Below are 144,179 nucleotides of genomic sequence, written 5' to 3'. Positions count from 1 at the left end.
CAAGATTTTTTGGTCAATGTAATTTTTTTTAAAAAAAGAATAGCTTATTGTTTAGTATCTCATATATATGAGTTTCACGATTATAGGAATTGATTTTATAAGTGACATTGGGTACAATGTGGGCATTTTACAAATAAAATTTCCATATCATTTATATCCATACATCAAATTCAATAGTATTAGAAGTCTCACATCAAATATGGAATAATCTGAATATATTTACACATTAAATTCAATATAGTGCCCAAAATATTAAACCCAAATTTAGTTAGTTGGAATGAATTTTGCATAATCAATTTATTTATAAACTCATAACTAAACACACATTTCATTCATCTCTACAACTTATAATGGGAATCATCTTAATTATTTTTGGTGTGTTAGGCTTTGACACCAATATGCACAAGGGAAAAGGTGAAATGTCAATATCAGCATATAATATCTAATAGGCAAGTAGATATAATAAATGTGGAGTAGATGCTGTGAAAAGAGTGAGACCAATGCCACAAATAAGGGTTAGGAGACCTTTAAAGCTATATCTTATCTTCAAATAGTACCATGTTCTTCCTTGTAAAATGAGAGCCAAGCACATGGCACCCACAATTAAGGGACCGCCACCAAGTTTGGTATAATCTCTTGATTTGCTATTTGCAATTCTCTTTTGCTATTTATGGTCCTTGTAATTAACTCAATTTTAGTTAAAATATTGACAATTTTATAGTAGTTGATTCAATCATAAACCACTATTTCATTTCAACAATGCACTAAAGTGATCTATTCTGAATGACGTAATAATCCTTTAGATTATTTTTAACGCATCTAAAGTGATCTATTCTGAATTGTAAGGGTTGAGTACCCCTTGTATTCCTTATAATTCATTTTTTGCTTATCAACAAAAAAAAAACAATGCACTACATAGATGATTAGGTGGTTATGGAAATTCAGTTAAAAATATATAATTTCAAAGATTTTGAATTTAAATTTAGCGAAAATAATTATTGATAAAATTTTATTTATTTTTTAATTGAATATAAAATTTTCACGACTCTTTTCAACAGAAATAAGAGGATTAAGAAAATAATAGACATATAAGCAATGACTATATATCCTTAGAAATGCAATGCTAATTTAAAAGAGTCAAATCCGATTCATGAAAACCCTTATAAGATTAATGAATTTTGCTTTATAGCCCCTAAAATTTTGTCTTAACTCTTGAACCTAATTTGGAAGATACATTCTAAACTCTAAGTATGGTTCAGAAGCTATGATTCGTTCGGCCTATTGTATTAGGAAAACACTTAACAGCACGACACTTAGTTGTCGTCAAAGCACACGACGCTATAGTAATATGGTGATGACCATATAATTACTCCCCTATCTTAATTTTTTTTGGGTAAACATTCATGCCTTGAATTTTTTTAGCGACAACTTGTTGTTCGTCTACCTTTTATTCATGTGTATTTACTTTATATATAAAGTTCAATTAAAAGTTTCTAAAAAAAATTATGTTTGTGAAACTTTGGCTTGATATTAAACTACACCGCGAAAAAAGTTAAAATTTCGAATGATATATACGAGTTAACTAAAAAAGATGATCAAAAATAGGTTAGAAATTATTTGAAGACTAAAACTTGTTGAAATATTTTATAAGGACTAAAACTAAAATTTGAGATATTTTTGGAGACTTAGAAAATATTTGAAGGACCAAAACTTGTTGAAATATTTTATAGAGTCTAAAAATAAAACCAAACTCACTTGAAGTATTATTGATTTTTTATTTTAACTTTTAAAATATCTAAATGAAAACAAACATTATAATTTAGTAATATACTCTCACAAATTATGTGAAATAGTATAAAATATATACACCAGCGCACATGTCGTGCATTTCCGACGAATTGTGGCGTCGTGCCATATAGCATTCCTCGTTGTATTAAAACTTCTTCTTTAACACTTAATCTAATTTTCTCTTCAAAAATGTGATTGGAAGCTACATTCTAAATTAGATTGATAGTTTCGTAACGTGCATTTTCTTGCATGTTTAATATTGATTTGTGATTGATTTTTGTTTATTTATCTGTGGTGCATGTTGTTGATACTAGAAAGCACTTTTTCATATATGAGAAATATAAGGTTCGAGAAGATTTGATTAATTAGGGTCTGTTGTGAAGTTGCAAAGTTATGATTTATTGTTACTATATGATAATGGTTTTGGGAGAAGAAAATAAGTTTTTGTGTTAGGATGCGAAAGAGGTGGTGTACAAAAGCAACCAAAGAAGTATACTTTGCAGACATAGGGTGGAGAAAATGTGAATGTCCATTTAGGATGTGTGGTTATTTTTTGGTATCCCAAAAATAGAGTTTTAGTGTTGTGTCTAGAGTACATAATCATAAGATTGAGCAAAAGTTAGAAGGTCATTTTCTTGTTGGACTTTTAAATGTGAGAGAGAACAAGCTTATTGAGTTGACAAGGAATTTGGTTTCACCGTAACATATTTTGCCTACTTTAAATGATAGAAAAAAGAAAGTGTGACGAAAAAAAAAATTACAATGTATGTCAAAGATACAAAACGTCTATTAAGGGTGCCGGATTTGAAATGCAACAACTATTGAAATGATTGGATGATCACTAATATGTTAACAAACTTAATTAGAAGTGTTGGTGAGTCTACATATAGGCACATTCTGAATGTGTGAAACTATATAACACTTTTCATATTATTTTGTTGATGAATTCCACGTATAAAACTAATTAGTACAAAATATTGTTGCTTGCGATATATAGCTTGTGTCACCACGACAGAGATATCGTATTCAATTGGGGTTCTTGATGAAAAAGATGATAATTTCATTTGGGTTCTTGAGATGTCTCTTAATATTTGAAGTGTAAAGAGACTAGTCATAAAATGTACAGGTTAAACATAGCTTATGACTAGTCTCCAAATAATTCTCTTTCATGCACACCAACATGCTTAAATTTAAAATCATTTGGGTTCTTGAGATGTCTGTTAAATAAAAATTTTATGGCTCAATATTTAATTTTAGAAAAATAAATGCTTCCTTCATGGGTTCATGGCCTCTTCTCCCTCTATCAATTTTAAGGATAAATACAAAATCCAAGCAAGTGAAACAACTCAAAGTATCTTATTTGGAGTACTTACTTATTGTCTTTTCCTCTACATTCAATCGAAGGTTAAAGCTATGTAAGCCAAACAAAACGTGCATAGGGAAGAAGACAATGTACAGGTTAAAGTAAAAATTTGCATAAACATTTTTCATCAATTAACACTACCTTCGTATGTTTCATTTGTAAGAGGGGTGTTATTGCCTTCATAACAGAAACGTGAAGGATTGGATTATGTTGGGTATCGAGGGACAACCGATGGATCATCACATTGGGTTCGGAGCAACAATACAAGTGAGTCGATCATAAGGTTGGATACCGAGTTTTCAAAAAAAAAAAAAAAGAGTTGTACATCACGTCTTAACCCAAAACTTTAAGCATTATGTTTATGGCTCATCTGCCAATTTGGGTGGGCTAATTTAGCTTCTTCAAAAAAAAAATGTTTATGGCTCATCTCACTTATAAAGTGATCTTAACTGTTGATCAGAACAGGTGGAAGGCCAGCTGGAAGTCCGTTGAGCAGATGATAGGGCAGCAGGTCCGAGCAGATGGTCCACGGAGGGGGGGGTTGTACCTGCAGGTGCTCCGATGCTTAAGTCAGTAAGAGAGCAAGAGGTACTTAGAGAGAAGTTAGAGAGAGATAGAGATTGTAGTAATGAATAGTGTCTACCTTGCTCTCCCAAGAGGGAGAGTATTTATAGCCCCCAGCTCTGGGCCAAAGGTCCTCTTAGTGGGCTGGACTAGCCAAGGCCCATTAAGAGGGACTGCCAAGATATTACCCTTAGATAGTGGGTGTGGATAGCAATTTTACCCTATCTTGGTTGAGAGGTTGTGTCATGCTGACATGGAGGTGATTGGACAAGCCACGTGGACTTGAGAGGGTCTAGGTGGACTAGCATTAGTCCAGTCCAGAACAGGAGCCCCCCAAGTCGTTGCTCCTAGTCATAGGAGTGATGACTTTAGATGTGTGCCCAAATGTAGAAGAAAATCTCCTTGCAACCTCTCTTGAACAGAGTAGATGAGGAAGTTGCTCATCTAGACCTTGCTCGTAGCAAGTGTTTGCTCGAATTGATTTTTCGAGGAGGTTGGTATCTTGCTCGTAATCATGGTTACGAGGAGGTGTGTGTTGCTCGTATCTCCTACGAGGAGATATTTATGAAAGACCAAGTGGTTGCTCGTTGTTACGACGAGGAGGTAACAACGAGGAGCATATGTTGCTCGTATCTCCTACGAGGCGATATTTATACACGGGCAAATAGTTGCTCGTTGTTGAGACGAGGAGGTATCATTGAGGAGCATATGTTGCTCGCTATTCTGATGAAGAAGTTAGCACCGAGGAGGTCTTCCTTGTGAAGTGCAGCTTTTTCTTGAAGGTTTGCTCGGGTGTGATTCGAGCAGCTTTTTGTTGGGGATGTGAAAGGGTGCATTTACTGCTTTGATTTTTACGAGGGGGTGTAATGACCCTTGGATCAAGGTGTCTCTTCATTTTCCTGGCTTGTTCTATAAATATGGGAGAGTGAATTTCATTCTCACTTTTCACTCTCTCTCTTCACTTGTGATTCCTGAAAGTTTTCTCTGAAGTTCAAACGTCCTAGTCACGTCATTCTTCAGATTTCCCTCATATTCAAGGTAATTTTTCTAAATTTTACTGCTTTAGATCCATCTTTTGCTGTTCTTGCCCAGTTTTGGGCGTTTTTTACATGAAGAATGTATGAATGTATGAATGTGCCGGGCACTATATGTATTTAGAGCCGGGCACCATTTAAATTTAGAGCCGGGGAGTTAGTCCCCTTTGAAACTTTAAGTTAGATGACTAGTGACGGGGAGCCTATCTCCTCGTCTCAATTTTTAGACAGTTTGTTTGCTAGTACCGGGGAGTCTATCTCCCCGTTTGAAACTTTAGTCAATTGATTTTGTGGCCGGGGAGGATATTTCCTCCCTTTTTAACTTAGAAAATTTCTCCATGAAATTCGTTGTTTGAATCTCGTACCGGGGAGGTTATCTCCTCGTCTTTCCCTTAGGAATTAATTGTTTGAATCTCGGGCCGGGGAGCTTATCTCCCCGGCTCTATTTAAGTCACCCTCCTCGGTTATTTTTGATTTGCCATTTGAAAAGGGCTTTTGGTCGAGGGCAGCGTCCTCGTCCTATCCTGCGCCCTTTCGCTTGAATTGCAGTGAAAGGGTGGATTTGTTCGTCGAATTCACTTTGTTTTTGCTGCATTTCAGGTTGTAAAAATGTCAGAAGCCGAGGAGGTCGTGGAGACGCATGTTGTGGAGAAGCATGCTCTGGTTGACTGTATAACCGATCCTGCATTGGATTGGGTTGCTCCTGAGCCCCGGGGAATAGCCTCGACGCTCAACTCTCGGGACCCAAGAGTGTTCCTGACTGTCGAGCAGGAGAGGGGGGACGGGCACCAAAATTGGTCGACCCGTATACCCGGGGAGGATGAACGGGTGTGCTCGTCCTTTGGTGGACTTGACTTCGCAATGTACGAGTTTGTTTTTAAGGAGATGGGGCTCAGGTTGCCGTTCAGCCCCTTTGCGGCCAGCGTGCTTAAAGCGTTGCAGGTGGCTCCGTCACAGCTGCATCCAAATTCTTGGTCGTTCATCATGGGGTTCGAGCACCTCTGCTCGTATAGGGATGTTCGTCCCACTCTTCCCCTTTTCTTCAGAATATTTAAAATCCAACGCAAGCCGACGAGGGATGCCGGGCAAGAACCTCGCCAGAATTGGGTTTCTCTAAAGCATCACGAGGATGTTAAACTTTTCAAGATGTTCGTGGACTCCATCAAAGACTTCAAAGGGAGGTACTTTGTGGTCCGTCCGGAATCGGAATCTGCCCGGGAGAGTTTGTTAGAATGGGCAGAAGATAGGGACGAGCAGGGTGTTGCTCGGAAGGATGACAACGGGCAACCTATACTCCGAGCAGTCCCTAAGTTCCCATTAAGTTGGTCGTATGACCATTTTCAAAAGGAACCAAAGGAGTATACTTCCGGGGACGCGGATTTGTCTCCCGAGGAGATGGCTGCTTTTGAGGATTTAAAGGCGTTTGTGGCCGGTTTTACTCCGGGCATCTGGACGACTCGTAGGGGAGTCATAATAAGAGACGAGCATGGGAAGGCGAAGGTGTCTCCCCGCTTTATAAATACTAGAACCCTCCTTAAGTGTAAGAATGCCGGGGAGGTTAGGCTGTGCTTGGGTATTGCTTCTTTTCTATTTTTAACTTAGAAAAATTTTTTGCTTTTGTATGCATTCTTCGTTTTTATTAACCTGCTCGTTGTTTATTTGCAGACGAAATGGAGAGCATTGCTGAGCGCATGTTGAAGGCCAAGCAAGATGAAAGGGCGAGCAAGGCTGCTCGGGGAAAGAAGAAGGTTGTTGCTAGAGCTTCCCAGGAAGTGAGGCCGGGGACCCCTTCCGTGCAGGTTATTGGGTCCTCGGGTGTTGGTACGGGCACCCCTACCTCAGCTCCCCGGCCTCCTCCAGCGAAGAGGACAAGAGAAGAAGATCCCCCGGTTCAGGATGCGGGCATGGGAGGATGCAGCAAGTTTCCGGTTCCTCGGTGCTTTACCGTGGACAGATTTTTTGAGAAGTATCCCCCGGAGGTCTTTGAAACTGAAAGGGCTGCCATTCTTAACCAGGAACCAGAGGCCCGTAGGGAGCAGCATGCTCGAGACATGGCTGCTATGGTGCGGATGGTCTCGAGCTCCCTTGTCCTCGGTGACGAGCGGGAGTCTTTAGTCGAGCAGCTGAACACTGCCGAGGCCCGGCACGAGCGGTCCAAAAGTCGGATCAACCAACTCAAAATTGTTGTGGAAGATCTCCGGGAGAAGCAAAAACATTGGGGTGACCAGCTGGACGAGCACCGTAAAAGGGGAGAGGATTTGGATGCTGCTCGGGCTGAAATTGAAAGGCTTAATGCTGCCATGGCGCCGGGCGAGAACGAGCACAAGGCTGCCGAGGGGTTGACCACCCGAGCAGACTTGGTCAAGGTGATTGCTCAGCTGTCTCATGATTTTGTAGAGGGCACTGAGTACGCCTTTGAGAATGCCGTGCAGCAAATCAAGTGCCTCAATCCTGACGTGGAGCTGGTGACCCGGGGAATGCATGTGAACGGGCAGGTCAAGGATGGCCAAATTGTTATCCCGGCTGGCCTGGCCGACTCTGATGAAGAGGGGGAAGATGCTGAGGGGGTGTTCGAGGAGGGTCATGAAGACGAGCAGGATGATGTGACTGAGCAGGAAGATAGGTGCGAGGAGTAGATGTCCCCGGCCTTTCTAATGTAATTTATTTTTGTCTCTTTGATTTTTGGGGCCTTTGAGCCATGGTTTGTAATTTTGGAACAAGTGGGCTTTTGTCCCCGTTTGATATTTATGACAATTCCGGGCAGGTGCCCGTTTTATTTATCTATGCTTGTTTATAACTGCTCGTCCATATCTGCTCGCATGTATGTTGCCTCCTTTTTTAACTTAGAAAATTTTACAAAATTTCGTTGTTTAAAATTTCAACCGGGGAGCCTCCCCGTCTTTTTAACTTAGAAAATTTTGGAGAAATTTCGTTGTTTTAAAATTTCAACCGGGGAGCCTCCCCGTCCAAATAACTTAGAAAATTTTTACTTGAAATTTTGTTTAAAAATTTCAACCGGGGAGCCTCCCCGTCCAAATAACTTAGAAAATTTTTACTTGAAATTTTGTTTAAAAATTTCAACCGGGGAGCTTGGTCCCAATTTTTAATTTAATAATAATTAGGGCCGGGGAACTAGTCCCCTTTTCAACTTAATGAACATTCAAGCCAGGGGGTTGGTCCCCTTTTCTCAATTTAATGAAAATTAGTTGTTTAAACTTTGAGCTGGGGAGCTTATCTCCCCAGTATTAAGGTGCTCGTCTGGAATTCGAGCAGGTTGGTGTGCTAAGTTTTGCCTGTTTATTTATGCCTGTTTTGTACAATTGTTATTCTTTTTGCATGTATGAATGCTGTGCTCGTTGTTATTTTGCTGGGGAGGTTTCCCCTGCTTGACTTTGAGCATGTTCTATTGAGGGTAGTCTCCTCTGATTTGACTTAAACAGTTTAGGGAACTGTATAAGCACTTAGAGTTGTTTCTAAGTTACGCGAATACAGGCACGCTAGTGTACCCTTTTTCGCAACCTGAACTTCCCATCGCGAGCTGGGTGCTAGGTCGTGGCACTGGTGCGAAGAGCTCGTTTCAAGAGTTATCCTCGTCTAGCAGAAGTTCTATTTCCCTTAGGTGAATTAGTTCTCCTGCCATGGTTTTAGATGAGCACGTGTGCCATGGTGCCCTCCGTTGTTTAAGGTGCTCGACTCGTTGTGTTATGAAGTGCGAGCAGCCTTTTTTGGCGTGGCAATAACTTAGCTGTAATATTGTTTCAATTTTTGAGCATTCCAAGGTCGAGGAAGTTTCTTTCCTCGAAGGTCCTCGAGATAGTATGCACCATTTTCTGTTTTGCTAATGACGCGATATGGTCCTTCCCAATTTGGGGCAAGTTTGCCATCCTGGGAGTCTGCGTTGCGTCTTAGGACGAGGCTGCCCACCTCAAATTCTCTTTTGATGACTTTGGTGTCATGCCGGGCAGCTATTTTTTGTTTCAAGGTGGCTTCCTTTAATGAAGCTCCCGTTCGAATTTCTTCGACGAGGTCCAGCTCCTCTCGAAGTGCTTCGTCATTCTGCTCCTCGTCTAGAGGTTGCTCAGTCCGACGAGATGGTTCCCCAATCTCTACGGGGATGACTGCCTCCGTTCCGTATACCATTCGGAAGGGGGTTTCTCCAGTTGTGGAGTGTGGAGTTGTTCGATAGGCCCAAAGTACGTTGTCAAGTTCTTCGACCCATTTCTTTTTGTTTTGGTCGAGCCTTCTTCGTAGTCCTCTCAGGATTACTCTGTTGGCTGCCTCAGCCTGCCCATTAGTTTGGGGGTGCTCAACTGAGGTGAAGTGCTGCTTGGTGCCCAGGGCAACGAGAAATGCTTGAAACTCTTTGTCTGTAAATTGCGTTCCGTTGTCTGTGACTACCACCTGTGGTATTCCGAATCTTGCTAGCACGTTTCTTTTGAAGAAGCGCAGGACTCTGAACGACGTTATGTCGGAGAGGGGTTCGGCTTCAACCCACTTTGTGAAGTAGTCTACCGCTACTATTAAGTAACGGTTTTGGTAAAGTCCTTTGGTGAAAGGACCAAGTAGGTCCATGCCCCACCAGGCGAAGGGCCAGGGGGAAGACAAAGATTTTAGCTCTCGAGGGGGAGCTAAGTGCATGTCCCCATGCCTTTGGCATTTGTCGCATTTTTTCACATGGTCTTTGGCGTCCTGTTGCATGGTTGGCCAATAGTACCCTGCTCTTAGAGCTTTCCTGGCAAGTGATCTACCTCCCAGGTGCTGGGCATTGATGCCCTCGTGAACTTCGCGTAGGATGTAATCTGCTGTGTCCTCGTCCGCACATTTTAGGAGGGGAATGGAGAATCCTCTCCTGTATAATTTTCCATCTAGTATGACATAAGAGCAGGCTCTTCGTCTGATTACAGCTGCTTGTTTCTGGTCGTCCGGGAGAGTTCCGTGCTTGAGGAAATTGTATACTGGAGTCATCCAGCAGTTCTTGTCGCCTATGACGTTTATGTCCATGCCCTTGGTTGGTTTTTCTATGCTTGGACGAGGGAGTATCTCTTGGATGACGGATTTGTTTCCGCCTTTCCTTTTTGTGCTTGCAAGTTTGGACAGGATATCTGCCCTTTTGTTGTGTTCGCGGGGAACATGTAGTATTTCAACAGAGTTGAACTTAGTGATTTTTTCCTTTACTAGCAGCAGGTATTCAGAGAGGTTATCATTCTTGGTTTGATATTCTCCTAGCACCTGTGAGGCTACCAACTGTGAATCTGTATAGATTTTTACCTCCTTGGCTTCCAAGTCCTCGGCCAAACGTAGTCCGGCGAGGAATGCTTCGTATTCTGCTTGATTGTTCGAAGTTGGGAAAGATAGTGCTAAGGATACCTCGATTAGCAAGCCATTCTCATTTTCAAGAATGATGCCCGCACCTGCTCCTGTAGCGCTAGATGCTCCATCCACAAAGATTGTCCACTTATCTGCTCCGTCCACTGTTGGAAAGGAGCTGGTCATCTCTGCGACGAAGTCAGCTAGGACTTGGGCTTTTAAAGCTTTTCTGCTCTCGTAACGAATGTCGAATTCAGAGAGTTCGAGGGACCATTTGAGCATCCTGCCCGCCATATCTGGTCGGCCAAGCAGGGACTTGATTGGCTGGTCTGTTCGGACCACAATAGTATGAGCCAAGAAATAGTGTCTGAGTCTCCTTGCAGCATAAACTAATGCAAGGGCTATCTTTTCAATTTGTTGGTATCTTAGTTCAGGGCCTTGTAAGGCTTTGCTAGTAAAGTATACCGGTTTCTGCCCTTCGTTTGTTTCACGAATAAGGGCTGCACTTACCGCCTCTGAAGCGACGGAAAGGTACAAGTATAGTATCTCCTCGTCACTTGGTCGTGAGAGGACTGGTGGCTCTGACAAAGCCTTTTTTAGATGCTGGAGAGCTTGCTCGCATTCATCTGTCCATTCGAAGACTGCTTCTTTCTTTAGCAGTTTGAAAAAGGGAAGTGCGTGCTGTGCTGATTTGGATACAAACCTGGAAAGCGATGTTAGCATTCCATTGAGGGTTTGTATGGACTTCTTATCATTTGGAGTGGGGAGCTCGGCGAAAGCTCTGCACTTGTCGGGATTGGCTTCGATTCCTCGTTCGGTTAGGTAAAACCCCAGGAATTTACCTGCTCGGACCCCGAAGGTGCACTTTTCTGGATTGAACCTCATGTTGTATTTTCTGGCCTGCTCGAACACCTTTCGAAGGTGCACTACATGGTCTAGTTCCTCGGGGGACTTGACGATCATGTCGTCCATGTAGACTTCAAGCATGTCTCCTATTTGTGTTTGGAAGACTTTGTTCATCATCCTCTGATACGTAGCTCCTGCGTTTTTGAGACCGAAGGGCATTACGTTGTAGTAATAGTTGCCCGACTCAGTCATGAAGGCTGTTTTTGTTCTATCTGCTACGGCCATTGGAATTTGGTTATAACCTGAATAAGCATCCATGAAAGACAATAATTTAAAGCCAGAAGAATTATCAACTAGTCTATCTATGCTAGGTAAAGGATAAGAGTCTTTAGGGCAAGCCCTGTTAAGATCGGTATAGTCGCAACACATCCTCCATTTTCCATTAGATTTTTTCACTAATACAACATTGGACAGCCAGGTTGTATACCTGGCCTCCGAGATAAAATTTGCCTCTAGGAGGTCTTTTACACATTTTTCTGCAGCCTCCGATTTCTCGGGGGACTGCCTACGCCTACGCTGAACTACAGGAAGTACAGTGGGGTCGATGGTCAGCTGGTGACATGCGACGTTGGGGTCCAGGCCAGGCATTTCAGAAGCGTGCCATGCAAACAGATCTGCGTTTTCTTTCAGGCAGGCCTCCAGTTGCTTCCTTGCCAGCTCGGGGAGCCCAGTCCCAATCTTGATTGCCCTGCTCGGGTCTTCACCGAAGGGCATGAGCTCGAACTCTCCATCCGGCACTGGGCGACGGTGTTCCTGACTTGCCTCGTCGTCCTCTTTCTTGTCCTTTCGGAGCTTCTTTTCGTCCTTGTTCTCTTGCTTGGAGAACCTGCTGTCCAGGTCAATAGAGCTAATCTCTGGCAATGGTAGAGAAGCTGCTGCCTTGGATTTTTTTGATTCGGGGAGCTGCCCGATGTACTCGTTTCCTTTTGAGGAGGCATTGAAGACTCTTCTGGCCGCTTCAATATCTCCGTGCAAAGTTGCCACTTGCCCCTTATGAGTGTAGTACTTCATTTTGAGATGAGCAGTGGAGGGGACGGCCATTAGGTCTGCAATGGCTGGCCGGCCCAATATGCATTGATAAAGAGATGGGCAATCCACCACCAAGAACTTGACTTTGATTGTTTTTGCTGTTTCTTCGGAGCCTACGGTGACGAGCAGGTCCACGTAGCCCCAAGGTTTTGTTGTTGCCCCATTGAACCCAGAGAGATCGGATCCGAAATAGGGAGTAAGGTATGTTTCATCCAATTGCAGAGTGTTAAAAAGCTGAGAATACATGATGTCGCAAGAGCTGCCCTGGTCGACCAGTACCCTTCTGACGTCCATGTTGGCCATGTCTACTCTAATGAGCAGGGGTATCTGGGAATTAGCTGCTCCTCCGGGCAGTTCTTCCATATAGAAAGATATGGGCTTTGACTGCCCTTTTGGTTTGTCTATACTTGCACTTCTGTTGGAGGAGCCATCTAATAGCTCTTCGAATTTCCTTTTGATTGATCCCACAGTCTGCTTGTCGAACCCACCACCGGAGATCACCATTGCTTGGGCGAGAGTGTCCCATTTGTTTAATGTAGGGGCAATGTAGGTGTCATCCAGATGGTCTGGGATGAGGAAATCTTCTGGTCGGGAGATAGCCAGGGCAACTGGCTTGTGCCCTGAGCTCTCTGGTGCAGCTTCCTCTGAATTGCTGGTTTCAACAGCATCTGTCCGGGGAGCACGGTCCCGCTTCACGTATTGCTTAATCTGTCCGTTCCTTATCAGAATCTCAATAGCATCCTTCAACTGGACACAGTCATCAGTGTAGTGGCCATAACCTTTATGGTACTTGCAGAACCTGGTCTTATCCTGGCCTGGCTTGGCAGGTTGTTGTCTTGGGAATTTAATCCCTGCCTTGCTAAACTCTGCTGAATTAACTTCCTTCCAAATTTCATCCCTTGTCCTGTTAAGGGGAGTGTAATTGCTAAAAGTGCTGGGGGGTCCTCGGGTTTCCCTAGGCCTTTCGCCTCTTCCTGGTCTTTCACTTCTTGGTCTTCCTCCTCCTCTACTGGACTGCTCAGCGTTAGAACGAGGGGCAGGTTGATTGTTTCCTGCTCGTCCGTAACGGGCAGCGTCTGCAGCTTGCTGCTCTTCGTACTGGATGTATGCCTGGGACTTGAGGAGAAGGTCACTGAATGTGCGTGGTTTTTCGATTCCCACGGCTTTTGCGAAATCGCTGTTTGGTCTGAGGCCCCTCTGGAGCAAGTATTTCTTCATATCATCTGTTGTCTCAACCTGGACGGCCTCCCTGTTGAACCTTTCTATAAAGCTGCGAAGAGGTTCATTTTCTGCCTGGAAGATGGCGTCCAGGACTGCCTCGGTCTTCGGCTGCTTGCGGGAAGCAGTGAAGTGTCTACGGAACTGGTCGGATAGGTCCATCCAGGATACTATGGAACGAGGGGGTAGGCTGTGGTACCAAGCCATTCCTCCTTTTCTGAGAGTAGTTGGAAAAATCCTGCACCTGATTGCTCCGCTAACCCTTAAGAAGTTAAGGGTAGCGTTAACTGAAGCAATGTGCTCGTCTGGGTCTGTCAGTCCATCGTATACAGGGAGAGCAGGTGGTCGCTCGAATCCCTTTGGCACAGGAGCCTGGAGAATATCATGAGATAGGGGGCAGCGAGGATCCTCCTCGTCACTCTCATGGGAGTTTAGGGGAGGTGAGTCCTCATGGTCCGGAGTTGGACTTCTGGAGAATTGATTGCGGCTTACAGGTTGCGCTTGCTTGGTCATCAAACTAAGTCCTTGAGGAGAATGACGACGGGGTGGTGTTCGGTCCACCGTTTTTCCTTTCTTTGAAACAGGGGAAGATACACCCTCGCGGGGAGGGGAGACGTGGTCTCTTTTCTTGTTTGGCTGCTCAATCCGCTCAAGTGCAGGTCGTCGTTGTTTGACAACCTCTTGACGAGGAGGGGATTGAGAGACAGGAGTCCTCCTCGGGGGAGAATTGTTCCTTGAAAATCGTTGGTTTCTCTCCAAGCGATCAAGTCTGGTGTTCTGCTCGTCCAAGCGGCGATTCTGGCCTTGGAGAGCCTCAGTGGTTTGCTTCAAAGCAGCTATGAGCGAAGCAAGCTCAGCGTTGGTAACTGATGCAGCGGACAAATCTGTCTCTGCTGACTTACCCTGCTCGGACTGGGGGCGCTTCCCAGCCTGCTTCTCCGTCAGGACGCCCAGGTCGCCGTCCTCCGAAGTCCAGGAAACTTCCTGCCCGTCTCTTGGGTCAGACTCGGGGAGGGCCTGGTGGTCTGGTACGAGAGCAGGAGACAGGCGGGGAGAAACGGGAGGAGCAGCGTCCTCGATGTCATTGTTAAAATGAGTTGAACTGGCCATGACAGAAGTGTGAATGATTGGTTTTGTTCTTTGTTTACTTGGTCGGCAATAAAGAAGGGGAGAACTCAGATCCCCACAGTCGGCGCCACTGATCTTAACTGTTGATCAGAACAGGTGGAAGGCCAGCTGGAAGTCCGTTGAGCAGATGATAGGGCAGCAGGTCCGAGCAGATGGTCCACGGAGGGGGGGGTTGTACCTGCAGGTGCTCCGATGCTTAAGTCAGTAAGAGAGCAAGAGGTACTTAGAGAGAAGTTAGAGAGAGATAGAGATTGTAGTAATGAATAGTGTCTACCTTGCTCTCCCAAGAGGGAGAGTATTTATAGCCCCCAGCTCTGGGCCAAAGGTCCTCTTAGTGGGCTGGACTAGCCAAGGCCCATTAAGAGGGACTGCCAAGATATTACCCTTAGATAGTGGGTGTGGATAGCAATTTTACCCTATCTTGGTTGAGAGGTTGTGTCATGCTGACATGGAGGTGATTGGACAAGCCACGTGGACTTGAGAGGGTCTAGGTGGACTAGCATTAGTCCAGTCCAGAACATAAAGTGTTCAGTCTTCACTTTTCTAAACAATATGAGACTTAACCCACCTCACACTACTTGTCATAACAAATTAAGATATATGCCGATCTTTTTTTTTTATAAATAATATTTTTTTTGACATTAAAAAAAATATATACATTTTAAAACTCTTAAAAACTATAATAATAATAATAATAAAGAGAAAAAATAGAGAGCATCTCAACTCAATCCTATCCACTTCGCACTTCCTTTCCCACGTCTACCTTCTCTTCTAAATTTAAATTGCCTTCTTCACAATCATGAGCATTGTTTAGGAGTCCATAAGCATTTTCCTTTTTCTATGATACAATTGAGTGACCGAAGATATGAAACACTTTAAAATTATTTATGTTAATTTTTTCAAAATTTTATATTTTATTCAAAGACCCGTTAATTTAAAGAAATTTTAAAAAGAGTATACTATCAAAACCTCAAGCCTACACCAATAAACTAATATGAAATTATTTTATATTGATTCGTTAGAAACTTGCTGACATTACAAAAAGTTTTAAAATGCTACAATGAATTTATACTTTTTAGGAGATAAAGGGGTTAAACTTCTAAAAAAAAAAAATTAGAAAAGGAGTAGCAAAGTGCTGCTACCTTAAAATATATATATATGCATGTAGAGAGAGAGAGGGTGTTGAGAGATATACAAAAATAAGGAGGGGGACTAGACCAAACCTCCCTAACTATTTACAACCCTAAAGTAGGGTTTGCTAAGTCTATTCCATTCAAAAATTTCCTTAATAACTAAAGGAACATTAGACCAAAAAGTAAGTCTATCTAAGGAGAGACCAACATTTGCTAAGCCATCCGCATAATGGTTTCTCTCTCTAAGGAACCTGTTTTGAGGAGTTATAAGCCTTTACTACAAGCACATAATCAGTCTCTATCCAGATATTATTCCAATTTCGAGTAGCTGCTACTTCAATTGCTGTCATGAAACCACAAAGCTCATCATTGAAGGTTGTTGTCAAACCAATATTAAAAGCAAAAGCTAGCACATAAAAAAATTTCATTGTTGTTCCTAAAAATTCCACCACAAGATGATGTAGAAGGAGTTGCAGCTCCATCTATATTGCATTTGATCCACTGTGGAGGTGGGGGATCCCGCCAGACAATTTCTTTTTTTTTTTGGGGATTGAAAGGGGCTTAATCAAGCCCAAAAGAAATTACACACTTATTATCCTGGAAGTAGAGACTCATTACATTATCATCAACTAGCTTTTGCACTTCTATAGGCGGAAATTCAAACACAGTACTTCCATTGACCAAATTGCATCCTAAATTTCCTAACCAATCTGCAACTCTATTTGCTTCTCTATATACATGTTTGAATTGAACTTCAATGCCTTATTCAATTATTCCTCGAATCTTTAACACCAATCTTCTACCTCGGATACTGCCATTCTTCGAGCTTGTTACACATTGCAGAACTGCCTTGGAGTCGATTTGAACTTCAAGCCTCGTTATATATCTATCTTTTGCTATAAGTATTCTTTCAAGAATCCCCCAAAATTTTGCAACGAAGGCGCTGCATGGTCCCAAGGCTTTCGCGAAACCACACATCCAGCTGCCATTATTGTCTCTAATCACGCCGCCGCAACCTGCTTGTTGATCACTTCCAATTTTCACAACACCATCGATATTCAAGCATAAAAATCCTTGATGTGGACGCATCCATCGTACCTGAACTGCAACACGTTGAGCTGCTTCTATTTGAATTCCATTTGTAACACATACTAGGTAATCTTGAACATATTGCATTATTTGTCTTGGTAGCATCATGAATGGCCTTATTCCTCCATTGCCAAAGGAAATAACAGGTTGTAGTCCAAACATTCTTCCATTCTAAATTCTCTAGTTTCCACTCACAATTTGTGAGATTAAGAAGCACCCAATTTTTTAAGTCTCCAACATAGAACAAATGTCTTACCTCAAAAGGAAGCAGGTGGTTCCACACTATATCTGCTAATCTGTAGTCTCGAAGAACATGCAATATTGACTCTTCAGTATCAGTGCAGTGAAAGCAATATGGTGCATCGTTCGTCCATCTACCGATCATTTTGTAAGTGGGTAATTGACCATGCGCAATCTGCCACGCAAAACACCTGACTCTTTCCGGAACACTTAGTTTCAAAATTGTCTTCCATATAGGGTCAGCCTCCATATTATGAAAACCACATATCATCTTGTAGGCACTAGATATGGTAAAATTGCCTTTCGGATGACCTATCCAGAACTGCATATCAGGACCTTCTTCCATACAAGGCGGAGGAATAAGTTTAATCTTGTCTAATATACTTCTAGGGAACAACAATTCTATCTCATCCAATTTCCACATATTATTAGAGTCAACAAGGTTATGTACCTTCCAATATATAATATTATTGGGCATATTGTCCACTAGATCTCCCAATCTTGTACTAGTATCAATCCAAATATCATTCCAGAAATTCACCTGCAGCCCGTCACCTATAGACCAAGCTGCAAATTTTTTGATATCTGACCACACTTTACCAATACTCTTCCATAGTGGAGAATCACCCTTCTTTACAATCAGCGATTCCACATTACTATTTCCACGAGCATATTTGCCACGCAAAACTTGACACCATAAATTCTCTTTCTGCGTTTTTATTGCCCATCCCAGCTTCATAATGCAAGCTAAATTCATCTTGCCCATATCCCTAATAGCTAAACCTCCAAGCTCCTTAGGGATGGTTAGAGTAGACCAACTTATGCAATTTTCCCTTATTTACGTCGTCCCCCCATATAAAACCACGCTGAAGCTTTTGAATTTCTAACAAACAACTCTTTGGCACGAGAGTTGTCATCATGGAGTACACCGGAATGGCTTGTATAACACTCTTAGAAAGAGAAACTCGCCCAGAAAAAGGTAAGTGACTCTTAGACAATTTCTTTTAAACTTGTAGATTTTGGAAAGGTATATATTAACCATGAGACAATCTCTTCTAAATGAGATAAGTAACTGTAGAAAAATAGAGTTAAAAGATTTATCATTGTCATATATTCATGTGCAGATTACAACCTCAATATATAGAGGAGATTATTGTTACAAAGGATAAAGTCTAGCCTAAGAATTAGGAGAATAAATAATCTATTAGACAGCTAGTACTAATTGATACAGTATTAATTAGAGAATAAATAAAATCTCTTAATCCTTAATTTCTCTAATACTTTCTATACTCCCCCTCAAGCTGGATCAAGAGGATTGAGTGATCCAAGCTTGGACAGCAGACGATGGAACTATGTGCTTGGCAACATCTTAGTGAATACATCAGCAAGTTGATCATGACTTCGTGTATAGGCAGTTTGAATAACATGATTCTGAACTTGGTGACGAATAAAGTGACAGTCAACCTCAATATGTTTCGTTCGTTCATGAAACACGGGATTCGCTGCGATATGCATAGCTGCCTGGTTGTCACAGAAAAGAGTCATAGGAAGTCTAGTTGGAAAACCATGATCAGCAAGAAGACCCTTGAGCCATATCATTTCGCAAGCAGCAGATGCCATGGCACGATATTCAGCTTTGGCACTAGAACGGGCAACAACATGTTTTTTGCTACGCCAAGAAACAACATTACCACCAACAAACATACAATAACCAGTAGTTGATTTTCGATCAAGTGCATTTCCAGCCCAATCAGAATCACTATAACCGGTTATTTGTGTGTGGCCGTTCTTAGCTAGGACAATCCCACGTCCAATTGACCCTTTAAGATAACGCAAGATGCGCTTGACGATGCCCAAATGAAAGATTGTAGGAGAATGCATAAACTGGCTAACAAGACTTACTGCATAAGTTATGTCAGGTCTAGTAATGGTAAGATAAATAAGTTTACCCACCAATCGCTGATAGTCATTAATATCATCTAAAGGTGCACTTGCAGTGTCAAGATTCAACTTACTATCCAATGGAGTAAGGGCCGGCTTACAATTCGTCATCTCAACATCTTCAAGTAAGTCAAGAATGTACTTTCGTTGGTTAAGAAATAGACCTTTACTAGAACCTGCCATTTCAATCCCAAGAAAGTAGTTTAAGTGGCCGAGATCTTTGATAGGAAAACGAGACTGCAATGTGCTCTTGAGTTGAGAAATAGCATGATCACTATTTCCGGCAATAATAAGATCATCGACATAGACAAGAACAAACAAAGTTTCATCTGAGACATGTCGAACAAATAATGAAGAATCTGCTGCACTTCTTAAGAAACCCAATTCTTGAAGAGAAGAACTCAATTTTGCATGCCAAGCACGTGGAGATTGTTTTAAACCATAGATAGATTTGTGAAGTTTGCAGGCCATTGAAGAATCTGAACTTTGTGGATGTCCTGGAGGTAATTTCATGTATACTTCTTCTTCAAGATCTCCATGTAAAAATGCATTCTTTACATCCATCTGGCTCATTGACCACCCACAGTTTACAGCAACAGAGAGTAAGGCACGAACTGTGTTCATTTTAGCAACAGGAGCAAAAGTCTCCTTATAGTCCACACCAAGTGTTTGAGTAAACCCTTGGGCAACAAGCCGAGCTTTATGTCTATCGACCGTGCCATATGAATTAAACTTTATTTTATACACCCAACGACTTCCAACAGGTTTTTTTCCATTGGGAAGCTTAACAATAGTCCAAGTTTGATTTTCAGCTAGAGCTTGAAGCTCTTCATGATTGTTTGCTTCATAAAAGTTTTTTGGCTCATGTACACTAGAAATGGCAGAGAGAAATGCTGCATGACTTGAGGAGAATCGGTGATATGTAACATACTTGGATATTGGATGACAAACTGAATAAGTAACAAAGTCTCGGTGCTTTGTTGGTGGAGCACGATTTCGGACAGGGTAGCGACGGGGCTGTGAAACATCTTCACATATAGGAGACAAAGGCTCAACTTGTAATGGTTCTTCTTGTGAGAACTCAATTAATGGAGGTTGAGAATCAGCATGGACTGCATTTTTTTTTTCTGATATTGAAACAGGAGAAGAGCTGTCATTACTAGCTTCAACTGAAGTAGGAGATGCATTTGAGTTACTAGGTAATTCATAACCTGCACAAGGCAAAGGAAAAATATCCTCCAAAGAGTCTTGAGAGTTAGTATAGAAAGGAGTTGTTTCTACAAATTTAACATCTCTCGTAACAAACATTTTTTGGGAATCTGCAGGGTGATAACATTTATATCCTTTCTTTGTTGATGAGTAACCCAAGAAGACACACTTAACAGCTCTTGGATCAAACTTATCACGAAAAGTATTTTGTATGTGCACAAAACATGTGCACCCAAATACCTTCAAATGAGACAAATCAAAAGATTTTCCCTGCAAAACTTCAAGAGGAGATTTAAAAGATAATACTCGGCTTGGTAACCGATTAATAATATAAACTGATGCCAATACCCCTTGAGACCAAAATAATTTTGGGACATGCATTTGTATCATCAAAGAACGAGTCTTTTTCAATAAGTCTCTATTTTTACGTTCAGCTACTCCATTTTGTTGAGGAGTACCGACACAACTCGTTTGGTGCACAATACCATTAGAATTTAAATATTGTGTCATGTTTTTAGACATGTGTTCTGTGCCATTATCAGACCGAAGAGTTTGAATTTTGGTAGAAAATTGATTAAGGACAAGCATGTGAAAATCCTTAAAAACATTCATAACTTCACTTTTAGATTTCAACAAGTACACCCAAGTAACACGAGAAAAATCATCAATAAATGTAATAAAATATTTAAAACCATCAAAAGATTCAATGGTAGGGCCCCAAATATCGGAGTGTACAAGCTCAAACATTTTATTACTCTTAGATAAAGAAGAAACAAAAGGTAGTTTAGTAGACTTAGAACAATGACAAGTATCACAAGAAATAATTTTATTGTCCAAATGAGGAAGTAATCTAGTAAGGACATTATTTGATGGATGTGCTAGACGTTGATGCCATAGAATATGGTCCGTCAAGGAGGAAGAGAGGGTAGCAACTTTTGGATTTTTGGTGCTTAAAAAATTTCCTGAGATGTAGTAGAGTCCTTGTAAGAAGAATCCTTCACCAATCGTCTTCTTGGTGACAAGGTCCTGAAAAAGCACCACATGAGGAAGAAAAATAGCACGACAATTAAGTGCCTGAGTGAGTTTGCTAACCGAAAGCAATTGAACAGGAAAAGAAGGAACATACAAGGCTAAAGAATTTTCATTATTAGGGAATAACTTGAGTTTTCCCTTACCAATAACAGGAACACCATATCCATTGGCAACAGACACATGAGAAGGACTAGAAAATTTTTCAAAATCTACTAGATTAGTCAATTTATTTGTCATGTGATCAGTGGCACCAGAATCAACAATCCAAAAATCATGCACAGTATTTAAATTCAAGGCAGTAGAGAGTGCATTTGACATACCTTCAGTTTTTCCATAAAAGGGATTTTCTGACCTATCCGCGAGGCCAGCAAAATTTCCAAGAAGTGCAGTAGAATTAGCAGAACTTGATGCTCCTTTTTCTTCCCTCAGCTTAAGAAATGTAGCAAACTCATTGATGAGTGAAATTTGATTAGAATTATTTACCATGTCTCCTTGCAAAGTCTCAGCAACATGTGCTTTGTGCTTTGAAGGTCCCTTGTCCTTAGTAAACTTTGGTTTCAATTCTGGATGAAGAACCCAACATCGTTCAATTACATGCCCGAGGTAATGACAATGTTGACACTTTAAATCTGGTCTTTTGCCTTTGTAGGAGCCTTCTGCTTTGGGTTGGCGATTGACAATAAAAGCATGAGAGTCAGATTTGGCAGAGTAGACAACTTCAGATAATGGAGACTTATTTTCTGCATTCATTACTTTCTTTCTCACTTCTTCTCTTTGAATCGTGGAACAAACAGCGGATAAGGTTGGCAGTTCTGAGGACATCAGAATATGACTGCGAAGATCTTCATATTCAGGTCCTAGACTTGCTAACAATTGGAAAACTTTGTCCTCTTCAACTCGTTTACGAAGTGTGGCGACATCTATGGTGTGTGGACGATCCACCTCAAGTTCATTCCACATCCTTTTCAAATTTCCAAGTAATTGAACAAATGGCTTACCAGATTGTTGCAGGTTCACGATGTCTCGTTGGAGTTCGAAAATGCGAGCGGAATTATTTTGTTGACCATACATATCACGAACCGAGGTCCATAGCTGCGCAGCAGAATCTGAATAACTGAAGATCTCAGCAAGAGGTTGATCCATGGAATTTAGAATCCATGATCGCACTAATTGGTCTTTAGATAGCCAAGATGCATAATCTGGAGACCTCTTATCTGGAGAAGAGGTATTTTCATCAATAAAACTGAGTTTAGATCTTCCACCTAGAGCAAGAGTTATGGCTCTTGACCAAGGATGGTAATTGAACTCATTTAACGTAACAGAGCTCAAACGTTGATTTGGATTGGATTCAAAATCCATCCCTGTAGAAGAAGGCAAAGTAGAATTTTTGGACCCTACAGAGGTTGAAACAGACCCTGGAGAAGATTGATGTTCTTCCATAGTTTCAAAAAAAAATTAAGCAAATGGAACGATTGCTACTGATACCATCTTAAAAATGGGTATTGGGTCTAACTCATCCTTACAAAACGGCTTGTAAGGTGAGGATTGCCTCTAGTTTATAAACACTTAGTCAGGCCATCTCTCAACCGATATGGGACTTCTTAATACACCCCCTCGCGTCCAGCGCTATTGGGCTTGGTACGCGGATATAAATGGTAGGTGACCCGATATCGGGTGGCCCAACGGATCTTGGAGAGGCTCTGATACCATGTAGAAAAATAGAGTTAAAAGATTTATCATTGTCATATATTCATGTGCAGATTACAACCTCAATATATAGAGGAGATTATTGTTACAAAGGATAAAGTATAGCCTAAGAATTAGGAGAAATTAGCTATACATGAGTCAACATCTATTAGACAGCTAGTACTAATTGATACAGTATTAATTAGAGAATAAATAAAATCTTTTAATCCTTAATTTCTCTAATACTTTCTATAGTAACAATGTATAGGAAACTAAATAGAAAAAGCATTTGTCTAAATAACATTCAAAATAAAATAAGAAGGTACATAAAATAAATAAAATTATTGATTGCCATTTTTCCAAGGTCAAAAGAAATGTATGGAAGAAGAAGAGGAAAAAGAATACCGTGTCCTTTGGTTCTAAAAAAGAGAAACAAAATGGCATTAAAAAAGTTGTAAAAGGTCGTCACTTTTCCCATGAAATAAAAATAGCATTTTTATTGTTTAAAAAAAAAAACTAGCATTTTTATTATATTCCATGTAAGGTTGGGATAAAATTACTTAATTTAGGCTCTGATTGAAAAGACACATGAGTTAGTTTAGAGTTTATATGCTTATTTGATTAAAAAATTATTCGTTATAAGTTCATCTGGTATAAATTAGTTTATCAGCTTATCAAACAGAACCTTAATGTTTGTAAAACCCAACTTAACTAACAATATCAATATTATTATGTTAGATATCTCAACGAAAATTCAAACTCAAAATCTTACTGTTATATGTTCGAATTTAAAGAAGCATTAATCACTACGCTTAAAATATTTTTTACAAACTTCCTTAGATATCTATCCCAGAATCAGAAGTAAAGGATAAAAGCAACCATAGGAAAATTATCTTTCTTCTAAATATTCTTCTTTTCGATCAAGATAATTAAGTGACGAACCTAATTCCACTTTCTTCCTTTAATCTTTCCTTTCCTTCTCAAAGAATATCAAACAAAGGCCTAAAGTACATATAAATAAATAAATAAATAAAGTTCAATTGGTCATAATCCCACAAAGAGTGGAAAGCACGATGGGTGGAAAATTACGAAAATCACATACCTCATCTTTTTTTTTTTAGATTCAATTACATAACTCAAATTATTCTTTTTATAACCCTATGGTTCATAGGGAAAGGAGTCCTAGTAGTCAAGAGTTCGGTCGCGAGGTAAGTAAAGTCTGACCAAAAAATTTTCCACCCAGGAATCAAACTCGGATTCTTTCGAAATTCGTCCTTTTTTATGAAGGTCATTAACCACTTGAGCTCAATAACTTTGTTACGTACCTCATATTTTGATGTAACTAACGTGTGACATATGTGACTATGTGGTATAGTTATACTCAAACAAAATAGATGTCTAAAGTATATAAATTGACAAGTTGACCCGAAATTTAATCAAATTATGACTAATGATGAATATAATTAAAAATCAATTATCAGAAGAATGGCAAATAATAAAATACTATTGAGTGAAAACAAAGCAAGAAGAGTAAGCTTTATACTTCTTAATTTTCTACGTGATTTCCGTGGCCGGCTAGGTTTTTAATTTTTTTTTTTTCCCTTTATTCTTCTATTTAAATCCATGGAAATGAATCATCATGCCTATTTGGTTCAGTCATCTTTTATTTTCATAATTCAATTGACAATAGACCACAAAGAAAGAAAGAAAGAAAAAAGCATTAAGAGAGAGAGGTGCAAATGGTTGAGATTAGTCAAGCATGTGGTATTGAATTTAAATGATACAATTGAGTTTCTTTCATTTCTATTTTTTCTTTTTTGATATAGTTAATAAAAAATTCAATGTTAAATTTTTTTTCGACACCTTAAGCAAACTAAAATAAATTAAAAAATTACAAAAATTATGACGACATAAAACCTTACTTGGTGTTAAAACAATCCAAAAGATAATACAAAACAGTCAAAAAGGTATTGAATCACAATAACTCAATTGGAAGCAAATCACTGCACACCAAGGACACAATCAAGCGAACTTGTGTACGGACGCGTAACTGGATTGTAAAAAAAAGAGGTATATGTAGGTTAGCAAGTTTCTAACCCAGATATTTTAAAGCGACGAATGGGTATGACCGCCATCACAATAAGGAATCCACACACCAAACGTTTTACCGTGAATGTCAATAGTAAAATAACAACCATTTCTGGCCAAGCTGTCTGAAATCAATCATAAAGTACTGAACCGAATTTAATGACAATGACTTTAGCGAGTCTGAAACTGAACAAGAAGACAACAAACTCGGAACAAAACCCAGGAGACAGAACCACCCACAATGGGAAGGTCGTGCGGCGGTGTGCGGTGTCACCTTCCCCACCAACCCCAAGAAAACCAGCACGGTGAACCAAAAACCAAGAAAACTGGTAGATCTTAACAAACCTAGAAGCAATCAGAGATCAAGGCCAGAGATTAGATAAAATGGAGAGAATGTAAAATCGACACCGAAAAAAAATCATCACTTAAAGATTCACCACCCAGAACCCAAGAACTGCTGCCAACACTAAGCAAGATCACACAGAATGCTGCCGCAACGAAGGTCGGCGACAGAGCAGTGGCAGAAATAGACGACCGTCGACAGAAAAGGAAAAAATAACCCCAAAGTGGTGAAAAAGTGGCACGGAGGATGAGCCTCATTGCATCACTACCCACTAAACCTACGTCAGAAAATAGAGTTTGGATTTGATGGGGATGCGAAGGGTGGTTCCTATTTTAAGAGAGAACTCTGAGAAATTGGTTTTAAGAGAGAGAAGGCGGTGAGTTTTCAAACAAAAAAAAAAAAAAACAGAGAGAGAAGGCGGTGAGCCCCGTCTGGATCGAAGGAGATGATTTATTATTAAATATTTTCGGCTACTTTTATACAATTTAATAGTTTTTGGTTGAATTTTAACTTTGAAAAATAGGAATCGATTTGCAATTTTTGAAAACTTAAAACGATCAATTTACAATTATAAAAACGTTTAGGGGCTAATTTAAATTTTTTGAAAACTTTTGGGGCCAATTTTAAAATTTTAAAAACATGGGAACCTGCAACTTGCAAATTTTGAAAGATTAATGAGAATCAATTTGACTTTCATATATATAGATTAATGAAGAATTTAAAATTTATAGTTTTTTGGTGTCGTTTGAAAATTCTATAAATTTAGCTTTCATGAAAGGAAAACTCATTGTTTTCTTCCATGAAGAAGAACAATTTGTGTTTTAAGTTCGCCATATTTATGTTTTGAAGGAAATTGATTTTGTTGTTAGGGATTGATATGTCCTTTTTCTCTTTAGGTATGAATTTATATAGGAAAGATATCAATTTATTGATGAAGATAAATGATTATACACAACGGCCTCTTATAGAACAAATTATTTCTTTGAAAATTTGGGTTTTGGATTTGATGAAGATCAGAAATTTGTTGTTAATTCTTCGTAAATGGAAAAAACATATTCCTGAAAACTGCATTTGTAGACCTATGAGAGACAAAATTGTTATGCATAATTATTTGAACTGTTTTCAAAAGATTCACAACATCGGGTGCTAGGAAGCCAAAATTGTCAAATGTAAATGGTATAAAAACATGTTGATTGTCAGAACATGTTTTCTCATATTTGGTCATTTGCTTGAAGCAATTTTGAGGGTCTCTTGTCCCACAATAAAATTTAGTCTTCAATCCCACAACCAGTGAAACTTCAGTCAAGTCCACACATGCATGTTTCCCTTTTAACCAACCATACACTAGAACATATGTAGGTCTAAGCATCAATCACACTTCATGTGGGCTAGTCAAGAAGTTCGCAAACATCTCTTTCTTCAAAGATACACTTGTGCACTTAAAAATGTCACAAAGGACATCCCTCACAAAGTCATACCCGATTTTAAAGTCTATAAGCTTCCTACAATAAATTGCATGCTCCCCAAACGTATCAAGGTACAACTTACGACAAGCATATGGAAAACTTCACAATAGGAAATAATTGAATCATGAGGCGAAATTCGAGAATAGTGTGGTGTTCTACTGGTGAAATATGTTGTTCTAACTCGTAGGATAGCAAAAAGAAAATCTTGATCCTGAGATGCTTGCAAATACCCAAAAATTGTTTTTTGCCTTGTGGTTATGTCAAAGTCAACTTCCATGTTATAAACAATTGTAACTAGAAAGGACAATCACCGAAGCATGTTGGAATTTAGGGGGGAATGTGTCCTTGCTAGCAAAACTACAAAAGCTAAAAGTGAAATCGTATCACATAGACCACCAAAGCAATGTCAAAATTAGAGTTCATACTAGATATTTCATTGACTCTCTCTATATATGATCTTACAATACCCAAGATCGGAGACTGAAAGCCACAAAAGCATATGAAGCAACCCTAATAGGTAAAGAAGCCACCCTCCATTGAATGTACCCAAACTAAGGACGTCCACCGACCACAATATCCTCAATTGCACCTCACAAATCTTTATAAAACAAAATAGCTTCCTCTCCATGTGAATTGGTTGACACATTCTTAAGCCGAAAAAATATTTGATAATTCTAGTGCGTGATTTGAGTAAGAACAAAGCTCACTTTCAAAAAATAAATTTTTCATAATCTCCACTTTGCCACAACCACCCAAGTAATTATAAGAATTAGTGTCCGGAACACCATGTTTCACCAAGATATCTTTTGTGGATAACAATATATTTTCCAAAAGCCGCAACGACATATATCCAAGGGTATCATTTTGCATTTTATGGGTACACCTACCGTGATAGTTTTCCCATATAAAATAACACGCACCTAAAGTTGAATATGAATTTTAGGCTTTGTCTAATATGAAAGGTTTCATCAGGTCTTCTATGATACACAAGTTGCCAATATTTATCGTAATGAATACGAATTTTATAAAATTTACTGTTTTTTCTTATTCAGAAGTTATAAATTGTTTTCATAAACTATTCTAAAGAACATATATACCGAAAACAACTTATAAACAATATCATAAGTTGTTATTTAAATTTAAATAAAACCAATACAATACAAACATACCCTTCAAAGGATAGATCCTATTTATTTTGTAGTCAATCACTCAATTGTACATGAGGTCTCTTTCTCCACATGGATATCTCCAAGTTAGATTGTTCAAAGCAAGAGAGCACGCCACGTGTTGACCAAGAACACAATAGCTTACAGTTGGCAATGCATGCTGGCAATTTTGTCTTTGCTCTAAAACTGGTTTAGTTCACATTAATACGTGGCAAATATGCCACCTAATATTCTTTCAACTCCATCATCTTATGATTAATTTCAGTATACTCTTCATTCAAAGTACTTCAAAAAATTCAATTCAACATATATATTGGATAAGTATTATTATAAAACGTTGCTATTATAGTTTTCAAGTAGTCAGTTTTAATACAATTAATTCATCAAGTATTATATACACACATTGGAGTCTCTTTCTTAAGGCATGACCCTTTATTTATATACTTGTTTTGCTTTTTTGTTTTTTCCTCTCTAGCAAAATAAAAATGAAGTATACCAACTCCTTTTCAAGCATAAAAATAGTGAAAAAGTTTGATTAGTAAAGACTCATTTTGGAGATATTAATTATTGATAGGTTTAAACGTAGTTTTTATCCTCTTATTTTGTAGAAGTTGTAATTTTAGTTTTTTTATTTTTAATTGTGTAATGTTGATCTTCCATTTAAAAAAATGACCCGTAATTTTAACCGTCCAAATTGATAATGCTACAATAAATTAGGCTACATGACATGAATATTGAGGATTTAATTACTGAGAATCTTAAAAATGGGGTATTAAAATAAGCCGTGATCAAACAAACAAAAGTAAGACAATATCAATTGAAATGATACAAATGGTTGGGACTCGACAATTTATCTTCATGTCATCAAATCGGACGGTCAAAATCATATGGATCATTCAAAAAAAGGGTGGTAATTTATCTCACTCGAGGGCGGCAACAATGTTGAACTTTATGGATAAGTGTAACTTGGTTGACTTTGGCATGACAGGTGGGAGTTTCAGGAAGCTAGATAGGACGCTTGTTGATGTTCCATGGCGCATGTCTTTTCCAGATGCCTATGTCGAAGTTTTAGGTAAGTTCCACTCTGATCATAACCCCCTTCTCTTGCAGTGTGGCCTTCCACTGCATAATGATGGGTCTAGACCCTTCCGTTTTGAGGCAGCTTGGATCACTAACCCAAACTACTCTAATATTGTTCAAACGGCTTGGGGAAAATCAATTGACAACTTTACTTCATGTCTTCACAATGTCCAACAAGACTCTCTTCGTTTTCACAAGGAAACTTTTGGTAACATCAGAAAAAGGAAAATACAAATTGAGCGGAGATTGAAAGTTATCTAGCAAACTTTGGAAAGAATTGACTCGGCTCTACTTATATACCTCCAGAGGGAGCTTCAACAAAAATATGATACAATCCATGGCCAAGAGGAGATTCATCTGTATCAGAAGGTGTGTGATGACTGGATTAAGTTGGGGGACTGCAACACCAAGTTCTTCCACACTAAAACCATTATTCGGAGGAAAAGAAATAGAATTCATGGACTGCATCTTTCTAATGGTATTTGGTGTAATGATGACACGATCCTAAGAGATTAAGCTCAAAATTATTTTAAGAACTTGTTCCGCTCTCAAGCTACTCTATCTCTTGGGGAGTTGAATGATTTATCTTTGGCTCCAGCTCTTAATGAAGAAGAGCGTCAGTCCCTTTGTAGCCAGGTGACGAGAGAGAAAGTTACATAAGCGTTGAACCAAATGCATCCTTTCAAGGCCCCAGGTCATGATGGCTTCTAGGGCATTTTCTTCAAACAATATTGGCACATAGTTGGGGACGATGTTGTTCGCCTCATTTCAACAAGACAACACTTATCACAATTACACGGGGACAAAAGAAGGTCTTCAAACCCTAATTCTTTCTTTATATAAAGTATGTCAAAATATTATTTTAGGTAAGCAATATTTAACCCTAAAAGTATCTTTTAACTTCAATGCATACCGACTTGATGGTTGAAATCCGTGCAAGTATCACACTCCCTCTTTTACAATAGAGTTAAACCAACAATAATCCTCACTCATTGACTACCAACACACTACAAGAGTTAAGACATTTTGCAGCGACTTTTTCCTAATAACAATAAACTTGTTGGTAAAAATATACATGTAACAACGATATTTTTAACTCGTTGCCATTAGCAAAAACTAATTTCAACAAGTTCATTATTGATGGCAAAAATGACTTGTCCCAATGACAATTAAAGTCGTTGGGAATAATATAACTTTTTTACAGCAACATTATTTGTCATTGTGAATAATGCAATTTTGACAACAATATATTTTGCTGCTAAAGATTTTTTATTTTTTTGCAAAAAACATTACTTGATGCTAGGAAAAATAAAATCATATCTTATAAAAGACAAGTAAAATATAAAACATATAAAATTTTCATTTTTTTTTGACGGAATAAAATTTTCATTTATTATTAGTCTATGCTATATATTTTTTAAATTGAAATAGGAAAAAATTATTTTAAAACTAATGTATATTGTACAAAAAAAATTATTTTTTAATGTTTTTAAAATTAAGATTAAAATATAATATTATTAATTTTCATAGATTTGTCAAATAGGAAGAGATTGATCCTTTGTATCAAAAAAAAAAAAGCAAGATATTTTATTAATATTAAAAAAAAAAGGATTTGTAGGATTGTGGTTTCATCCCACGTCAATGAAATATTGGATAAGCATGAGCATTAAGTTAGTTCTATAGGTAGTGCCTCTCCAAAAGAAAGTTATGGAGTTAGTGGATAGTAACTGTATCTATCCATGACTTAGGCGTGAATGCGGTGATGATCTTTAAATAATTAATTGACATGGATTACTGTCAATTCCACACAAAATAAATTTTGGTGACATCTTATATAACACAACACTATTGTTTCACTTCTAAAATTATTTGACAGTGAACAACAAAAACTGAGCAACAAAAGTAGTCATCTCCATAGTGGTGTTAATCGATTGGTTTATTGCACACCTTCAAGGCATGTGTATTTCTTCTATGTCATGATTCAACACTTTATATTTCTCTTCATATCTACACCCATGCTATGCTGGTAAAATTCTTAAGGTTTGCAAATTGAACTTTTTTTCTCTTCAACTAATTACTCGTAGAATTCATTATATAAATAATTGTTTATTTCTTTTTTTTGCAACAACATCATTGCAGGTGTCAAGTTGGAAAGAGTCTAAAGGAAGTTCAGGAAAAAAAAAACAAAGATGTTCATTAACATTACCTAACAAGCAACAATCCAATATTAGCATCTAAAGATTTTTTATAGAAGCATCTCAAAATTGTTAAAATTAAAGAGAAGAAGATGAGAGATGGCGAGTTGAAGGAGGAAGGTGGTTGGTTCCCCGTGATATTGACTTTTTTTAATCTAATGGCATGAAAAAATAAAATTTGGTGACTATAAATCTATAATCCTCTTAAAAAAAAATGGTGACTATAAATTAATTTTAAAATACTACATATAATTAATTTAAATAAATTTGTATATTCAACTTATCATTTAAAATTCCATAAAAAAAAACATTTAAAAATCAATTATTGCATTTCAAGATTGAAAAATAAAACATGATATATATGGCAGCGACTTTCATTGTTAAGAAATATTACATATGAGAGCAAAAGAATATTTCTAATGGCAGCGTTAATTGTTGTTGTGAAATCATAAGCAACAACAACGACATTAAATATTGTTGCTAAACTTTTTGCAACGGCACTTATCGTAACGACATGCAGCGACTTTTTTTTTGTTGGAAAAAGCAACTTTGCCAACAACTTAAGAACTTTGTCAATGACTTTTGTTGCTGCGAAATAGCATTTTTCTTGTAGTGACAATCTTATCATCTAGATACCACTACCCCTTTTTTTCATAGCTGCTGCAAAATTCTCATCCCAAAATATCACATGCACTAATATGCATAGTTTATGATTTTTCTCAAATGGAAACTCACCACACATGATTGCCTTGTACAAAACGCTCCCACTCCACTCCTCATAATAAAATTTTGTACTATAAAATTCAATATTGTTATCAATGATGCAAGGACCATAAGTATAGAAATAGTCCATATTCTACCACTGTGTGCTGTGCTACAACAGAGAGAGCCATGGGACTGGGATAACAATTAATTTTGACGTGAGTAGAGAGGCAAAGAGTGGGACCTGAGTCCTTTTCCCCTTCATCTTGTGTTACACTTGCACAAAATATATAGTTTAAAGTCTTACTTTTATAGAAAATAATTAATTTTCCTAAATCGATTTTTTGACCGGACTTTACTTATATCGCGGCCGAATTTCAAATTTTTAGGGTCTCTTTTCATAAAAGTCGGAGGGTTAATTAACATCCAAAACAAAATAGTGAAGTTTTAAAATGAATCTTTTTTCAAAATCCCAGTGAGCTTATCTTAATTTTTGCATTTTCAACGTTAATTTGAATATTTTTTTGTAAACCAAGGGGAATTGGAGAAGTATTGTTCCTGTACACCTAAAAAATCCTACATCGCTTGAAAATCGAGGCTAAGGGTAGTTTAAATACAATACACACACACATTAATCCACCAAGACGTCTTTTACAAGAACAAAATCGTGAGGGCTCATATGCATTCGGCATAAAGCGGATAATACCTCATAACGTAGTGTGGAGCACTTGAGGGTAGAACGGAACATTGACACTAGAAGGAAGGGACAGATGCAACATGGCCTAGCCCCTTACCCTCAATTGAGGGGCAACTCTCCCGATACACCAAAAAAGTTTCACATCGCTTGGAAATCGAGGCTAAAGCGCGTATTTTATATACAACACTCACAAACCTTAACCCACCGATGCACCTTTTACAAGAAACAAAACTATGAGGGCTCACACACGACCTAAAGCAGACAATACCTCAAAATGTGGTGTGACGCACTTGAGAGTAGAACAGAATAAATATCATCAACTTAAAACTGACAAATGAACCGTTCAAATTTGATAGTCAATTTAACAACTAATTCGTTAAATTTAGTTTATGAATCAAATAGTTGAACTTAACATCATATCATTATCTAAAAAGAGTACAAATATCATACAATCCGCTTCCATACTTCCAAATTACATCCCTATTTACAAGAACTTAACTTATGTCATTAAAAATGAAAATTATATTAACCTAATTTTTATACCGACAATTATTATTGTTGGACAAGAGAGTATGAAAGAGTTTTTTAGGTTTTGTTTTTTCTCTTTTCTTTTATTCACGTGAAGAACTAGAATGAGAGGTCACAAACTCACAAGCTATAGTAGCTACAAGGTCGTGATCTAACCGCCACTGCCATAAATGTTTTGTACTTAGGATGCAACACTAGCTCATTCCACCCACACGGTTGCTGGGATGTTTATGAACCTTGTTCCATATATATGTTTTTTAGATTCAACTTTTACTTTTTTTTCAACATAATAAAATGGATTGTTTGGTTTAAAAAAAGCATGGATGAAAGGAAAGGATATAGAAAATTTACAAGTAACGTGTTTTTGGGATGAATCTAAAGTATCCTCTTCAGTCCATGCGCAATTAGAGACATTTAATTTTTTGTTAAGTTAACTGAAACATCCTTCAAGAAATTAATATTTTTAAAAAAAATAAAAATAATCACGTGCGTAGGTCCTCATAGACCTTAAGCTAGCATCCCTCGCAAATATAATGGAGGTCACTTGCCTTTGCCTAGACCACGGACCTTCTTGATCACCAATAAATTAACATTCACTTACTAAATTTTTTTACAAAAATAGCATATGATAGATAAACTAGCTAATAATAAATGAATTTACGGAGGGCAGTAGATATTTTAACCTTTATAAGCAAATAAGGCTGGAACGATGTAGTTGATGATGTTATAAAAGAATATTTTTTGCGCCTTTGAAAACTCTCACATTGAGTTTCATATAAGACAAATAAATAAGGTCGTTCATGTACTTATAAGGATAGTCACATTTAGAATTAATTCTAATATTTTTATTGATGTACTATGTATTTAGTATGTGGTTGTGAATGAAATGCTAATTGTAATAAATAAAAATAAACTACTATAAATTAGCGGTTTGATTTAGCTGAACCTATAAACTTAATGATGGAATATTAGCCCGAGATTTAATAGTGAAAGCTTAACTAGAAATTATTATTAAGTGGATTGATTTATGATCAAAAGTCAAAACACTAGTGGGCAAATGTAAAAGACTTAACAAATTATTTCAAATCATTAATTTGTTTTAGTTAGAATTTTGGTGCTGATCTTTTATGGCCTAAGATATATGAAGAGTGAAGACAAATATGCTATGAAAAGAATGGTTCAATTAATTGGTACCAATGAAAATGAAATATTATTAATTTGGAGATAAAATGGTCTATAATATTAAATTAATGCAACTAGACAATGGATATATTTGGCATTTGTATTAAGCACTTAACTACAACCAGTTGTTTGCTAACTTTTTATGAACCAAACGCGCTTTTGTGTGTTAACAACTACTGCTAACAAGCATTTGATCATGTAGTGATTGGAAGAAAATTATGAAAAGATCCATTGTATCCTACTATTTTTCTTGTGTTTTATTTGTTTAATTGTTGCTACCAAACAATACATTAAGAGCATATGATTGTGACAAATATTTCTATTTTTTATTAGTTTATATTGTTTTGTAAGATTTAGTATTATTTTTATAAAGACTTAAATATTTTTCTTTACAACTTAAATATGATTTTAGTCATCCATATACCTTAGCTCAATTCAAAGTCAACGAGTCTTAAATTGAGCTCATAAACTTACTGCAACGCAAAAAAAATCTAGGAGTTTCTCCAACATGAATCTCGCAATGTAATTTACTCACAATATACTTTGAATTTACTCACAATGAATGAACCAATGGCACTCTTCTCCCACGTAGGTCCTACTAGTAACTCTCATAGTCAATCAACATTTTGCTTTATATAATTAAAGTTACTAGAAAATTTAGCTATCTACAAAAATAAAAAATCTCAAAAGAATTAATTAAAAAAAGTAAAGAAAAAGAAAATCGGTGGAGTTTGTAAATTGGCAAAAAGCCATAAATTCATTCATAAGGCAAAAAGCCGTCCATAAATTATCACTATCACGGGATTGTTTGAAAATTGAAAAAGTCCAAATGTCATGACTCATGACATAATTTAATTTAATTTAATCTTTTTTTATAAGATCTTTTGAATTTTTTTTATAAACAATGTTTTTTTTGAATCGGCTAAATTTTATTAATTGTTATGAATAGTATAGATGTGGATGTCCATTTGTCTAGGCCCATAATCTTGGCCCATGTAATCTCCTATATATATGACTATATCACAATGTAAAAGACACACCTTGAATAGAACAATACAATACTCTATTCCTTTCTCTTCTCCCTTTTCTCTCCTTCTTCTCTATTCTAGTTATTCTCTAGAAATAGTTCATAACACGTTATCAGCACGATAGTCTCTCTCCCCTCTCTAGAAAGGTATAGCAACCATGAGAGGTGATAATTTTATTTCTTGTATTTTTTATTCTATTTTTTTTCGTTTTTTTTATATTGATTCACAGCCTACGATCCAGAAGTATCGTAGTGAAATTTTAAAAATATGAATCCTGAAGATTCATAGTATGATGAAATTTTAAAATATGAATCCTGAAGATTCATAAACCTACGCTTCTAAAATATCAATCCCTGAAGGATTGAAAAAAATAACTGATTTGATCTATTATATAGTTCTTAAAGAACTTAAAAAATCCAAATTTTGTTCTCCATGAAATCTTGATGAATTCAATTGGGACACATCCCTGAAGGATGTACAAAATAATTGATAAGATCTATTATATTTATAGAGTTTTTGAAGAACTCATGAATAATTCAATATATTTATGCATCCCTGAAGGATTGCACCAATATATGTATTCCTATTACATTATAATATATGTTATACAGTTCCTGAAGAACTCAATGTTGTATGCATTCCTGAAGAATTGCATAAATGATTAATTTTACATTATAATGATGTTATATAGTTCTTGAAGAACTTCTTATAAATTATTTCTTATGAATTCCAGAAGAATTCAAAATACATATACATGCATCCCTGAAGGATAGCTTTATCAATTTTTTTTAGAGTTTTGGCTATTTATAATTTTTATTGAATTTATTTTATTTATTGTTATAATAATAATAATAATAATAATAATAATAATAGTGTATAATCTATGCATATCATGCTGATTAAAAATAAATAAATAATAATAATAATAATTTAATATGTATCATCATATTGTAAAGCTAAAGCATAAAAATATTCCAATTTATTTTCAATAAGTTACTAATTAATCTCATTCATAGCATATGTTACATTATAATTATTATTAATTTCATTATGTTACTATTTAATTTGCATTATAAAATTTTAGTACGTTACATTATATTAGTATTTCATTGGAATTATCTTTTATTAGACTGTGTTTAGTATGTTTATCTAATTATTTGCTTAATTTTATTATTTGATGATAGTATATATCAATGATAAATAAATGAAAAATCATTCCCCGAAGTGAATGAAATCTAACCCACTGATGTTACTCCATTCCCAGAAGTGAATGTAGTAACACACGATTACCATGAAAAAAAATTTGTGGTCATGGTCGTGGTAATAGTCATGACTGTGTTAATTTTAAAATTTCGGCTTCTCACTAGAAGTGAAAAAAAATAATGAAAAAAAGAGTAAAAAGTGGGCAAATTAGTTCCTGAAGAACTAAAGAAGAAAAAGGGAAAATCCAATTGAATGCACAAGGAATAAATTATTCTTAATCATTATGAAGATCACTTGTGATATAGTTCTTGAAGAACTAATGCTTTAATAATAATGATCTCCGATGGATTACTCAAAGAATATGAATTTCCCGAACCATTGTTAATGAAAAAATTATTTGTATAGTTCTTGAAGAACTTAAAATTCAATATTAAAGCATTTCTTGTAGTATTGCTGAAGAACAATTTTTCATAATCAATGTTTATAAATATTGGTGGTATAATTCTTGAAGAACTAATATTTTAATTTCCCTAAAGATATAGTTCTTGAATAAGCAAAAGTTTAATATCAAGTATTCCAGAAGGATTGGAAAATTGTAATTTTCCATAGCCATTGTTGATAGAGATATATTGTTAAGTTCCTGAAGAACTTACAAAATTTTACAACATGATTACAATCTATATGATATATTTGATCTTGGTATAAGGTGAACCAAAATTAAAAGGAAATCAATAGAAGAATTATTTATGTCTCTTGAATATGCTCTTGAAGTAGCAACTTTGAAAAAAAAAAGTTCAAGAATATTTTGTATATCCATTGTTGTACATACATTGGATGGATATTATTGATATATTAAACTCGTGATTGAATGCATGGTTCAAACGTTTTTTTCTTCCTCTCATAATAATGATTATTCTTTGCTCTTAAAAAAAAAAAAATTATTCCTTGCAAACATAAATTGATTTTAATTATTCGGTTACATATTTAAATCAATTGATTGATTTTAATTTTAAAATCTTTTAATTGTTACTATATTTTAATTTCTAATTCTACTGAAATCCACATAAACATTATTTTGTTATACTTTATTTTTACTCTTTTAATTCTCATACAAATAAATTATTACTATTTTTTTATTGCGTTCCACCGAAAAGATTTTTTTTGTAGAAACATATTTGTTTAGCTTGAAAATATTCATCGATACTACTATTCATGAAAAATTAAATTTTATATTTGGTAGTACGAAAATTATTGAAGGCTCCAGAAGAGACAATGCATTATTATATCGAGAAGCAAAGTTGCACTTTGCTAATATATTTTATATTTTAAGTCTTAAAGAAATTTGTTACCGAAAGATATTCACATAAATGAATATCATATTGAAACAAGAAACGACGGAAATATTTTATCTCTATATTACGAGACATATTATCAACTTTTGTCTCTAGTTTGTGGTGTACTTATGATATTAGTGCAATTTAAGCACATGTTCAAGTAAACCAGAAGTTTACAAATAAATCATATTAATTTTATCATTGGCAAGATCAATTGGGTCATTTCTGGTCTATTATGAAGCGAAAAATTTCTATGAATATGTATTGAATGGCCAGAAGTTCATTCAATCTAACACTTTTTGTGTATTACTAGTTCCCGAAGAAAATTGATAAATTTAGTAAACGAGCGTCTCTTATTTTATATATAAGGTGATATTTATAAATCAATACACCGATCATGTGGACCAATTAAATTTCTATAATTTAATTGATGCATCAACTAAATGGTCACATGTATGTTAGTTATCAACTCACAACCAAAAGTTTGTGAGATTATTTTTGAGAGCTCATTATGTATATATTATTCTAGAAAGTATTTGATAAGTATCATATGTTAATTGAAATTTATACCGAACATCTTGTAGAATATGTTCATACAAACAAAAATAATAATGGACTTGAAGATCCATTCTTTAGACGTCTAAAGTTAATTACATGATCGATACTTATGAGATCAATACTTCTATGTTCTATTTTATATTTTGGGAACATTTAAATATATATGTTGAGATATTGATTCGCTCAAGCCAATAAGTTATTATACGAAAGTCTTCCCCCTAACTTGCAATTAAGTTTAGTTTTATACTCTAATATTTTTCATATAAGCATTTTTGGATGTGTTGGTATGTTCCAATTGCTCCAATATAATGCAATACGATGAATTATTAAAGAATATTGGGAAAATATATTTGATACAACTCTTCATCCCTTATAAATTATATTGAGCCAATAGGGACTTGTTTATAGCCCAGAAGGATAATTTTCAAGTGATGATGAATTAGTTTTCCCAATATTAGGGGGAGGGAATAAGCAGCTGAAAAATATGAACCTGAAGTTCAAATGAATCACTTGAAATAAATAGTTATTATTATCTCATCTTGATCCTCATATAAAATAGATTGAACCAAATGTTCAAAAGATGTATCATTTGCAAAGTTTATGAAATCAACTATCAGCTGCTAATGCTCCAATCAAAATGGATGTCCCTGTTGGACAATCTTATATTGCAAATGAATTTTAACCACCCTGTAGCGTGGTAGGTCAGTCGGTTCCAAAGATTAAAATCCTCAAATAAGAAAAGGAGCTAAAAAGAAAGATGACCCAAGTGAGGATATGAAAAGATTATTTGACATAATTAATTTTCTAGTTCCATAAGAACTTATCAGGTACCTGAAATTTATGAAAATAAAGAGATCTCGACGAATTATGTCATGAATGGAATACGATGAAACCGAAAGAAAAATCAACGTTGACGATGTTTATTTATATAATATAGCGCTATATATGATAAGAAATAATGAGGATCATAAATCAAAGTCTATTAAGGATTATAGACAATGAAATGATTGACTAAATAGATAGACGCAATTGATACAAAATTAAACTAGCTTTGCAAAGCAGAATGTTTTTGGACCAATAGTCCATTCCATCTGCAGATGGAAATAATTCGATATGAATAAATTTTCAAGAGAAAAATAATGAAAATCAAATATTTAGAGTTTGAATTGTTATTCAAGTATATTGATAAATGTCTATCATTGATTTTCAAGAAGCATATTCACCTAAAGTGAATTCCAAAACTTCTTTGTAATTAATTAAGTTGAGTAGCATATGAAATACTCAATTTATGTGAAATATGTGTTTTAACGTATTTGACTAGCTCACTTGATAATGATGATTATATGAAAATCCCAGAAGGATTTAATTTTCGTAAGACACATATATATTGGAGAGATGACTTAATAAAGATGAATAAGTCTCCTTATATACTCGAGCAACATCTATATGCATGTTGAATATTTCCAAGTGAGAAATATGAAAATGACAATTTGTTCATTTTAAGAAAATATTTGGCAATAAATTTGTTTAAGATTGTATCATCAAGAGACTCCCAAAGAGCTTGAGATATTGTTATTTATTACAAAATAAGTATTTGAAGAATATTTTGTGAATCATGAAGCTTATATACAAAAGGTTCTAAAATGATTCTATAAGATCAATTACGTACCCTAATTTTTGTAAGATCGTCGATGTAAACAAATGCCATTTTAGAGTTCGAGTAAATGGTGAAGAACTAATTGGTTTTGAAGCACCACATTTTGGTTCTAATGGGGACAAATACATTGTTAACCTATTATTTGTTGTCAATATATCATCAAGTATATACTTTGCTATTTTAGATATGCAGGTAATTTGTTTAATCCTCGTAAAGGTATAGATCACAAACAAACTATATGTTCACATGAAGAAGTACAATTACTCATGGAGATCTATGAAACAAACAACAATAACAATCTCATGAAACAAAATGATGAGGAAAGATGAGCACTATAGAAGATAAATCAAGAATGTGTTTTGGTTGAAGTATATGATTCATCAGATACAAGAATTTGTGAGTTTTCTTCTAAAGGGTTCTTGCAACGATTCAACATGAAGATAATGTCGCACAAACTACATATTTGGAGAAGAGTATATGATCAAGAAGATAAGACAGGTCTTTCTACAAAGTCAATTTCAAGTAAAACTTTTGAGCAACTACTACAACTACATAAGATTATTTGAGTTTCTTCGTCTCATATACAATTGTCTTTATGAGGGGGAGATATAAATATGTTCTGCACTCTTTTTTCCTTCACCGTGGTTTTGTCCCACTGGGTTTTCCTGGTAAGGTTTTTAACGAGGCAGTTCACACACAAAAGATGTTGTACTCTTTTTCCTTCACTATGATTTTTCCCACTGGGTTTTTAATAGTAAGGTTTTAATGAGGCATATCATCGATGGACATCCAAGGGGGAGTGTTATGAATAGTATAGATGTGGATGTCCATTTGTCTAGGCCCATAATCTTGGCCCATGTAATCTCCTATATATATGACTATATCACAATGTAAAAGACACACCTTGAATAGAACAATACAATACTCTATTCCTTTCTCTTCTCCCTTTTCTCTCCTTCTTCTCTATTCTAGTTATTCTCTAGAAATAGTTCATAACATTAATGAACAAAATCCCTAAACAAGAAGATAAGGGATTTCGAAACAAATAAAGAAACGACTCGAGGTGATGGAAACACTTGCCAAACAACAATAACAACAAACAACTATCTCAATCCTCCCCATACAATACAATCTAAAACCAAAAACGAAACAATGAAACTGAAGTGAAGCAGCATAGAAACATCTCCTACCGACAACATCATCGTCGAATCAGTCCCTTCCAAACAAAAGAAAACCCCGACAACTAAACACTCCACATGGATATGAGCAAACTGCAACCCACCAACGCATCCAGCGAAGCAATGTTAGTTGTTAGTATCACAATATTATGTTAATTTTTTCTCTTTTGCCAGGACTTGAACTCTGGAACTTCGGCTCCTTAACATCCTGCTAACTTTTGAATATATATTTACAAACGAGAGCAATCATTGCTTTGTGTACCGATCTATAGAATTGAGTTAAACTCAATTCCTAGTTTCTGTTGAGATTTACTATTAATTTTTTTAATTGGATCATCCACTATTTATATCTGAGCATCAAACTTAATAATATTGGACGCAAAGATTGTATTAAGTGCCTCACTTTTTTTTGTTGCTAAAAGAGGGCAGGGCCCAAAAAAAATAATAGAACAAGTGCCTCACATTAATAGCAATATAATCTAAATATATGTTTATAAATAAGGACAATCCTAACTTATAAATTGTTTCGATCCAACCTCAAGTCCACATCTATGGGTCCGTTTGACAATACAAGACAGACATTTAAGGTAAACTCTCCTCAAATATAGGGTTATATGAAGAATACTAAAGTTCTTGTTTTATTCATCATACTTATGGCTCTATATATAGAGCTACATAAAAAAAAACATTAATCCTATAATAAATTCTAAACAAATCTTAAATATTCTAAACAGAAATATAAATCATAAACCCTAATATTATTTTATTTCAAATATAAATCTAAACTATATTTAAATATAAAATCTTCCAAAAAAGATATTTAGGCATTATTCTCAACCTGAACAAACTTTGTGTTGTACGATGTTTGGTGGACAAATAGTTATTTTGGCATTTTAGACAACTTATGCAGATGACAAATGGTTGTCCCGCGGTCCTGTGAGGTACAAGAATTTAGTTTTTGTCCTGTCACTTACCCCCTAGTTTGTCCAGTACCATGAACAATTTTAAAATCAAACACAATACAATAGAAGTTGTCATGTCATGTCCCTTATTTTTTAGCAGATCAAACGCACTCTACGAGAGATTGTCCACTATAGGGTTAACTCATTAGAGTTTTATCCTTTGTAGAAAAGGTGTAAGTCTTATATATATAAACTACCATTAGCCTCAATTATCAAGTGATGTAGGACTATTTTGGTGTATCCGGAACAGTAGCCCCCCAGTCGAGGGTAAGGGGCTAAAGGTTGTGGACCCACGAGCATGCATGTGTCTGTTTATAAGCTCATACATTACTTGAAATAACATCTCAAAAAACGTTATAAGCTAATTAGATAAGTTTATTACCAAACACATCCATTTTTATTAAACAAGCTTATAAGCTAATCTAATCTATATATATAAATCCTAGATAGTTGTGGAATTGTCTATCTAAACCCTAATCCATAAACCAATGAAAACTTTTCATTTAGCCACATCATCCACTTACATCCATTTAATGTAGGGTACTAATTGTAATTATTATTATTATTATTATTATTATTATTATTATTATTATTATTGTTTTGGGTTATTATTCATTTTAAATTTTTTTGTTCATTTTATTATTTTGTGTATTTTATTGTTTTTTTTTTCTTTCAAAAAAGTTAATGTTTTTGCTTATAATATTTTTTCTAATCTTTGTAAATATAAGGAGTTGGTCGATTGTTATGACTACTTTCTAATGTTAGTAAAAAAAATAGATAAAATAAAATTTACTAATGGTTGTTATGCCCCGTATGATTTTTATCATATTCGATATTTGAGTATGAGTTAAGTTGGTTTATCTTTGCTCCAATTAGTTTCAAATTAATATAAATGTCAAATTCGATAATACAGTAGTTTTTTGGTAAGAGATAATGAAGTAGTTTATCCAACTCAGAATCCTTCAATGAGATTTATAATATAAATAAAAACTTATGTTTCAACATCGATTGTTTTCCATGGTCAATTATATGTTGTCATTTCCATAGTTATTTTGAAGAATGAATTAAAGATATTGCTAATCAATGTTAATGAAGAAGATACCAAAGTAATTTCAAATGTGATGTATAAATAAGTTTTTTAAATGTATAATATATATATATAATTCCTAGATAGTTGTGCAACCACTAATCTAACCACAATGTATGAGTATAACCACAAACCGTTTTCATAGTGACATGACAATTTATGGATTACCAACTTATTTTGGTAGATGCAATAGGATCCATTGTAATCTTTTCGAAATGTATAAACACATCTTTAATATCTATCTTATATTTACATCACTTTTATTATTATTATTATTATTATTATTTTGTTGTTGTTGATATTATTATTATAATTTTCATAATACTTATTGTTTCAATTTATACGAATGATTTTTCAACATTATAATGTAAAATACCGTATAACACCCGTGCATCGCACGGGTGTGGAACTAGTAAATTATAAATTAGCTTATTGAACTTACCAAATAGACTATTGAACTAACATATCCCCCAATTTTGAGAATTTTCTTCAAAAAAAAACAAAAGAATTTTTTATTATGTATTTCATATAGTAAATTTTTAATTTTTAGACAAGACGACTCTGACATGGCAACGGACGCCGACACAAACAACCACCTCTCAGGTTATTATTAAACAAAACAATTTGACAATTCAAGTATAACTCTTTAAATTAATTAATTAAACTTGAGCTACCATTCAAAGTCGATGATCATGCTAACAGCTTTCTATATTTTCTTCAATAGAAAAAAAACGTAAGTTACAACAACTACAAATAATAATTATCATATTTATTTTCGTTTTAAAATATAGTAACGGAAACAATGATTACTCAAAACAAATACTAGTATTCTTTATGGTAATTTATTTTCTAAACACATTTTCAACTAAAAGGAATACTTGTTTTATTTTTTCGTTAAAAAGTCTAATTAATATTTTTTGACAACTGTTTATTCCATTGCACTGTTTGCACACGCTTATTCCTCTATCCGCGTCTACGTTTTGAAAGTGAGTGACAACTAAGTTGTTTTTTTTTCCTAAAATGAATGATCATTAGTGTAGATAGTAAATGGTTTATTTACAACTTCTTAATTATGCAAAATTACTATGATTTTCAGTATAAAAAAAATTACTATGATTTCTTTACATTGTCAGCTAGTCTTAATTATTATATTAATTAAAAATGTTAGACTTTTATCCTAATTTTTTTTAAAAAATGTCTTGACGGTTCCGTGAGATGCGAATATAATTTATTTGGTAGAGACATTAAACTTCTATATACATAATATGATATTCTTAACAATTAAGTTATACTCACAAAAATGTTAGATAGTTTGTTTTATTTAACGTGGACTTGACTTTGAAGAAAATAATTACATGGTAACTTTCACATTGTCTACAAAATAATTATGTAAAAAGTGACAATGCAGACATAAATTTACAAGCATAAGCACGAAACCAAATAAACATTAAAACCTTTTATAAAATAAATATTTCAAATTCAAACTCAAATAAACGTAAAAAACATCAATCCTAATCAATCATCTACAGTAAATGCTTATAAAAAAAAACATCTACAGTAAATATTACCAATTAAGGTAGACTATAGGAAAAATTAAATTACTATGCAAAAGAAATGAATAACCAAAGAAACAAAAATTCACAAAATGAATAAGTTAAAAAAAACAAATAAGGTACACAAATTCTAACTCAACTCGCAGAAATGTCGAAATTATTAGTGTCGGACGTTAGGACTGTGGTTCGAACCCCGATCACTCAATTTTATGTGTGTGAGTTTTCAATAGCTTTGTCATTTCGTCTATCAACAAAAAAAGGAAAAAGTAATAAACTAACCAATTTCTTATTTGCAATTCTACTAAATACATTTTTTTTATTTACACTAAAGGCATTATTATTATTATTATTATTATGAGAGTTAAAATTTGAAGTCCATAAATCCTAGCTCAACTAAGAGAAATATTGAAATTATTAGTGTCGAACATCAGGATCAAGGTTCAAACCCATCACTTCACTTTGTGTGTGAATTTTCAATTACTTCATTTCATCTATCAACAAAAAAAAATTCAAATTCTAAATTTTTCATTTCTCCACATATAAAAATGTTAGTCAAACCAAAAATAAAAGTTAATAAACCAACCAAAAATTAAAAATATTGAATAAAAAAAAGCTAGAGCCTAGAAAGAAAAAAAGAGAGAGAGAAAGAATCTGGTGGGCTTTGAGCTGTGATTTAGCTGTCCCTTAGAATGAATTATTTCATCTCCACTCTCACCCTCTCTCTCTCTTCACACACTCATATACACCCTTCACACACAGTTCCAAAATCCCTAAAAAACCCACAAACCAAACAAAACCCTCTTCTTCCTCTTCTCTCTCTCTCACTACCTCCCCCACACAAAAACACAAACACCCACATTTTTCATTTTCCATTTCCATTTCCATTTCCATTCATTCACCTTAGATCTCACAAAGCTTTAATCTTTCCATAAACCCCACTACAAAAATATTGAAATTTTTTCATTCATTTTTTCAGATGCCTCATGTGAGATGAAGAATAAAGAGCATTGTTCTTATGTTATTGTTCTTTTTTCATTCTTCCTAGGTTTAACAACAACACTAGTAACATCATCTTCAAGTGTTGTTTCATCGTATAATGTCTTTGAACATGATGGGTCCCACCACTACCAATTCCAACAACATCATGAACTCACACAAGCTGAAACGATGTACATCAAACATCGACAACTTCTTTACTATAGAGATGAATTTGGTGACCGAGGTGAAAATGTTACGGTGGATCCAACCTTAGTTTTCTCAAACAACCGCATCAAAAACGCTTACGTGGCGTTACAAGCTTGGAAACAAGCTATTCTTTCTGATCCAAATAACTGTACTGTTAATTGGGTAGGTTCCAATGTATGCAACTACACAAATGTTTTCTGTGCACCCGCATTGGATAACCCTAAAATCTTAACCGTCGCCGGAATCGATCTAAATCACTGTGATATCGCCGGTTATTTGCCGGAAGAGCTTGGTCTTTTAACCGATCTTGCTCTTTTTCATGTCAATACTAACCGATTCTGTGGAACGGTTCCTCATAAGTTTGAGAAGCTGAAAATCTTGTTCGAGTTGGATCTGAGTAATAACCGTTTCGCCGGAAAGTTTCCGGAGGTTGTTTTACGGTTACCGGAGTTGAAGTTTTTAGATCTGAGGTTTAATGAATTTGAAGGAACGGTACCCAAGGAGCTTTTCGATAAAGATTTGGATGCGATTTTCATCAATCATAATCGGTTTGTGTTCGATTTACCGGATAATTTCGGTAATTCACCGGTTTCAGTTATTGTTCTGGCGAATAACCGTTTCCACGGTTGTTTTCCGGCGGGGATTGGTAACATGACGAATTTGAATGAAATTATTGCAATGAATAACGGTTTTCAGTCGTGTTTGCCGAAGGAGATAGGGTTGTTGAAGAATTTGACGGTGTTTGATGTTAGTTTTAATAAGTTATTGGGACCGTTACCGGCGACGGTTGGAAATGCGGTGAGTTTGGAGGTTTTGAATGTGGCGCATAATTTTCTTTCCGGTAAGATTCCGGAGAGTATTTGCGCGTTACCAAATTTGCAAAACTTTACTTATTCTTATAATTTCTTTACCGGTGAACCACCGAGATGTTTGGCTTTGCCGGAGGTGGATGATAAGAAGAATTGTTTGCCGGCGAGAAGTAATCAACGGTCGGCGAAGGAATGTAAGTCGTTTTTGTCTCACCGTGTTGATTGTAACTCTTTTAGGTGTAAAGCTTTTGTACCTTCTTTGCCTTCACCACCACCTTCACCGGTGTTTCCTCCACCTGTTGTTACTCCAATATCTCCACCACCGTCACCAGTATTTTCTCCACCTCCACCACCGTCACCAGTATTTTCTCCACCTCCACCACCACCAGTGTTTTCTCCACCACCACCGGTATACTCTCCACCGCCGCCTCCGCCACCAGTTTATTCACCACCGCCGCCACCTCCTTCACCACCACCACCTTCACCGCCACCACCACCTCCACCAGTGTATTCACCACCTCCACCTCCACCAGTGTATTCACCACCTCCGCCACCACCATCACCCCCACCACCTTCTCCACCACCACCACCTCCACCGGTATATTCACCACCACCGCCTCCACCTGTATATTCACCACCACCCCCTCCACCAGTATATTCACCACCACCACCCCCTCCCTCACCGCCACCACCATCACCCCCTCCTCCAGTTTACTTACCGCCACCACCTCCACCGCCTCCACCACCACCTTCACCAATTCCTCCACCACCATATTGTGTTAGGTCTCCGCCACCTCCGCCACCAAATTCACCACCGCCACCACCTCCACCGGCTCCTGTATTCTCCCCACCACCACCTGTACCATACTACTATAACTCACCTCCACCACCTTCTCATTCACCTCCACCACCACCACCTCATTCGCCTCCACCGCCACCTCACTCCCCTCCTCCACCTGTTTATCCCTATTTATCTCCCCCACCACCTCCTCCAATTCACTCACCTCCACCACCAGTCCATTCCCCACCACCACCATCTCCCCCACCTTGTATAGAACCACCACCACCTCCATCACCACCACCTTGTGAAGAACACTCACCTCCACCACCATATCAAACACCTTATCACCCACCACCATCCCCATCACCACCTCCACCACCAGTTTATTATGCACCACCAGTTCATTACAATTCACCCCCACCACCACCGGTATATTCTTCGCCTCCTCCACCAGTTCATTACAATTCACCCCCACCACCACCGATATATTCTTCGCCTCCTCCACCGGTTTATTCTTCGCCACCACCACCGGTCTCACCACCACCCACACCTGTATATGAAGGGCCATTACCACCAGTTGTTGGAATATCATATGCATCACCACCACCACCACCCTTTTATTGATTCTTTTGAGAACTTCTCCTCTTACCCTTTTTCCCTCTCCACCACCACCAACCTTTAACACATTTTCAAAGTTCACATTTTTATCATCAAATTCAGTCATATATATGCATCCGTGCCCGCGACTCTCATCGCAATGTTAGAGCAAAAATCAAATCAAATTACAATAAACCAAAAAAAAAAACTAGAAGGGTTTTGTGTCAGGAAGCAGCATAATCATAATTAGTCCTTGTTTGTGGGTCAATAGATATAAAGAGAAAAGAAAAATGTTGAAAAATGAGGTTATGGTGGATTGAGTTATAGGTAAGAGGAGAATGTCTCTGTCTCATATTGATTTGAATTGTTATGGATATTCAAGTTGTGTAATAAAAATGGCTGAGAAAGAAGATTAGGTTGCAGAGTAAAAACATGTATCTATGGGAATGAATGAATGAATGAATTGGAGACCATGACACCATAATTCAGGGCCTGCAAAGATCAGTGTGTGGCATTGCTGCTGCTGTTCTTGTTTGTGGAGTTTATTGTTATTGTCTCTCTTATATCATACTTTTTTTTATATTTTTTTTTTTACTTTTTTCCTATTTTTTATTTTTGTTTCTTTTGCATTGCAATTTATAGTATAATTTATGAACATTTTACATGTATTGATTTTCTGAATTGAGGTAATTCCTTTTCTCTTATTAGTGTCTCAAATATTTCTCTGCTATCAGAATCTTCTGTATGCATGTTTTTCCTTTTCTCTTGTCTTATTAGTTGTGGGAGTTTTTCCTCCCCTAATCTGCAATGTGCTCTGATGCATTGACACTGAACACATCCAGTTTTTGGTATCTAGTGTTCGACACCTACACCTGCGATTCAGTGTTTATGTGTTAGTGTCGTGTTTAGTGTATCAGTGCTTCATATAGGTAATGGGAAGCTTATATAGCTCTAATATGCAATGTGCTCTGAAGCACCAATACTTCTGATTGGAAGCACGTCTAGTGTCATACATCAACACAACACTTACACATATGATTCGGTGTATGTGTCGAATACTTCATATAAATGGGGAGCTTATAGAGCTCATTTGTTTAAATTATGGATTGATTAGCAAAATTTCATTCTATAGCACTATTGTTTTGCAAACAATAAATTTTCTAATCATGAAATTTTACTTATATTCTAATCCTGTAGGAGCAAAAATGAAACATTCGTGGGAGGGTTAACAAAGAAATTTGTATATGATGATTTTTTTAAAAGATAATAATTAATAATTAATAATTAATTTAGACCTAATTCCTTCAATTATGGTAATTGTGGTTTGAAATTCTCCTCCATCTTCGATCGAGGTCTCAACCACTGTCTAGTAGTGTCAACAGGTTACTACTAATTGAGATTCATGGTGGTGGGACCTTAATGTCCTCCATCCCAAGAACCATAGTTTATACTATATTAATTGTTAATGGAGCCTTTTTTTCTTGCATATGGTTAATACTATATTATGGTTCAAGATTACACTCCATGTGCACCATTTGTCTTGATTTGAATTCAAATTTGTTTACTTCACGTATACTTTTCTTCATTGGAATTGTGAACATGAATACTGTTAAGTTTGTGATATCTGAAAAGGGATTTAGATTCCTGCGGACACATACACGTCAACACCGATAATAATGTGAGAAAGTGACATAATTTAGTATAATTATAAATGTTGGTATTGCATCGGTGTTCAAAACCAACGCCTGTTCGACATCGGGAACAACTAATCTAAAGAATGTGCTTCATTTGGGTGGCCATTGAGACCAATCTATACATAAAAAGATAATAAAAGTAAAAGTTTATATTCCACCTAACTAGTGAAATATACTCTACTATGAAGTCAAATGTGGTGAATAATTAGAACCTCAAACCAATTAGTACATTGATTTAATAAAGGATATGTTTAAAATTTTAGTGAATTTGACAAAATCATAGTGCGAATACAATTTTATTGAAACTTCAAAGTATAACATTTAATTTAGTGTTGTTCACGGTGAAATTTCTCTTCATCATGTGCGTGCTTGTTGTTCTAAAATTTACACTATTTACATTGGGAGGCAATAAAATGTATGACATTGCCAATCCAAACATCCGGCAAGTCCCAAACCAGAAATACTCTCGTAGAAAACCTAGAGGATTCGAGCTGCATACCCCGCATCTCATGGCTTAGTTGTCGAAAAATTTCATGTAACACCATTTAATATGCACACCTACTAAAGCAAAAGAGAAAAAGAATTCCCCTTCTAAAATTTCCAAAATCTAGAAGACAACTTTGGGCCTCTAGTCACTTTCTCAACTATAGCAACCATGGCAAGTGTGAAGAAAGTTCCATATACCTTGGCGGGGTTGGCCTTTAAATTAATTCTCCAATAACCTTTGTATTAGGGAAAGGGAAAAAGTGGAAAAACATAAAAGCACACAACTTCCACTTGTCCTTATAACCCTTGGATGAAAGGGAAAAATAGTTAAAATGCAAAAGCATATCCCACCACCAAAGGTTTTTAGTGATGTAAATGACAAGGGTCCCTCCATGTATATATTCACATGGGTTGTAAAGCCTTTCTATTTTTTTCACATCCAATATGCAATGAAAAATGAGAGTTTATTTTGCCGCCCTCTCATTTTCTCAAACATCATATATTATTTAAGTAGCGGACGGTGTTTTTCTTCAAATTTCTTATTTTTATTCACCCAACTACTTAAGTGGCGGATGAGTAAAAATAGAGCGCGCGAGAAACTCATAAGGCAATAGAATAAACTCATGAAAAATATTAATGTTACAAAGTTAGTTGACTTGTGTTATATTGCCTCAACCGGGACATAACTATATCATTTAATTAGACTTCTAGGACAGCCTGTGATTTAGGTCAAGCATATTTAATGGCATTTTCATAAAGTGACTCTCATGATATTGACCCCTTAGTCACATTACACAAAACAACAACTTTATGTTTCAAGAAATAAAATGAAAATGCTCCTACTAATATACTCCCTGTACTCTATTGTCATTTTTTAACCACTTGTGATTAGTGTATTTGATCCTAGTAGGAATTTTATGCTATTCTCACGATTGAATTCACTATTATATTAATCTTTATGTTGATAATGTAAAATAATTTTTTTTATATACGGAGTTAGAATTCCACTCAAATGAAAGACTTCATAAACGAAGTTAGATTATTTTAATGAGTGAGAGTCATATTTACATTTTCTCTAATATGGGATTTTGCTTCATCTTTTTCCTTCCAAATCAACTTAGATTTAGTTTAACCTACATGTGTTGGCATAGTAGTGAAGACTTAGAACTTTCAAGTGTATTCTTCTCAAAATTTTATGTTCAAATTTTTCTTGATGTCACTTATCGTATTGGTCAGTCAATCTATACAAAGCAAAACTCTGACTTTAAATATATCATCTATTAGTGAATGATGGAATTAGTATTCCTTAAATTAACCAATTGACCGAATGTGGAATCTTAGAAAGAAAAATAAAACAAAACTGCGATTTTAGTTTTACCACTACCCTTTTCCATGTGTTATTTCCCCATTTAGTGAAAATCGATTTTTGAAAATAGGCAAGAAGAAATTACTGGCCGAGTCGCGGTTTAATACGCTCTCTTTAAGACGTTTTAAAGCGACGGCGACGCACGTGTGATATTCAATATGGTGTGTGGTGTTCTCTGATTACAAAACTGGGTACCCCTTAGGGCATACCCCAAGTAGTGACATTGTTGTATATAAACACTACTAAAGTGAGTGTCCCGAGCAATGTGGGACTTAATATGAACTTTTTCAAGTTCACACATTCTAGTTCTTTACTTGTGTTTATTTTTAGGTAAATGCTAACGAGTGCCCCCGGGGCACTCTTTAAAAGCTTAAATAGTAAGTTTTTTTATAGAACTTTTATGGAAATGCATAAAGTCAACGCATTGAAAATTGTAGTGTTTGATTTTTTTGAATAAAAATGTTCTTTAAATAGAATGTTTAAAGAGTGTCCGGGGAACACTCGTTAGCAAGACCCTTATTTTTATACCAAATTCTTGATACAAGTTGTTAGCTTGTTCCAATGCCTCACAATATCGAATGTGGTACATTACAACCAAAGATAGATTTTCTTTTCTTGTAATCTGATTAGCTAGGCCCCTAATGTGTGGTACAATTCAACCAAATATAGGTTAGTATTTAACCTTGTGTATTCCATAAAAAAAATCACCATTTAACACCCACCACAACACCACCACCCCAAAGTAAAAGCAAAATGAATGGTGGTAAACAAATAGGGGGAAATTTATCTCTTATATATTTTTAGGTAATTCATTTATTGTGAGGGGGCAATAGGGTGGACAGTGTGCCAACTAATTCATATATTCATACATCTAATCATATAGATTTGGGGCTTATGTGATAAAATCCACACATACTCTCATGAAAAATCATTCATATATAGTCGAGGTGGCAGAGTTATAAGAGTAAGGTTTTTTCACACTATTTTGATGCCGCTTATCCATTGATCACAACGTTGAAAGATAAATATAAGATGAAAGTTTGAATGTTCAATTGGGAGGCACTATTTTGATTACTAAAGTGATTTTTTATTTTTTTTTAAAGTTAATTTGAACCTCAACAAGAAAAAGTTATTTAAGTCAAATTAATTTTATGTGTCTAAAATTATCTTTTGACCCACCTCACCATGAAATCAAATATACATATTGAGGGCAACCAATTAATTTTAAACACAAAAATATTTTCTTGAGAGAGATTAAATCTTTAAATAAATTTCAATTATTTTAAGGAATTAATTTGTGCAACTAGTAAAAAATACATTATTATACCAAAGAACATTCACTTCAAATAGTAAAGTAAGATGTCCCCCGTGAGTTTAATTTGGTTGGTAGGGACATTATATTATATGTGCAGAAGCTGAGGTTCGAAACACTCTAGTACTTATTCATCTTTAAGATGAATTTTCTAACCATTAAATTACTTGAAAAAAAAGTACGATAAAAACTATACATTCATGTAAAGGAAATGCTGACATGTAAAAGATTTGAGCACTGTAATAATATTCCAAGCGAGGGGATGTTGCTATTTTATGCTTCCTATTTTTTTTCAGTTTCCATTTTTTACTGATCCAATAATTGAGCAATGTACTCTCATGAGTGAAAATAGAAAAAATGTCAGTGTAAAAGATACAAGTCAAAAAACTTAAATGAAGTAGAAAAGGACAATTTAATTTTAAATTTACCATGAAGGAAATAGACAATTTTGCCGCAACTAATGGATCTATTAGATAAAGTCACATTTCAGTTACCCCATTTGTTGTTCTTTAATTTCATTAGGACCCCCTAAAAATTTGAAAGGGATGTTAAGGAAAAAAAAACATTTTGGAAAATGATGTTTATTGGAACATAGATTAAGATTAGAACCTTTTAAATTTCTACACACATTGCATTTAAAGTATATTTCAACAAAAGAATAGGGAAAAGATGATTGTATTCATTATTCAACAACTGAATTGTGGAGAATATATATAATGAGGACTTAGATACAAGTTCAACTGAATTATGGTCAATCTCTTTCAACATCAAAATCTAACTTCAAGTTAATCTAAAGGTTGAAAGATTAAATTAAAAGTCCACATTAATGCAACCAAAATAGTAAAACACATAAACAAATTTTCTATTCTATCGAAAAAAATAGTATAAGAAACAAGTTTTTTTTTTGGTAGAGAAAGAGGGCCGAAGCCCAAAAAGAAAAAGAAAACTATATGGTTACACGAATGTTCCTAGGCATGCAAGCCTCAAAAATGTCATCAAAAAGAAGATTTGAGATCCCACTAGGAGGAGTCTCCATTACATGAATTTGGAAAGAATTTATAGAAAAGCTAAAATTAGTCAGCCAATCAGCACTTCTATTTCCCTCCCGTCATGTATGTTTGAACTGCACCTGCCAATTCAACTTCAAAAGCTCTTGAATGCGACACACCAAAATAGGCGGTTTACCATTTATTTTAACGTTCCCCATTATCATGTCTACCAAGATTTTTGAGTCACTTTCCACCTGAAGGTGGTGAAAACCATTTCTCCACGCGAGCTGCATACCCAAGTACATCCCCCACATCTCAGCACTAAGAGCATCACAAGTTCCAATTTTGCGAGAGTACCCTGTTAGCTATCTTCCATTAGAGTCACGCAAGAGACCACCGCACCCAGCTAGCTCTAGAGTATCCTTATATGCTCCGTCACAATTAAGTTTAACCCACCCTTCTTGAGGTTTTTTCCAGCCTATGAAAACGGTGTTTCCATGGCTAATATTCATAGAATGGTGGTTACAATTGTCTATGTCATCAACCATTTTAAGGATAGTGTAGGTTGGATTGGATGGACGCTGAAAATCATCCTCAAAAATGGATTTGTTCCTCCATGTCCATATGTGCCAACAAGCCACTAAAAAGGTAGTTGTCCATTTCCCCTTTTGAATTCCTTTTCGCTGGTTGTTGATATTCTTGAAGATCCAATCCCTGCAATTAAAGGAGAAGAAATTAGTAATTTGATTGGAAGGGACCAACCTAATCCAAATTTGGATTGCTTTGGGGCAGTCACGTAAAACATGAAGAGTGGTTTCATTGTCTCTATTGCACTCGGAGCACGTGGGGGAAATACCAGCACCCCATTTGCTCCTACGATAATTAGTGAGCAGACGCTCATGAGCAGCTATCCACATGAAAATTTGAATTCTATAAGGTCCTTTCCAGCCCCACAATGCCTTCAAGTCTCCCTCAATGGTTTGACCCCTAGCACTCTGAGAAACATAGGCACTCTGAACCGTAAAATCCCTAGTATAAGAAACAAGTTAGCGTGCTTTGAAACCTACCGAGGATCATCCACAATAAAATGATTAGCTTTTATATCGTTGTTAATCGTATTTGTGGTAATTTGTATATCATTGTGAATTTTACCAATGCTACAACTTCTGCTTCTATTCACGAATTCCAAATATTCTTAAAGTTTCGATAAAGGTTCACCCAATGCTCCTATTATCAAAGAAATTTATTGGCACCCTCCTAAATCTTATTGGATTAAATGCAACACTGATGGGGTTGTTCTTTGTTGCCCTAGCCTAGCTGCTTGTGGTAGTATTTTTAGAAATAGTTCAAATGCTACTCTTGGTTGTTTTGCTAAAAATCTTGGTATATCTTGTGTGTTCCATGGTAAGCTTGCTGGTGTGATGAGGAGACGATTAAATTAAAAATTAAATTGTTAAATTAAATATTAAATAGTTAAATAATCAAATTAATGATATTTTAAGATCTTAATAATTATATGTTTTTTTTTAAAAAAATCATTTAGAACATGATATGGGAACCATCGAAATAAAAAAGCAGAGACTAAAATTGAAAACCAAAACTTTCGATGACCAAAATTTGAAGAATTTTTTTTAAAGAGACTAAGAATAAAATTTAGTATATTTTGAGAAACTCGAAACATATTTAACTCTTTTATAATTATAGAATTAGAAGTGTCAAAAATGAGTTTGTATGAGTTGTGGGTAGGGGTGCTCGCGGTTCGGTTTGGATCGGTTTTGAGGCAAAAACTCATTCGATCCAAAAATAAATTCATTTGCAGTTTGGTTCGGTTTTGGATGACAAATAAAAAAAGTCCGATCCAATCCGATCCAATATTATGCGGTTTAATTTGGATCGGTTTTTGGAAATAGAAATTCATCATTTAATGATACAAGAAATTTAATGCTTCAAAAGTCAAAATGCACAAATTAGCATTTAATAATTTCTATTTTTGTTTCCTTAACATGTGCCATAAGAGCACAAGTTAACATTCTCCTTTAAAATGAAAAAAAAGGTTAATGCAATATATATATTTATACTAATAAAAAGATAAATAAACATAAAAAAATATGTATGCGGTTTGGTTCGGTTTGGATCGGTTTTAAGAAATCAATCCTAAAAACTTCGGTTTTTTGCGGTTTTCGGTTTTTATTTGGATTGGTTTGGATTTGAGCACCCCTAGTTGTGGGTTTCTAAAATGCATAAATTGAATTGTTGGCTTTATTACTTTGCATGCATACATGTACACACAAGGTTTTAATCTACGTACTGCTGCTTGCACTCCCTTGAAAGCAACCCACACCCTCTATGATGAACTCATTCCCCCTCCACATTTCTTCTCTCTATATAGTGCATCTCTACCATATTTAATTTGTAACTCTTGAAACCTCCACTTTCATTCACTAATCACAATTTGAAACGCCATATTTGCATGTCGATAAAAAATTGTTGAAACATAGAGTATACTGGTGTCTACGAGTACGAATTGAAAATAAAATATTTAGAGTCTAAGACTGAGTAGTATGTTTTGGAAAAAAAAATCACCAAGTCTCGTATTGGCTAGTTTACACATATTATTTAACTTTCATCACTATATAAACTAGAAGTGAAGTGATAAAATGGATGGATTTGATGAATTTGAATTTAGATGGTAATGGATGGATCAAAATAATTCATTACAATACATCAAAATTTTATCAAAATAATCCAATTCATTCAATAAATATATGATTCATCCACTCTATCCATTATTATATCTTAAATGGATGGATGTACATTTGATCCATCTACCAAAATATATTAGTGTTTTATTTTTAAAAAAACATATTTATTTATGAATTGGTGTATAATCAACCCAAATTTCTTTTTTAAATAAAATTTTTCTTTTTATTTTATCAATTGGTGTATAATCAGCCCAAATTTATTTTTTCGCACTATGCCCAAACATTGTTTTAGTTAGCCCAAAACATTCTTTCCACACCTCCCTAAATCATTTTTATTAAAACTCTATTTTCTTAATAATAGAATTTATTTAAAGTAATAATTTAATATAAAAAAAGTGGTGGTGGCTTCCGGTCAACACCAGACCTTCGGAGGCGGGGAACGTAGGTCGAATTGCCGGTGCGACGTCTGATTGCGGAGGGGGCAAGAAGTGATGGTGGTGGGGGTGAAGAATCTCACTTGAATGTATACAACGCCCATAAACTGTTGGGCCTCAATTGCGTCACACCAACTATATATAAGTTGCCTATTTACATTAAGTTTTTGGGAATTGCTCTTCGCCCCACTTCCCTTTCCCCCTACTCCCAAAAATTTCAAACTTCCCACTAAAAATGTCTATTGGGAGTTAAAATTCGGTGGCACCTTACTGGAAGATAAAATTCGGTTGGCTAAATGCACACCCCTCAATATCTAATTTTAACACCTACCGGATTATATCTTTCGGTACGCATGCATTTTAACACTTACTAAATTCTATCTCCCGGTAGGTCTGAAATCACTTTTTTTTGCTATTGTTGTTTGTGTGTTAACTATTTGTTTATATCCTTGAAGTGTTATATGTTATTATATATTTTTAGTTATGGTTGAGACTACTGATGAATCAAAACTAGACATTATTAAATCAATGATGCATGAACTTTTGCACGAATAAGACATATCATGTTCAATATAATTTGTCTGATTAGGTTCATTGTGAAGCAACAATGATAGATTTCAGTAGTGATAGTAAACTCTGATAATGGTTCTTAAAGAAGAAAACAATTTTTTGTTTGGCGTGAAAGGGGTGATGTCTATAGAGGAACTTAAAAGAAGTTGAAACGAAAAGACACAAAATCCTAAAAATGTGAATGTCTGTTATAGCAAAGGTCCCCTCTAGGGAAAATTAACAATGATATCTTGCATATGCTTGATAGAATATTTATGTCAACTAAAGCACATTATAAAATAGTATGCAATATGATATATGAATAAGATTTGTTAAAAATTGCACTCTGCCAAAGCATAAAAGAATGAATAATAGTAGAAATTATATTATTTAATTACTTTCCATAATCCTAAGATATGATGAGCAGTTGTTAACTAATGTCACTATATTTGATTTAGTGGTGAGGAATTTGGATAGTATACACGAAGTTCTGAATTTGATCTTTAACTCCATTGTAAACCAGAACCAAAAACTAAAAAAGAAGAAAATAAAGAAAACTTAGAAAATATTATTGAAACTTTGGATTTAATAGATTACAAGAATGATAAGTGATTTTTGGTTTGGCTTGAGGTCCTATTTGTAGCATAGAAGATCATCAATTTAATGTCATTCAGGAGCCACTAAGGCATTATTACAGATTAAGTACATTAATTTAAACCATGAAATGATGAGACGGAAACTGATTTTTTTTTTTCTCTTCCAGTTTTTAGCTTGCTACGGTCGTAGCACTACCATTATCCATGAAGGAAATAGACATAATGATGATTCTAGCTATGAACAAACTCATACGATGACTCTATGATGACTCTAGAAATATTACTATATTCAAGTGTCCGGAATACTTGTATATCTGAATTTGTGATGTTGACGACGCAAAAGTCATTGATTAAATATGTATTTGATCGAAACTAATATTTCAACCAATATATATCAAATGAATATCGTACCAAGATGAAAAAAATTACACACAAAATAGAAAATCTAAACAAACGTCACACTAAAATGATAAAATCACAAAAAATACGAAATATGTGTGTGTCAATTCTAATGACTAAATTACGTGGAAAAGAAATACTATTATAGTATAGTACTTTTTTGTCAAAAAAAATATAGTCTAGTACTTTGACACTATTTGGTAAGTCCAATAAGCTAGCTTATAGCTTATTGGACTAGCTTATAAGCTTGTTTGATAAAAATGTGAAGTGTTTTAAAAATTATGTAATAACTACCCACTAACACTTACTAAAAAAAAAAAAAAACTATCCACTAACCATGTACTTTTATGTCATTTTATACTTACAACAGCTAAATTTGCAAAACACTTTAATTTTATTCTACTAGCTTTTCAACTATAAGCTACCAGCCAGGGGCGGAGCCCTTCATGGGCTGGACAGGGCCATGGCCCGCCCCAGAATTTTTAATTTTTTTTGGCTTAATTAATAAAATAGTCCCTTAAAGAAAAAATGGTCCGGTTTGGTCCCTTAAAGATATAACTGTTTGCCACATTGGTCCCTTCCGTTAGTTTATCAACCCCAAATGTATTAGGTGGACCAATATTATAGGTGGTTCACCATATACCTCAATATATTTTTTAATCTTAACCATTAGATCTTTTTGAAGAAAAATAAACCATTAGATTTTGCAAGTGCATCGGATCTAACAGTGCACCACCATCACCAACTAATGTTTCTGTTCATCTTCTTCCACCCAGAAACAACACACGCAGCAGCAACCACATTAAGAATTAACCCATAAACAACAAACAAGCAGCAAACACAAAAAATCTTCATGATATTCACCATCTTCATCTTCATCCAGAAAAATCATCATCTACAAAATTCAGAAAAATATCATATCGAGATTAAAAAAGCCCAAAAATTCATAAATGAAAAAATAAATCAAATCTTTAATAGAAAACAAAAAAAATCAGAATCATCCAACACACCTAAATCTTCAAACATTCACACCTAAATCTTCAAACATTCAACACAGAAAATAAATTAAAAAAAGAAACAAAAATTTTTGCATATCTTCAAACATACCCAAATCTTCCAACACACCCAGATCTTCAAACATCACTCAAAAACGATTTCGATCAAGGAAGGTGACTCCATGGATTTGCAACAAGACGATTTCGATCGCATTTTGTTCTACTTCTCCAAAAAAAATTCATTTTTATTATAGTTGTTAATTTTTTCTTCTCTATGTTTTGGGAAAGTATGCAATTTTTCGACTTTATTTTGATGCAGCAATTCATGATTTTTTTGATTAATTTTGTTTTGGTTATTTCCCTGACCAATCTTGCGGCTGTAGGAAGCAGTTGATTTATCTTAGATTGAAAATTTAGATTTAGTTTCCTCTCTGAGATGATTAGTAAAAATGTTTAGTTTTAATTTTAAATTTTTTGGGTTTATCTTTATGAAGATGAATAAGGATGAAGATGAATAAGGACGAAGATGAAGAAAAAGGGTAAAAGTTAGGTGTTGGTGGTTTACTATTAGATTATATAGACTTTACTAGATTCAATGGTTTAGATTTCAATAAAATGATCCAATGGTTAAAATTTAAAATTTTATTGAAGTCTATGGTGGACCACTATGTATATTGGTTCACTTTAGATAGTGTCATGCCACCTATTCACAATTTAACATTTTTTTCTCAAAAAGTAACGGAAGGGACTACAATAGCAAACAGTGATGTCTTTAAGGGACCAAAGCGGAACTTTTATTCTTTAAGGGACCAATATGAAACCAAAAATTTCTTTAAGGGACCAAAATACTAATTAAGCCTTTTTTTTTCATAGGTATACTATTTAGCGGCGGTTATAAACCACCTCTAAATAGTCTGTGTAGTTTGTTATATTTTGTTTTGCGGGGGGTTTCAAACCATACAATCCAGTATTCTTTAACAGGTTTGTAGTTTGCGGGCATTTCAAACCCCCGCTATATTTACGTCCCAGAATTCAAATGATTTAAATATACTTTTTAATTTATTTTTTTAAGCATCCCTTCTAATTTTTTATTGTTTAATAATTTATAGATGTCTTAAAATGTGTAATTTATTTTGTCGAAGTATTCAAGTATATTTTTTTTGAGAAAAAAGTACTCAAATTTTTATTTAAAATAGAGTTTGTGCATAAAAATTCATGTTTGATCAATCTTTTGTTAAAAAAATTTAAATTTTTGTTAGAGAGATGCATATAATATTATAAACATAAATACAAACACTAATTAAAAAGTATGAAGTTTACACATTTGACATAAAATATATTTCATAATATATTTTTAAATTTTTTTTAATAAACATGTTAATGGTCCACCTTTTGACTACTTTTGAGATATTCATACTAGACAGACTCTCAATATGATATGTCTTTTTTTTAGTAATTTCTTTTGCATATTCGATTTATATTTGTAGCGGCCCGTCCTATTTTTTCGGGCTAGCTCCGCCACTGCTACCAGCTATCAACTATAAGTTAGTTTTTCAGCTATAAGCTAACTTATCAGCCATCAGCTAGATTATAGCTTATTTTTACCAAAGACAATCTTTGAGGTTTAAGTCCATTGATTTGATGCTTACACTTAGGCCGGTAGAGACACACACTCATATATTCTACGCCGTCCTTATATTCCACATTGGTATTTTATGTATGAATTATACATGTACACGTTAGTGTTATTGTTATGTATGCTACTTATATGTTTCTTATGATTCTCTTTTTAGTAAATTTATGTTTTGGATGATTACGAACCATCAACCATAGTGGAATGAATATTGACCAATACTATAAGCATTTTTGACTCTTCAGTTGAAAATTATTATTCTTGACATACTATAAGCATGCATTTTGATTAGATCATTTTCCACAAAAGTTTTTTCTTGTAGAATCCTTATCTCTAATTGCATTTTTAGTTGTCCCTATGGTCACAATATACATCCCTTTTTGCTATTCTTGATGTATATATGAACCGTTCACTTGCAAAATTTCATCTAAAATGGACCACCTTTTATTTTTCCTTTAATAGTATTTAAAAAAAAAAATTATTATAAATTTATAATGGATGGACAATGTGCTTTCTGTGATGAAATCCACTAATTTAAAAATTAAAAGTGAACCTTTATTTCATAACATTGGGTCCTGCCTAATTTACATACATCACTAAAATCATTAAAGGACGAAACAAAAATGGTTTTGATGTATATATATATATATATATATATATATATATATATATATATATATATATATATATATATATAATTAACACGTGAAGGAAAAGAAGAAAAAAAAAATAGTTGAAATAAATATTAATATTAATTTTTAAGCACACAGCTTAAATATAATGGCTTATATATAAGGTGTAAATATTTTTACAAATACAATTAAATACTTTATCACAGTATGTCATGTTGAAAACTTGATATATTTTATTCTCATATATTAATATTATAATTATAATATATACTTGCACGGGTATTTATTCATTCATATTTTTTTACTTAAAGATGCTTATAGAAGTTATACCATTTCATTGATAATAATATAATTGATACATGTCGTACATCAATAAAAAAATTAAAGCTAGTTAAAGAAGTGGCGCCTACCCTCACTATTAAATTCAACATGAAAGTTTTTAAAATACAAAAAGCACGTTTACACCAAATTATGGAACATCATTTTGGCTTTTGTGAAAATATTTAACGACCTTTTTCTAGTCTAAGATAAAATCGACCTTTTCCAATTGTAGTTCATACACTCAATTAATAGCATGTAACAATCTCAAGGCTTCTCCTACACCCACCTCATACATAGGTAAAGACCACATTATTTTAACAAGCACAAAACGACCCTCATCATCTCGCGTCTACACTTGCTAAAACCAATAATGCCTTCTATTATTTCATTCATTCAATGTAAATCTCACTATTATACTCCATATACATTATTTCCTTCCTTCTAATGAAAAAAGAGTAAAAGTTCATTATAAAAAAAAAAGAGTAAAAGTTATTTAACTTTTTTATATTCAAAAGGCCAATTTTTTTTGAAAGGTAAAAGGCCAACATACTATACTAATATTTAATTTTCATTATTACAAATTCCATCGAATATGAAACTCATAAAATTGAGAAGTCAAGTTGGGAAGAAAAAAAAAAACTCAACAACCTTTGTGCACATCAATGGACATGGTAGCAGTGTGTCTAAATGCATGCAAGAAAGAAACAATTTATTGCAGTCCCATTCTTGTTACTCAAGTGGATCCTACAAACAACATAATCATATTAGTAAGCATGAAAACCAATCATTAAGTTAAGCGTGAAACAAACATTAAAATCTATCATTATTACTAATATTATTATGACATGGGATCACCAACCACACTACTAGCAGCATGCGAAATTGATTTAGTGGAATTCTTAGTTAAATTTTACTTTATTTTTTGGCTGAGATTTGAATTATGGGAGTTTATTTATTTTTCTAGGAATCAAATTGTTAACACTAAAAAAAAACCGTACTAATTAAGTACTCCCTCCGGCCTCATATATAAGCAAATTGTTTGGACAAATACATCACATCTTTTGATTGATGATATTTTGCACAAACAGAGACGCTTGCTTGGTGCTCCAGGTATAAAATATTTGCACCTATTTCTATAAAATCATACTTATTAGTTGTTTATTATTTTACTCATGTAACCTTGCTTATATCATTTTTTAAATTATTTATTATGCAGTTTATTAAATTGTAGTTTTTTAAAATTAGAAAAAGAATTTTGTCAAAAAATGGAAAAAGAATTGATATTTTTTATAAATACCCTTTATTTTTACGTTAATGTATCCAAACATAAATCAATTATGTTTAACTCACTTAACCAAAATTAAATCTATCAAACTCAATTTTGCTAAATCAATTTTTTTTGCAATACAACCAAACACAACCATAGTCATGTCACTAATCACATTCATTATTTTGATTTTAACATTGCAGATTTAATATTAACCGATGATCAATTGATACAATATGCACTAGCAGATATTCAGATGATGTTACGTAGTTGTGGGAAGAGTTTAAAAGATTATCTTCCAATGCCTAGAGCAGACACATCATTAGTTCCTGATATACAAAATAGTTTAATACACGACGAATTGAATTATAACAGACAATCATTAGCTGAGGAACATGTTAGATTGATGTCAACTATGACTTTAGAGCAACGTAAAGTATATGACACAATCATGACAAGAGTTAACAAAAACAAATCTGGTGTGTTTTTTCTTTATTGTTATGGCGGTATAAGGAAGACATTTATCTGGAGGGTCATGTCAGCCGCATTACGCTCAAAAGGTGAGATAGTTTTAACATTTGCCTCGAGTGGGATCGCTGCATTGCTTATACCTGGCGGTAGAACAAAACGTTCAAGGTTTTGTATTCCTCTAAATGTTGACGAGTTTTCAATATGTACCATAGTTCCTAAAAGTCCTTTGGCTCTATTAATACAAAAAGCAAAACTCATTATATGGGATGAAACACCAATGATGCAAAACACTGTTTCGAAGCTGTTGATCGAACTTTAAAAGATATTCTCAAGTCTGTTGATGAAAAAAATAAACACATTCCCTTCGGTTGAAAAGTTGTTGTTTTTGTCGGACATTTTAGACAAATTCTACCAGTAATACCCAAAGGTACAAGGCCAGAAGTTGTTCATGCTACTATTAATTCTTCAGTTCTTTGGAATTTTTGTGAAGTTTTAACATTGAGTAAAAATATGAGGTTTCTCGGTGGTGCTTCGAGTGAAGACATTGAACAAAGAAGATTGTTTTCTGAATGGGTTTTGGGTGTTGGCGATGGAGAAATTGGAGATGACAACGACGATGATTTAGAACTTGACGTTCCATCAGATTTATTGATTCCAAATTCAGGTGATCCTCTTGCTTCCATCGTTGAAAGCACCTATCCCTAACTTTTACAAAATATGAACGATATAACATATTTTCAACATAGAGCTATACTACCTCCTAAAATTTCAATAGTCGACACAATAAATGATTATATGTTGGATTTAATTCCTGGTGAAGAAAAAACATATTTGAGTTATGATACTCCACTCACACAAAATGTAGACGGTCAAACAGTGGATGATGTTCATACTCCCGAATTTTTGAACAGGATTTTTATGTCGGGACTTCCAAATCACAAGTTGAGACTTAAAGTTGGAGTTCCAGTTATGCTATTAAGGAATTTGAATAAAAAAATTAGGATTATGCAATGGAACAAGACTTATTATTACGAGATTGGAAAAACGTGCTCTTGAAGGAAAAATTATTTTAGGAAGTAATATTGGTGATCAGGTTTTCATACCTAGATTTTCTCTGACACCATCTGATGTGAGAATTCCTTTTAAATTTCAACGGAGAAAATTTCCTATAATGATTTCTTTTGTGATGACTATTAATAAGAGTCAGAGACAATCTTTAAAAATGTTGGGATATATCTTCCGTCGCCAGTGTTTTCACATGGTCAGCTGTATGTTGCAATTTCAAGAGTTACTTCTAGAAAATGATTAAAAATATTGATCATCGATGACGACAGTGAAGATACGGCTAAGACTTCGAATGTGGTCTATAAGAAAGTCTTCCGTAATATAACATAATTTTCTTTGTGTGAATATTTTTCCAAAATTATTGGTGAACTATCGTTTAATGTTACACAACTTTTAATTTTTCATATACCTTACATTATTGGAATTATCATATCTTATTTAATCATTATATATCTTACAGCTAACCATACCTGTGCACCGCACGCGTCGATGTTCTAGTGAATCTAAAAAATAACTTTTGCTTATATATTAGGCCGGAGGGAGTATTTAAGATCACAAACAAGTGCATTTAAATTGAAAAATGAAATAAATACTCTCTTCCTAAAAATTAGCTTAGGAAAATTACAATCTCAAAACCAGAAATATGATATTTTTTTAATTTATTTTTACCATAATATTGTTACGAAGTTCCACTGTTAGCGATTACTAATCTCTGTTGGGGAACTTGTGGGGCATACAATATTGGTTCTCCCCTTCCAACTGAATTTTTTCCATACGCAAGAGCCATGAATCGAACCCCTGACGCCTGACCAGATGCTTAAGGGGATCAAGACCCTTACCACTTAGACCAATTCATTGTTGGTAATATTTTTTTTAATGGCAAATAATATTATATATAATAGAGAAATATGCTTCTTTATTAATAGGAGTAAAATATATGCTTCTTTAACATATATTGAAATATAATTTTATTATTGATTTATTTGTATAAGAAATAAATTAAATCCACTCTTTATTAATCCGACTAAAATACAAATAATACTAAGAAAACATGTTAGAGAATATGCTTCTTTTAAAACTATGTGTTTTAATTTGACATTTGCAAGAAAACAACACTTGGACTTACGTAGTCATCATATACAATAGTCAAAATATATAAGTATGTTGAAAATAAAACAAAATACGCATGTAAGATATTAATTAAAAAAATCTATATAAAAAAAAGATATTAATAAAAATTATATATATGTTGAGTGAGGTAGGATATTGATGAGTATACACATTACAATTTTGAGAGGAAGAGTGGAGAGAGAAATAGTTTACCTTGAAAGGGACAACAATATGGAGAGGAAAGAAAGTACATGAATGAAAGCATCATAACCTTACGGCAGGAGAAAAGTTGCAAAAAGAAAAGCAATTAAAAGCAACCACTCAATCTCTTTTAATTAATTTCTTCACATAATATATGTCACTACATGTTTCTATGATCTTCATCATTTTAAAAGCTTCAAAAAAATAAGTCACCTCCAACGATATTTCTCTCTTTGTATTTTTTATTTCTCTCTCAATTGGAGAGAAAAAGAGAAGAGATTAAAGGGTGTCCATGAAAGAGTGATTCATAGCTAACAAATATAAAGGTACTTGCTCTCATTTCCTTTCTTTTTTTTCTGTTTTTCTTTTTATTTATTTTTTCATTGAGTATATTTTTTCATCAACCTATTTCATATCTTCATTCTTTGCATTCTACCATGATCCTTTGTTTTTATGATTTTTACCATCAGTATCCGGCCCACTGAACCGCTTAATCGTATTCGGAGGGTCAAAGTAGTTTCAATCTCATGCCGATCGCAAGCATTCCACCATGTTTCTTATAGGGTAATCATGCATCATATATATAATTAGTTAGACAAATTTTGTTTTTATCTTTTTGTTGTTGTGTTTTTATGCCGTTAATCATTGGCCATTTTTAATTTATGTGGTTGTATATGTACATGTTCTTCTCAACCATTTTTTTACCATTTTTTTGAGTTGGATATTATTAACTTATGAAATATGTTTACATATGCCCTCAAACACTCTTTATATACATTCCATTTATAGAAATTATTTATTCAAAAAATTAAACATTCAAATAATCGATGCATTGACTTCAGATATTTTCATAAAAATTTCATAAAATTCACTATTTAAGAAGTTTAAAGAGTGCTCTGAGGGGATTTAGAAACTTATATTAAAATAATGACACTTTTTAGCATTTTAAATTTTCTTAAAATAAATGTATAATACGATAATAAAAGAATAAAACCAAAATTTGGACGCTTAGTAGAAAATTTAGACTTATTCTATTGTTAACTACTACTTTAACTCTTTTGATGAAGAAATATTCTTTTGTTAACTTGTTCTATGCTCTTTGGAAATATATCAATACTAGATATTTTAATTTTTTGTCCATATACATATTTAAACTTTTTTATTTGGGAATTTAGTGAAATTATTAATTAATGATAAATTAAAATATATAGGATCACTTAACTATCAACTTATTAAATAATCGGTTAATAAATGGTTGTCTCTATTGATACAGTATAGTAGTTTAATTTGGCTTGAATATGTGTTAATTAGTTACTAAGTCAATAGTAAAATTAGAGAGAAAAAAATATTGAATTCCTAATAATTTAAGCTCAATATTTCATATATATGAAAGTGCTTTTATTTTTTATTAAAAAAAACATCTTTAGAGAACTACTACAAAAGAAAGGTGTACATATGATAAAGTTTTTTTATTTTTATTTTTTTAAAGCTGTTTCACTTTCCTCCAACAAAATGAAAATTTAAAAAGAAAAGGACAAAGGTTATGATGATATTTTATCATCTCCGTAATACGAGTTGTAGTTAGTAATTTTCAATAGAACCTTTTCATCTTATAGAAAATTAAAGAAAATCTTTTACTTTTTTAAAAATTTGAATTAAATTATTGTACATTTTCAATATATGCTATTAAACACCCGTTAAACAAATATTAAAGAGTAATCTTTTTTTTTCCTATAGAGGGCTAAGATAAGACAAAATAATTTATTTTTGAGAGAATCTGTGATATTATTTATTTATTTGAAAGAATCTAATGAATAAATGATGAGATAAAAAAAAAAAAATCACAGAGAGCATATATTTATATAGTTGTGTGCGTGGAATTTATTATATTTTAAAGACAAATTTTTCTTTTGGTGCCTTACAAAATAAAAAATGTTCTCCTAAAACATACCAATCTTCCATTTGAAGTTGAATGAATTTTCCTATTTCAATCTACCACAAGTAAGACTTTATCGTACCAAGGAATGTTCTATTGAATATATTTTCTTGCTAAGTGGTAATTTGTTCTAAATATGAACCACTTCATTACTAAAAGACAAAGAAAAAGGAATTTTAGTATACCATGGTAGGCATACCTTAAAGTTTGGAATTTTAGAATTTTGGTATATGATCAAAGATAATATAATGCATAAGCATAACCAACAAAAAAGAGAAGAAAAAAAAATCTTTGATGGGTATGACCAAGTGAAATTAACAATATAATATTAGAGTCCCCATGAACTTAGCTCAGTTGGTAGAGACATCACATTATATGTGCAGGAGCCCGGATTTGAACTCGTAACACTCTATTTATTCACCTTTAAGGTGGATTTTCTAGCCACTAGACTACTTGACAAAAAAAATATAATATTAGAATTATGATTATTAATCATTAAATTCACACAATCACCACATCAATGAACATTAAAAAAATATCACGGTTCATATTTCAAACACAATAATTTAGTTAAAAAAAAAAAATTAAATCCTGCATTAAAATTTGGACCATATGATCAAATTTTGATCTTACGGCCAACTATGTGCCAACAAGTTGTTGATGTTTAAAATATTTTAATTTTTCCAATTGAGGCTTATAGTTGAAGTAACAAAGTTTCCATAAAATTGGTGAGTCTTTTCATGCAATACAATTTACAATACATGGTTGAAAGAATAGAAGATTTTATTCTTAGAAGAGTGGAGCACATTCTTCAATTTATGATCAATTCATTAATTCATTCATATATGCTTGTTTAGTGTGTAGCATTGATTAGTGGAAGAAAAAAGATGGAACCAAGAGAAAGCAACAACAATAGTAACCAACAAGGTTGTGGTGGACTAATAAAGGATTCTTCATGGTGTTGTCAATTCAAAAATGCATCTAATCCTTTGATGGCAAGATATGTGTATGCCTTCATTTTTCTAGTGGCTAATATGTTAGCATGGGCTGCACGTGATGAACTTTCAAGTATTAGTGCATTAACTGAACTTAAGGGTAAGTTTGGTTTTGATCCTTAATTGATGAAATTTCATATCATATCACTATTAGCATTTATTTTTTTTGGGGTTTATTTGGCTCAACTCAGATCCTCTACATGGTAGGCTGTATGGTGCTGCCATCAAGAGAGAAATTTTCTATATCTCTTAATATTTTAGTAGCACCGACACTTCTGATGGAAGACGAGTTCGATGTCCGATAACGACACGATAATGATTCATTTAATAATTACATTTAACTAATTCATTTTTTAAAAAATTATCAGTGTCGACATCTTCGTGTCATTGTTGTGTCTAGTATCCGTGTCAAGGTGTTCGTATCAGTGTTATGTCTGGTGTTCATATATGGATGTTTCATAACTTAATATAATAGTTTATGGTTAGGCGTCCGTAGAGGAAGTAATTTGAATTTGACATTAGTTCATATTTGGCCCCAAAAATTTGGAGATCTAGCATCATAGAACTGCCTGCACCTGGTCTGAGCCGGCCCTGATTAATAGGCCAATATATGTATGGGATGACAAAAAAAATATTTTCTAATATAAAGTTGTCACAATTCAAGCATGATATATTCTTCTGATGTCAATGTCTCAAATTGCAACATATATTGAACTGCAGGTTTAAAAGCATGCAAGGTTGGAAAAGATTGTTTGGGAGCACATGGTGTTTTGAGAGTGAGCATGGGTTGCTTTGTATCCTTATCAAATAAAATTTCAATTATATGCATATATATAATTAATCTAGTTTATGAGATGAAATCTTAATATTGCTACTTTTTATCATTAAAGTGAACCTTAATTTTTTTTATTAGCTATTTTTTATGATGATGTTTTGGTCAACCACAAGAACTTCTAAATTGAATGAAGTAAGAGATACATGGCATTCAGGATGGTGGTCATTGAAGATTGTTCTATGGATTCTATTGACAATCTTTCCATTTTTACTCCCTGCTGAGTTGATTGAACTCTATGGTTGGTAAATTTTATCTCAATGCAAAAAAACCTAAAATTATTAGGCATTTATATGTAAAATTTTAAAAATCCAATCAAATTGGATAACTGAACTGGTTGAACCATGAACTAGAACTCTACGGTTTGATTATTTGAGTGGTTCAGTCATGCTTTAGTTCAAATTCGAGCGGTTTAAAATTGTTGAACCATGATGTAAAGGTCGTGTTGGGTTCAATATTGGATTCAGTTTTTAAAATATTGATAATATTAAAAAAGATTATGTTATTTGTGTATTACTTTTTGTCATTCTTCTGACACAATTTATTTTTTTGGGCAGGGGAGGTAGCACATTTTGGAGCAGGGTATACTTTTAATTCTCTTCTAAATGATTTTAACCATATCATTGTTTTAAATTGTTATGTGAATGTTTTAAATGTTTATCTTTTTCAGGGTTTTTCTCCTAATTCAACTAATAAGCATTATCAGCTTCATTACATGGCTGAATGATTTATTTGCATCTGAAAAATATGCAGAAAGATGGTAAGATTTTCTCTGTTAATAAAGTACTAGTATGCAAGTAAGCAAGTTCATCAATTTTATTTTGATAAGATGCATTTTTCTATAAATATACTCTTAGTAAGTTAATTTTTTAGTCTATGTTATCTTAAAATGTAACATTTTTTTTTTTGACAACAAAATGTAACTTTTTTTAAAAGCTATAAATTATCAACATTTTTTATAGTTTTTAATATATTTTTAGCACTTTTTACTGACTCACCGTAATTAGGATTTTTGACTCTCGGTATACGCCCCAAAATATCCTCACGGCTTACACCACTTCATCCCGTTATGAGACTAAGCAGCGGGACATTCATCTTTTTATTTTATGGGGTTGAACCGTGTCTCAAATGGACAATTCCAGGAATCGAACTCAAATTTTTTTTCCTTAGAGATAATCATGTTACCAACTTTTCCAAGTTCCAACACAATGTTGGTTATAAATATTTTCTTTACTAACATTGTTCATTTAAAAAAACAAAGTGTTTATATAATACATGAAATTCTTCCTTAGTATTTATATTAACCTTGAATTTATGTGCAGCCAAATGCATGTGATGCTATTTGCAACAGCTTCATATTTTATATGTATGGTGGGAATAATTTTGATGTACATTTGGTATGCACCAATACCATCATGTCTCCTCAACATTTTCTTCATCACTTGGACACTAGTACTTCTCCAACTCATGACAAGTGTGTCTCTTCACCCAAAAGTATGTTTTATTTTAGGCAATTTTTTTGCTCAACTCACTTTTTTTACCATCATAATAATTTCATGTCATTTTTTTTGTCTCAATAGGTAAATGGTGGTATTCTAAGTCCAGGATTGATGGGACTATATGTTGTTTTCCTTTGTTGGTGTGCAATTAGAAGGTAATGCTACAAAAAATTGTCTATACTTTTGCACTTTTAAAATTGATATAGCTCACCAGTTGACTCAAATAAAAATGAATTTATAAGTTGATTTTATATGGTTAAGTTCATAGACGGATTCAGAAACTCTTGGCCACTGTTTGCCCCCCTCTATATCCGTATCTGGTTGAGTTAAGTCCAACTTAAATTTTAAAATAATCATTTGGGACACACTCTAGATTTTTTGTCCTGGAGTGTGACCGATGTTAAAAGTTTTGCATTGGATAAAATATGAGTTATTTCTCACCTTATAAACTAGTAATTTTGTAAAATTTGATAATGCATCTTGTCTTGAATTTTTTATTTTATTTTTTGTTCATTTATTGCTTCTATGATCACTCTTTATGTATATTGAATATGAATGTCAGAACATATTTGTTGTGCATGCAGTGAACCAGAAGGAGATCAATGCATGAGGAAGTCAGGCACTGTTACCAAAACAGACTGGCAAAACATCATTGTAATATTTCTTACTTCATACTCTACTCAAATTTTGAATCTACAAATATTTATGTTTTGTATATGTATTTAAGCCTTTAATTGCTTGATGATATATTTTTCTCAAGCTAGTTTTGCATAAATAAGCAAAAATATTATGTGATAAGATGGTAAAATATTATTGAATCTCTGTTGTAAACTATGTTTTCTTTTTGTCTTTTGTTGTCATTGAACATTCTTTTTTGAAGGCTATAAATGTTTTTTCTTCTTCTTAAGACACTAAAATACATGATCTAACATTACTGTCTTAAATGTTGGCTAACATGTGACAATGACTGTTGACAGAGCTTTGTTATTGGAATACTAGCAATAGTTATTGCAACATTTTCAACAGGCATAGATTCAAAATGCTTTCAGGTATGTTACAATTTTAAAATCAAACTTGAATTTTTAATATCATATTCAAGTATTTTACAATACATATCTGACACATATCATTAATTTGCAGTTAAGAAAGGGTGATAAACCAGCAGAAGAAGATGATGTTCCATATGGTTATGGTTTCTTCCATTTTGTTTTTGCAACAGGAGCTATGTATTTTGCAATGCTATTGGTTGGATGGAATAGTCATCATTCTATGAGAAAGTATGCTTCCATTCCATCTTGTATATATTATGTGCAATTGTGCATCATACTTTGTTTTATATATTCTTGTTTTTTTTTTTTATTAACCTTCTAGTTTCGAGGAAAAAAGGTTCTGATAATTTAGAATTCGATCGCGAGGTCAATAAAATTTGGCTAAGAATTGCTCCAACCAGAGATCGAACTTGAGTTTTCCCAAACAATTTATCTCAGGAAGAGCTTATTAACCACTTGAATTCAATATATTAATTTTTTATATTCCGGTTTTGTTTACCAAAATATAAATATGTGGAATAGTCAAATTAAATTATCATATATAGTATAAATATAGATGCTACCTAATAATACAATAAATGTTTCCAATGAAGCTTAGGTGTATTCCTTGGTTGACATTTATATTTGTCACCGATGCTACTCACAAAATGATGTCATTCATAACTTTATTTTGGCTTTTCTTATTTATAGTAGCATGTGTATTTGGTGTTGACTTTTCTTTCTTTAAGAGCAGCCATAAATTTTTGTGGAAATAAAATGTAATAGCTTTATTATACTGCAGATGGTCACTTGATGTAGGATGGACCAGTGCTTGGGTCAGAATAGTAAATGAATGGCTGGCAGTCTGTGTATACTGTAAGTTTTTTGTCTTTCTGATGCAGCACCAATACTTCAGATTGAAATCGTGTTTGATGTTTGAAATGTGCCGGTGTAACACAACATCAAGACATGAGGTTGTTTTCAATTACTTCAATTTTTTGAAGTATTGCCGGTGTCAATATTGTCGATGTCTGTGATGATGCTTCATAGATTCTAATGTAGCACATTGTATGAAGTATCTTTGAGCAAAGACACAACTAAGAGAGTTTTTATTTTTATTTTTTGACAGTATGGATGCTGATAGCTCCAATTATATGGAAGAACAGACATGCTGAATCTACATGAGAATTACCTTGACATACTGTTTGGATTTGATATTTTGAGGAGTAAGATCTTCAAATTTCCCCATTATGTGCAACATATGTAGTGGATTCTTCCAACTTTGATCTTTCAGATTGGAAAAAGGAACTTCAAATGCAATACCCAAAAAGTTTTAGTCAGAAGCAATTGGATTCTAAGCTCTAACACAAATGCACACATGCTGTTGGATTTGCTATGTGAAGTGAAGCTACAGTCCTCTTACTATTCCATCCAAAGGATGGAACATAGAAATATACACCATTTACATCCATGTATCACTTAGTAACATTACTTACAATCATTCAATAGAAATAAATTATAAATGTCATTTGTATCACTGAATAACATTACTAATATTATACATCTTGATAGTTAAATTCAAAAACAAATAGTCAGGATTTATTTTGCATCTCTTGATCATATAACAGAGTAGCATAGAACTACTTTCGCCATAGTGGCTTATAAGTTGATAACATGTACTTTCCACACAAAAAGGACCTTGCTGAAATTGCGACATTGCAAAATTGTAAAACCAAGAAAGAGCACAGCTAAGGGGCACCAAAAATGCAGACACCATTAAGCAATCTACAATTACAAATGAACAAATGGGTGCACCAAAAAATTTAAAATTTAAAAGAGATTGAAGGGTTCTCTACACCCCCTTCATTCATTCTCTCTTTATCTTACTCATTTAACGCTACTACTTCCAAGAAAGTACAATATCTCCCTCTCTCCTATAGCAATAAACAATTTACACGCCAAAATATTTCACTTAGACCTAAAGCTGGTCATCACAAATCCTTCATTATGCATGTATAACTTAACTTCCATCCATAAACAATAGAAACCGAAACTTATATGCATTTGTACAAGGTGCATCGAGTTGATGTTTTAATTTACAACTGCATGGACAACTCTTTACATTATCCGAATGGGTTCCCTCCTTTAGGGAAGGGGTTAGAGGTGGGAGTCGTTGATGGCCTATGAGTAAGCTGCTGATCTGGATTTGACAAACCGAAAATGATTCCCTGAGTTCCGAAATTCCCAGTTTCTTGCCTGCGCATTCAGCTAAAATTTCTTAATAGTGGCAAGTAAGACTGAACACATTCTATTATCATCAATTTTATCCAGAAATCTGCAATTAATTGCCCCTATCACAGATTACTTCAAAAGCTAGGACATCTAAAAACTCTAGGCAGTTCTCAGCAACCGCACCTTATAGGTGTCCAGCTAAGGAACAACATCACTATATCAATGCAGATTGTGTTATGCAGCATGAAAGGAAAAGTAGCATGTGGAAGTAATAAGTTAAAACAGGCTGTGAAAGTAATAAATATTATCATGATTGAGGAGAAATTTACCTTGGCATTGGTATGTTGGTTGTCGTTGGTTGCCCCATGTATGACCCTGAGATTTATTAACATCGTTCAGGATACTGATAAAATGCAAATGAACGTAGACACGTGAATTACTGAAGAATGGTAAAAGGATAAACATACCTGCTCCCAATGTTGATGCATGAGTGTGTGCTTGTTGAGGTAGGACTGATGCATATGGTGACGATGGGGTTGGAGTCCAGGCACGGGATGGATTGCCTTGGCTTGAAGGGTGCATAGTGCCTGAAGGTGGTATATTAGGCAGGGCACCTTGAAAGGGTTGCAGGGGAGGAGTCCATGCATGTGGTGGATGACCCAGGCTTGAAGAGTGCATTGTGCCTGCATTAGGCAGGGGTGGACTCCATGCATGCAATGGATTGCTCAGGTTTGGAAGCTGCATCGGGAATGATGGCGATACACCAGGCAACGCACCATGCAAGGATGACATGGAAGGAAACTGCATTCAAGGAAAACAACATATAATTAACCAACGAATCAGCATGTTAAAAAGCCAGTATGTCACATTTAAATATTCCAACCTTTTAAATGATAGATCATAAATAAACAGAAATTTTCAACACATCCATTATTCTTATTAATCAATATAGTTCTTAGGGGTGTGCAGGACCCAACCCAACTCGAAGACCCATCCCAACCCAATGGTTTCGGGTTGGTCCCAGTCCAAACTCTGTGCCAAACATTTTTTTTTACAAACCGTCCAAATAATAACCCAACATCAGGTCATGACAGGTTCGGGCTGGCCCTCAGGTTACCTGACCCGTCCTATTATTATGCATGTACTTCTACTAATTTATTTATTTTCAAATGATTATGCAAGATGCAAACTTTAGGCAGTAATGTACAGTTAAATAACTTCCAATGCAAACTTTAAGCAATATTAATTATTAAATATTCAGTGGTTTAATGCATTATCCACCAAACATTGACAAGAGTAGGAGCTATTATTGGCAATAGTACAACAGAGTGAATATACTAATATTATAAATCAATGAAAGTCACATACACTTGGGGCTTGATCTGGGGTTTGTTTGCTGCTGACATCAAATGGATTTGTTGACCTTGATGGCTGCGGAAAATTCGGCACGGGCTGTAACAGCAGGCACACATTTATGAGAGAAATACTCATTTGGTACTAGCCACGGATGATAAACATGGACTAGGTTTAACTATTTCTGGGGGAAATGTCCTTTTTAATAAAAAAGAAAAGGTCCTCTCTGTGACTATTAATCATAAGCAGCACGAAAATATGATAATCCAAAGGCATACTAAGGTAATCTGGTAAGCTAATCATTCTGGATTGTAACAGTACCATCGCATTATAATATTGCGTTGAGATCCCCATGCCCTGGGGAAGACCCATTTGCCAACCTAGACCTGAGGCAGGGAAGGACGAGTGTTTTACAGTGAACATATCCTGCACCAGTCACAACTAATTGTTAGACAAAAAATAAACACATGCAAGAGTACATAAAATACAGAGATTGTGAAGTAAATTAAGAAGTCAATTACTTCAGGAAGTTCTGTTCTTCCACTTGGTTTTACTTCTGCAGCAGAAGGTTGAGAAACAACACTGTTGAAACCCTCATTGGAAAACTTCGAGACATGATGGTATGCATGTGGTATTGGTGTATTCGGATGCCCCTGTCCTGTGGGTACATAAGGTACATGTGGTGGCTGCAAGATATTTCCAGGACAGGGTGAAAATAATAATACATCAGAAATAAACAGACAACAATATTTGACATAACAACTCAATTAGCCAAACCTGACTGTTTACAGCACTGCCTACTGACGGTGGAAATTGTTGACTAGCAACGGTGGGGAATGTTGGTTGTTGATGCTGCAAACTGGCCCAATGTCCTGCATTATTAAGAGATGATGCAGTTGCCAATCCGGGAAATGGAACCGAAGCACCACTGGGTGGATTAGGTCCTGCAGATGAAACAGATGAGTCATCCCTTGTTGGTAATGTTATCACACTGCCACCATTACAACATATGTATCACCTTGGACTCCTGAAGCATGAGAAGGTAAAGATGCTGGCACAGACAATTGGGACAATTCAGATTCAAGTGGATTTAAATTTGAGGCGCTTGGATTTGTTTTCGCCTCAGAAGCAACATCAAAAGAGGCCCAATTGTCATCACTGGAATTTCCTTGCTGCAAAACAGGTTGCGGCACACTAGTTTGTTGGGCTTGAGAAATTGTTGGAGCAATAGGTTCAGGATCAGCATCAAAATCAATAAGGCTCTTAGTAGTCTCAAGCTTAATATCTACTTGGCTTTCACTACTCGATACCAAGCTACCAGAGGATGCAGTTCTCTGAAATTATGACCAGTCGGTTATATGTTGCACAGCAAAAGTACAGCAAAAGTAATAAACGTATCATAGATAAATAATGAAGCAACTTCAAGGATAAGATTCAAGACTCAAGTGATTGAACAAGTCATAAACAATTTGGTTATATAAGCTTTGATGCTATGCCATGAACTAACAACCCCCCTACAACTTAAGCTATTAGGCGGAACACAAGAATGCTTGATTAGTTTTTAATTTTTATATTACATTTTAAACAGGCCATATAGAACATCAGCAACAGTAATAATCTCACCTGTGTCAATGCTGAGGCATCTGCAGCTTTTCCACTGCTTGGTTTGGGAGGTCCACTTATTCTAAGAGGTACTACATTTTCCCCCAAAATATCTCTAACGGGTCGGACCACGGGTGGGCTTAAGGAGCCTAGTCCGCTGACTCTCTCAGGAGATTGGCTTTCCGCCTTATAATCTCCATCTGATGTTCTACGATCTTCACGGCGCCAGTCAGTTATAACTGGAGGACGACCAGGACTTCTCTTATAATCACCATATTGCCTACTTTCTTGATCATATCCAGGACTTCTTCCACCTGGACTAGAACGACGTTCATGTGTGTCTCCATATGGAGGGCTTTTAGATCCTCCTTGATATGCCTCAATTCTCCTCTTTTCATCTGAACCATCTTTGTCACCCTGAACAACATTCAACACAAGAGAACTTACTGAAGTTAGAATTGCTGACAAACTTAATCAATTCTAAAGCAAAAGGGCACAGAAATTGAACTTGTATCAAGCTGTAAAAAAGTGGCTTAAAACAGTGAATCCTGGAGGGTGAAATCGTACGGTCTTTACTCTTGGTGGTTTGTCAGACGTACTATCTCCGGTGAATCTCCTATCCACATAAACATGCTTAATAAAGTCACGGAGCCTGTTAACATTACTGGCACCAAGTATGACAATCAGAATAAATTAATAATGCACTCTGTGACAATACTTGAAAACATACATGTAGGTGCTTACCTGCTGTCAGGGAAAGAATTACGTGCATCCCATTCTTTAAAATAAATCTCTCTTGCACGCTGCAAGTATTAAATAAAGCTGAAATAAACTTAAGAAATATATGATCTCGAGCAGATTGAAAAGACATATAGCACAAAAAGGCATCAATACCTGATTTCCTCCTTCTTGAAGTGCAGTAACTTCTTGCGAAGTAAATTTAGCCATTGAAACTGATTTCACACGATGTGTAAATTCACGGCTGTCAATTCACAAAAAACCGTGAGTTTTGAAGAAAAGTGTGCAGTTGAAAAGGAAATGTAATTGTCCAATTTGTCAAGTACAACGCAATACTTTTTAAACAACATATGGATCATAATTGTCAAATTTGTCAAGTACAACACAACACATATGAGAGCATGTACATTAGACTTAATAGAGATTTGGTAACTGCCAACAGAAAGTCCGGTTTTCGTAGGAATTTTGTATCAACTCTAATCCATTACAAAAAAACACTACAAAAGTGTACAAATAGTACACAATTTGCAGTATAAATATGTTTCAAGTTTCATCATTGAGTTTAAGTTCATCAGCAAGACATGTGCAAACTACAAAGCATCAAAACAAATGGTAAAATTACAACAACAAAAAAACAGCAAAACTGCTGGATAAAGGAGGCCACCAGGAACTATAAAACATGTATTCAACTCAAATCATAGAGTAGAAATATAGATACGACAATAAGCAGAACTCTTGTAATGACTTACTGTATTCCACTACAATTAGTGCAAACAAACGTCCAGTAATTTGTGCACACATATTGTGGTCCCTTCAAAAGTATAAAAGAAAATAATTAATGTAAATGGACTTGTTATAAAATCAAATGCAATAACTTTCTTATTAGGTTCTGAAGAATGCAATTAAAATGCTATAAAAGCTGGTTAGAAAGTTTAAACATATAAAAGTCTAAAAATACAAATATGCCTATGAAAAGAATTCAAGCAAAGATTCAAATTTATCTCTTTATTAAGGATCCTGTTTTTCCATCAAATCTAGAGAATGACCAACAGGTGCTGGTAACAGTATTATTATTCTTGCGATTTTCGTAGTCTACAGGCTACAGAAAATCTATGAATTTAAACACTAAAAGAAACATCAATCTGCCTGTCAAGGTTGAAATAAAATCTATCTGCCACAGGCAATGATGATACAGAATATGTATAACTGAGGAAGTCTACTCTACACCCTCCTCAAACACTCCAATGACGTTGTCTTTGAAATGAAATCTATCAATCATATCAGTCCTAAATTAAAAGATCACACAAGTTAAACCTGTCCATAAATAACATCCAATTTTAAACCTTCTATATACATCTCCCAGTGTGTACTAGAAATGTTAAACCTTCCTTAGAGGCCTTAGAAACTAGTAGAAAAATTATTTTTTCAAATACAAACCCTGGAAGATGAATGACTGTTGTGTTAGAAATATTTATATTCTTGTTCACTGGATGAAAATAATAATAATTTAACTCATTTGGAATTTGGATTCTGAAATATTCAGTAAATAAAGCTAATAATAGTTTCCTAATGGTACCTAATATGGGTATGAATCCAGATGGAACTTCGAAATATTATTCAGATAACTGTTTCGGCAAATTTTGAATACCGAAAACAACCAATTCTAAAAATCTTATTTTTTTTCTTCTAAATGCTCAATACTAACAACAAATTTGACGCAACTTATATAAATGGAAATGGTCGATTACTTTTCATACTATCATCCAATGACAAGTCAATATGAGCAATAACAAAATACATCTGGCATTTTTTTAACGAAGTTACTCAAACAAAATAAATCCTCATCAAAAGTCAAATAAGCGAAAAAAATAGATGTTTAAAAGGAAATTTATGCAGGTGAGCGAAGAGCTTTTCTAGCAACAGCCCAAAAGGCAAAAATAATTCCAGCACTCTTTTGTTCCTGAAGCTTCTTAAAATGAAATCAATATCCTTTCTTTAATAGTATCATTAATAGGAACGCTTCTCATAAAGCAATGTAAAATAAGGAAAAGGTATAAGGTGAAGAGTATCACTAGCTGATCTTTAAATGGAAGTGCTTTGATAACGACATCCATCAGTAGGTTTCAAATGACAGAACCGGTACACTCAAGTTGCCCAACTAGAGTTGGTTGATAGGTTACCAAGTTGGTTAAGAGGTTAGAAAGTTAGTTAGGGAGTTAGTTACTCCAAATAGTTCTATAAATAAGCTACTCCATTGTATATTCTACTCATTCTTTTATCAATCTATATTCATTCAATATGAATTTCTATGAGTATCTTCCTCATGAATACTCTTATGCACTCTATCTTGCCGACATCTATGATCTTTATCCCTTTGATTCCATGATTTATAACACGATTTAATAACCAAAATTTGTTTGTTCATCAACGAGTTTCAAATGAAAGAACTGGTAAGTCCTAAGTTTCCCACTGCAAACACAAGAAATGAGGGTGTTGGTGTGCCAGATGCAGATGCATGATATAAAACGGTGTGTTCCCAAAACCATTTATCCCTAAATGGAAAGACCATAGACGTGTTTGGGTATAGAAATTAATAAAGCATTATTCAATGAGTTATTATAACAAACTATCAATTATCAAATGCTTACTCCGGCGAACTACTTATTAAAATCAGTATTGTCAATCATGGACTGCAGAGTGGCGGTTTGTACAATTTCGTCTATACTAAATTATCACGTCTCTGCTATAGCCGCTATTTGACAACACTTGGTATTAAATCACGTATTGCAGAACAGTGATATGTTACAATTCTGTTATGCTATAGCACCACTATTTGACACCACTGTTTAAAATAAGCCGAAAACAACCTATGAATCTATCATAACTTATTACAGGACATTTCTTTTTTTGGTCAAGTAGCATAGTGACTAGAAATTTCACCTTAAAGGTGAATAAGTGGAGTGTCTGGGGTTCGAACCCCGGCTCCTGCATATATAATGCGATATCCCGACCAACTGAGCTAAGCTTAAGGGGACATTACAGGACTATTTTGTATCAAAAGATAAGTTCAAATGAGTTCACAATATTAATTATTAAAAAAATTACATATCTAACCCCTCATTACAATTATCAACTGTTTAACCCAAATATGGAAAAACTGCGTCGGTTTATAAACATGAGATAACATATCAAACTGATTTTAATGTCTACCAAGTTAGCTAGTTGCAATTCATTCAAAGCAATTAAATTCACAGGCTAAAAAAAAGTAACGGCTAGTCTATTACCAAAGAGAGAGTTTAAAGTTAACGAGTTAGTTACTTTTGGTTATATTTCAGTTAGCAAGTTAGTTTGTTAGTTAATCTTCTAACTACGACTGTACAAATATATTCAGCTAATTGCAATAATTATGACGCTGATTCATTTTTCTCATTCAATTTAAGTATAACACGGCACATTTGATAGAATCTAATGTAATTCATTTATTCTCTAGTTTTTCTCAGCAACGACTTCTACATTTGATAAAATCTGATGTAATTATCAATTGTGTAAGCATCTTACTAGACTATTGTTGTTAATGCATTAGAGATTCAGTTGAAGTTAATGAGTTAGTTATTTTTTATTATAGTTCGGTTAGTTAGTTAGTTAGTTAATCTTTTAAGTACTACTATATATTCAATTTGAGTATCACAGAGTACATTTTCATCTCTTCTCTGATTCTCTAGTTTTTCTGAGCAATAGCTTCTACATTTGTTAGAATCTATAACGTAATTTTCGATCGCCCGATCGCCTAAGCATCTTACTAAACTGTTGCAGTTAATGCAGCTGCAATTCCGTTGGAGTTAACGAGTTAACTAATCTTCTAACTATCACTATATATACAGCTAATTGTAATAATAATTATGACAGTAATTCATTTTCCTCATTCGAGTATAACAGAACACATTTGATAGAATCTATTCTAATTCATCTCTTCTCTGATCCTCTAGTTTTTCTAAGTTATAACTTTCAATCGCATAAGCATCTTATTAGACCGTTGCAACAGTTAATGCATCTACAATTCAGTTGGAGTTATTTTTTTCTTATAGTTCAGTTAGTTTTTTTTTTTTTTTGAAAGGCAAATATATTATTATTAATAATCAGGTCTCTGCACAAGACGAACAAAGACCCGTAAAAAATGGCCTACAAAACAAAGGCGCTGTATATAAGCGGAACACCAATGAAAATACCAAAACACATTATATAGTTCAGTTAGTAAGTTAGTTCATTTTTAGTAAGTTAGTTAATTTTTAGTAAGTTAGTTAATTTTTACCTACCACTATATATTCAGATAATTGTACTAATTATGACACTAATCCATTTTTAGCATTCAATATGAGTATCACAAGTCACATTGCTCTAGTTCTACTATCAATCACTTCTCTGATTCTCTAGTTATTCTCAGCAATTCGCACTTTTCTCACTAATTCAATTTACAGTTAGTAAGTTAGGTTAATCTTCTAACTACCACTAATCTTAATGAAATTTTCAATCGCATAAGCATTCTTACCAAACTGTTACAGTTAATACATCTCCGATTCGGTTCGAGCCTAAGAAGACCTCGAATCAGGCGCTCGTTTTTCTCGTCTTCTTTAAATCGACTTGCCATATCAACTTCCTCTGCACACTTCACTTCAAATTCCAAACTCGAATTCAATTATTACATTCAATGAAACCTCGCAATTCGATTGCAGTACTGCAAAAAAAAAAATATATATATATATCACGTTCGAGTAAGTCAAAATCAAGTCCATAATCAAGTATTTGTTGATGAATTTTTTGAAGTGAAGTGAATAAGAAATGGAAATGATAGATCTGAGAAACAGAGAGTTATGAGAAATCGAAGAAGATGAAGGTTGTGAAGTGAATAACCCTAAGAAGATGAAGATGAAGATGAAGAAGAAACGGTTAGAATGTTGAAGTTGTGGAAGCTTCTTTTTTGTTTATGAATAACGCAGGGAGAGAATCGGAATGTGTATGAAACTAGTAGGAAGGAAAATTACTATGAAATGAAATGACGGCTTTGGACAGTTCAGAGAAACAAAGGGAGATATTTTTTCTTATCGAGGTTGTATTTGGACGGTTGGATCAAAATCACGTGGTTTTAGATTTTAAGTTTGATTATTTGGATTTTAAGTTTAATTAATTAAATTCTGTCAAAAAAAAAGTTTAATTAATTAAAATTGCATTGAAATATTGTATGATGATAGTAATGTGTGTGTTTTTTTACAAATATTTGTGAATACATGATTTTTAGAATATTTGTGATGGTGTGAGTAGACATGACATGAACATTCATTTTTGTACGTAGTGCTCCAGCCTTTTGCGTAAGGAGGTACGTGATTATCTTATTTTTGTGGTGCTCCAGCCTTTTGCGTAAAGGGGTACGTGACTTTCCCCATTGGTATGGTTGACTATATCCGGATCATTTAGAATAAGAGCATACATTGTGTTATTCTTTTTCAATGGTGTTATGTGTACTTTGATTTATGCTCTATTTTATACGGCTAAGTTGTGTTTGGTTTTCTTGATATGGGCGATGGGAAAAGAATACTGACCCTTACCACTATAGGTATAAAGCTTGAAGATGAATATTGTTGGTGTGTCGAATCGTTGCGTGCGCGTGGAAACAAAAGAGGGTTTTTACTTAAGTATAATTTAAATATTTTGAAGTTGATGACTTGTAATATTTTGGATTCAATAAATTTCTATATTATCGGTTCAACAATTGATATCTCGAAATTTTTTAAAAAATAGTAATGATTTGTTTTGGGATAAATTATAAATAATAATAAAAGAAAAGTTTATTTTTTAGAAATAATATAATTAGACGTAATGTCTTGGATCAAAATCCGGAGCGTTAGGCATAACATCATAAACATGAAAGGTGAAATGATTCATTGCTCGTTCGATGATATGGATAATCATTAATCATAATCCTATTGAAGAACTGAATAATTGATTATGTACGACAAAAAATGTCAAGAAGTCTCACATCGGTTGCGAGATGGAACGAATGTGTTTATAAGTAAGAGGCAATACTTACCTTACAAGCCGATTTTGTAAGATTGAGTTAGGTTCGATACTCAATTCTAAAAGAATACCTTAATCATCGTTAAACTAACTCTTTAACGACATTGTCCGCAAATCGAGATCTATTGGAAAGAGTCATCGAATCATCTTTGATTCATCGATTTAATTTAGCTAATCGTTTTCCCACTCCTTTTTATTTTTAACTACTCAATTCCTTATTTAGTTCTCGCGTATTAGTACGAGAGAAAGTGTACGTTAAAATATAAAACGTTAGAAAAAGAGAGCAAGATAATGGAACAAACTAAAGAAATAAATTTGAGACGTATCATCTTAATATTCATTATAATATCATATTATTCTTCAATGATACGAATCAACCTATTCCACTTGGTTGATTAAATGGAACAAGATCATATGGCTTATCAAAAAAAACGGAACAAGATTATATGGAGTCAAATTCAATCCTCCGGTCATGTCATAATAATAATAATAATAATAATAATAATAATAATAATAATAATAATAATAATAATAATAATAATAATAATAATAATAATAATAAAATTTTCGTTTAAAAAAAATAATAAAAAATACAATCATAAGAAATACTCTCATATAATATAAATATTAATTAGATGAGACCTACTCTATATTTTTATAAATTGAGGGTATATATCCATCAACCAATAAGAACAAGCCACATGGATTACGAGAAACTTGTAACAAATTTTTGAATTTGCACATGTGGACTTGCATATAGTTTGTTCTCATTGGTTGATGAGTAAATACCTCAATTTATGAAAGGGTAGATTAGAAAAAACCTACTACTAATTAATATATTTTCATATATTCTGATGATCTGAGGATTATTGTAACATCATATATATTTGGCAAATGAAACTCAAACATATACCAATCGTTAGTTGGTTCATAAGTGATTGACGCTGAACTTGGTAGAGAGGACCGCGGTTCGATCTCCCGCAACTACTACGATCGGGAGAGGGCTGAAACAAATTGACGCCAGAATTGACACCCGAACCAGATTCAACTGGTGGTAAAAAATTAGAAGAAACCCAAACATATCTTTTTACCCAAGTGTGGTTATCCCAACTATGATAGAAACCATCAGACTTTACCAACCAATAGACAAAGAGATTATGTTGGTCATACTTGATATCTCGTGCAAGAAATCCACCACTTAAGTTGTGCCATGTCGCGTGACATGATTTACCAGAGTCAAAATCAACATGAAGGTCAATTGTAGATCCTGGATTTCCTATGTAGGTTCCATATGGGTCACAATCATAGTGCACATCTGAAATTACAGTATCGATATAAATTGTACTTCCCCCATGCAAGCCTTGAGTATTAGTCGAAGCATTACCTAAAGAAAATAAAAGAACAACAAAGACGGCAATATACCATGAGTTTGACATATTGCATCCGCACAAATAAAATTCTAGAGTTTTTTTTTTTTTTTTTTTACTTTTTCCAATGAAATATAATTCTAGAGTTCACTCAATATATATATGCATAATACATCCGCACAAATATAATAGGAACAAGATCTATTTAATTATTTAATGTAAAAAAAGAAGAAGATCTATTTAATTATTCGGTATAGAATAATATTTTCCTCATATTTTTGGTATTGATTTGTATGTATTCAATATAATGGCTTAAATTTTCTTTCAATTTCCATTAAAACAAAAAAGAAAAGAATCTCTTATTTTAAGAATGTATATTTTTTTTTTATGTATTAAGCATGTATATTTGGATTTATCAAAAAAGTAAAAAGCATGTATATTTGGAAAATATATATGGTTCAATGCTTTGAAAAATATATTTTTGGTGAATCTTTTAAAGAAAATATATTGAACCAAAACAAAATAGGAATCTTACCAAAAACAATAAAAATAGGAATGAATATATTTGTTGTACAAACAAAAAAAAAAGGAATGAATATATTCGAAACTTATCTTTATAATATTAGGATTTTTAATTCGCATCCACCTAAAAATATTAAAGTGTAAATTAATAATGCATACATTTTCCAATTAGACAAAAATCGACTTTTTTTACACTAAGAAATTGAGAATTAGTTTGGTAAATATTATTAAATCGACTTCAGTACACTTCACTTCAAATTCCAAACTCCAATTCAATTATTACATTCAATATCCCAGCAAGAGCCCAACAGAAACACAAGAAATATGAGGGTTATGGATAACCCGTCAGCTTGCTAGCAGGTACTAGCCAAATTAACGACATAATCACTCCGGCCACAATTATAAGCAAAAGTTTACCTTTGAGATTCATTGAACAATGATCAAATACATATATAGACCAGATACATTAGTTATTCAATGAATCTCAAAAGTAAACTTTTGCTTATAATGGTGGTCGGAGGGAGTATACTAATACGAGTATATTCCCAAAACCTAATATGAAAATCTTAATATGAGCAGTGCTTTAAATGGAAGCGATTTACCCACTACAAACACAAGAAATGAGGGTGTTGGTGTGCCAGATGCAGATGCATGATATAAAACAGTGTGTTCCCAAAACCATTTATCCCTAAATGGAAAGACCATAGACGTGTTTGGGTATAGAAATTAATAAAGCATTATTCAATGAGTTATTATAACAAACTATCAATTATCAAATGCTTACTCCGGTGAACTACTTATTAAAATCAGTATTGTCAATCATGGATTGCAGAGCGGCGGTTTGTACAATTTCGTCTATACTACATTATCACGTCTATGCTATAGCCGCTATTTGACAACACTTGGTATTAAATCACGTATTGCAGAACAGTGATATGTTACAATTCTGTTATGCTATAGCACCACTATTTGACACCACCGGTTAAAATAAGCCGAAAACAACCTATGAATCTATCATAACTTATTACAGAACTTTTTTTTTTGTCAAGTAGCCTAGTGCCTAGAAATTTCACCTTAAAGGTGAATAAGTGGAGTGTCCGGGGTTCGAACCCCGCCTCCTGCTTATATAATGCGATGTCCCGACCAACTGAGCTAATCAGGTCTTTGCACAAAGAGACTCGTAAAAAATGGCCTACAAAACAAAAGCACCGTATATAAGCGGAACACCAATGAAAATAACAAAACACGTTATACAGTTCAGTTAGTAAGTTAGTTAATTTTTACCTACCACTCTATATTCAGATAATTGTACTAATTATGACACTAATCGATTTTTAGCATTCAATATGAGTATCACAAATCACATTGCTCTAGTTCTACTATCAATCACTTCTATGATTCTCTAGTTATTCTCAGCAATTCGCGCTTTTCTCACTAATTCAATTTTCAGTTAGTAAGTTAGGTTAATCTTCTAACTACCACTAATCTTAATGAAATTTTCAATCGCATAAGCATTCTTGCCAAACTGTTACAGTTAATACATCTCCGATTCGGTTCGAGCCTAAGAAGACCTTGAATCAGGCGCTCGTTTTTCTCGTCTTCTTTAAATCGACTTGCCATATCAGCACTTGGTCATGCTCAAAAATATAAAGTACATCACTAATAAACGTACATCCAATCAGCGTACATTCAATCATATATATTAGAATATTGATAATTGGGGCCTCTCAAGTTAGGCCGGACTAGGTTGGACCAAATCATTTGTCAGCTCTATAAGAATGAACAATGACACAATTTCTAGGGAAATATATTTTTTGTTGTAACCGTTAACACAATTACAACATTAACTATCTGATCTCAATGAATGGTCAAAATTATTTTAATATATGTTAATCTCCACCGTTTAATATAAAATCAATTATCGAGATCAATTACAACGTAAAATCGCAGCTTTTTCTCCTTAGCGAATTCAGATCCAAATTTCTAGTTGAATTAATTGAATACATATTCTCTCAATTTCTTTTTCTTCAATTTTCCTCAATTGTTACTTTTGACCATTGATTAATTTTTCTTCATTTTTTATAATTAAAATATTCTCACATTATTTCCTCAATTTATTTTCTAATGAGAGAATCCATGTTCTGAGTACTATGTGCAGGGTTGAGTACTATGTGCAGGGTTGCAGCATTGAAGAGATTATGGGGATGGACCCTCATAGTGGATGGATGTATTTGTGAGCCAAGCAACTTCTGAATATTGTCACATCAGGCACCATCACTGCCCTCTAGCTAAATTAGGCAAAGGTCTTTCACGACCAGGATTCCATGCATTCGAATTTTTGGTGCAGTCGTGCAGTCACTTGCTTTACAGCCGTCCGATCAAAATCAGACGGTCATAATTTAAAATTGTATTTATTAACTGCATTTATCCAAACCGTCCGATTGTGATCGGAAGGCTATAAAATGACCGCATTGAAAATTCGAATGCACATGATCCATTTCCATCTTTCACCGTTTCCATAAGAAATTGTTTGTGCAGTTGAAGTCAATGAGTCACTAACACTCACTATATGTTTGAACTTATCAAGTAAAAAGGCTCTTGTTCTTCCACGTAAAAAATAGTGTGAAAATTTTATTTTTTGTTTTGCCAAATATTATAAATCTCACAAAATATATATTTGTTTTATTTTATTTCAAATTTAATTACCCCTATGTTTTAGTTGTTTTAGAGTGTGTGTAAAATGTTTTCACAATTTTGTATAAAAATTAAATAGTGAGAACAAATAATATTTATTCTTTACTGTGTCAATTTTTTTTTTTATTCTTTACACATTTTCATGCATAAATTTGGAATGAAAAAAAGAAGAAGAAATTTTGCAATTTAATAAAAATTCAAACGTAAAGAAAATCCATATTTGCAACACTTATTTCTTACATGTTATAACTAGACTAGATGTGCTTACTCAAATAGTAAAACCAAATAATAACATGTTATTGCCTTTAAGAAGGGAAATGGATCATGTCCACTCAAAATGCATGCAATTAGCACATATAAATTGTTCAATTAAAATTGGATGCTTAAGTTTTTTTTATGCTTAAGTTTTTTTTTAAGCGGACGGGTAAGATTTTAAGTTTAAATATTAGCTAATTTCTTAAATATAAAATTGAGTTTTAAATTTAACTATTCGATCTGGCATTGAACGGCTCAGATGTGGTCGAATGCAGCGTCCGCTTAAAAAATTTAACTCAATTTTAAATTTTAAGTTTAAATATTAGCTAATTTCTTAAATATAAAATTGAGTTTTAAATTTCATATATGTCAGTCACATGAACTTTGGTTCTCAAATCTTGTCCTTTAAGATGTAAATTGTTATCTTGTTCATGCTTTTATTTATTATTTTGTTATTTTGTTTGTTATTTTGGTGTGCTGTTGTTTGATTTTTTATTTTATTCAAGATGCGTCTATATTATGTCAATCTATTATTTTAAACATTTATATATTCATATTATATTAAAAAAAATATTTTAAAAAAAAGCCAAAATTATGTCCACTATGCACAAACAAAAACAAAAATTTTAAAAAACATATTAACTAGAAATGCTACTGCCCATGCCATGCTCCTCTTTCTATTTGGTTTGTGATCTGAAGTTCATACTATATTATATGCACCGTATATAAGGAAATAAAGGAATTTTTTCCCCATACCTTTATTTATTTATCCATGTAGAACCAAAGTTCATGTGACTGACATATATGAAATTGAAATCTGACATGAACTTAGCCATTAGCATTTGTTTTTCAAAATTCTTATTCTACTTCCATTGAAAGGTTGCATTGTCACATGGACCAACCTGTATATAAAAAGAGCATACTTCATTTAACAAAATTATTCAATGGTTCAATAATTTAGAGACCATTGTTATCTCATTGCATCCAATAATTCTTAACCACCTGTCCATTTTGTATTATTATATATTATTGTAAGGTGAAGACAAATATATCTACATTTTCATTTAGGTCTTATATAATGGGTCTCACTAAATAAGTTATTCTACTAATTTGTTCCTTTGCATTTAGATTTTTAAATTTGGCATCTTGATACATTATTAAAATATTTATTTTTAAATAATAATAATTGTGATAAAATTACATTTTATATTAGTAACAATTTGACATTAATAAATAAGTTACACTCTTAAGCATGAAAACTTAAAACTAAGCTCTTCAAAATTTTCTAATGACATAATTTAAGATGTTAAGTAAGCATGCAAAGCCTAATCAATATTTTTCTTTCAATGATTGAAGTCCAAGTATAGACTGTAGTTTGTCACATGTTGCTTGTATATATGTTGCTTTAATTTAAATGTTTTTGTAAATAATTTCAACTAATCTATGCTGTCCACTAATTAAGCACTATGCACTAGTGTTATATTTTTTTTGGTAACATGCACTAGTGTTATATGAAAATGTGTAGTAATATGTTCACTTTTCAGGGAACCAATATAATGGTCTGAACTTCTAAGAATATGTGGTATGTATATATTACACTAACTTTATATTCAACCTCTTTTCCATGCTTACAGTTCATTAATTTGGATTATATATGTAGATCTGCATACATGTTAAAAAATGTTGGATTTTAATGTATATAACTTATATACCTGATCTTTAAATCCTTGAGTGTGTTTGGATGGGGATAGTAGAAATTCAATGAATTTTAAATACTAAGTAATTCAATTGATTCAATTGAATTCTCTGAAATTGGTCTCTTAAAATTACCCCTTAAAATTCTGTCAATTTAAAAATCCTCTCCCTTTTTTATCCAAACAATTAATTCAATTGAATTCCCTTCATTTTCAAATTTCATTGTTTGGATAAAGTGATGAAATTCCATCAATTTTAAAATTCTTTGTTTGGGTAATGTAATTAATTTTAAATTCCATAGAGTTTAGAGAGATAAAGTGATGGAGTTGTTGAGATTGAGAGAGAGAGAGAGAGAGAGAGAGAGAGCGATGGAGTTTTTCGTGTGAGAGAGAGAGATAGAGAGCAATAGAGAGAACACGTGTGAAGAATGATGAGGAATTGTCAAAATTCTCTGGAATTGGTCTCTTAAAAATCTTCTCCCTATTTTATCCAAATTGTGAATTTTGACCCAAATCAATTTAATTACTCCGAAAAATTACTTTTCCTCACTAAAATGATTTATCCAAAGACAATCTTATTAGAGTGGAAATGTGATGTCTATCTCTTATGTGGATCTTGAGTAGTGATTTGTTTGTTGCTCTTGAAACTTTTACAAATTTTCAAACAAGTAATAATAGAGTTCTGGTTCGACTTACCGGAAGAGCAAGAGTGAATTCTAGTGTATTGGATCACGTATAAGTTGTGGGAGACTCACAATTGAGAGAGACATTGTAGGATTCAAGTGTGAATAGTTAGTCTCACATCAATAATAAATAAATGGCAAAATTACACTAGAGGTCATTTATGTTATTTATTTGTAACATTTTAGTCCTTTATCTTTTATTTGTAACATATAAGTCTTTTATCTTGTATATTTGTAACACTCCGGTCCTTTTTCCCATTTTTTATTAAAAAAATACTGATGTGGCAAGCCACGTCATATAATTTTATTTTTTAAAACATATTTTTATTGAAAATAAAAAAAAATCCAGAAAAATGAAGAACATCATCATCATCTTACAAATATACAAGATAAAGGACTTATATGTTACAAATAAAAGATAAAGGACTAAAGTGTTACAAATAAATAAGATAAAATAATTTTGTCATAAATAAAATATTTTATATATAAGAGATGTGATTTTGAATGGAGATGCAATATCATGCAACATCTTTTTTCTTATGATTCTAAAAGATTGATTTATTGTTACTATCCTTTGAGTCAGAAACTAAGGGGCCGACCCCTGTACTGTATCCTTAAATAGTCATGCGAATATTTTAGTACAGTGTATTTTTTTTTCCCAAAATTTCATTTTTCAAAATCTAATTTCATAAGCAAAACCCAATTCAATATATTCAAGATATTAGAATTGTTTTTTTTTTGTTTTGATAAGCCAAGATATTAGAATTGTGATTTATACAAAATCTATAATTTATGGTGACAATTAACGTCTTTTTTTATTCAAATTCGGTGTTTAGCTAGACACCGGATTTTAAAGAGAAAAATTTAATTTCTCTAAATCTAGCTAAATTATTGCCTAAATTTTTGGTGATTCATTGATGGACCTAACTCTCTTGCGACAGATTCTCAATATTTACGCAGTCATATTCGATTAATCTTTATTTTTTAAATTGTCAAAAAAAAAATCATTCGATTTTAATCGAACGGCCACATATATCCCGGCAAGAAATTCATGATTCATTATCGAACGTTAGTTAATTCAGTGGTGATTGACACTGAACTTGATAGGGAGGAGGAGGACCACGATTCGATCCCCGCAACTACGATTAGGAGGGAACTGAAACCACTTGATACCAAAATTGATCTCAAACCAAATTAAACCGGTGGTGACGAAAGCAAAAGATAAAAAAAAATAAAAAATCATGATTCATTACATGACAAACTCTTGTCCCCATATTCTAATGTTATTAATATTCCTTATAAACTTCATTGAGCTCTGTGCTTCTTTCACCTTCTCCAATAAAATTTGACCTTAATCTTAAGCTTCTTTGTTTCCACAGTCCCTTCCTTCATGTCTCTCTCTTCCTTCTTATTATAAGACAACAATATTACCATACTCTTCTTTGGTTACATAATTGGTTCTGCCAAAGACCTTGTCTTCAGCTCAAATTTTAAGAACATTGAAATGGGGAAACTAGGTAGAATGTTGGAAACTTTTTGTCTTTCATCTTGTTCCAAAACTTGCTTTTGCATGAACTTTTCTGAATTTGAAGATGAACTAGAGAGAAAGTCTTTGATTAGTAGTGAAAGTGATCATAAACTAAGATTGAAAGATGTTGTTGATGGAAAACAAACATTGGCTTTTCAATTGAAACCTCAGGTGAGTCCTTTCTAATTAGATTCATGTTTCAAATAAGAAACTCAATTTTTTTTTTTTTTTGGAATTATTATTATGTTATATAGTTTTTATGAGATAATATGATATCTTACCAAAATATGTAGATTGTGATATTGAGAGTGTCAATGCATTGTCATGGATGTGCAAGAAAAGTTGAGAAACATATCTCAAAATTAGAAGGTAACCACCTTAGCTTTTTTCTTCATATCATAATTCAACTTGACAAAGAAAAGTGACATGAAAATTTAAATTTAAATTTAACTATATCATATAAAATTGCATTAGTTCTTTACTCTAACTTGTTTGTGTTTTTGTGTGTGTTATTACAAATTTGGATTTGTTGCGGTCACAAATTTCACGCGGTCAGTACATCAGTTACCGTTTGATCTTGATTCAAGGCAGTCAGCACATTAGTGACTGTTAGATCAAGATTGGACGGTCCAAATTTCAAATTTGATATTTTAGAGTTTAAAATCATATCAAAATCTACTTACTTTTTACACTATCAAATCTCGATTCCACGGTCACTGATGTACTAATCGTAGTAATGAGTGAATTTGTTACAGATCCAACTCCATGTGTAAATAACTACTTTTGACAAATGGGGTTTATTATGAAAAAAGTCAACATTATTATTGTATTTAAATTCTAATCATGTGGTATGATTCTTTTAATTTGTTTATTTTGTATTTGTTTATAGTAATTATATCTATCTAATTCTCTAAACAGGAGTGAGTTCATACAAAGTGGATCTAGAAACCAAAATGGTAGTTGTTATGGGTGACATTCTTCCCTTTGAAGTATTGCAAAGTGTATCTAAGGTGAAAAATGCACAAATTTGGAAATCTCATGCTAATGAGGAATAATTTTGTACACAAAATCCATCTTATGAAGATTCAACAAAGACAAAAGTTGAAGTAGAATGAAGGAACTATTATTTATGTTCTATCATTGTGTTGTTATATAAAATGTATAGTATTATCAATAACTATCTATGTCAAGCTTCAACAATTGTCCTGCATGAAAGTAAAAAAATAACTAGAGGTGTACTAATGTTTGATGCTTTGACACTTTAGATGTTTTGGGTGTGTTTGATCTACTAAAAAATAAGGGACTGAATAGGACAACTTCAGTTGTACTGTGTTTGATTGTAAAATTGTTTAAGGAATTGGACAAATTTGGAGGCAAGGGACAACACAAAAATAGAATTTTTTGTCCTTCACTAAACCACAGCACAATTTTTTGTCCCAAGTACAACTTGTCTAAAATACCAAAATATCATTTTGTTCACCAAATATCGTATAAAACACAAAATTGTTCAATATCATAAAAATTTGTTATGTGTTGTTCTGTCATGTATTGTGTTGTTATGTCTTGTGCTGTTCTGTCCGGTACTTGAAATTTTCATTTCTATTTGACCAAATTGTATCTTAACCAAATTAGACTTAATTTCAAAATTTTTTGGTCATCTATTTTCACCCGTCTCATTTTTATTCTCTCACTCAAATTTTTGGATTGAAAAGGGGTGATGTGGCATAAAAGCAATATATTATAAATCCATCTAGATAATTTTACTCCAATAGATTTTAAATCACGTCAATAAAAAACTGAATTTTAGAGAAAACAAACCAAGTAGAGTTATAGAAATATATGATGATAAATAAGGTAGAGTTTTCAAGTAGTGATCTAAGTTTGGCTTCAAATTCTTCCTATTAGCCATATAAAAGTAATCTTTTATATTGTTTAATGGAAGATAAGATCTAAGGTCAGCTAATCATGTGGAAGCTAGAATGATTAAAATAAAAAAATTGTATGGTATGATACTACTTAGCATGTTTGAATTAATAAACAAAATGTGCCCCTTTATATGATGATCAATAATAACTCTTATTTCTTGATAATGCACCTTGATTAAAAGAAACATAATGGATCACAAGCAAATTTTCCAAATACAAATATATTACTGGCATTATAGAGAATGACCTTTCTTGTTGGATCTCATGCAGTCAGAAAATCCACGCATTCGCATATTTAGCAAGTTGGAATCAGACAATTCGTATCGTGTTTATTTTTTAATCCTATTTATCGAGCTTAAAATGAGGCGACTTATTTTTATCTAATAGTTTCAACTCATTAATTGCGCAAATGTGTGCTTTGCTATAGATTGAAATGACCTTTTGAACTGCGAGAACTAGTTATTGTTTGGTTCGATTAATTTTTATTTTTCATTTATTTACTTTGTAAATATATTTTTACATCACAATTCTTTATTAGAGAATAACATACAAAGTAAATCTTTTACATCACTATAAAAAAGAAAAGAAAAAAAGACATAGATGGAGGAGAAGAGAAAGAAATGTCTCTTACCATCTTGATTTTTTGTTATAGTGTTGCCAATTCTAGCAATGTTGTAGGACATGTGCAATACATAAAAGGACAAGGAACATGTATAATACTAACTTGAGAATTGAGAGATCCAGCTATTTTGGTCGTTTTGCTTTTTAGCCACATGAAAGCAATTAGCTTAGAATAGAAGTTTCATTTTCAATTATCTCCATAAACAAAATTCAAAATGTTGCTAATCTTACATATAATAAAGTACTTGAATCCAATAACATGTCACATGGATAACACTTGTTATGTGTGGTGTGGAGGTTGAGAAATTTATTGATCTCTTGTGGTGTATGAACCCAATAACATGTCACACATTGCCTTCAGATTCATTTTACCAAAAATTCACTATTGAAAATTTTGGAGAGTAGGTTGAAAATTTGTCTTTCAATTTTGGGTTTTAAAAATTATATATATAATTCATAAAAATAAAAACCGTCTCTCTTGATTGTTTTTTTTGTTGTGTCATTATTTTGTAAATAATTTTAACAAAGTACATCTACAAAACTCAAATGAGATAGCTTCTAATTTATGAGAATTTCTTTTGGCGTCTTTGGTGTTTTCTCGCGCGTTGCAACTTAAGTAGTAAAGAATTGTATGGGGTGTTAAAATTTTCATTTCTATAACTTCCGCTACTTAAATAATAAATTGATAAAAATGGAAATTAGAAGGGCACGAGGAAAGACCCCAAAAGAAATTTTCCTAATTCATGTGATGAACAAGTGCATGGCCCATTTTATAGATTTTTTTGTAAATAATGTTAACGACTACAAAAACTCAAATGAGATAGCTAGTGATTCATGTGATGAACAAATGCATGGCCCATTTTATAGAATAATTTTTTGTAGGACATACGTAGGCACGGGTATTTTTAAATACAAGTCTACAACTGTGATCAAAGCAGTCATATAAGATTTTTTATGTTTTTGACATCAAATATAGATTTATTTTATTTTTGTGAAGTAACAAGTGTCATTTAAAATTCTCACATTTAAAATTCTCACATATAATTTTATTTTATCCAATGCTTATGTAGGTATAATTTCTTCTATTGAATTCTTATTTAGATCTTTTATGGGGATGAGAGTGAGGAAATTAGGAAAATTAATTGGATAAAGTGGGATAAGGTGTGTCAGGACAAGGAGAATGGAGGATTAGGGGTCCGTAGAATTAGAGAATTTAATTTAAGATTATTAGGGAAGTTGTGTTGGCGGCTGCTTATTGATCAGAGGGTTTGTTGTTTAAGGTGTTGGTAGCTAAATAAGTTTTGGACGATGTAGAGTTAAGGGAGGGGATGGGAAAATTTCGTGGTGGTGGAGGGATATGTATGGTGTTTGGAAGGGGATTGGACTGAGTGTAGGTAGGTGGTTTGAGAATAACATTCGTCGAAAGGTGGGTGATGGGAAAAATACATCTTTTTGGAAGGATAAGTGGTTTCAGATGAAAATTCTTGGTACCCGTTTTCCTCAACATTTTGAGTTATCAGTTGATAAGAATATTTCAGTTGTTGATAAGTGGAGGTCGGGTGGGGAGTAGGAGGTAACAAATGGAGTTGGAGGAGGAGTCTATTTGAATGGGAGGAGGAATTGAGTTTGGAGTGTTGTGCTATTTTAAATAAAGTTTTACCACGGGTAAATGTACTAGGTAAATGGATTTGGCAACTTGAGTCAGCCTCAAGTTATTCAGCCAATGAAGTTTATCACCTTTTTACTCATATTGTCGTTTCAGATACGTTGGTGGTTAACTAGGAAGTTATTTGAGATAAAATAGCTCCCTTGAAGGTGTCATTGTTTGCGTGGAGATTGCTAAAGAACAAATTGTCATCTAAGGATAACTTCTTGTACCATGGAATGAATCAATTGGATTATGTGTTGTGTGTAGGTGATTGTGGAGTCATTGAAACCTCTGATCACTTGCTTTTCGATTGTAATTTGGTTACTTCTTATGCATTGGTTGAGTATATCTTGACTCGTTTTAAATTCAACAAATGAGCATGCTATGCAATTTTGTAATGCTTATTTCTTTGGAAAAGAATTTTGTGAATGTATTCAAGCGGTTTAGTTGGTTTGTTGTTGGTTTAGAAGGAAAAAAAAATAGGAATTTCTCTAATCAAGGAATCTCAGCCGATATGTTGCTTGATAAAGTAAAAACTCTTGCTTGTGGTGGTTAAAGACTCAACAAATGAATTTTAATTATGCTTTGAATATATGGTGGTTTCGATCCTTAACTTGTTTAAGGATTTATTATGTGGTTAATTGGTTACTTTGTTTTTCTACAATATTGAACATTTTTACTTTATAATTTTTTCTTATTAGACACACCTTATACTTACTCATTATTTTACAATCTGGATCCTCAGCTGCAGCACTGTCTGCTGTGGCTGCTGCTGCATCATCCTGGTCCTAGACTTAATCACGCACGCTGAGCCAATTTTACTATATATCAGTCCCAAAGTATGTAATTATTTGGTACATATTAATTGAATCATTTAAATACATGATTTTCTTTAATTACTATTGGCTTATCTGAGTCACTTCTATATATACAAATTATATGCATAAAAATTACTCTTGGCTTATCAATTCACTCCTATACAATTACAGATTCACTTCTATACTCTTGGCACTGTCTGCATAAAAATTACTCTTGGCTTGTTTGATCCAAGTCAGTCTATTTTATGCAATATTTTTTCTTTATCCTCCTGTCATGGTCACTTTGTCCTTTACACCGCTTGCATACATAGAACCAAATAACTACCGCTGCCAATGCTTTGTTCTGTTGTGTGTGAGCAAGGTCTTAAATTACAGTTGCGATCACCGATGCGGTTGTTGCGATTGCAGTCATTGCGGTTGTTGCAGCGTGTAATTAATGCGGTTGTTACGGTGTCAAATTATTTTGAAATTTCACATACTATATAGAATGACACTACAATACCACTACACTGTTTACCCATCATTGCTAACACTTTATTTATTCCATAAGCACTGTTTGGAATTTTATTAAATTAAATAAAAATATTATGATATGATGAATGGTTGACTCACCTTAAGAAAAACAATACTGATGGACAACTCAAGAAAAAGCTAATTTGGAATTTGAGGCACAAAAGCTTTATCCGTATATTTTTATAGGAATTGTAGGAAAGATTTTGTGGGAATGAAGAAAACAAAGAAAGCGGCATGAAAATTTTTTGTGGCAGGTATAATAAATACTTTGCATATTATACGCATATAATTGTGTTAGATTGACATATATCAGTATAATTACATGCTTTGGGACTGAATGTAGTAAAATTGGCTCAGCGTGCATGATGTCTAGGGCCAGGATGATGCAGCAGCAGCCGCAGCAGACAGTGCTGCAGCTGAGGATCCAGATTGATTATTTTAATATTCATTTGGATTCTTTAAAAAAAAATAATTGAGCTTCATCACAAACAAAAATATAGATTATATTTATTACTTAGAATATTTCACTTTCATTAAATGACATGGTATTCCCTTTTATACCATTTTGTAGACACACTCATAACGGAGAATATTGCAGGGACCGGAGTTCGATTCGAACCCTGATAGATACTTCCACTTATTCACTTTAAAATGGTGAAATTCTAGCCATTAGACTATTTAACCAAAAAATAAAATAAAAGGGGGATTTAGATTGTTCACAATTTCACATAATATGTGAATGTAGAGTTATAATTTAATGGGTATGAAGAAAATAATTATAAATTTTCCTTATATTCTCAAATCTGTCAAAATATACCATAAAATCTTTACTTTAAAAAATACACAGCATAAACTTTGCTTCCGGCAAAAGCCGTATTTAGGGGTTGGACGAACGAGCAATCATCGCGCAAGATTTATTTTTGCCACCCTAATCTTTTTCCCGCAAGCCCTATAAAATTACCAAAATACCCTTGTTCACTACTTAAGTAGTGAATTTTACGTTTAAAATCTTGAACTATTTAAGTAGCAGACGTTAACGTTATAAAATGAGGAATTTTCTAGTTGGGGAGTGTTTTTTCGTCAAATTTCACATTTTTATAACGTCCTCCCGTTAAATAGCGTACGCTATAAATCTTGATTTTTCATGTAAAGTGTTTTTTTCACAAATTTCTCATTTGAGTAGCAAAAAAGTATAAAAATGAAAATCCGTAGGGGCGCAAGAAATTAGTAGGACGCTGAAAGAAAATATCTCATCTAGCAATATTGGGCCAGGCCAATCATTAAAACGTCCCAAAACATCGAGCCCAAGCCCAGGCCCATTTTATGAATTGAAAAGTCAATACTCAAAAGATCATTTTTTCCGTTATTATATATATCCGTGTAAGATCCTCATCCAGTCTCGTCATTCTCATCGAGTCACACTCATAACAGAGAACCACAAAAATCAACAAATAAAAAAATCATATAAAATAAAAATTAATTAAAAAATATCATTTTCATTTTCACATATATAATAGCAAAAACCAGAGAGTTCAAAAAAAAAAAAAAATTGAAATCGAAACGAAAAAAGCTATGATGAATCCAAAAATTCTCATCGTGTTCTTTCTTCTTCTGAATCTCACATCAATTTCAATCCAAAACCCTAACCCTAAACCTAAAATCCCCAAATCGATTCCAACACCTGCTCACGTTGAGCTCGCCAGTTATGGTTTCCCCGTCGGTCTTCTTCCGGCAACGACCGTCTTAAGCCATTACATCAATCATACTTCCGGTGATTTCGCCGTTAAGCTTGGTGGCGCGTGTAAAATCACGCTTCCACCTGATAACTATGTTGCAACTTACTCTGATACAATTACGGGGAAGATTGTGAAAGGTAAGATTGCTGAGCTTGATGGAATTAGGGTTCGTGCTTTCTTTAAGTGGTGGTCGATTACCGGAATTCGATCTTCCGGTGATGATGTTGTTTTTGAAGTTGGGATGGTTACTGCTAAGTATCCTTCCAAGAATTTTGATGATAGTCCTGCTTGTGAGGGTCAGCACTCTGCTTTTTGATGAAAAGGTTAGTTAGGGTTTCTTTTTTTAGGGTTTTCTGTTGAAAATTCATGCACTTGAATTGAATCTGTTTATGGTAGATTCTACTATAAGAAAGGAATTAATTAGAAAGGTTTGATTTTTATTTGAATTGGAATCTTATCTGTTTGATAATTGATTGGTATCTACTTTCCTTATAAAGATTCATTTTACACTAGTTGTTGTCATTAAAAAAATTAGATGATTTTTTTTTGTCAAAATAAAAATAAAAATTGATGATTTGTGATTGGTTTATGAGAAAATGGAATATATACGCTTAGTTAAAGTAGTTTTAGCTCAAGTGGCAATGTCAAAATTGTTAGGTGGATATTTTCTGTGGTTACCGGGAATCTCTCATTTGTGTGTGAGTTTTTAGGTGATGTTTGTCACTTTGTCTGTCGACAAAAAAAAAAAAGTAGTTTTACACTGCCAACCAATGAGAATCAAGTATTTAATGATGATGATGATGATGATGATGAATTGTCATTGGATGTTTGTGTAAAATAGTTTTATGATGTACTTTTTAAAATTGACATCGTATTAAAAGTAAACTCTTCTTTTGTTGTGGTTTTTGTGTTTCAAATGACTATAAACTTTTTTTTTTGGTACATAGACGAAATGACAAAGCCATCATAAACTCACACACACACAAGTGAGGGAGCCAGGGTTCGAGCCCTGGTCAGGTCATGGCATCCGGCCTAACAATTTCGGCGTAGAATGGCATCCGGCCAGTTGAGTTAGGACTTGTGGACAAATGACTATAAAGCTTTAGATAAGGATAGAATGACAAAAGAGAGATCTACTATTAGATAGTGGTTTTTAATTTTATATTAACTCAACAATGGGGTCCTGATAATTTGGAGATCGACTGAGGTAAATAAGGTTTGACTAATTATTGTTCCAGTCATGGATCAAGCTTGGGTATATTGAAGTTTATTAAGCCCTTGAACCTAATCACATTGTTGATAGTGTTTTCATCTTAATGCCGTGAGCTATTCCACCATGTCTTGTTAGTTGTTACTACATTGCAAAAGGCAAATAATGACACGGGCCCATGAAAATAAAATAGAGACCTAATCTTTTGGCCACCTTTATGTTCTTCACTTTCAGAGACTTTTATATATGCCTGCTTTATGGCTTGTAGATATTGGCTCATTCCAACTACAAGCCAACATGTCTCTTCTATGGAATTTAATTTTTTGGGACATCATCATGGAGCTATAGAGAATATGGGCAACATAATTAGATTTGTATTTAATATGATTGTAAAGATATTAATCATCATTAATGAGTTTACTTGTTATCTAAGCTTTTGACAAATGTTTTTCATTGATAGTTTCCTACCGACAAGTTTTTCACTTTTGTATTAGTTGATACTATTAAACTTTGAAATTTATCTAGCTTTCTTCTGTTATCAATTTGTCATTATAACATTGTTTCCCTCAAAATCTTATTTAGTATCGCTTTTGAAGTTTTTTTTACAGCTGTATCTAATGTACGAGAATGTGGATTTGACTATTTTTTCACATTGTCGATGTTTTTTCATAATCAATCATGCCTGATCTTAGTTGTCCCTTCTTGTTATTTGACTGAAGTGATTCATATAGATTAGTGGAACTTAATGTATATTTATTTCCTTACACTTCGTGATTCATAAGGATTAGTGGAACTTAATGTATATTTATTTCCTTACACTTCGTGATTCATAAGGATGAGTGGAACTTCATGTTTATTTATTTCCTTACACTTATTTGGTACAATTGTTTCTATTCTGACCAAGTGGTTTTTTTAGCCCGATTTAACCGCCGAGTTTTCTATTGGCTCACATATACTAAATCTGTGAATTGCATTGTCCATTTACTATACCATTGTTCTGTTATTACTTGTTATTTAGAAATCAAATTGCTTAGGTTTTGCAACGCTGACTAGCTCATCTGATTAGGTAATTAGGTTCATATTGGTTCTTGGTCACTAGTAATGCAGACTGCATTGGACATTTCATACGTTAAGCCTTTTTTGTTAAGCTCTGAATTGTTCTGTATGTGCACTTGATTGCATAGATCCCCGTAGTTATTTTCGTAATGTCTTGTTATGTGTCTTTGCATTCTTTGTTCGATGTTAACCATGGCTTAGAGAGGTATTCATGATTCATCACATTAGAAAGTGAGCTAATTTAACCCTGTTCAAACGTTTAGTGAGCCAAATAGAATAAGAATATAAGTGTACAACTCAGCTCTATCTTCCATATCACAACTAGTTGTTTGACTTTAATTTTAAATATTTTTAAAAATTATAAAATGGAAAAGTAAATAAAAATAATATATGTTATAGAAGTATGATAAAAGAAGTTTTGAAAAATGAAAAACTGGTTAAGTGAACCAATCTAGCTCGAGTCCATTTTGGCTTGCAGCATAAGTGAGCCGAGTAAAAATAATCCGGAGAGCTTGAGCTAATTATTTTTCCCAACCCAATTCACCGGTGAGTTGGATCGACTCATCTTATTGTTGGCATTCATCACATAAGGAAAAATCAGCTGAACTTCGTTGCAACTTTTATGACGGTGTATTTGTTCAGATGTCACTACAACTTACAAATACATTAAGACTTCATGCTGAAGCAATGCACTGTGATTTGGTGTATATATTTATTTTTTAAAACAATGATTGGGTGTGTGTTATTTTCATATTCTTTTTAGAATAGAAGATTGAGACGTGAAGCTTTCATCCTTATCATAAAATATAAGATATCTTTATCATATTATTATTTTCTAGGTTCCTGCATTATGCATCAAACAGGTTGTTTTCTTGTACAAGAATCTATGCTAGTTGACTTCACTCATGAATCATGATAATATATTCTAAACTAGTGAAGTTCAAAGCATTCTTTCATTTTTAACTACCTTATTTTTTGTGGAGGTTAAAATAGATTAATTTCTTCATATTCTTAACATTTTATCCTCTCTTTTATGCAGGGTATTAGCTACTTATTCCCAGCTTATGTGGGTAAGTAATAATGCCATGAAATCCAGTTCCACTAAGTGAAGATAATCTAGAAGCAGCTAATAATAGGCTAGTGTTTTTTTTATGTAATGGAATCTATGCTACAAAGAATCTACTTTGATGCAACTTGTGTGTGTAATGAGACCACTTTGAACGTATTTTATTTGATATTCTCTGTTGTCATGTATATATTATGAATTATGATGCAATAGTAGTATGATTTGCCTTTTTAAAGTTAGAAAGTCATGCAAATTAAATATTCTTCACTTTTTCCTTGTGCTGATATTGTAATGGCCTAATGATTTGCTTGGTGAAGATGAAAAGTAAAAGAATGAAAGTTTGGGGTGTATTGAGTATTATACTATATGATCCAATACTTTTTATTATTTTTGTAAATTATTATTGTTTTTTTTTTGCTAGTGTCAAGTTTTGAATCAAGTACCTGTAGGTTGTAAAGTGACTCCTCAACCAAGTGACTACATGAGAAACAGGGAAACAGACAATTATTCTTTTTGTTTTAATTCATCTAAACATTATAACTTTCTGTTGTTGGTCTTTGTTTTGTTTTAATCTCTACAAAATTAGCCATTGTTCTCTTCTATGAAAAAAAATAGGTCCTTGTATACACATCAAGAACTAACAATGATTACATACTGTTTGTTAAAAAAAAAAATGATTCCAATTTTATTTTTAAAAAAAAAAATACCATATCAGTATATGATGCTTGAAAAATACCATACAATATTCTTTGCATACACTATACAATATACTGCGGGTGATCTTGATACCCCTGAAAGATATGGGATTGAACAACTTTTTTTGATCGTGAGCTCAGGTTCAAATCTGAGACACTCCACTTATTTACTTTTAAAGTAGATTTTCTAACCTAAGCTACTTGACAAAAAAAATCATTCTCAACTTTCAAACTAATACTACTAATGTTGTTTAAATCATTCTCAGCTTTCAACTGTCATTATAAAATTTTATCATATTCTCAATGACATGCTAACATAACATCGTGAACATCACGTTCTCATCTCCCCTTTCCCTACCACTTTGCGTAATAGTATCTAAAATCATGGGTATTAATTTCATTAAATCAAGCCGTAACTATATCTTTTCTAGAAGCCATGCAATTATAAGCCTTATATTTTAGGTAAGACTTTTTAATGATGGACTCATGAGTTTCAACTAGTCAAGAGCTTCTCAATTACCGATTGAGACCATAGACAAAGGTATCGTTCGACTTGACTTTTTTTCCTCTTATTTAGAGCTCATACAAACAACTTATGCAATTTTTATATATTATTATAAGTTTGTCAAGGTAGTTTATGATAAAATAGCTTATAAAATTACAATTTTCACTAGTGTGAACTTATAAAATAACATTTGGCATTGGAGTTTGTGCAGTCAACTCCTCGAAAATTTAAAAAGTGTTCTTTTCTTTTCAAAACTTTCTGTTTTTGGTTTCCTTAACCAGTGCCCCGGGGGCACCGGTTAGCATGACCCAAACTTAATTTATATTGCATAAGTTATTTGCATAAGCTCAAAAAAAGTTAGGCCAAATGGACTCTAAATATATATTTTCACGCAATATCTTATGACTCAAGAAGGAATGTATGATAGAGTATTCAAACAGCACTCGCTGCAGGGTTGATTCAAGTCTAAGTAGTATAAAAAACGAGATACAGTGGTTTATCCCCATTGATCGAGTTGGATTAAACGTTCTATAAATTTGATTTTGGAGATAAATGGAGAGCATAGATGAAGATGTGTGTAATGATAATTTATCGGTGTTGGTGAATGGTTGTGGAAGTATTTATGGATAATATTTGGACTCTCTTGAAAAACTTCATATCTTCTACCAATTGAGGTAAGAAGGCCTATAAGAGTTTCCTATTCGTTTGACATGTGGTGGTTTGAGCGCTTTGGAGTACTAGGAATGAGATTATTTTTCCCCTCCAAATAAGGAACCGATGTTTGGTGAGGTGATGGGAGGCATGACAATATAACTCATATCCGCGGGTATTCGCTCGCGCAGCCCCAAATTTGACGGGAAAAAATCGAATTGACTGAGTTTCAGTTTTCCCAGATTTTAAAAGACGGGGGTGAGGCGAGTAATATGGCGACATTGATACTCACCCCGAACCTGTCCAACTTATATCTAATTACATTTTACCTCTTTTTTTTTTTTTGAATGGCTAAATTTTATTAAAAACGCAACCAATGAGCGCAAGACGAGCACAATCCGTAAAACAAAGTCATACAAAGACTATTCACAAAGGAAGAATTCCAACAACACCAATAGCAAACCCAAAACCCTTAAAACCATCCATTGAGAACCACTAAAACAACCAACTAGACAAAACAACATCACCAAAAGTCAAAATGAAGCAAAAGCATAAAAAACCATCCCCCTACCCTTAAATTTACTTCAAATGTGATCCATTTTTATCATAAAATTTGCGCATATATTTTGTTACATAAGAACATGCACCAGAGTAATACTATCAATCTCATGCAGAGCATCTATAATGTGAAGGATGTCCATAACATAAACGTGCAAGGTATTATCTCGTTCAACATTGATCGGTTCAACAACTTCTTTTTTTTTAACAATTTATCAACTTCCGAACAATCACTCCCACAAACAATGTTATTTTAGGATTAATGTCGTAGTATCATGAATTCATTCAGATATGATATATCCCATTTATAAGAAATTAGTTATTAATTAGGGTTATTAGGGACAATGAAAAGGGGGCTGTTGTTGATTCTATTTTTTTTAATTTGCGGCAAAACAATTGGGTACATAACAATCAAATTTTTCTTTTCCTTTTCAAGAATAAAGCAGTGGCAAAATTTCCTAATCCCTAATATTAAGTTCTCATCTCTATTTGTAGCATCTTCAAACATCAAAACCATTATTCAATGAGGAACCAAGTACCCACCGTAAATTGCAGTATTGTAGAAGGTTACTCAAACTTCCGTTAATAGGAACTAATGGTGTTAACTTATAAGGGAGATCTGTGTCATTTGTAAAATTAAATAAGAGAGGTGAGTGTTCATTTTAAACTAAAGGGGTCTATGCGTTGTTTAAGAGAACCTCAAGGGAGGTTAGTCTATTTTTCCCTTATATTTATCTATTTTCTTATTTCTCTTATCCAAATTATAGAAATTAAATAGCCAATTTTTTTGCTATTTCTCTATTTCTTATTTATCTCTTTTGTAAATATACCTAAACAAACACAATGTAAATGTACTTATCCTACTAATTTGAGTGAATATAGTACCTTGTATACTTTAATAAAAATAGTACTTCTTATACTAAATTCATGTTCCTCCGACTTTATTTATATATATATATATATATATATATATATATATATAGAGAGAGAGAGAGAGAGAGAGAAAGAGAGAGGTAGTCGGTATCAATAGTCACAATAACATATATATATATCACTTGGTGGACACTGGACACAAAGATTTAGTCATTAGATAGAAGAAAAAGAAATCAAATAATATATGTTTTGAAATAATTAAATAATATATTTTTTTTATTTGAATGTGACCCTAAATATATATATTTTTCATTAATCTGAAGCATGTATAATTAAATATATATAGAGAGAGAGAGAAAGAGAGAGGTAGTCAGTATCAATAATCACAATAGCATATCAAATAAAATACTCAATGACCTTCTCATGATATATATATATATATATATATATATATCACTTGGTGGACACTAGACACAAAGATTTAGTTATTAGATAGAAGAAAAAGAAATCAAATAATATATGTTTTGAAATAATTAAATAATATTTTTTTTTATGTGAATGTGACCCTAAATATATATATTTTTCATTAATCTGAAGCATGTATAATTTTTTTCACAGTAATTAAATTACTGTATTTTTTCCTCATATGATACTTATTTGTCTTTTTTTTTCTCCTCATAAGTAATTAAATTACTTATTTGTCAAAAAAATAAATAAATACTTATTTGACCAGTCAAAAAAAAAAACTTATTTGTCTTATATGAACTATATAAGAATACAAAATACTTGAAAAGTTTTGTGGTTGAGAATTAATGAATCCTCTCAAAAAAATTCTGTGTTTGTGTATTCTCAAATTTCCACCTTAAACATATGTTTTACGGCAAAACAGGTGTTTGATTGAGTCAATCAAATAACTGAAATAAGGTGGAAATCATCAAATATGCACAAATGTGAACATTATCAATTTTTATAAAATATATATATATATATATATATAAAAATGAACGTGAACAAACATCATAAATTCTTGTACTATTTTAAGTTGCATTATTATGAAACACGTGATTGACCAGTTTCTCTCTTTATTTATTTTTTTGATTAATTTGGTTAAGATTATTTTTATGACAAGGTTTCTAGATTACGTTAGTACTATGTGAAGACACTTACCAATAATGTGACGCCACCAATTACTGCTTTTTGTACTTTTGCCTCTGCTTGTATTGCACTTTCAACTGCATGCAAGACACACTCTATCTACCTATGGGCTATAGTACATACCAAATCTATACTAAAGTTTTCATTTTCATATAAATTAAATTAAATGACTCGTAAAAAAAAACATATAATTAAATGACATTTTATTTTATAAAAATTTTAAAATTTAAACTAAAGTTTAAAAGTATAATATTTTGATACATAAAAACCAAAAACTATGAAACACTTAAATCTTATGTTCGAATACATATTTTTTCACCGCCAATGCGTGATTGCATGTCTTTTCAATGTAAAAATCAAAAACTACAATTTGTAGTTTAAATTTCAATGTGAAATTTTGATGTAATTTTAGAACATCCTTCTGCATATCCAAACACTCACTTAATTTATTAACGAAGATTGTTTATACCAGGACCTGACTTAAAAATGAAGATGCAAGTATTCTCACCGCTAATGCATGATTGCATACCAATTTATCGTAAAATCCAATTTTTTGCCGTGATTTCATAACCTCTCACCGTCTATAGAAATGCTCGCTTAGCTTATGAATAAGATTGTTTACCTCATGACCTAGCTTCTGAATGAAGATACTTATTTCTCGGCGCCCCATGTGATTGCACGTCATCTCATAGTAAATACCAAAAACTATTATTTGTAGCTTCACCTTTAACACATTTTTTTTGCCGTGCTTTCTGAATCTCTCACCGCCTATCAAAATGCTCGCTTAACTTATGAAAGAAGATTGTCCACCTCATGAATGAAGATACACATTTTTTCACCCCCATCATATGATTGCATGTCATCTCACCGTAAAAATTAAAAACTATATGTAGCTTAAACTTCAACATAAATTTTTGCCATAATTTCATATATAACCTCCCACAGTGTATCCAAACACTCTTTTAATTAGCTTATGAATGAAGATTGTTCACCTCAGGACATAACTTAGGACATATCTTATGAATGAAGATATACAAATTTTCTCACCAACATCGCATGATTGCATGTCATCTCACCGTAAAAACTAAAAACTACTATATGTAGCTTAAACTTTAACATGAATGCATGCCGTTATTTTAGAACCTCCCACCGCCTATCCAAACACTCACTTAACTTATGAATGAAGATTGTTCACTTCAAGACCTAATTTATATGAAGATACACGTTTCTCACTACTATATCACTTGATTTCATACTATCTCACCGCTATCTATAGCGCGCTTCAACTTCAACATAAATTTTCCCCATAATTTAAGAACCTCTCACCGCATATCTAAACACTCACTTAACTTATGAATGAAGATTGTTCACCTATAAATTTATTTTATGAATGAAGATACACATTTTCCCACCGCCCCTACGTGATTGTATGTCATCTCTCCTTAAAAACCAAAAACTACCACATATAGCTTAAACTTTAACACATTTTTTTGCCGTGATTCTAGAATCTCCTCCCACATATCCAGACACTCTTTAGTCTATAAATGAAGATTGATCACCTCATAACTAACTTATAAATGAAGATACACCTTTTCACACCGCCACCACGTGACTGTATGCCATCTCATCGTAAAAACCAAAAATTACCATCTATATATGGCTTCTACTTTAATACATATTTTTGCCATGATTTCTGGCCCTCCTATCACTTATCCAGACACTCCTTAGTCTATAAATAAAGATTGTTCACTTCAACACCTGCTCTAAAAATATAACAAAACATTTAAATATTTAATTTACCCAGTCAAAAAATAATAGTATAATTCTAGTAAAAAACAGGGGTATTAACGTCCATAAAAGTTACATTGAAAAACTGAAAAGAAGTAACATCAGCCTCATTCAGCTGACTAACCAATACCATGCAGCCAAACAACAGCCGAGGAGAAAGAAAACCGAACCCTCCTCACTTTTCTTCTTAAAACTACCACTCCTTAACCACGCGCTACCTCAAGCGCGTGTAATCTCATTCACCTATATACTCACCCTTTTCTCTATCGAAATCACAAACAACAACATAAACAACATAAACTAAGAACAACAACCACCGAATTTGTGTTGTGTTCGTGTTTGTGTTGTTTAAGATTTCAGATTCATAACCTTAAAAACCCTTTGATTCATTCCTCATTTTCTTTTAGGTAACTCTTTCATTCTTTTCCCTTTTTCTTAATTTTGATGTTTTTAATGTTTTTACTGTTTTTATGTTTTTTTTTTTTTCCTTTTTTTTTAAACCCTTTTTCTTAACAGATTTGTTCTGGTTTTCCCTTTTGTCATCTTCATGTTTCACTTTATGATTTATGTAAAAATATGTACTTTTATTTTTATGTGTTAATTTTTTTATTTATTTTTTTTTATATAAAATATGTTGAAATTGAATTTTTTTTTTGACCCACTTTTGTTAATATGTGCAATGCTTATTGAATGAGTGGTTAAACTGTGAAGTTTGATTCTTTATTATGCTTTTTTCTTTATGTTTGGTTTGTCATTCATATCTATAAATTGTGGTATTGTTTTGATGTTTTTTCCATATGCTTTGGAATGTATTTAAGTAAATAATTATGATAATAATAGGTTTGCTTTATTTTATACTGTTGCAATTGGGTCTATTTCCATGAGACAGTTGTGTTGAAGACCAATTTATACTCCATTTGGTCTTTAATATAAGAAACAAATTATTTTTTAGGATTATCGAAAAACTGATGTATCAGGTCTATATTATATACCAGATACATCTGTTTGCCCGTGAACCTAAAAAGTGAGTTATTTTTTATATTAAGGATAAGAGAGAGTATTTTATTATAATTATCTATTAGTTTAAGAAGAAAGACTCAATTTAGTCGTGATGTATTAATCACTTTCAAGTATATAAAATCTGTCATTTTATTTTAGTATCGAAACTATCTGAAGATCCTTCTTGTTAGGACTAAATTGAGGGTTTGTTAGTCAACAAATTAGTTTTGTAGTTGCTAGTCTGCATTATGATTATGCTGCATGCTTGTGTTGCTTTTTTACTATACTCAATTTATGAGTTACATTATGAGATTAGTGTGTAAGAACCATGATGGTTGATTCCTCCGGCGATTGATGATGTTAGTTTTTGATCTTTTTAGAAATTGGATGCTAAGCCGGATTATGTTGCAGTTTTGGTTAATGCTGTTTTGTCAACTTACTTTAGTGTGATACGATAATTTGTGGTTTTTTTCGTTTGTGTCATGTTAATCTACTGAAAAACATCAACATGATTTAAAATGCCTGCTAAAATTGGATTTTGGAAAAGATGCTTAACATGTGATTTGTCGGCGGATCCTGTTATTTAATGTGTTTTACTTTTCTTTTGCTTTCTTCCTCGATAAAAACTAATTTTATGTATAGTTTCATTCCAATAAATTGATATATAATGGTTCTTTTAGAAGGATTTTTTCCTCTATATCCTTATTTTACTTTATAGCCTCTTGATTTGTTTCCTTTTAGCTTTTAATTGAGTGTTTGATTGATATTTGTTTCTCCTTTGTTATCCTAAATATGAAATTTGTTTGTCTGATATTACGCAACATATTATAATTGAGCTTAAAATGGATTAATATAATGACGTGTCTTGTCTTGTAAGTATATGCTAAGGGACAAATCTGCTTTTTTCTCTACCTTCTTAGAGACAAGGAAAAATCTAGTATTCTTCTATTTTCCCCTTATTGCAGCGTAGCCTTGGAAAGTAATCGTTACTTACTGTGAGCTGCATAGATGTGATATTTAAGTTATTTTTATTCATGTTTGTGTTAAATATGTTTTCAACCCTATTAAATGAGCAAATTTTGGTTTTGGTTATTGATTTTTTTTCCTTTGGTTTTTGGCGTTCCGAAATCTTAAATAACTATTTTTTGTCTCTATCGGCATGTGACACCATTTAACTACTTATGTGTCCAATACTAGACCAATTGGCGAGTCCAGATGGCACCTAAAAATGTCGATTGTGCTTTGTTTGCATATGACTCCCCTAAAATTTTACCCGAGCCCTGAAATGGATTCTATTTATCTGCCCTAACGTGTTTTTTTGTACACAACCTTAAGTGAATGTTAGAGACCAGAAATAGTGATTTGATACTTTAAAGGGATGAAAAACCAAAGAAAACATTTTACAGGAACCAAAACCAAAATTTGCTCATTTTACGGGGTCTAAAACCAAAAGTTGTTAATTTCATGGAGACCAAAGTTATACTAAATATAAATATAGTGTTTTTCTTTTGATATAAGTATTCTGGATCGGAACTTTAGGACCAAGGCCGGTGATATACCATGCTCGAAACCAACGTTTGTATGGCATGATGCCTGTTGAATCATTTGCATTCTTCCGGGGCTGAGACCTCCTTTTAACCTAATTACGGCGCTTCATCCGGGGCGTGTTCTACGCCCTGGCATTAATGCCTTGCTGCTAGGTTTAGTTATCCCCTCCCTTCTAACCTAGTTGGTATTCGGTCTTAACTCGGGTCAATTATTTTTGGGCTTCTCCGAATACATTGCGTACTTGGCCGAATACTTGGATCATGAATTGGCTTTGGGATTTTACTTTATGTGCTAACCCGGAAAATGTCATATGACGGTACAAGAATGTTTTACTTTGTGAACCTTATGTGGCATCTTATTGAGGAAAATAATAAAGATGAATTATGTGGTATAATATTTATTCACATTTTCTGTAATAAATTAGGTGAGACTATTAAGATTTTCCACAAACCAATCTGAGATACTAATCCTAATTTAATAGGATATGTTTTTGGTCTTTTTGTGTTTTTTATATGCAGTTATGAAATGTTAATGCATTAATGTGCATTTCTGTCATTATTATGCATAGAGTATAATTATGCAGCATATTAGACATAATATCTTCCCAACTATGTGTTTTAAAATTTGATGTTATTATTTATTAATACTAAGAGATTGGTGAGATTGTTGAATTTAATCCTTGGTTTAATGGCTCCTTTAGAGATGATTCTGCTGTCTATGTTTGTCTTGTCAGTTACCAACCTAAAATTTATTTTGGCTGTTAAAAAAAATTAATTTTAATATATCTACACTAATTATTCAAATTTTCTTATTTGGTACTCAAATTTGCAAATATTCACAGTTTTCCATAGGATAATCTGTTTTGATTATTTAGGTCATGATCGTAATATTTCATATTAATCTGCACTTGATTTGTATTTACTTGATGACTTCAACCACCACCAAAGTCTTTTCTCAAAAAATGAGTTGATTACATATTCAAATGACACTCGGCTATAATTGTTTTTAAGAATATATTTAAGGTGAGGATGCGATATACTTTTTATGCATAAATAAAATAATATTCTCTTTGACTGCACTTATTAAAGATCAATGAGTGATGAAAGGTACTTTCCATAAAAGTATTTTGAATTATTACGCGTATCAAGATTCACACCGGTTTCAATCGCGATGTGCATAATTAATTAAAAATTAATGCTTTTAACAATTGTCCCTATTCCTGCATAGAGTCTAGTCTATATATAAGGGTTATTCCAAACTATAGCACCTATACATTGACCTTGGGTTCTCATCTAGAAGTCGCGAGATTATTGACTATAGTGTGCGGCTTGCACCTAGTGTCAACACTGTCTAAATATCTCTTTTCTTTTTCTTTTCTACGTTAGGATAGACTTTGTGCTTATGAGGTATTGACCTTCCCATCCTCAACTTTTAATGTAGTATTTCCTGTCTTTAGTCTTTTTGGTTTTTGAATTATTCGAGAACACTTGATGTGTGCATACTCTTTATGCTTCATGTCCGTTGTGTGAATTATTGAGAATATCTAATGTCTATTGTTTGAATGTACTTTGATCATGTTTCGATAGATTTGATTCAGATTACCTCAGCTTTTGTTAATCCTATTTTATTATATTAATCCGATTCTTTGTTCAAGATCCGTGCAATTCAACTTGAGGAACTTGGTTCCGGCTCTTCTTTTTGCTAGTTGTTTTTCTTGAACTGAAGTAATTCAATACGTTTTTGTTGTCTGTTTTTTTTGCTCCCCTTAATAGTCCTTTTGTTTCGTGATTTAGCATTATGATGGCGTCGACTCATATTTCAATATTGATGTTTGAAAATTTTGGAAGAATTTAAGGTTGAAGATTGATATGGATTCAATATTGTTTAGATTGATACAATGAAGAATGTTTCTGGTGACAATGAGTTTGTTCTAATCAGGAGTTAAATTTAAGCTGCCACTTTTGAATCGAACGGTTTAGATTTACAATACATAGTCAAAGAAGCTTTACGTAACATTATCTGCGTGTTGTTTACAAATATTTCTGAATTTTCATGGATTTTGCATATTATCCGTCCTTATCATTTTCTTCTTGTTTCTGTGCAGTTTTTGATGGCAATTCAGATGATGCTTCAAGTAGTGCAGAATTCCTTCATAAGTTTCTAAAATCCGAGGAACTTCTTCGAACCTGCTTTGATAAATAAGGACAAAAAGAACGTTTCTTCAAAAAAGCAGGATGACTGTAAAGAAACAGGACTCGAAAAAAGTTTCTGGCATCAGCAACCAATGTTCAAGGAAGCAACATCGCAAGGGAGAAAACCCTATTCGATTTGTACCAGCTGCTGACCCTCCTCTTGATAATGGACATACAAACTCGTGGATCTGCAAAAACTCCGCTTGCAGGGCAGTTTTATCCAAAGAGGACACATTCTGTAGACGGTGCTCATGCTGTATTTGTCATCTTTTCGATGACAACAAGGATCCTAGTCTTTGGTTGGTATGCAGTGAATCTTCTCAAGGGGACTCATGCGGGTTATCTTGCCATATCGAGTGTGCTCTTCAACATGAGAAAGTTGGAGTTGTTGATCATGGACAACTTATGCAACTGGATGGTGGTTATTGTTGTGCCTCCTGCGGTAAAGTGACCGGCATACTTGGGTGAGTAATTTTCTTCACCTTCTGTGTTATTGATGTTGTATTACCTCACTCTTTATTCCAATTGTTGTCTTATATTGGTATAGTGAGGATTTTGATGAATTATTTGTGTTTTAACCAAGTTTATTATATCTTATGATACATGCGAGTCATATCTTGATTCAATACAAAATTGAATCCAGTCGATACGAATCCCTAGTGTGTATTTATTTCGGATATGAATCTCATATTGAATCCTGATTCACTATGGTGACTGTTGATTCATTCTAACAACTCACTACACTAACTTGTGTAGTCAGCCACTTTTTTTTGTCAACTTTGTATAGTCAACTGTCTTTTTTTTGGGTAGTTAGACGAAATGGTAATAACTATTGGAAACACACACACACAATTTCGGAATTTGCGGAGCTTCTTTAGGGCCCAAGTTGGCCACGACCCACCCCAAAAAAAAATATTTAGAATTCACACACACTGCACAAACCCTAACTCTCTCAACTCCTCTCCCCCCACCCCCACTCTCTCCCCTGCCTCCGACGTCTACCTGCTACCACCATACTCCCCTCTGGTTCTCTCGACTTTGGTTCTCTCTCTCTCTCTCTCTCTCTCTCTGATTTTATTATTCTTACTTTGTTAGGTTATATTATTTTCTTATTTATTTCTCTTGATTTCTAAATAAGAGATCTGCAGAAACGTGGAATTTTCTAAATAAGATTTCTCTTGTTATCTTTAATCTCAACAATTGATCATGGAATAAATAAAAGTTCTGCAGATCTGTGTTGAGGTTGACAAAATTTGCTACAATTAAAGGGTATTACTATTTTCTAAACTTTGACGGCGAATGAAGAGAACTGTGGTTCATTAACTTCATTTACTTGTAGCAAAATGGGTTTTGTTTTCATGTGTTGTTGATCCCTTTGAGATCTTTGAAACTTGGATTATTTGTTATATTAGTAGTAATAGAAAAATCATAATCCCTTTGAGTCGAAATAGATTTTTTATGGAGGGAGTTTAATAGTAAACTAGTAATTGATTGTGGTGGGTGAGACTTGAGAGGTTGAACTTAATTTGTGGGGAAATTAAAGAGTTGATTTGACATGGCTGCAACGCTATCGCATTCTTGCATTCTTTTGTTTTTAATTGTTGTTCACTTTGGTGATTATATACGCATTACACACACTTAATTATGTTATTTTAAGTCACTCAGAGTGTAGAACATTACTTTAGGGTATTTTTAAGTTATGTAGTTTAATTTTTTGATGAACAATTTTGTGCTTATTACAACTTAATTTTTTGTATACCATATGATTGACATATTTGATTTATAAAAATTGCTATTACAGTTTTTGCTATCTTTTATCCCTCTTTTCCAAGAGAAATGAAATCCACTGTGGCTTGTCAGAGTTCCTTCGATTTGTTTTTGAAATAGAATATTATGCTTTAGAATCTATGTAAACCGTCTGTACTCTCGGTGTTGTCAACTAAATTTTTAGCTGTATGCTGATGAGACATTGGTGATTCATGTTTAATAATGACAGATGCTGGAAGAAGCAGCTTAATATAGCAAAAGATGCTCGGCGTGTGGATGTACTATGTTACAGGATATATTTGAGTTACAGGCTTCTGAATGGTACTTTAAGATTTAAAGAATTGCATGACATGGTACAAGAGGCAAAGGCTAAACTCGAAAGGAAGTCGGTCCAGTTGACGGTGTTTCTTCCAAGATGGTACGAGGCATTGTCAGTAGACTCCCTATTGCTAGTGATGTGCAGAAACTATGTTCTCTTGCTATCGAGAAGGCTGATGAGTTGTTGGCCACTGATGACAATCCTGAATCCAAAGGTTAGAACTAGTTCTCTCCTTTTCTGATATACAAACTATATTCCTAGTTATATGCTCTGGACACATCTATACACAAGATTGACGCATTAAGTACATTATCTACTTTTCTTAATATATGAGCAAATAACAAAAAGGGCTTATAAAAAGTGACGGAGGTATTATAATTTGTTTTTGCTAGCCATGAAATTTGTTTTATCTTGTATTTAATATGATGAGCTCCTTTTGACTCACAGAGGGCTCACTTCCTGCGGCATGTAAGTTTGTGTTTGAAGAGGTAACAGATTCCTCGGTCAAAATCATTCTACTTGAAATGCCAAATGTAGCTTCTGAGGACATTAAGGGATACAAGCTCTGGTATTACAAGACTAGGGGGGAGTCATACACAGAAGAACCTGTTTGTGAGTTTCCAAAAGATCAGAGGAGGATTTTGATATCCAATCTTCAGGCTTGCACAGAATATACTTTTCGGATTGTATCTCATACAGATAATGGTGACCTCGGTCATTCTGAGGCTAAGTGTTTCACCAAAAGCGTTGAGATATTTGTAAAGAAACCGACTTCATCAATTGACATGAATACTAAAATGGAGGATACTCAAAGTGGAGGAGGCAATGAATCGGGCTCCAAACTGGAGATTGATCCCACAATGACATACTCCGGATTCAAGGTTCGAGACCTTGGAAAGATTTTGCACCTAGCTTGGGCTCAAGAACAAGGTTGCTTTGAGGGGTTCTGCCGTGCCGATATTAAAAATTGCTGTGATCAAAGTGAAAAGATAAAAAACCCTATCAACCTGGAAGAGCAGTCGGCGCGGCCTTCGGTTTCTCGAGACCTTGATCTGAATGTTGTTTCTATGCCTGACTTGAACGAAGAACTCACTCCTCCTTTCGAGTCTTCTCGTGATGAAGACAATGGTTGCACTTTGCGGCAGGCTGTTGAGGCAGATGATGATGCAGCCTCTCTTGATTTAGAGAAAAACCTAGCAAGGCCACACGGTAGTGGTGGTTCCGAAACCTGGAACCACAGACCAACTGGAGAAGTTCCGGCTGTTGACTCGCGTGTAGTCGTAGAAGCAAGTAGGAAAAGGGTAGCAAGCACAAATGAAGAAACACATGACTGTGACAGCACTTTAATCAACGGTTCTCCTTTACATGTATCTGATGGTTCGTTCTCCTTAGACGAGAACTTTGAGTATTGTGTTAAAGTAATTCGTTGGCTAGAATGTCAGGGTCATATCAACAAAGAGTTTAGGCTTAAATTGCTTACATGGTTTAGTTTGAGGTCGACCGAACAAGAACGTAGGGTGGTTAATACTTTCATTCAGACATTGATTGATGATCCGAGTAGTTTGGCAGGCCAACTAGTTGACTCATTTTCTGATATTGTATCCAACAAGAGGCCAAGAAATGGATTCAGTAACAAGGCTGTGGCATTAAATTAAGAAGGGCGTGTTTGGAATCATAATCATGTTGCAGAAGATATTTTTTGCCTTTCATTGTACAGGCATTTTTTATTACTCATTGTGATTCATTATTATTAGGACAAGTTAATTGTCCTGCTAAAATTGGATTTGCATTGATATGGCTGCAGAGACAGTGAATCATTTTTCCTTTGAAGGGGAGGGAGGATCTTTGGACTTGAAGATTTAGAAGGCATTTTTCTATTTACCAAATTATTGCAATTTATTTTTTCAATTATGATATTAAATCATGGAAGATATTAATTTACTAGTGTTGAACTTTTTATTGTTTTCTTTCATTTGACAAGGAAGATAATATTTTCGCTTATTGTATTCATTTCGTCGTGTTATTCTCTGTTATCTTGTCTTGTTGTCACTTCACTATTGAGCTAGCAGTTGAAGTAGTTGTGCTTTACCATTCTAACAGTGAGATTATGAAGATAACCTCTTCATGTTCAATTCAAAGACGAGAGGATCCAAATCTCCGATATGGAGGATCAGTTGAAGTTGGAAGGAAGCTTGCTATGCAAGTTACTCTAATAGTTTAAATATTCTATCGTATTAAAATTTCACATAACTTTGTTATAAAACCTGGATCGGTCATCGAACTGGCAAGGTCATGGGTTCAATGGTTCATTGGTCGAACCACGAGGTAATTGGTTGAACCGCACGACTAAATCAGATAAAGCTGGATATGAACTTTGTAGGAACTGCATCGAACCTTGTAGGAAGGAAGCTTGGTATGGACTTTTAATTTGATGGTTGCTATGTTGAATTAAAGATCTACAAAGTGTTACATCTACTTCAACCTTGTAGATTTCATGTGAATAATAAATAGCTCACAATATAGTTTTATCGGTGAGATCTCATCCATTGGTTTATTGGCGCATGAATGATTTGAGACACTGATGCATGGACAAAGAAATTGAGATAAAACCTATGCGTAAAACTACGGTAACGACCCAAAGTGAGATAAAAGATATGCCTTCTGGAGTTTAACGACGCGCGTTCAACCCTACACCAATGTGGAAGCAAACATACACTTAATATGTGTGCAATCTCGACCCTTTCATTCCGCCTGAGTATGAATGAGCATAAACTTTTACATCTTACATTATAAAAAGTTTGCAAGTTTACATTCAAAGACAAATTATTTTGTACTCTCATGGAATACTTATAGAAGTATACTTGAGGAGTGAATCACCAACGTAGTCTCTAAAATTGTAAGTGGTTGTAAATTTGATCTCTAAAATTAAATAAATTACAAAATGATCCATAAACTTGAATACTTTCAATTTTATTAGTCCCTACAATACGATTTTAAAACTGAACTCACCGTTTTGAAATGATTAGTATGATCAAAGATTCCCAAACTCAAAAAATATTTTAAAATGAAAATAATTTTAATATCTAAATTGAAGGTATTATATAATTTGAAGAACTAACTTGTTCAAAAAAATAATTTGAAGAACTAAATCATTAAGTTACTTGTGTTTCAAATTATACCCTCTAACTAACACAATTTACATCATTTTCAAATTTATTTTTATTCTAATGAGAATATACCAATAGGTAGTAATAAATTATTAAAATCACGGCATTTTTTCTTTTGTTGTCATTTATTTTTATTTTTTTATGAAGTAGTCTAGTGGTTAGAAATTTCACCTTTAAGATGGATAAGTGAGGTGACCAGGGTTCAAACCCCGGCCACCTGCACATATAATGTAATGTCTCTGCCAACTGAGCTAAGCTCGCGGAAACAAAATAATAAACTTATGGGACCAATTCCATATTATGACCTTACAGTAAATACTTTCTGCTCATTTTTTTTTTTAATTTGTATGAAATGGTTAAATGCAACAAATATTATGAAACTCTATATAATATCTAATTAATGTTGCTTAAAAATATATTAAAAAAAATTTATATTATTATATTGAGATTAACACATGATTAAACTTTCTACTCACACCTATTATTGTGGCTTGAATTTTAATCGAAAATTCCGGTATATTGTAATACTATACTCTACCGTTAATTCTCAAAGAGGTTGGTTAATATATACTCCGTGGTCTTAAATATAAACAGTAGTCAAAATATATTTAGCTCAAATTTAAAATAAATATGTTTTGACTTTTGATTATATTTAAGATCGAAGAAAATATATATTTTGACTTTGCACCATGATGATTGAGGATCTCCTCTAATCTAAATTTTTTATTAAAAAAAGAAATCCAAAATGAATTTAATAGATATTTTAAAATTATCTTATAAGATAAAAAAAAAAAGAGCATATATATATATATAGTATAATGGCAACAGAAACATGAGGCTCAGAAACTGTCACTCATTTTTTCTCTCTCAAAAATCAGGATGCAAGCTGTTCATGCTTCATCTTCACCACACTTTTCTATCCATTCCTCAAAACCACCAAACTCAACAACAACAACATGCAGTAATTCTTTACCTCACACATCATTATTATATATGAAATGAATGCTTCATCTTTTGTTGCTGTTGATTTTTGTGTTTGTTTTTTTCAGGTTTGTTTACTTCTTCTGTCAATGTAAAATCTTCTCAAAGGGACCAAAGTTCATTATGGACTTCTTATAACAAAAGGGTCATCTTAAAAAGCACTTTTTCTGCTAAAGCTACTTCTGTTGAAGGTAGTTTTGCTTAATTCTACTTAAGGGCTTCAATTGAATGCAAAAGTTATATTTTTTAGTTTAAAAGTTGTGTAGATAAGGATAATTGGGTAGTGAAAATATGATTGTTATCGGCTTTATTAAAGTTAGTGTCTATTTGGATTGGTTTATTTGAAGTTATTTACTTGTATAAGGTTATAAGTACTTCGTGAGACTGTTTGAGACAGCTTATGGAAACAACGTATGACATGGTCATGAGCGGTTATCAGCTTATTTCCGTAAGCTCTTTAGAATAGTTTACGAAAAATGCTTATAGTTTAGAGGTTCCATAAGGTCTGTTTGAATCGCTTTATTTGAGTTTATCTACTGACACAAACACTTGTGAGACTGTTTGGGAGAGCTTAACGAAAGAACTTATCATAGTCTATTAATATCTTGTTATAGAAATAACATATATATAACCACTTATATGATAAGCGTTTATGTTATAAGCGCTTAATTAAGTTATTTATCCAGACAAAGCCTAAATATATGTATGCTTTTTAGAAATGGTTAATAAAGATGACTATGTCTATATGGATGTTAATTCAATGCTTAAATTAAACAACCTTAAGTTGATGAGAGAGCTTTGTTCAATAGTTATCACATCACATGTTAGCATGATTGATAAATGAGCACAATTCTATAATTCTAGATACTCTTATGATCTTTTTGGCAATAAATTTAAGCATTTTATTTTTCTGGTGGTTCCGCTTAAAACTAGTGGTTGAAGAAATTTAGCTGCACAAGATAGAATAATTCATTCATTTACTTTAGTGGAATTAAAATGGTATGTACTCCCTCCGGTTCAAATATAAGCAAAAAACCACTTTCCAGATTCATTGAATAATTAAAGAATAATTAATGAATTTGGTCTATAATATAGGCCAGATTCATTAATTATTCAGATAAACAAGAACTTGTTTTTTATTGGATAACTATAGTTTCTTCGTATGTTGGTTGTATGGATTTTCATATTCAACATCATTTCAGTTTCATTAAATGCTTTCTAATATATGCAGTTGGAAATTCCTCGGTATCAACTGGAACAGCTGAAGATGATGTGTTGAAAGCCTTGTCTCAGATCATTGATCCAGATTTCGGAACAGATATTGTTACTTGTGGATTTGTGAAAGATTTGCAGATTGATGAAGCTCTAGGAGAGGTTTTAAAATCACATACCTCAAACTTTTGGCAACACATGTGAAGTGAATGATAATTTTCTTAACAAAAGTATTTTGTTTGAATCTCAGGTGTCGTTTCGGTTAGAGCTCACTACACCAGCATGTCCGATCAAGGACGTGGTAAATGACACAATTGCCATTGTTTGAGCCATATCTGACGTAGGTTGGAGTGGTAGACTTTTGTTCTGTAAACTCATTACATATAATAGGGATAATAAAAATGAAAAATTGCATATATTTTCCATGATAAAGAAATGAATATTTTTGTACTCGATTGTGCTGTGCTTTCCGTCTCTACATATGATATTTGAGTTTATATCTTTTCGAGACTATAAATGATTATATATGCATATGACAGTTTGAGCAGAAGGCAAATGAAGTGGTGGCAGCGCTCCCTTGGGTCAAGAATGTAAATGTTACGATGTCTGCGCAGCCGGCAAAACCTTTATATGCAGAGCAACTTCCCGCAGGTCTGCGGACAATTTCAAATATTATCGCTGTATCCAGTTGCAAGGTGAATCTCCTCATCATATGTTGATCATTTGCGATAACTTTAGTTGTTTTCTTGTCAATGACTCATGAGTCATGAATGCATTTTGATGTCAAAAATTCAAAATTTGCAGGGGGGTGTAGGAAAATCAACTGTAGCAGTAAACCTTGCTTATACTTTGGCTGATATGGGTGCTAGAGTTGGTATATTTGATGCCGATGTTTATGGTCCAAGCTTACCAACCATGGTCTCTCCCGAAAGTCGACTATTAGAAATGGTATTATATGATAAACCATAAACCATTTGTTTTTTAATATGTAATTTAGTGAAGTAGAACAAACATAATTGTTTGAAGTATTGCCGCAGAATCCAGAAAAGAAGACCATAATTCCAACTGAATACATGGGAGTCAAGTTGGTTTCTTTTGGATTTGCTGGACAAGGACGTGCGATAATGCGTGGCCCTATGGTTTCTGGAGTCATTAACCAACTTCTCACTACTACTGAATGGTACACATTTCTGAAAAACATAAAAAATAGAGATTAAGGGACATACACTGTCAGTGTAGATTAGTTTTACACTGGCATCTAATGAATTAACTATGTTTATATAGTAATCTTTCCTTTAGTCCTGTCGAAATGTTAGATTGAAGAACAAATAGGTAATGCTTGATATGTATTCTTGATTTGGTCTACACAACGTAGGGGCGAGTTGGATTACCTTGTTATCGACATGCCTCCTGGAACTGGAGATATTCAACTCACTTTATGCCAGGTTCTAACTTGCCATTCCTTTAGCTTGTTTCACATAACATTCTAACATATGAAACAGTGACGCAACACTGACACATCGACACTAGTTATAATTTGAGAAAATAGAATAAATGAATGTAACCACGTGACTATGAAAATGGAATAATATGAATAGTTCCTTTAATGGTTTGGCGTTGTCTTTAAGTTTCTAATTCTCATTCATTTTGACTTTGAATGCATATCTTTATAGATAGTCCCATTAACTGCTGCTGTAATCGTTACTACTCCTCAAAAGCTATCGTTCATCGATGTTGCAAAAGGAGTTCGGATGTTTTCAAAGCTTAAGGTGATTCTTCTACAATTTTGTCTTTCTAATCTCATGCTTCTAACCAACACATACTTGATACTATTCACATTTGATACTGATATTATTTTTCTGTGAATGTAAAAGGTGCCTTGTGTAGCTGTTGTGGAGAACATGTGTCATTTTGATGCTGATGGAAAAAGATACTACCCATTTGGTAGAGGTTCTGGTTCTCAGGCATGGATAATGTTTCTGAATTTCAACTTTTTTTTTTTTGCTTAATCATATTTTAGGAAATAATATCGACATATTTACGATGCTTTATAGTATTGTCTATTGCATATGTTTGAGTGTTTGATCATATTTGCAGGTTGTTGAGCAGTTTGGAATACCGCATCTATTTGATCTCCCTATTAGACCGACCGTATGTCTCATGTTACTCCATCTTATCTTTTATACTTCAAACCTTTCCTCTCTTCTCTAAACGTACTTTGCTTCTTGCTATATTGCTAAATGCAAACTAAGATTTGAGAACAAGCATTGTTTATTTGAATAATTGTAACAGCTATCTGCATCCGGAGATAGTGGGATGCCTGAAGTGGTGGCTGATCCTCAAGGTGAAGTTTCCAAGATATTCCAAAATCTAGGAGTATGTGTCGTGCAGCAGTGTGCCAAAATACGCCAACAAGGTATTCTATTCCTTCATGAATACAAAAAAATAAAAATAAATTCCTTTCATTTTCTCCTAGCATTCATGATTTTCTATGATTGAATTTTTTGTTATTTTGGATTCAGTTTCAACAGCTGTATCCTATGATAAATCAGTCAAGGCAATTAAAGTAAGGGTACCGGATTCAGATGAAGAATTCTTTCTGCATCCTGCAACAGTGAGACGGAATGATCGATCTGCTCAGAGTGTGGTATGTGGATATTTAAGAAAAACAATTCAGTTTAAGTTTTTTATGAAAAGTAAATAAAATGAAAAAATAGATTTGATGTTTGTTGCATGGCATGACCGAAACAGGATGAATGGACGGGGGAGCAGAAATTGCAGTATTCCGATGTTCCTGAAGATATTGAACCTGAAGAAATCCGACCAATGGGAAATTATGCAGTTTCAATAAATTGGCCTGATGGGTTTAGTCAGGTAATATACACATCAGATTTAACAATTTCATTAAAAAAGAAAGCTCTAAGTTGTACCTCTGGTCTCATATATTAAGCAAATATTCATTTTTCAGATTCATTGAATAACTGATGTATCTAGTTCATATTATGGACCAGATACATCAGTTATTCAATACACCTGAAAAATGAATCTTTGCTTATATATGAGATCGGAGGGAGTATATTATTACCATTAGCATATCAATTGTTTTTTGCTAGAAATGTGGTTTGAAGTTTGGACTAGGCTTTATGTAAAGAGGCCTTCAAACCTAAAATCTGTGTTTTTGACCAAACTTCAGAACATCATACCGTGTTCGGCACCGTCTGGTGTATACCCCATTTAAAAAAGGGATGCAATTTTCCCACCCTCACATTTCTAAAAAATCTCACATGGTTGCAGAAATGTACTTTCTGACGACATAATTTGAAGTTTACTTCAAAACAGTAAATAAATTATACTTTTTTCGGATGTGTACATTCGAAGTCATGTGAAGCTGTGAGTGTGCGGGGTGGGGAAAGTTTGTCCCCTTCAAAAAAGGTACTCCCTCTGGTCTCATATATATAAGCAAAGATTCAATTTTCAAGTTCATTGAATAACTGATGTATCTGGTCCACATTATGAACCAAATACATCAATTATTCAATGAACCTGAAAAAGAAATCTTTGATTATATAAGATACCGGAAGGAGTACATCACACCGGGTCGACCCAAGGATGAATATGAAACCTAAAGTAAACTTTGAGAGAGGCCTTTTCGGTTTAGATTGTGAGCTTTAGGTTCAAGTTTTTTGTCAGCATGTGGGGTCATTTTAGTTGTCTTACCCTTGGATCGGCCTTGTATTGCAAATCCCTACTTCCTAACCGTTGATTTATTATTTTATAAAAAGAAATGAATGATAGAGATTTACCATACTAACTTAACTTGTAATCATTCATAATTTTTTACTATAATGTGTTAATTGTTTAGTGTTAAGCAACTATGGCCTATACTTAATATTGACTTTTTAACATATGATGCAGATTGCTCCTTATGAACAGTTGCAGACAATGGAAAGGCTAGTTGCTGTTTAATGAACCAATCATCATATTTTGGGCTTTGGCTGCTGTAAACATAGGATGTTGAAGTCATGCATGTATATGTATGATAGCAGCTTCAAATAGTTTTTCAAATCTCCTTCAACCATATATATTGGTAGAGTTTAAGAGGGCATTGTATGTTATAGGTTGGCCTTGAGATTCTCTGAGAAACTCTAGTTTTTTTTTTCCTTCTTCCATTGAGTAAAACATTCATTTCTTAACTGTGAATCCTCATATATTAATTTTACAGAAATATGAATCATAAGTTTCCATCCACACACTAGCTCTCTACCATAAAACCTTCCCTCTTTGGTGCATAAATATCGACCATATTTATGCATAAACTTTGGAAAGCTTTCAAAAACACAGGTCGATATTTATGCACCCCTCAAGTTGGTGCATAAATATCGACAATGTCCAACTTGTTTATAAGATGCCCAAAACTTGTTCATGATAATATTTTTAGTTATAAGATGTCTGTTGCCTGTTGATTTGAAGGGCACAAATTGAAAACAAAAAATTCCAGAGTATTTTTTTTGTGTGTATAAAGTGACGATCAATTTCAATATGCTTATGTTCTATTATGTTGAACTGGATTGTGAGCTATGTTTATTGCAACATTGTTGTCGCAATATAACTTCAATGAGAGCTCCACTATCATCTTCAGTTCCTCTAGAACTCTATGAATTCACATACATTCACAGATTCCTTATGCCATGGCTCTAAACTCAGCATCAACAAAACTTCTAGCAACTACTCTTTTCTTGCTTCTCTAAGTTACCAAACTTCCCCACACATAGTGCAATAATCTGTGGCAGACTTTCTATTTATAACAGATCACTAGATCCTCAAGTCTAAGGAGTATGAGCCAAGTGTATCAATTTTTCAACTAATGGTGTCCTTTTGTTGAGACACTGCCATTCATTTCTTTGATATAGCCACCTCCATGCAAAGAAAGTACTTTAGGGAGATCTAGTCTTTGATCTCAAATTCTACTGCTGAGTTTTCCTTTTGTTTCTCCATTCTTGTCACTCCATTGAAGATAAACTTTGTAAAAAATTTATGATCTGATTGCCCTGAGTTTATACTTGTCTTTTCAGGGCCGACCTAACTATTAGAATATAAAATATTCATTGTATCAATTGTATAAATTATTAGTATCTTCTATATTTATTTAGAGAATAATTAGGCTCAACTCAATATCATTGTATAGTATCTTCTAATACTAACACATATGGAGTGTTGTCTTATCTATAATTTTGATTTAGGTTGAGTCAGACAAGTTAGTCGAGTCTAGAGGTAAACGATACGGACTTGAATTGAGTACAGTCAATATTCATAGTTGCATGCAGTCAACTAGATTAAAATCGTTTGATCAAGATCAGACCGTTAATGTTTTAAAGTCAAAATTATTATATTTAAAAAATCAAAACCGTATTAAAATTTGAACTATCTAATTTTTTTGATCAGACAACTATCAACTGCTACTTATCTTCCCAAAAAATGAATGCACTCAATCTATGGCTAAGGTCCAAGATATCGAAGTGTATTCTTAGATAGCGATATTTAGGGTCTATTTGAAACAATTTTGTTTTTTAGTTTTTAATATGTGTTTTATAAATTAGATTTTAAAAATAGTTTTTAAAAAGTAAAACACATATAACCTGTTTGTAATTTTAGCTTTTAAAACAATAAAATTAAAAACAGTTTTTAAAAAGAGGGCTTCCAAACATATTTTTTCTTTTTTAATTTTTGAAAACTAAAAAAGAGTATTTGGAAGCTGTTTCAAACAGGTCCTTAGTTTTTATTAACGACTCAATTCAAAGTAGGAAAGATCTTAAGATTCAAAAAGATCACTTAAAATGAAGGGATGATGCTTAAATTCAAAGTAGGAAAGATTTTAGGATTCAAAGAGTACTTACAAAAGTATTTAGATTCTTACCTTTCTCCAAAGACATGAGACTCAAAACGAGGACCTCCTAAATCCAAAACCTATTTTTTTTAACCACTAGACCAAACCCTTAAAGTTATAATGTAATTTTTTTTTTGTATTAACCTCTAGTTCTCAGGGTAAGGAGTTCTCGATAATTCAGAGTTCGACCGCAAAATAAGTAAAGTTTGACAAAAAATTATTCCCACAAGAAACCGAACTCAGATTCTTCCGAACGATTCATTCTAAAAGGAGTTCATTAATTAACCACTTGAACCAATCAATCTAGTGTAAAAGTCTTTTTATGCGTGAACCAAATATCCTTTGGGCGCAACTGCAAAGATTAATTCTTCGAGCCTTGTGGACCCAAATAGACAAAAACCCTCCCTTAGAATTTTAACGTTGCTGCATGCCCAAATCAGATATCAAACCCAAATTATTGATTATGCTAGAAAAGATCCGCGTCACGCCATTGGGTTATAGTGTAAAAGTTTTGTTACAACTCAATCTTATCCAAGTTACATTAGCATTTATTGGACATGCTCTTCCACATACTAGTATTCTCCAATTGAATGGTTGGGGATGAAGATACATTTATGAATATAATTTTTTCAGAAAAGGAATAAAAGAAAAGGTAAAATTATATTGAAGATGTTGTTAAGTTTCATATCTACTTGTAGCAGTATTAGGAACCGGCCAATTAATGAAAATAAACACACTAGGATATTTTGTTGGGACCAAAATGAAGATTGAATGCATTTTCACACACATATAGCAGCCTCACCCTTTCTTCTTTTATATAGCTTTAAATATCTTTACCTAAGTGTCTGCTCATGTTTGTCAATTTTCAACTTCTTTAATAGACCAAAGTTTGTGACATTAAATGTTTGCTTTATTATGATTGTGACATTCTTCACTAGAATCCGTGACCTATAATATTAAGCTTTATTGTATTAATTCATTTTGCTCCAATTCATCTCATCTCATATCTTTTCACTTTAATTTTGTGCAACAAACAACTTTTGGCAATTTGGCTAGGAGCTCCATCATTATAGTTACGTATGTTAAAAGAGATCAATCTTTAAATAATGGATTTTAGTTTATTTTGATAGATTGGTCTTTACAGTTGCGTGCGATGGATGACTTAATTTACAAAAACAAAAGTGGGATGAGTTAATGGTGATCCTAGGTGGCCCGGGAGATATGGCTATAGAAATGAGTGGAAGACGTGTGTTATGCGGTAAGGTGACATGAGCTCATCAACGAGGAATAATATACTTGCAAGTACTCAGACGATGAAGTTGGTGTATGAATGAGTAGAGTACTCGAGAGGTAAAGAATGGTAACATTATCTTATTCTAATAGACACGCCTCCATTTGTGAGTGCAAGAGTGTAGTGTTTTTGGTGGAAAATAGCTTTACCTTTGGGAAGATGATCCGACACGATTGACATATGATATCGTTGTTGGAGGAATTATATAAACAAAATTAAGTGAATTTTGGTGTACACTTAGGGAAATGAGTTGTCTTATGCATTAGTTAAAATTGAACATTCACCTACTTTGAAATAAAACGTTTTACCATGCTCGTGAAGGATGCTGAGATAATGAGGGCGGTGGAAAATAAGAGTGATAAACAATAAACAAATCAATGCAAAAAAACGTTAACTTAGTTTAAAGTTTCAAACAAGTCGTCATTTATATTTTTTAGATAAAAATATCTTTCATCTTTTTAAATGGAACCAACGTCGAATTTTCAATGATTTTCCTTTCAAAATTGTGAAAAGTAGTAGTAAGTGCATAGAAAAATAATTCTTGTTAATTAAAGACTCGTCAAGGTAAATGAAACTAAGGTGTTGTTGGAAATATAAAGAAGGGAAAGTAAATATTTTTACTTGAAGATTAAATTGTGTTTACATAGACCATAAATTTTTGTCATTAACATATAGATAAGATTAAAATCAAGAAAATAAAAATTGGAAACAAAAAGTACTCTATATCTTGTGAAGTGGGTAAGGAATATTCCATATAATATAAATAAACAAATTGTGTCATTTTTTTTGCTTTGTCCACATAAGTAATTTGGACTATCTGCAGACAAAAGGGACAAAGTGGGCGGCAAAAATCTTATACTAAATAGGATTGTTGTATCCAAAGAACATGCTTGGTTTGCCTTCATGACTTGAGAATAATTTATAATGTCAAGATTCGAACTTCTAACCGGTACTTAGTAATTATAATTTGAATTAATCTATTGTTAGCATTTTTATTTTTCTTTTATTAAATATATATAACGTTTAATTAAGTTGTTTATTTAGAGACGTGTCTATATGAGATGAGACTGATTTTAAGCTTTTAATGCCGTAAAAATTTGATAAAGTTTTTAAAACTTGATGTGACTTGATACACAAGCAGCCTCTGCCTTGGACCATGTATGTTGAGCTGCTCTAAAATACTAGTAAGATTTGGAATGTGAATTTCACCAGTCAACATTCAACAATATATTCATTCACATTTTGAAGATCTTGCATTTTATTAAACCAATAAAATTGAGATACATCGTGCTTGTGCATAAATATATAGTTGAGAGATACATTTTGACTTTTGAAATTATTTTTTCTCTATTTCACTCAATCAATACTCACAAGTTGTGTAATTTTATAAATATAATTCGTAATATATATTATAGTGTTAGATTTTAGATCTTTATATTATTCATATAATATAGTAATAATGTTTTTATTATTTTTAAATACTAAAGCCAATAATATGTGGTGCAATAAAGTGAATGTTAGAAGAAGTATTTTCTAAATGTTGTGAATTTGTTAGAAAAATCTCACACCAACAATATTTTGACGTGTACTCGGAGTAAAATTAGCAGCAACCAATTAATAATCAAGTAACATAATAATAATCACGAACAATAAATAAAGGAGAAGAAGAATAAACGATATTATTTATCCAGTTCGGTCCAACATAACATACATTTTTTTTGAAGCAACATAACATACATCTGAAGGAGAAAACAATTTGTTCATTCCACTAATTCAAAGACGTTCATTACAAAAATTAACTTTCAAACTTAAACTATTTCTTTTTTCCGAATTAATCTCTACCCGTAGCTAGGAGACTCAAATGATTTTGCATTTCCAAGATGATTCAATAACCCTTTGCCTAACTCTAAAATTATGCAAAGAGAAAACTCTTTTTGTTGTTTCTCTAAAACCCTAATTCATATTACTTCTCTAACTCCTACATCTCTCTCTAAATGAAATTCATGTTGTGTATATATAGTTATCAACCTATTTAATTTGTTTCGCACTCAAAGACACAACTTTATGTACTACAAGATTTGTCAAACCAGATTGATAGTCTTTTACTTCAAGAAATACACTTCAAGAAATATTCTTGTGACTTATATATCTTTCCAAACCAACGTTGCTAGTTTTGCACTTTAAAAAATATCATTGTGACCCACATGTCTTTTCGAGCAAAGAAAAGATCTTGTATTAGTTCTTTCTTCAAAAACCAAATAGCTTAATAAAATAATTTTGTATTAGTTCTTTCTTCAAACCAAATAGCTTAATAAAATAATTTTGAATCACACATTATACTAAATCTTAACACATATTTTGGCTTTAATGAGCACTGCCTTTATTATTATTTTTTTTATTTTGTTTATAATTAAGCTAGTGAGAATCAAACCCAAAATCTCATACATATTATCCAAATCTTTCGATATTAAACTAAATCAAGTGGATTGAGTCCCGTCTTTATGTCATCTAAACTTTTTCAAAATTAAAAAATTAAAGAAAAAGACATAAAAGATAAATAGTTTAAAATTGAGTGGTAGAAAAAGGTTGTGATTGGACTTATTCACTTGCCACTATGCATGTGTCACGGCGCTATCAAACATAAAACGACAATTGAGGCCTTTTCTGCCTAATGGAATCATGGTCCCAACTATCTTTTATTTTTTTCTTATTTTTCTCTTCCTATTATTTTTATATTTCTTTTTTCTAAAAGTACCCCACCACACCAAACCATTAATTTATTAATTACGTGAACCATGATACTTAGATTATATATTATTAGTCTTATTGGATTAGGTTATGATCATTAAGTTTATATACTATAGTATAGTATGAATATGATCTACAAACGATTACGTTTTTCATTTTTCTATCTTTATTTTCTTGGTTGTGGTTTGTGGGGTTTGCTTTACTCCATTTTTTTTTAGTTTAAATATTTGATTATATAAGACGTTTGCTATGGAAGGAACTATGGAGAACGAAAATTCAAAGGGCAAAATATGAGAGAGTTTGAATTTTCTCTCAATTTTATTTTTTTTTTCTTTATTTTTTTTTTTGAACTTGGATCTCACAACTTCGTCTACAATTAAAAAATAATTAAGTTTTTTTTTAATGTGTTGGAGTAAAAGTAACTTGCCTTGCCTTCATGATGGGATCGTAAGTACAAATTCTCATGGAGTTACCCTATTTAATTTAGAGGTTGAGAATAGTGGATTCAAATTAAACATCAAAGTTGCAACTTGCAAGGGTACAAGTTTGGTAAATGTTTTAATGTGCCAAAGGTTTATATTACTGTAGATTTGAGAGTGGTTAAATTTCTACAAAAATTTGTAGCATTAATTACTAAAAAATTAATAATTAAAGTTGAATATTTTTTAATTGTTGTATTTATAATTGTTAAACAGGTTTGAGTTTGTCTCTATGAGCACAACTCGATTAATAAAAATATTTACGTGTAATATGTAGAGACTAGTGTTAAAATTCTAACTACTAAACTATATTTGATGAAAAAAATAATTGAATTTCATTCATAAACTCAATTCATAATATATGTGTTCAACCACATATATATACATTAAACAATTTTGTATTCTTCCACCATACGACTCTTCAAAACAACTTTAATAGTGCATAATATGTCAATAAAATTTATAAATTCTCCTAGGACCTCTAGAAAGGAGGCTGGATTGGAAGATCGAGAGACCCGAGACAGTGCATGCAGGTTTGCAGAGAGGCTAGAACATTCTCTTCACTAAAATAGAATAGAGGTAACTATTGAATGAACGGTAGATCCAACTCTGTATTTTTAATAGATCAAATCATCAAATTTACCGTCAATCCAAATATGCGTTGTAATATTTTCAAACTAAAGACAGTAACCAAAAATGGAAAAATTAGACAACTCACATCAGCTTAATTAAACTAAACTAACTAGATGTGCACATGCATTAAACACTATGTATGTAGTTGCATTCACACTTTAATATGTTTTTACATAAAAGACCATAGTTATGGATATAAATAAATAGAGGCCAAACCAACACTTTTAACAATAAAAACCACACAATCTATTTCACTAACCTCTATTCCACTCAATTTTCTTCCTTTTTCTCTCTTTCTTTATGGAACCAAACACAAAACCAAACATGTTAGAAAACCATAACCTTCTTTCATTTCATTTGAATGCTAAAATCCAAGGAACAGGAACAGAAACAATAGTTTTTGCTCATGGTTATGGAACAGACCAATCTATATGGGACAAAATCACACCTTATTTTACTGAAAAAAACTGTAGAATTGTTCTGTTTGATTGGCCTTTTTCTGGTTATGTTAAAGATGAAAATCTTTATGACCCTTTAAAGTACTCTTCTTTAGAAGGTTTTGCTGATGATTTAATCACTTTATTGGATCAAATGGAGCTTAAAGTTGTTACCTTTGTTGGTCATTCTATGTCTGGTATGATTGGTTGCTTAGCTTCCATTAAAAGACCTCAACTTTTCAAGAGGCTTATTCTTCTTGGTGCTTCTCCAAGGTATATTATTTTATACTTTTTTTTTGTATTAACTCTTAAGTCTTAACCTTCTATTTCTCCGAGAAAAAACTCCGATAATCTAGAGTTTAAATGGAAAGTGATAATCTGGAGTTCAAAAAGAAAGTAAATAATATCTAATTTAAAAGTGTTCTGACCAATTTCGAAGTTGTGGATTCTTCTGAATGATTTGTTGTTTTTTATTTTAATTTATTTTTCATGTTTTTTTCTTCTCCACAAGTATGTGTTGTATGCTTGATTTGATTAAAAGTGATCCTTGCACTGTACTCGTAAGTCCAGTTCAGTTGGTAGGGATATCACAATATTACTTATGCAGGGGTTTGAGTTCGAAATTCGGACACCCTACTTATTCACCTTAAGCGTGAAATTCTTTGCTATTAGACTACTTAAATAAAAACAAATTGAACCTAATTCCATCACTAATTCTTTGCTATTCTTTGCTATTAGACTACACTAATTCCATCATCTCTTAATTAATTGTACTTTATGTTAGCTTTGAAATGAATTGCTATCTGATTATTTACCTTGAAATGAAATCGTAGGAGTAAATTTTAAGCAAATTGAACCTACCTCACCATAATTTATTAATATATTTCCTTGTAGTATTATTATCAAAACAAAAATAAAAAATATCATTGTATATATATTACTCCCAAAATACTACATAGGATATATAATAGTCCAACCAAGTAATTTTTTTTTTTTTTCTTCTACAAAACCAAGTAATAGTTTTTCCTCTTACTAAATAACAAATATATCTTTTAAAATCATAGGTATATAATAATTTGATACTTGAAATTAATAAAATTTAAAATGACAACTGAAATTATTTGTCACAATTTTTTTTGTTAAGTAGCTTATAATTGACTAGAAATTTCACCTTAAAGGTGAATAAGTGAAGTGTCCGGAGTTCGAACTTCGACTCCTGCATATATAATGCAATGTCCCTAGAAACTGAGTTAAGCTCTCGGAAATTAGTCACTAAAATTATTAATTCTTTTGGAAAATTTATTTTAGTCACTAAAATTATCTATTAAATTAAATTATCTATTTTTACAATTTTGGAGACTAATTTATAAAAGAGAGTAGTTTCTCTCTATTGAAATGAACCAACCAAAACATATGGTTTCAATAGGATTGGGTTTAGGGGAGACAAAATATTCCTGTACTCTTGTTCTAAGTTGTGATACCTTTTTAGGATGAGTTTGATGTAAATGGATTCTCTCATCCATAAAATTAAATTAAATAATAGAATAACCATATAGTTCTACATTTTAAATTTGAACCACCAATTAGCCGGCCAAGTCACTTCCTTGTATAATTCCAAAGAGATTTCTTCCACATATATTTATATAAATTATCCAGGTTTCCTACCCAACAAAAAGAACCTTTTAGGTACAACGAGGAAATATTATACTACATGTGTTCTTTTATGGATTTGAGAAAAATATTAAAAATACAAATGTCAATTTTTAGTGTCATTAAATTATTTTTTTTATTCAGTTGATAAGGAGTTGACTTATATCTGACTTGGACATTTCGATTTTCAGTATTAGAATTTCATCAGTGAATAAGATTATAAGCACTCTGAGGCATTGTCAAAAGCTTTCAAATTCCAATTCATTTAAATATTATTTTACATTAAAAAATTTTAAGCTCGATCAAATTTCACATGATTGCATATGCTAATTTTTTAAGAACTATATTCTTTTATATGAATGATATACAAATACTCATTATTTGGGTCAAGATATGCTGACAACCTTTAAACAATTTAATTATTTGTGGGTATATGTTTTAATAATAGATATTTACATATGTTTTAAATAACATATTATACATTAAAATAAGATGGTGCGATAAAATATCATATAATTTTTCACTTTTTTTTTTCCAAGTAGCACAGTGGTTAAAAATTTCACCCTTAAGATGGATAAGTGGGATGATCGGAGTTCGAATCCCAACCCCCTGCATATATAATGCAATGTCCTGCTACCAACGGAGTTAAGTTCACGGGACAATTTTCCACTAATTTATTCAACCTAAAATGTTCATCTTAATGTTGTTTTTTATTTATTTATTAAGTTCCATCTTAATATTATATCATTTTAATCTCAAGATTAAAAGTTTAACCCTTCTAACATATTGACAATATAAAATACAGATATATAAATACAGATGATTATGAAGGAGGCTTTACAACTTCAGAAATTGAGAATTTATTGAAGAATATTGAATCCAACTATGAAAATTGGATTTCTACTTTTTCCTTAAATGTAGTGGATCCAAATGATGAACCATCAGTTAACAAATTCAGAGAGTGTTTGAAAAGAATGAGAAATGAAGTTCCATTGTCCTTAGCAAGGACAGTGTTTTGCAATGACTATAGAGATATACTTGAGAAAGTTGAAACTCCATGCACAATTATTCAATCTTCTAGTGACATTGTTGTTCCATATAGTGTAGCACTTTATATGGAGAAGAAAATTAAAGGGAAAGTTACATTGGAGGTAATTGATACTATTGGACATTTTCCTCAACTAACTTCTCCACTTCAGCTTGTTGATGTGCTTAAGGGTGTTTTAGGGTTTGATCTATCTTGAATTTAGCTATGTAAAATTGATGTAAATGTAGGATAGTTCTATGGTTTCTTAGTATTGTTGTGAAAATATTCGCATCAACGTTTAAAATTTGAAGGCGTGTATGACATCCAACACATGTCAATGTCTGAGTACACCAACACATGTATTGATATCAGTGTCGTGTTTCATGTCTGATGTTCATGTTTCTGTCAGGATTTTATAGATGTGTGGTATTTGATAATTAATAATTGTGTGTACTTTTGAATTCGTTAATGTTAATTAGATTTGAGGAAGTGATTTTTTTTCTTTCCATTAAGTTATTATTGGTTGAATAATGAATTAATTTCTAACAAACTAGAACATTGACCCGTGCGGTGCACGGGTCTGATTAGTTGTAAGATATATAATGATTAAATAAGATATGATAATTTTAATAATGTAAGGTATATGAAAAAAGTTGAGTAACATTAAACGATAGTTCAACAATAATTTTGGATAAATATTCATACAAAGAAAATTATGTTATATTACGGAAGACTTTCTTATAAACCACATTCGAACTCTTAGTCGTATCTTCACTGTCGTCATCGATGATCAATATTTTTAATCATTTTCTAAAAGTAACCCTTGAAATTGCAACATACAACTGACCATGTGAAAACACTGGCGACGGAAGATATATCCCAACATGCTTTAAAGATTGTCCCTGACTCTTATTAATAGTCATTGCAAAAGAAATCATTATATGAAATTGTTTCCGTTGAAATTTAAAAGGAATTCTCACGTCAGATGGTGTCAGAGAAAATCTATGTATGAAAACCTGATCACCAATATTACTTCTTGAAATAATTTTTCCTTCAAGAACACGTTTTCCCAATCTAGTAATAATAAGTCTTGTTCCATTGCATAATCCTAATTTTTGATTCAAATTCCTTAATAGCATAACTGGAACTTCAACTTTAAGTCTCAACTTGTGATTTGGAAGTCCCGACGTAGAAATCGTATTCAAAAATTCGGGAGTATGAACATCATCCACTGTTTGACCGTCTACATTTTGTGTGAGTGGAGTATCATAACTCAAATATATTTTTTCTTCACCAGGAATTAAATCCAGCATATAATCATTTATTGTCGACTATTGAATTTTTAGGAGCTAAATGTCTTAATAAAAAACCTGGGAAAAATAAGAAATATGGGAATAGAAAATTAATTAAATGTATAATAAAAATTTGTGACAACATAATGATTAATAACGACACATGTATTTTGCGGACTTCATGGGTTTGCTTAATATTTAACATCTTTACATTTTTTTTTTACACAATTTATGTAACCATGTTAGAGATATAATGTAAGTCACACGGATTTTTTTGGCTTGCTTGATTAATCACACGTTTTTATGTGAATAATCACACTTTATGTAACCTGTTAATAATAATAATAATAATAATAATAATAATAATAATAATAATTTTTGCAGCTATGGCCATTCATACAAATATATCTCTTATAATGTCGTGATTAAAATAGATAAAGTAGTGGAGAAACATGAATGAATTTTTAGCAAAATCTTCAACATTACATCCGATGGTAAAAAATGAAACACAAAACATTCGATTAAAAGTGTAAGATTGAAAGAAAAAAAAATCAACAATTAAGTTTGATATAAAGATGATCATCCTTTCCATGCACATCGCAATGAAGTTTAATTATGTCGCCGACAACAATTCTCCGTGCCGCCACCAATCTTATAATGTTTGTATTGAAAAGAACCACATATGAGAATACACTTCCATATGTTTTCACAGTCATCAACAATCTCAATTGTAGTCATTTTCTTCTTAAAAGCTTTCTCACCAAACTCTTCATACGGTACCATCTAGGAAAATAAAAACATAAAATTTGTGTCAGCAGATACAATTATATGTATCACAGTTGTATTATAAATTACATTGTTACAAAACTTACCAAAAACCCTGTGGTAATGTCATAAGCATTTAATTTTTTCTCGAAAGTGATGTCATCAACACCAACACGCTACAAAGTATCTTCTGGGAGACCAGCTACAAAGTCAGACCCAACACGCGATTTATCTAATTTGAATTTCATAGGAGGTTCAAATTTTGGTGGATCTATAACTGCACGAAACTTATCCCTTAAAATTATACCAAATTGTCGTCTTCCGGTGTATACCAATGTAACGCAAGCCCTGATACGGCTGATATTCTAAAAATCTTTTAAAGCATACCAGTCATGCGTTAAATAAATATTATTGTTAATTTTTTCGACTAATACTTCAAATTGATTCGCGAACGGATCTACCAAAGTTGCGAAACGATAAATTTCGTGTCGAAAATCAGCAAAAAATATCTTCGGAAGCATCACTGCACCCTATAAAATCAATGAACAATAGAAATGTTAGGAAAAAAGAAATTTGAGTTTTTTCCATTTAACAATGTTCTATGAAATGATGAATCCTGCATATTATTTATTCCTTGTTAAGTATCAATCCAAATCTAAATATAATAGAAATCACTCACTAAATGCAAAATTGTGTCGTGTGTGAGAATCCTAATATCAATGCTCGGTATCATAATTTTAATAGAAATAACATATAAAATAAAATTAAATATAAATAATTGAGAATTTTGGTGTAAACAACAATCTATTAAAAAATTTGGAACTATACTAACTTCGGTTACGCAAAAATCAACGCAGTAGGTCCGATATCTAATTTGCAATTCATTAACCAACTTCTCCCGATCAGATAAAGGATTGTGATTCAAAGGACCTGTTTATATATATATATATATATATATATATATATATATATATATATATATATATATATATATATATATATATATATAAAGTTAGCATAAAGTTTTAAAACAATATCGATTTCAGGAATAAAGATAATAAATCACAAAACAGAATAAAAGTTTATACACACTCTGAGTAAATTAAGTCGAATTGTGGTGAAGTTGTTAACATGAGACATTGAAATGTGAAAGATGTTTTTATTTTAATAGATTTCAATATTGTTGAAGGTGTTATAGTATGAATATATACGTAACTTTCCAAATTACACGTTATAATAACTTTCCAAATCTCACATGATAATTATTCGCTAAATTTATGATCTGGTAGAAAAAATCATTGATCAGGAAAGACATAAAAATATTTCGTGATGAATAATATAGTCAGCAATAATTTTGATATGATATACTTTTAAAATTGGTGGTGTTTATCAATTATTGCACATAATTTTAATCACAATTGGTATATTTGCCATAGTGGTTGGAAATATTGTCTTGCCTTGTAGGGTTGCGGGTTCTAATCCTAGTCAAGACAAAATTGTATTATTTTTTAATAAAAATTGCAAGATCAAATGGAGGAAAAATATGGAAAACAAATTAGGGTTTAGAATTTGCATACAAGCTTATAATATAAAAGATTGATTTACATGATTAGATTATTATTATTAGAAGTGTAACAAAAAAAAAAATTTATTTGAAGTAGAAAAAGGTTGGGCTTTTTTTCATCACTAGAACTTTGACCCATGCGGTGCATGGGTCTAATTAGCTGTAATATGTAACAATAAAAAATAAAATACAAAAATTTTAAGAGCATTTTCAATAAGAGTAGTATAGGGAATTTCATGGACTAATTATTCTATATTTGTTTATGTGCTTATTTTATATTTTATATATTTTTTAAATAATTTTGGAACCACATCGTTTTGATTACTTATTAAAAAAAATTGATGATAACTAAAGGTTAAAATATTGATGATAATTAAAAAATTAAAGACACAATCAAGAACATAAACTTAAGTAGACATCCATAAATAAATAAAAATTGTGATTAATACCGCCATTCAAATTTATTGAAAACAGGGTTAACATATTAGGATTTCTAAATTCTTTCATAATTGAATCACATGTTTTAGCGGTTGAAAGATTTTATTGTAAGTAAGAGATGCAAGTTCGATTCCCATCGTAGACAAATCTGTATTTTTTGAATATAAAGTTGCAATAAAAAGAAAGAGAAAATGAGAGGGGAAAAATTTTGGTTTAGGGTTAGCTTATGTTAGCAAGCTTATAATATAAGAGATAAGAGATTATCGGTTTTTAATTGTTTAAATTGTGCAACGAAAATTGATGTTGCTTAATTGTCGTATGAATTTTTTCCTATGAAAGTTGATGGAGCTTAACACTTTGTGGACATAATTTAAATCACAATTGGTCTGCTAGTGCATATTGTATCAATTGATCATCGGTTAATATTAAGTCTGCAATGTTAAAATCAAAATAATGAATGTGATTAGTGACATGACTATGGTTGTGTTTGGTTGTATTGCAAAAAAAAATTGATTTATCAGAATTGAGTTTGATAATAACTTTCCAAATTACACGTAATAATAACTTTCCAAATCTCACATGATAATTATTCTCTAAATTTATGATCCGGTAGAAAAAAAATCATTGATCAAGAAAGACATAAAAATATTTCATGATAAATAATATAGTCAACAATAATTTTGATATGATATACTTTTAAAATTGATGGTGCTTATCAATTATTGCACATAATTTTAATTACAATTGGTATACTTGCCATAGTGGTTGGAAATATTACCTTGTATTGAAGGGTTGCGGGTTCGAATCTTAGTCAAGACAAAATTGTATTATTTTTTAATAAAAATTGCAAGATAAAATGGAGGGAAAACAGAGAAAACAAATTAGGGTTTAGAGTTTGCTTATGTATACAAGCTTATAATATAAAAGATAATTTGGACTTTGGACCATAGTTTAATTTTGTCCACATTTTTTAAGTGGTTGCAATTGCAACTAGAATTATTGTCAAACAGTCGAAATATTGATTGCAAAATCTAAATGTCAAAGATTTTGCTATTCTTTGAACAAAATATTTAATGTTCCAATAAAATACTATGTCACATATTCTTGACAAAAAAAGGCCAAACAATATGTATCAAAGTTGATGATGATAAAGATAATTGAAATTAATTAACCAAAACTCTAGACCATTCCTTTCTATATCAAGAGCAATTTCCTATCCTTAAGCTTCTCAGGATATCCAAATATCCATGATTTTTAGGATTTTATATCGTCACTCAAGAATAAGAAAAAAGTTTTGTCGAAAAAAAAAAAAAAGAATAAGATAAAAGTTAAACGACTATTAACCGAAGGTATAAAATAATTTTACATAATCATTCATTATTTTATTATATATTTGTAGAGATCATTTAGAAAATACTGTAATACAATAGTAACATACATCTGTGTTGCAACAGAAAGTCAATGATCATATATAATAGCGTAATTAAGTTTGAAAATTTGTGTCTTGTGAATAATTGATTTCTGCAACTTGCTTAACAGGAATCAACAACTTATTGATGCTTTCAACTTCAACAATGTTTTACAAAAATATGATTAAGACACCACTATAGAACATAATGAAAGTAAAATTGGATTAACATGTTTAAAATGTTTGCTTTGCCTTCAATTTTTGTTACAAAATTTTGTGGAAGTTTCAAACATATATAGCTGAATAGAAAATATTTAATGTATCTATATACTCATCTATGTCTATATATGAAACAGCACCAAAAGGTTTAAGGTGAATTGATCTATTTATTATATCCAGGGACGGATCCAGAACTCAATCAGACGGGGGGTTAGATTTTTTTTTTTAATAACTCACAAATAAAATAATTTTTTCACAAGAACCAAAAAATAAAATCATAACATTTGTTTATACGAAGCTAATATTATATATTACATTAAATAGAAAGAACTAGATTGAGTAAATTAGAAGGTATCCGTAGTCATTTCGGACTATTTAGCCACTAGTACACAAGAATATAATGACACCAATCTATGATCATTAATGTCCCATCTCTTGAATGCAACACTAGCATATATAGAAGAAGACAAAACAACTAAAACAATGCATATACCAATTTATAATAGGCATGTATAAATAGTATAGTATGAAACCTTGCATGTTAGGGGAGGTTGGAGCCCCTGCTTGCCCCCCCTTCCATCCGTCCCTGATTATATCCAAATATATCCTATATTAATTTTATACAAAAAATAGGTAAAAATATTTCTCTTCTATGTAAATTCTCATTTTTTTTTAACACTTAAAATGGGAAACGACTAACAAAAGAAAAGCAAAAGAAATTTAGTCAGCTTTATAAATTAACCGAGTCAAACTATATGTAACTCATGTTTAGCTAAAATTAAATTATATGGTTCATGAGTTAAATTCAATGAGTTAATGTAGAGATGACTCTCAAATTCATTTCAAATTAGTTTGATTCATTGTTAACTCTAAAGTGGACGAAATTCCATGTTACAATAGAAATTAACTCAGAAATTCGAGATGATAATACTCATGTATTGAATTCTCATTTTTAAATTCTCATTTTTACAAATGCATAATATCCGTATAAATATGTTAAAACTCTTACAAACAATGAGTTTATCTAAATAGTAAAAGATTTAAACTACTTAAACAAGTAGTTAGAGATATATGATATATTTGAGAAGAGTCCTCTCCCGTTAAATTTTCCTCCAGTTATTTTTATTTATTTATTGTGATTGATGTCATAAAGTAATTAATTTGATGGCTGGATGGTAGATTGGTAAGCCTGCAGTTATTTTTCAACATGAGAGGATCCTCTCTCGATATATCTAACTCTCATATATAGACTAGACTCAATTGAGAAGAGATTCCAACAAATTCTTTAATGGAGAATAGTCATCGTTAAAACGGTCGAAGTAGCTTAACATGATAAGAAGATATCAGGTAAAAACTTCTAAAAAAAATAATTTTTAGTTAAAAAATAAAAATGTGTTTTTTTTCTTCTTCACATATATAATATAACATACATAACATTTTTTTTACGCAAGCAAACTCAAGACATTTCATTCATAATAATAATGGTAATCAGGGACGGATCCATGTAGAGGCATGGTGTGACTTTAGCCACACCAGATTTTTAGGATTTTTTTCATATATATATTGGGGAAAAAATCTGAATTGTTGAGAGAATGCATCACATTGGCTTTCTTGTATTTTAGAGATGTTATGCCATTGAATCATAGAGAATGCATCACATTGATTCGTATTACTGCAATTTTGGGCAAAGCAAGACGGGACATCCCATGGTTGCTGTTGCATTTTTGAGTGTGTGCCATAGTGATATCTCCAAGGTTAGGGAAGATACCACGATAGACTCTATATTGCGGGTCAAAAAAGAAAGGAATAGATGGGCTTCAAAGTCCAAAGGCCCATTGTATTTTTTTTATGACTTTGCATAAGAAATGGTTTGATCTTTTAAAATTAGAAAATCATAATTATAATACAATATATATGCATATTAATTAATACTAGCGGTCAGACAGGCGCGTCCCAAAAAAAATACATGCCTTATGTTATGGTCAGTTTGTTAATAAAATATTTTTGCTGCAAAAAAAAACGTCTTATATTATGGTGAGTTTGTTA

At 33.0% G+C, this 144,179-nt stretch overlaps 9 protein-coding genes across 15 annotated transcripts; 8 read left to right on the top strand and 1 right to left on the bottom strand.

Moving 5' to 3' along the window:
* The first annotated feature begins 28,669 nt into the window (after positions 1 to 28,669).
* On the top strand, positions 28,670 to 29,071 carry LOC123884274. The gene has a single exon (XM_045933345.1). It carries the CDS (start codon positions 28,670 to 28,672, stop codon positions 29,069 to 29,071), a length of 402 nt encoding a protein of 133 aa, XP_045789301.1.
* A 16,206-nt stretch (positions 29,072 to 45,277) lies between these two features.
* LOC123883385 (leucine-rich repeat extensin-like protein 4) lies at positions 45,278 to 48,750 on the top strand. Its single transcript, XM_045932167.1, has one exon. The coding sequence runs from the start codon at positions 45,665 to 45,667 to the stop codon at positions 48,071 to 48,073; it is 2,409 nt and encodes an 802-aa protein (XP_045788123.1). The 5' UTR covers positions 45,278 to 45,664; the 3' UTR covers positions 48,074 to 48,750.
* A 17,469-nt stretch (positions 48,751 to 66,219) lies between these two features.
* LOC123883597 (probable serine incorporator) lies at positions 66,220 to 74,095 on the top strand. 2 transcript variants are annotated; one of them, XM_045932448.1, is made up of 14 exons: positions 66,220 to 66,594; positions 66,739 to 66,832; positions 69,062 to 69,299; positions 69,920 to 69,993; positions 70,113 to 70,272; positions 70,589 to 70,613; positions 70,702 to 70,791; positions 71,354 to 71,525; positions 71,612 to 71,685; positions 72,115 to 72,184; positions 72,508 to 72,579; positions 72,671 to 72,807; positions 73,361 to 73,434; positions 73,688 to 74,095. In XM_045932448.1, the coding sequence occupies exons 3-14, from the start codon at positions 69,092 to 69,094 to the stop codon at positions 73,741 to 73,743; spliced, it is 1,212 nt and encodes a 403-aa protein (XP_045788404.1). In that variant the 5' UTR covers positions 66,220 to 66,594; positions 66,739 to 66,832; positions 69,062 to 69,091; the 3' UTR covers positions 73,744 to 74,095. The 2 variants fall into 2 exon arrangements, with proteins under 2 accessions (XP_045788404.1, XP_045788403.1); XM_045932447.1 differs by lacking the exon at positions 66,739 to 66,832.
* Positions 74,096 to 74,130: 35 nt separating this feature from the next.
* On the bottom strand, positions 74,131 to 83,553 carry LOC123883596 (probable ADP-ribosylation factor GTPase-activating protein AGD14). Of its 4 annotated transcripts, none has more exons than XM_045932444.1 (15): positions 83,392 to 83,553; positions 83,030 to 83,215; positions 79,233 to 79,294; positions 78,640 to 78,727; positions 78,490 to 78,548; positions 78,313 to 78,409; positions 77,767 to 78,162; positions 77,162 to 77,477; positions 76,921 to 77,087; positions 76,665 to 76,829; positions 76,465 to 76,569; positions 76,159 to 76,242; positions 75,258 to 75,591; positions 75,120 to 75,165; positions 74,131 to 74,814 (listed from the first exon to the last, which is right to left on the bottom strand). In XM_045932444.1, exons 2-15 carry the CDS (start codon positions 83,126 to 83,128, stop codon positions 74,682 to 74,684), a joined length of 2,151 nt encoding a protein of 716 aa, XP_045788400.1. In that variant the 5' UTR covers positions 83,129 to 83,215; positions 83,392 to 83,553; the 3' UTR covers positions 74,131 to 74,681. The 4 variants fall into 4 exon arrangements, with proteins under 4 accessions (XP_045788400.1, XP_045788402.1, XP_045788399.1 ...); XM_045932446.1 differs by having other exon boundaries at positions 74,131 to 74,826; positions 83,392 to 83,548; XM_045932443.1 differs by having other exon boundaries at positions 76,159 to 76,248; positions 83,392 to 83,517.
* A 9,528-nt stretch (positions 83,554 to 93,081) lies between these two features.
* LOC123884791 (protein SODIUM POTASSIUM ROOT DEFECTIVE 2) lies at positions 93,082 to 94,472 on the top strand. Its single transcript, XM_045934007.1, has 3 exons — positions 93,082 to 93,466; positions 93,589 to 93,664; positions 94,214 to 94,472. Exons 1-3 carry the CDS (start codon positions 93,272 to 93,274, stop codon positions 94,348 to 94,350), a joined length of 408 nt encoding a protein of 135 aa, XP_045789963.1. The 5' UTR covers positions 93,082 to 93,271; the 3' UTR covers positions 94,351 to 94,472.
* Positions 94,473 to 100,314: 5,842 nt separating this feature from the next.
* LOC123885349 lies at positions 100,315 to 104,248 on the top strand. 2 transcript variants are annotated; one of them, XR_006801138.1, is made up of 3 exons: positions 100,335 to 100,879; positions 103,862 to 104,044; positions 104,102 to 104,248. XR_006801138.1 is itself a non-coding variant. In XM_045934627.1 (2 exons), exon 1 carries the CDS (start codon positions 100,393 to 100,395, stop codon positions 100,870 to 100,872), a length of 480 nt encoding a protein of 159 aa, XP_045790583.1. In that variant the 5' UTR covers positions 100,315 to 100,392; the 3' UTR covers positions 100,873 to 100,879; positions 103,862 to 104,248. The 2 variants fall into 2 exon arrangements, 1 of the variants encoding a protein (XP_045790583.1); XM_045934627.1 differs by having other exon boundaries at positions 100,315 to 100,879; positions 103,862 to 104,248.
* Positions 104,249 to 110,225: 5,977 nt separating this feature from the next.
* On the top strand, positions 110,226 to 118,948 carry LOC123885718 (VIN3-like protein 1). The gene is given in 5 exon segments (XM_045935032.1): positions 110,226 to 110,520; positions 114,765 to 115,316; positions 116,849 to 116,997; positions 117,000 to 117,152; positions 117,386 to 118,948. Coding segments are annotated over 4 exon segments (1,932 nt in total). The 5' UTR covers positions 110,226 to 110,520; positions 114,765 to 114,894; the 3' UTR covers positions 118,594 to 118,948.
* A 1,963-nt stretch (positions 118,949 to 120,911) lies between these two features.
* Positions 120,912 to 126,546, top strand: LOC123885716 (fe-S cluster assembly factor HCF101, chloroplastic). 2 transcript variants are annotated; one of them, XM_045935031.1, is made up of 16 exons: positions 120,932 to 121,066; positions 121,155 to 121,277; positions 122,318 to 122,460; positions 122,549 to 122,599; positions 122,838 to 122,993; positions 123,103 to 123,246; positions 123,336 to 123,478; positions 123,674 to 123,743; positions 123,972 to 124,067; positions 124,173 to 124,262; positions 124,396 to 124,449; positions 124,591 to 124,714; positions 124,821 to 124,945; positions 125,050 to 125,172; positions 126,214 to 126,276; positions 126,375 to 126,546. In XM_045935031.1, exons 1-15 carry the CDS (start codon positions 120,985 to 120,987, stop codon positions 126,262 to 126,264), a joined length of 1,575 nt encoding a protein of 524 aa, XP_045790987.1. In that variant the 5' UTR covers positions 120,932 to 120,984; the 3' UTR covers positions 126,265 to 126,276; positions 126,375 to 126,546. The 2 variants fall into 2 exon arrangements, with proteins under 2 accessions (XP_045790986.1, XP_045790987.1); XM_045935030.1 differs by having other exon boundaries at positions 120,912 to 121,066; positions 126,214 to 126,546.
* Positions 126,547 to 133,548: 7,002 nt separating this feature from the next.
* On the top strand, positions 133,549 to 136,936 carry LOC123885715 (strigolactone esterase D14-like). The gene is made up of 2 exons (XM_045935029.1): positions 133,549 to 134,043; positions 136,226 to 136,936. Exons 1-2 carry the CDS (start codon positions 133,634 to 133,636, stop codon positions 136,662 to 136,664), a joined length of 849 nt encoding a protein of 282 aa, XP_045790985.1. The 5' UTR covers positions 133,549 to 133,633; the 3' UTR covers positions 136,665 to 136,936.
* Positions 136,937 to 144,179: the final 7,243 nt, after the last annotated feature.

Source organism: Trifolium pratense, linkage group LG5 (assembly GCF_020283565.1).
Source record: "Trifolium pratense cultivar HEN17-A07 linkage group LG5, ARS_RC_1.1, whole genome shotgun sequence".
NCBI lineage: Eukaryota > Viridiplantae > Streptophyta > Magnoliopsida > Fabales > Fabaceae > Trifolium > Trifolium pratense.
Note: the sequence above shows the minus strand (reverse complement) of the source record. Positions and strands in the feature narration are given on the sequence as shown.

What these genes read in the sequence shown, in the direction of transcription:
- LOC123884274 (XM_045933345.1), top strand. Translation starts at nt 28,670, where the DNA reads ATGTTGAACTTTATGGATAAGTGTAACTTGGTTGACTTTGGCATGACA.
- LOC123883385 (XM_045932167.1), top strand. Translation starts at nt 45,665, where the DNA reads ATGAAGAATAAAGAGCATTGTTCTTATGTTATTGTTCTTTTTTCATTC.
- LOC123883597 (XM_045932447.1), top strand. Translation starts at nt 69,092, where the DNA reads ATGGAACCAAGAGAAAGCAACAACAATAGTAACCAACAAGGTTGTGGT. An exon ending in TGAGTTGATTGAACTCTATG is followed by an intron (nt 70,273 to 70,588) that starts GTTGGTAAATTT and finishes TTTTTTGGGCAG; the next exon opens with GGGAGGTAGCACATTTTGGA. An exon ending in AGTCATCATTCTATGAGAAA is followed by an intron (nt 72,808 to 73,360) that starts GTATGCTTCCAT and finishes ATTATACTGCAG; the next exon opens with ATGGTCACTTGATGTAGGAT.
- LOC123883596 (XM_045932443.1), bottom strand. Translation starts at nt 83,128, where the DNA reads ATGGCAAGTCGATTTAAAGAAGACGAGAAAAACGAGCGCCTGATTCGA. An exon ending in CCCCAGATCAAGCCCCAAGT is followed by an intron (nt 75,592 to 76,158) that starts GTATGTGACTTT and finishes CCTTGAATGCAG; the next exon opens with TTTCCTTCCATGTCATCCTT. An exon ending in ACCAACATACCAATGCCAAG is followed by an intron (nt 74,815 to 75,119) that starts GTAAATTTCTCC and finishes CTGAATGCGCAG; the next exon opens with GCAAGAAACTGGGAATTTCG.
- LOC123884791 (XM_045934007.1), top strand. Translation starts at nt 93,272, where the DNA reads ATGGGGAAACTAGGTAGAATGTTGGAAACTTTTTGTCTTTCATCTTGT. An exon ending in CTTTTCAATTGAAACCTCAG is followed by an intron (nt 93,467 to 93,588) that starts GTGAGTCCTTTC and finishes CAAAATATGTAG; the next exon opens with ATTGTGATATTGAGAGTGTC. An exon ending in ACATATCTCAAAATTAGAAG is followed by an intron (nt 93,665 to 94,213) that starts GTAACCACCTTA and finishes TTCTCTAAACAG; the next exon opens with GAGTGAGTTCATACAAAGTG.
- LOC123885349 (XM_045934627.1), top strand. Translation starts at nt 100,393, where the DNA reads ATGATGAATCCAAAAATTCTCATCGTGTTCTTTCTTCTTCTGAATCTC.
- LOC123885716 (XM_045935030.1), top strand. Translation starts at nt 120,985, where the DNA reads ATGCAAGCTGTTCATGCTTCATCTTCACCACACTTTTCTATCCATTCC. An exon ending in CTCAACAACAACAACATGCA is followed by an intron (nt 121,067 to 121,154) that starts GTAATTCTTTAC and finishes TGTTTTTTTCAG; the next exon opens with GTTTGTTTACTTCTTCTGTC. An exon ending in ATCGATCTGCTCAGAGTGTG is followed by an intron (nt 124,946 to 125,049) that starts GTATGTGGATAT and finishes TGACCGAAACAG; the next exon opens with GATGAATGGACGGGGGAGCA.
- LOC123885715 (XM_045935029.1), top strand. Translation starts at nt 133,634, where the DNA reads ATGGAACCAAACACAAAACCAAACATGTTAGAAAACCATAACCTTCTT. An exon ending in CTTCTTGGTGCTTCTCCAAG is followed by an intron (nt 134,044 to 136,225) that starts GTATATTATTTT and finishes TATAAAATACAG; the next exon opens with ATATATAAATACAGATGATT.